This window comes from Pholcus phalangioides, unplaced genomic scaffold (assembly GCF_987345545.1).
Source record: "Pholcus phalangioides strain wild (caught in Gottingen) unplaced genomic scaffold, Ppha-v1.0 ptg000015l_1, whole genome shotgun sequence".
In the NCBI taxonomy this organism is placed as follows: Eukaryota; Metazoa; Arthropoda; class Arachnida; order Araneae; family Pholcidae; genus Pholcus; species Pholcus phalangioides.
The window spans coordinates 106537060-106681238 of record NW_028301608.1 but is presented as its reverse complement, the minus strand read 5'-3'; the positions used below and the strand labels follow the sequence as shown (position 1 = coordinate 106681238).

General features: G+C 36.6%; 6 protein-coding genes and 2 pseudogenes across 9 annotated transcripts in view; 5 read left to right on the top strand and 3 right to left on the bottom strand.

The window, feature by feature from the left end:
* The first annotated feature begins 3019 nt into the window (after positions 1–3019).
* LOC149077306 (uncharacterized) lies at positions 3020–12709 on the top strand. Its single transcript, XM_089245074.1, has 7 exons — positions 3020–3137; positions 4244–4336; positions 5937–5995; positions 6242–6337; positions 6468–6500; positions 9978–10016; positions 12531–12709. The coding sequence occupies exons 1-7, from the start codon at positions 3074–3076 to the stop codon at positions 12597–12599; spliced, it is 453 nt and encodes a 150-aa protein (XP_089101200.1). The 5' UTR covers positions 3020–3073; the 3' UTR covers positions 12600–12709.
* Positions 12710–26829: 14120 nt separating this feature from the next.
* Positions 26830–35563, top strand: LOC149077305 (uncharacterized). Its single transcript, XM_089245072.1, has 7 exons — positions 26830–27188; positions 28511–28606; positions 30539–30597; positions 30986–31081; positions 31355–31387; positions 34651–34689; positions 35348–35563. Exons 1-7 carry the CDS (start codon positions 27125–27127, stop codon positions 35435–35437), a joined length of 477 nt encoding a protein of 158 aa, XP_089101198.1. The 5' UTR covers positions 26830–27124; the 3' UTR covers positions 35438–35563.
* A 17554-nt stretch (positions 35564–53117) lies between these two features.
* LOC149077303 (uncharacterized) lies at positions 53118–77056 on the top strand. 2 transcript variants are annotated; one of them, XM_089245070.1, is made up of 7 exons: positions 53118–53238; positions 65114–65209; positions 70226–70284; positions 71338–71433; positions 73996–74028; positions 75742–75780; positions 76830–77056. In XM_089245070.1, exons 1-7 carry the CDS (start codon positions 53178–53180, stop codon positions 76917–76919), a joined length of 474 nt encoding a protein of 157 aa, XP_089101196.1. In that variant the 5' UTR covers positions 53118–53177; the 3' UTR covers positions 76920–77056. The 2 variants fall into 2 exon arrangements, with proteins under 2 accessions (XP_089101196.1, XP_089101197.1); XM_089245071.1 differs by lacking the exon at positions 53118–53238 and adding an exon at positions 61401–61512.
* On the bottom strand, positions 70958–71076 carry LOC149077304 (5S ribosomal RNA; annotated as a pseudogene).
* A 9784-nt stretch (positions 77057–86840) lies between the features above and the next one.
* On the top strand, positions 86841–113997 carry LOC149077301 (uncharacterized). Of its 3 annotated transcripts, none has more exons than XM_089245068.1 (7): positions 86841–86991; positions 104758–104853; positions 106936–106994; positions 107295–107390; positions 110263–110295; positions 112416–112454; positions 113754–113997. In XM_089245068.1, exons 1-7 carry the CDS (start codon positions 86934–86936, stop codon positions 113841–113843), a joined length of 471 nt encoding a protein of 156 aa, XP_089101194.1. In that variant the 5' UTR covers positions 86841–86933; the 3' UTR covers positions 113844–113997. The 3 variants fall into 3 exon arrangements, with proteins under 3 accessions (XP_089101194.1, XP_089101193.1, XP_089101195.1); XM_089245067.1 differs by lacking the exon at positions 86841–86991 and adding an exon at positions 94299–94383; XM_089245069.1 differs by lacking the exon at positions 86841–86991 and adding an exon at positions 96245–96287.
* On the top strand, positions 110962–111080 carry LOC149077302 (5S ribosomal RNA; annotated as a pseudogene).
* Positions 113998–116729: 2732 nt separating the features above from the next.
* On the bottom strand, positions 116730–118381 carry LOC149077300 (uncharacterized). The gene has a single exon (XM_089242785.1). The coding sequence runs from the start codon at positions 118128–118130 to the stop codon at positions 116874–116876; it is 1257 nt and encodes a 418-aa protein (XP_089098911.1). The 5' UTR covers positions 118131–118381; the 3' UTR covers positions 116730–116873.
* A 22350-nt stretch (positions 118382–140731) lies between these two features.
* Positions 140732–144179, bottom strand: part of LOC149077299 (uncharacterized) — a 12884-nt gene continuing 9436 nt past the window's right edge. Inside the window, exons 6-7 of the mRNA XM_089242784.1 lie at positions 143894–143932; positions 140732–141022 (exon numbers count right to left, since the gene is read on the bottom strand). Coding sequence (XP_089098910.1) covers positions 140933–141022; positions 143894–143932 — 129 coding nt within the window. The 3' untranslated portion in view covers positions 140732–140932. The remainder of the gene's footprint in view (positions 141023–143893; positions 143933–144179) is intronic.

Genomic DNA, 144179 nt, shown 5'->3' with positions numbered 1-144179 from the left:
TAGTGAGTGAGCGAGTGACAGAATAAGTGACCCAGTGAATAAGTGTTTCGACCTGGTGATGGAGTGCGCGACAGAGAGAGTGACCCTAGTTAGTGAGCGACCAGGTGATTGAGTGTATAGCAGAGGGGAACCTACACATAACAAGCATTACACAGAAACGAACTTTATGGAAGGCTGTTTCATTATACATACACACACATTCCAACATGTACCAATTCGTTAGAAGTTCCGCGGAGGAATATGGACGAAGTGCATGTCTCTGGTTTAGTAGTAGAGGGGAAAACCTAGTTGATGATAGAATGAGTGACCTAGTGAGTGAATGACAAGTTGAGTTACCTAGTGAGTATGTGAGTGAATGACAAATTGAATTACCGAGTGAGAATGTGAGTGACCTAGGGAGTAAGTGAATGATCTATGGTGAGTGAGTGATATGATGAGCAACCTACTGACTGAGTGACAGAATGAGATACCTAGTGATTGACAGAGTGACCATGTGAGTTAGTAAGTGAACGAGAGCGAGCTATAGTTCTAGTGACAGGCCGGATTCACTCGTTCATTCACTCATGTCGAACTGATGCCGGTGAATTTTCCCAGCGATGAATTTATCATTCAATGAATTTTCCTAGCGGTGGTTTGTTTTCGGTGAATTTTCCGCCGGTCAATGTCCTGTTCTTTAATGCGAACTTGAATTTGTAATCTTTACTAAAATCATGGATGAGTATAATTTTCAAAATTTACAAATCATTACAATAACTATGGCTATAAATATAAATTTTCCTCATACGCAGTTGTCATATTTTTAACACTTTTTTTTAAATTCAAATATATTATAACTAACTATTGTTTCAGTGGCCCAGGGGTCTTCAACCTTTCAGACATGGCTGGCCAAATTCTAAGTCCAGCCCGCGGGCCACCAACCCGAGGAATTTGAAATTATGAAATGGCATCCATATTTATATTGTTTTATCTTAACAGAATGGCCAACGGGCCTCAAAATAATTGATGACTTTATTTGTTCGAAAATTTCACATTTAATTAGTTCTTCCATCATTTCCCTCTTTCTTCTGGAAAAAATTTCTAATTAATTATTTTGAATTTTTTTCTGAAAATATTTTAATTAAATAATGAATTTGCAATTATTTACAGTAATTATTTATTCCGTTAATTCGGTAATTCCGAAAATATTACTTTAATCAATTTTGAAGTAAATTCTTTCAATAATTTTGGAATTATTCTCCCATTAGAAATAATTTTTACGAGATATCAAATTAAACAATTCCCAAATTATTTACTTTAATTATCCTGAAATTATTTTTCCGAATTATTATTATAATTCCGAAATTATTTCTTTCAAAAATTCTGAAACTGTTCCTTTCAATAATACCGAGATTAGATTTCCGAATTACTCCAAATTACTGCTATTATTCCGAAATTTCATTCATTGATTTCGAAATGCATTTCCGTCAAAAAAAGAAAAAAATTGAAATGATTTCTTTCCATAGTTTCGAAATTATTTTTTCATGAAGGAGAATTTCTGTGAATTCTGTAGGTAGGTATGCCTTTTTTTTAGAGGCGGAGAATTTCTCCCCAATAAAACTGTTTGGGCCTCGCGTGTGCTCCATCTCCCACTAGCCTTCAGGCGCAGGGCCGTCATTTCAACTTTTTCCAGGGGGGGAGCAAAGAACATGTAATCAATATGTTTGTGTATTTTTAGTGTATTTTCAAAAGCCACGGGAAGGGGGGAGGGCCCATGCCCTCCCTCAAATGACGGGCCTGCCTTCGGGTGTAATCAAATTGTAATTTGTTTCTTAATCATCAGGCTCCAATGTTTTTAGCCATTTTCTGAAAATGGTCGGCGGGCCACAGCAAAAAGCTCAGATGGCCCTATGTAGTCCGCGAGCCATACGTTGAAGACTACTGCAGTAATCCTTTTAATCCCAACTATTGGCAATATGTTTTTGAGAAAAGTCAGTAATTAACCACTATACGATCATGAACGTAATATTGCGTCCAAACGCCAGTGGAATAAGTTCAAACAAGTTCTCTGTTTTCTTTCCTTTCTGCCCATCATCGCTAGGCTTTGTTGTAACTCTACGAAGTCATTCTTTTTTACCTCCCCGTTTGTGTTTTTACTACTATTTATGATTTTTTTCCACCTATAATGCATCCTTCTACTATATACATATAAGAGCGAATAAGAGAACAGGTAGGCTGAGGGGAAAAAATATATATTTCGTATATAGATAGGTGTATACATACCTACTCTATTATCTGTACTTATCTATTGTACGTTTTCTTTTCATTTGTTTTTTTTTCTTCCTTTTCTGCTACTGTTTTTTTCCTTCACCTTCTATTCATTTTGCTAACGTACAGTTAGGTTAGCACAAGGTTGCCATATTTATCGCCGATTCTTCGAATAGAGATCATACGAATTTCTTGCCAATAGCTTGCAAGCCAAGGTGTTGATTGCGATTTCTCTCACGTTTGGCATGTTTTCTGGTGAGAATTGGCTTTGCGATGTATTTTACTCCATGAAACAAATTGATTCCGGACAGCAACTACGGGGGGGGGGGGGGTTGATAGTCAGGTGAATCTGGTGAAAATTGATTTTGCGGCATATCCCAAAGGTTAATCTAGGATTTGGTAAAAGTGCTAATATTGCGTTTCGTAACTCGCATAGTCCATGAATCAACGGGAGGCTGCAACATCACACACACACAACTGAGTGTCACGAATTGCAACATCTTATTACCGAACACGAGGCTTCACTAATGAGCGTTGCTATTTTTTGATATTAAGTTCAAGATGGCGACATCACACGATACGTACGTATTTGCCCGATTGGCACGTTCCGAGTCTGAATTTACCACCTATAGACGTCAAATGACAATGTGTCACTAATTTGTGAGTTCACATTTTCAACACAAACTTGAAGACTTCTAGTTTAATGAGAGATGACAACGCAATAGCGGTTCTTAGAGGAAAAAAAAAGTGTTTTACATGAATTGTAATAAATCTATATAAATTCGGATGATTGAGTCACTCGATCGAATCGTACTTGAAATTTAACTCCATGATGGGTGTCGTTTCTTTGATGTGCGCTGTTCAAGTAGTTTTTTTCCTCACGTGTATGAAAGGTAAGTTGATTTTTACTAACCGACATTACTGAAAAAGCTTACCGTAAAACGGGGACGAATAGGAACGAAAATTTGTAGAAGCGCAAACATGGTTTGTGAATATGGTTTAGTGACAGATCCGCATCGTGCATTTCCGCACATGGGGGATTCGGTGACACTTTCGCAAAACATGAGTTATTCTTGCCTTTTTTTTTCCTGTTTTTCTTCCCGCGTTACCTTCCTTTTCTACCATAAATGGGCCGAAGTTTTGAGGGTGGCGCCTATAATCACTGAAATCATGCATATTCGTGATTGAAATTATGATAAAGTGATAAAATTTCTAATATTTTTATTGTCAGATTTTTTTGTTTGAGTTTTTGTCACTTTTTTTCATTCCGTGAAATTTGAAGGAATGCATTTGTTAGGGAAAACCAAAATAATCTGGTCTCGCTGAAAAGAAAGTCGCGCGCTCTCTTTGAGACTTAAAATCCTATCTCAATTTTATTTTTCGCTCAGATTTGCAGCATTTCACCAGCAAAGTCGGTGAATCCAGAAATGATGAGGAAACCATTTGAGGAGTTCAAATGAGTTTAAGTATTTTGTAAACAATGGATGACTCATTCAATTCTCAGCATAAATACTCAGATTTCCAATCAGCAAATTATTGGTTTATCAATTGTATGAGTTGTTTAATTCTGATGTGCTGAAATGTGTGCGCTCAACATGAAATGATGGGGACAAAAGCTATTTACATATACGTAGGCTTTTTTTTTTGCACACACACGCGTGTGGCCTCTCTCTCTCCAGACAAAGACATCGTGTGGGGTGGACATCAAACAGCACAATATTTAATACACACATGTAGCATTATATTATATTTAATATTTATCCACAGGTTACGGTGAAAGTGAAAAATTCAGTGATCATTGCATAACCATTTTGATAAGTTTGATAGATTTTGTTCATATACCAAAAGTTTTTCACATTTATCGATGATTATTTATAATCCCCAGCTCGTACCGTTGAAAAAAAAGACGAACGTCGCGTTTTATTAATTATTTAATGCGTTAAATGAATATAATGGTAGCACATGTCACTGATTTTTTTTGTTTCTTGTTTTTTCACAGGTATATCGGCAGCCACTGGTAATTGTCAAGGATATCACTTCCCTACACTCAAAAGCGAACAGTTCTTCAACATTTTCAAATGTGTTGCCAAATGTGGGTTTCATTTTGGATGTACTTTTTCCGTTTGTATCATGTAATTTCTCTATATAGACATATTAACTCATGCAAAATGAGCGTGGTGGATTTCTGAACCTTATTAAGTAAAGTAGTCCATTCAAAAAGTCCATCATAATGACCGTTCACAATTAGCAGGAAAATTGTCGTTATAACGAACTTCCCGCTATAAACGAATTTCAAGTTTCTGCTCTGTAGAAACATGCAAATGGGGGAAAAAACCATTTATATAAATAAACCTTTTACTTTGAACTACTTTTGCTGAAATGTGTATCTAGAGTTGCTTAAGCATACACATTGTTGATTGTATAACAAAATGTATAAAATCTGTTCGCCTTGTTTCCAGTTCTGGAAGATTCCAAGAAAGGATTGGGGGGAGATTTTTCAAGAAAAAACAACAATGTCAAAACCAGAGGTCATGCCCCCAACTGCTCAACCACCACACCTACAGATATAAAATGTGTTTTTCCACTTCCTATATAGGCAACAAAAAGATTAGATACATCACGGTGAAGAGATGAAAGAAAAAATGCCACTCTTTTTAGTGTATTTTATAATATTTTACTTGGATCTTTAAGTGTGTGAATCGGGAGATTTTCATTTCTTCTGTGGACACTTTAGGTGAAACACCCTGTATGGAATACCCGTTACAGAGAAATATTATTCAATGCAAAGTGAAGTAACGAAAATGTGAGATTATAATATAATTTTATAATAAAACCAATATAAATTTCATTACATGAAAAATTATTATGTATGATACTTTGTGCCATATAATTTTCGATTTTACGTACCGTAATTTCCGGAGAAAAAGCCGCTTTAATGTATAAGCAATATCCAGAACCATATTAAATAAGGTGTATGTTACGTGGTAATTACGATACACCCATTATTAATTATACATAATCACCGAGTATTTAGGTAAAGTTGATTAACTTACTTAAATTCATCCCTTTTACTGGCGATTATACATAGTTCCCAAGCGTCGTTGGTAAACATGATAAATCGCACTATATGACATATCATACATGATAATTGATACATGTATTGTATCATTATATCGGGGTACGATCCTGAAATTCGTTAACATTACATCGGGGTTCGGACATACTAGACTCATTTGGAACTTTTTTCACATTTATCAAATTATCCAATTACACTAGGGTATTAGGTATGATCACAGACAAAGGCGATAAATTTTGAGTATTTATCAAATTCACCAACGACGCTTGGATATTATGCATATATTTGCCGGTGAAAGTGATACATTTTTATCAAGCTTACTTAGACGATTGGTAAGTATGCATAATAATCGATTTATCACATTTACCGTAACATGTCCATATTCTTGTTGTAGAGATATTACTCAAGTGAAATAACACACACCTGAAACCGTAAGTGACGATTCGGGTTTCCAATGGGTTAATATTTACCCCACCAAACTCTCTTCATCGTTAATCTGCCGATTTGTATAGTTATTACACACGTGAATTGTGATGATATATGTTACTTTAAATAATGATTTTAGCTGATTTTAAAAGTGAATTATATATAATTTTTTCATATACTTTCTTTTCAGCGGGAAATAGAACAATCCAGGGAGATTTCTATCAATGCGAAAACGAACAACCAAACAGGGTGAATGGCATTTTGTTCATATATCTCACAATTTATGTTATTCTCAGATCATGAACATATAGTAAAACAACAAACCCGTTTTAAATTAGGTCAATTCTGCTAATTTTATGAAATAAATTTTCTTATGAAAAATTGCATTTCCTTAATATTATCATCAATTCTGTAATGTAATTTTATTTTGAGGAAAATATTACGGTTGTTGAGTCATGATTTCTTTATCTCATAATAATCGTGTCCGTTTCACAGGTGGTCAAAGCTCTACGAGGTTGTCAAAATGATATTAATGCTAACCAAGACGCATATTACGATCAGATAGCGGCAACCCCGCTTCTTGTTTATGCGGTGAGAGAGTATTTTATGTCGCCAATATTTCAGTGATTTTTATCCCATAATTTTTGAGTGATTTTAACCATAAATTGGAAATGATTTTTTGATGTTTATTGTAATTCATAATTTTATTTTTTCCCCCCAGGTAAACCATTGCCTTGCAGAGCAAGTCGGAAATGTGAGTTGATCTATTAAGATTTTTCTTCTCTCTCTCTCTCTCTCTCTCTGAACCTGCGTTTAAACTATTGTGTTCCACAAGTACAGGTTGATAATGTGTGAAACGAGTACCTCATCTTATGGAAAAGAGTGATCTAATATTTAACCCTAAGGGCCCGTTCAAGTATTACGTCAGCAAATTTTTAACCATTTTTCACCCCCTTGTCAGCAAAAGTCAGCAAAACTCTGACCCCCCCCCCTTTGACATCAAAATTTCGTCAGCACTGCCCCTAATTTATATGTTATTATTTATATAATCGATTTCTGTTAATTTCAATGCTATTTGAATCGTAGGAACTCAAAATATCTCTTTAAACAATTTATTGCGATACCCTTTACGCAATATATGGTAAACCCTTGATTCGCGGACTAAACGTGGCTGGCTCCCTCAAACCCAATTTCGTAAAAATGAACTAAGCGGCACATTTACAGGTCACTTAAATGACCCGTGGCACAATTCCAGAGTGTTTAAGTGGTCCGGGGCACATTCAAAGATCAATGAAGTAGGTCCGTGGCACATTCAAAGATCACTTAAGTAACCCGCGAAACAGTTCCAGAACACTTAAACGATCCGTGCCACATCCCTTGAGTGACATGTGGTACAATTTTAGAGCACTTAAGCGGTCCCCCCAGTGCGGTTCTACATCACTCAAGTCACCCGCATAACATTCCCAGATTACTTAAGTGATCCGTGGCATAATTACGGATCACTAGAGTGATGCGTTGCTCAGTTCCAAAGCACTTAAGCAGCCGGGACACATTTCCAGTGCACTTGAAGGATCGTGAACCATTTAGAGAACGCTGAAGTGGCCCTGTAAGGGATTTATCATTATGGAGAATGTTTGTGCAGGTCCCCACAAACTAGCGAAAGGTTTTTTCTGTTTTTGGCGCACGAGTAAGTTTCCATTAAGAATATTTCAAATTTTCATAAAGGTTGGTTGATGACGTAAGCATCATGCAAACACCCTCCCCCCTTGTTATCAGAAGGCAGGAAATCGGAAATCCCACCCCCATCGCTGCTGACGTAATACTTGAATGACTCCCAGAATGCTCAATCATCTTGAGATGATAGATTTTTTTTCTCTTTTCAAAATGAGGTTCTCGAAATGACGTATAGATTAGCTTGTACTACTCTACGTTCAAAAAGTTCCGAGTCTTTACTTTATTACTGAAGAATGGAAACAGATAGAACCTGTTTATTTCGTATTTCCCCTTCGAAAGTACCCTGGGCACTATTACGCACTTTTGTCATTGTTCATACGGAGATGTAAATGCGGATCGCAACATTTTTGTTTTTTGTCATATGGTGAACAATGCTGTCGTCGCTGCACTTCTTCGGAGCCTTAGAATCATTGCCCCCTTAAGGACATTCTTTATCTAAGGGGGAAAAGTCAGCTGGGGCAAGATCAGTGGAATGAGCTGATTGTGGAAGTATCGGAATGTGATGTTTTGACAAGTAATCTGACACTAGCAGGGGACCTGTGAGCAGGGCCGCAACTAGGGGGAAGCAGGCGGGTCTTGTGCCCCGGGCGCTGGACCAGAGGGGGCGCAAATTTTATTCTCGAACCTCTCCTTCAACATTACAAGGGAGCGCCAAAATGCGCACTTGCCCCGGGTGATGAAGCATCTAGTTGCGGCTCTACCTGTGAGACACCGCATTATCGTGATGAATCACCCAGGACTTGGTCTTCCAAAGATCTGGTCGCTTGCGTCTCACCTAATCATGCAGACATTTAAGGACTCACAGGTCTTTCCTTGTGTCTTATTGCCGATCTTTGGTGATATCTAGGTGAATTCTGATTCGTGGGAATGCCATTCTAAGAGTCAGAATAGTGAGTAGCGGCCTTTAGATAGGTTTCAAATATATACACACTGCTATTTGCAATGTATGAGTTTGAATGTCATATCTTTCACAAAAGACAACTGAAAAAAAATGAACATTTTTTTACGCTACCGTTTTGAGAGAAGCATTTCTCCGACTATTTATCTAGCGGAGTCTAAATTAAGAGGGGTTTTTCGAAACTTGTTATTTTTAAGACTATGAAGAAGTGGGTAAAAAGTGTGTAAAACTTTCATCATCAGATGATAGACGTGATTTTTCGAATATGTTAACATTGGAAGAACGCAGGTGTGGGAGAAGGAGGATATGATTGAAGTGTCTATAAAATTTTCAAAGGGATAAATAGGACGAATCTTGCGTAGCTCATACACCCTCAATCGAGCGTTTCGACAAGAAAACACTAGCATCGGTTAGCGCCCGAGTGGCGTGGTGGTTAGATGCTCGTCTACACCCTTGAAGGTTGACGTCGCGGTCCCACGTTCAAACTCGGGGGAGAATATAGATAAGATATTTCCCCTAACAAGCTTGATACGAACATCGATAGATGGAGCCTTCATTTCCAATTCAACTCTTTAATGGCAGTAAATTGCAATATGGCGATATTGTCATAGTTGATACTTGGCGAAGTTGCAGTATCGTTAAGGGAGAACTCCTTAGAGGAGGTTTGAATTCGTTTATTTAATCGGGAATTTATGCAAATCGGCAAAACAATGGTTCATTTGTTGGCTCGGCACGTTCTATGAAGTTTAATTATATATTAATTAAAAATTTTACTATTAATATCAAACTTAATGTGGATATAATTTATTTGCTTTAATTGGAAATGAATGCAAATGTATTTGTTATATAATGACAACTGTGGTTTGAATGCAGAATACAGCCCATCTAAATTAATCGTGAATTACAGTCTGCCCTCGCTTAATAGGATAACGAATGAAAGGATACATCTCTTATAAACGGGTGAAACCGCCCGGCAAAGAAAGTTTCTCCCATATAGAAAATGTTAGAGTTCCACGCTTAGATAATTTCAGCGACTTTCTCTCCCGCTTAATCGTTTCATACGTCAAGGGTTAATACATGAATCGACTATAAAAATACATTTGAGAGAAGGTACTGGCCTCTCCCTCTCCACGCATCCAAATCGTCTTCAATACGTAAATTTAATTATTTTAATTTCGTTCTCGGCTGAGCCAACAGAGGGCGTTAACTTTCTTAATGAAAAATATTAGGTATTGTGATCATTGTAATTAAATACAATTTTCATTTCATTTTTGATGTCTGGGCCGTGATACAAAACCATTTTATTTACTGGTAAAACCACGGCAATCCAATCAAATTGTGCCCGTTAATACTTCTTCCCACTTGTTTGTATGGCCAGGAGTATAGCCGCAGAACGTTATTGAAGTACAGAAAAATGCTAAGAGAGCCCAGCTAAAAGGCGGAGATAAAGATAACTACAGCTATGTTGGTCAACAAGTATGGCGTTGAAAATAATTAAGAAGCCAACGGTTGACCGGAAAGTAGTCTGCATTTTAACCTCGGGCTCTATTGCAATTTGTTCGAAATTTTCTGGTGCTAATATGTGCTATTATTTTTCAGCTCACAAGCTTGGAATTCAGACGGATGGTGGATTTTGAGGTAAGTGTAAAATCAAATCATGAATTAAATTACTATGTCCAAAAGTTACAAGCGAAATTTCATTTCCGAACTCGGTCTCAGCATAACTAAAAGATAATCTTCAACAATGTTTATCAATATATCTAACTAGCTATAATACCCGGCGTTGCCATATGAATTCATGCAGTTGAATATTAAAAGACAATACGAAGACATTAATTTTCATGCTTGAGAAGATATAAATAAAAAGTTGAAATCAATGTTATTGCATGAATATCCAATTAAAAAGTAGGTCCGACTAATTACTTCATATTTAATTTTCAGGGCTACGTATATCTCTAAGCGGACTCCATATTTCAAAAATCGAGTATTTAATACAATTTTTAAAATTATTGATGTGACAGAAAAAACCACCAAAATTCCGCATTTCTACATTAAAATCGGCAATTTCAACACTGATTTCTATGCGGATCATCCTTTTCCTGACCCTCAAAGCGATGTTGATGATGATTATGACGTCATTCAAAAAACCTCATTACCGGGAGTATTGAAAATGTAGCAAACCATTATAGGCATAAATATTATACATATACTGACAGAGTTGATGAAATGACAAACCATTGTAAAGGCATATACACGTCTTAAACGCATTGCTAGGGAACCACTGTAAACAAAGTAAACGTTCGGAAAGCGATTGTTGAGGCCCAAAAACCATTGTTGCCCTACTGTGTTTAGCCCATTTGGGGCGTTTGCCCTGCTCTGACGAAATTTTAAAGTAGCCTATCGTTTAAGTTGGGTCCCATTTGGGTATACATGCAAAATTTGGCGACGATGGATCCAAAATTGTAGATTTGCATAGAGAACACACACACACACACACAGAAAATTAATTTTATATATATAGATTTAACGCCAAGATTGGCGGTAAATCTATATCACGATGGAGATTGCTCCATCAATACTGTTTTTAAATAAATTCGTCGTAGTTATTTCCAGTTATTAAATTTTTTGGGGAATTTCGTTTGAGTACTGTTTAAATATATTTTTCGTGCGGGGTGGAGTCAGCGTAAAAAGGCATGCATAACATGCAGAATGCACAGAAATTCTAGAAAATATGAATGTGCACACACACAAAAAAAAATTACTAAAAATATATACCCAATTTGAAAATTTGAAACTAATGAAAGAAAGAAATTCTAAAATTAAAGAAAGCAATAAATTCTAAAATTAATGGAAAAATGAATTAAAAAATTAATGGAAAAATGAATTAAAAAATTAATGGAAAAATGAATTAAAAAATTAATGGAAAAATGAATTAAAAAATTAATGGAAAAATGAATTAAAAAATTAATGGAAAAATTAATGGAAAATTAATGGAAAAATAAATTAAAAAAATAATGGAAAATTAATGGGAAAATAAATTAAAAAAATAATGGAAAATTAATGGGAAAATAAATTAAAAAATTAATGAAAAAAATAATTATATTAATGAATATCGAATAAAAGAAATATCGTAATTCTAAAAATTAACAAAAAAAAATGCTAAAAATATATACCCAATGAAAATTTGAAATTAATGAAAGAAATTAATTCTAAAATTAATGGAAAAATAAATTCAAAAAATTAACGAAAAAATAATTATATTAATAAATATCCAATAAAAGAAATACCGTAATTCTAGAAATCAACAGAAAAAATAATAAAAATTGAGAAATAATTCCAAACTTCAAAAAACTTCAAAATTAATGAAAGAAATAATTTCAGAATTAATAAAAATTCGTAATTGGCCCGAGATATACAGTATTTCTAGAAAAGATTAAAATTTGGAATTGAAAATTGAAAATTAGCTGCAGAAATAGTTGGTATTGGAATTGATGAAAATTCATAAATAATGAAAGAAATTAATCCAAAATTATTAGAAACTGAGAATTAATGAGAAATGTCAGAATTAATAAAAATTCAGAATTAAAGAAATAATGCCGTAATTAATGAATGAAATTATTCTGGAATTAAGTTCAAATTCTGTACCAATAAAAATTGAAAATTAAGAAGAAAAGCAGTTCCTATATTTATTAATGGAAATTCTTAATTAATGAAATGAACCGTTAGAGATTCAACAAAAATTAACTGCCATATTACAGGATTGGGGGGGGGGGGAGTGAGGGCAAAAGACCCGCGTTTTTAAAATCAGGGTGAAGGCAATCAACTCATTTTTTCTCCCGAACAATTTCATCGTGAGGGCAATCGCCCTACACCCAACCAGATCTCATTTCCATGCGGCACCTTGTGCGAAACAGAATTTTTTAACCACGTAAATCAAGGGTGCTCAACCAGCACCTCCTAGAGATCTCTATCTCTAGGAGGTCATTATCTATCTCTATTTGTCACGACGGTCCACATCAGATGCTTCCAAGGACCACATTTGACCCTTACATCATTGGTTGAGCGTGTATAGCATATATATCGTGATCATTCGAGATATTTACAGTTAATTTTATCAGTTTTTCCTCAACTTATTACTTTCTATACAATTAGGACTGCGTTCATGAGCTGTCCAACCACGTTGAAGATTGTCTTGACAATTTATGGAGAACCGAACATTGATCCAATTAGCAACAAAGATCCAAGATGAAGTGTTGCACTCACAGAGCATCACAATATGTAATGCTTTTCCTTCGCATATTTTCAATAAAATTCACAAATATTTCTTGCAACACATATTTTATTTTTGACTGTATTGTAATCGACGCTTTTTGCATTTTGACAATACAGTGGAACCTCTCATAACGGACAGTTCCCGTTATTATACAGGGTGCATAGGTAACAGGGCGTACGGCATTTTACTGGCGAACCGTTGGTCCTAGAGGCATACTTGCCGTTAGAAAAAAAAAAAAAAAAAGAGTCCAAATAGCGTGTAGTGCTTAGATATGTCATTCATGTTGCGAAGGGTTGTACTTGAAAAAAAGTAAATTTTTATACAGCCCCCGTGGGCCCGAAAAAAGAAGTAGAAAATTGTTTCCCTGTCTCTCCTGACGCCAACTAAAAAAAAAAAAATTCCACGTTTCCAAGTGCAATATTCACTTGAGATATTTGAATTCGAAAAACGGAAGAAAATTGGGGGAAAAAAACGGTGTAAAAATGCGGGTAAAACGATTCAACGCTGTTTTTTCCCCAACTTTCCTTTTTTTGATCAATCAAATCGAAAATTTTTGATATGAAAAATATTTTTGCGGATTAGTACACAATTTTTTAAAATAATTTTGCGAGTGAATGCAAAATTTTTGATTGGAAAAAAAAAAACCCTATTTTTACGAATGAAAAATGCAAAATGTTTTGATTTGAATTTTTTTTTTCATTTCAATTTTTTTTAGTGCAAGGAAATGTAGCGTAATCGGAATTAGTGTAATGTTTGGATATTTTTCCCTTTGCGAAATTTTGATGGTTTTTTTATTTTCGAAATTTCCGTATACCTAATAATAACCAAATATAATAAGTCAGACAGACGGTTATGGAAAATTATCCTCTTAATAAAAAAAATATTTTTTAATAATTATTTTATTTTTTAAAATAATATCCCCCATATTTACGCCGGTCTGCGAAATTGTCCACTTAATTTCACATTCATTAAAAGGTTGAAGAACACTACTGTAAGTTAAAAAGTCCGTCGTATTGTTTCGGACATTATCTGATCCTGGGGTTCTGAAAGGTTGAGAAAGGCTGCTCTGGAACCACTTTCTAGAACAGTGGTTCTCAACCTGGGGCCGTATGGCACTCTTATGATCCTATAATATTTAAAGGGGGCCACGGGTGAAAATCAGATGAAAGATCCACGATAAGTGCTGGGGGGCGGGGGGGGGGCGCAGAGCCGTGAAGAAATAAAGCTCTAAAGTAAAATACATTGCTGGAATCCGAAAGTAGTGATATTTTTTCAGAGCTGTCTATAAAACCAGGACCATCTTATTTGGCAGGCTCATGTGTGCTGGGAGGCAACGCTGTCACAAACCTTAAAATCCGATAGGTAAAAATTATAGATCGAGTGAGAGACAAAAAACAAATTAATTGTGCTTACACCGTTATGGGCTATATACGTAAATTCCCCAAAATAGTCAGAACAACAAGTATCATTCAATAAAATGAGATTATTGCTTACTGCATATTCATAAACCCCACTCCCCCTACAATTTGTAATTTTATCTTTGGATTTCCTATACACCGCATCCTATCTGCTGTCTGAAAAATTGTTTAATTGAAAAGTAAAGTTTTTCCTCCCATTCTCTTGAGCGTTAAGATCAGTGGCAAAAACAATAAATTCGTGCTGTTCTGAAACGTTGGAGAAATAATCAAGAAAATCATAAAATTCTGGATCATATTGATTATCGGGAGGAAAATAACAAAATACGAACAAACATTTTGTCAAACAGTAATAATCGGAAACCCCATTACAATAAAAAACCTGTTCTGTTTTAAAACACAGATTTCTAAAGATTTTTTTTTTTGTAAGCTAGTACCAAGCCTCGCTAGATCTCCCTGATATTAATTGCTTGTAGGCAGGTTGGTATATTACGCAAAAATCGGTGTTATTAAAGGGCAAAAATCTGAATTTTCTTTATGCCAAGTTTCGAATAAACAAAATAAATCCGAAGTGTACAAGTTAATGCTAAAAATGCGGGAAAAAAAGTTTTGTTACTCACACCCTTCGACGTTGCAAAACAACACTGAAGATAATTTTATTTATTATATACAAAACCTGTGCAAGGCCAGTAGGCTCTAACTCCACAGGTGCACAATTCAAACAATCAATAACATTGGAAAGAGATGACAGGGAACATCAGTTAAGGCAATAACATAATCATACACACGAACATATGCAAAGAGAAGAATGCATAAAAGATGACGCTAATAAATGAACAAAAAAAAAAAAATCCCCGAATGCAAAACAACAATAAAATAAACATGTTCACACAATAAAATTCAATATATAAATCCGAAAAAAAAATACTATACATATTTTTTAAAAAAAAATCATCGCATGTAATTCCAAATTAAAATAATCAATAGAACTGATGAAAAAAAAAATTATATAAATACAATAAGCAATAAAATAAGCATATATGCACCAATAAAACCCGACATGAACTAAAATGCATAGCACGTTAAAAATGTTGAAAGATCAGAAGCGTTGAGAGAGTGACAGAATCTGTGATATGTAGATGAACATACGAGATCTGGTGGTAATCTGTTCCATACTCTTCTAACTCGGCATCGGAAGTTATAAAATTTAGCATTATTCCTGGCAGTTGGAATTTTTATCTATAATGAATGTCTTCTCAGTGATGGTCTGGGACTGATTTCAAAAAATGGAGTTGGCTGACCCGTATATACTAAGTTGTGTACAAGTTTGAAGCACAGCTTTAAGTCGGCTTCAAACATCACCTCCTACAGATAGAAGGCCTCTGCAATGTTTGCCATAAACGTCATTCAGACTACTTAGCAAGTTTGCCACACAGCATCGTATTTCGTTTCTTCTTATTTTGGCGTCGAATCTTCCTTATTACCTCACAAAAGCCGCATAGTGATTGGATGTGGGTGCATAGAAATCGCCAATTCTGAGCTCGATCATTTCTTTTCCTCACAACATTGATACTACTACTACAACATTGATACTACTACAAGATTGATACTACCTCACAACATTGATACGAGCAGGGAATTTTGTTCCCCCGAATATTCTGAGGGGGAAAATAGACTACTTACTGACGTCACAGGCAGAGTGCGGAGGCCTTCTATCTCTAGGAGGTGATGCTTCAAGGCTACGCCATTCTAAAGAGTGGACGCCTAGACATCTCAGCATTTCCTCGTATGGGCGATGACGCAGACTGCAAAACTGCTTGGTAAATGACTTCTGGACCTTTTCGGTGAATTTTATATCTTTCACTTTGTACGGATACCATATTTGCGAACAACACTCCAGAATTGGATGTGTAAAAACGGTAAATGCGTGCATGAGTGTAGCGGTATCACATTTTCCATACGCCTTCAGTAGGACATAAGAAGCGCGTCTCGCTTTACACAATGATGTATTGGTTGTCTGTGACGATCGATTCATACTCAGCAATATGTCGACCTGACGGGAAAATGTTCTTATGTTGTAGTCTTGAGGCCAGCAAAATATCCGGAAGTGGATAAAAATGAGATGGTTCGCGAAAGTTTTCTTCGGCTGTAAAAACACCATTTATGTTTACGTCGTTGCTAAATCTGGATCTGTGCGAGGGTTAGATTTTTTTCAACAGCAATGTCAGCTACACTATCGGAATTCACATCGTATACGTAAACACGATCATCACAAAAAAGTTTATTATAAATCAAGCGAATGTGCAGATCTCCGTTGATTTTGAGACCGCGCATTGGCATGTAAACGCAAAGTTACACGGGCCACGCGGGTGCTCGCTGAGAAATCCTTATCAATGCGTAAATAACTATTAGACCTCTTTGAGTTCGATACGATTTTTGAAAAGACCGATTCTTTCTGATTATGATGAGAATTTGCAAACCACACGGCGGGGATATCTTTCACCCTTTCTTCCAAATTCTGTGTACCCTGTCAAAAGACGCCACCAATACCAAGATGATCGGAGCATATTTCCATTACTCTATCTTGCAGTTGATCTTTGGTTTCAGGGTCCGTCTCCTTTATACCACTCAAAGATCTGATTTTCTCTGCGGCTTCGATCTTCCAGCTCCACAATTTTCAGCTTAAATAAAGCGTTTTCCCGCGTCAATTTACCAAGATTTTATTGATGGTCAGCTAGAGGTTGATCCATATTAATTAATCTTGCGTCGAAATTGTCCATGCAAACTTAAGTACCCTTAATATAACGTTCCAAATTGACTATACGGTCCCGTAAAGAGTTAATATTTTTAGAAATAGACACTAGCTTGGTATTTGTGTCTACTTGCAGAGATAAAACCAACTTGATAGCTTCAGCTACATTGAGGTTTTCCTGCGACTGAGCTAATATAGTTGTAATTTTTTCCGATGCGGACGCACACCTGCACCATCACAACTGTCATCTTGGATGAAAGTCAACACATAGTCCCACTGACCATCATCACTGACAGAATTAGATTCAGTACACGCCAGGTTGTCGTTCTGATCTATGTCACGGAATGTCTTTGCTGACTCCACCGAAAATATCAGTTGCTCTTTTCATTTTCAGGAGGCCAAGAGAACACTTGGGACATCGCCAGCGAGCAATGTGGGCGTCGGACAATTTAACATTAACATTCGCACAATTGGGATGAAAATATTCCCAACAAGCTGAACATTTGATTTTAGCGGCTTTTTGCAGTAAATTTCTTTTTGCAAGTAAAGCACAGCGACGCATTTCAAACAAAAACAAATTCGAAAACCAATTATTCTAAACGGATTTTAAAAAAAATATCTTGATGTTGGAATAACGGGGGGGGGGGGGGGAAACCAAGTATAGAGAGAGCGAAAGAAAAATCGTGACTTGCTCCAGGGAAAACAGTGTTGACACCGACCATACCTCTCTGTAGGCACGGTGTCCAAAACCTGACGGCATACTCCTATCCAGGATGAACTAAGCCCCGGAAAATTGGAAGGATCGCTTTAGGAGCACGAGAAGATACTTTTGTGAGTTGCACTTACTCTTAGAAACGTGAATTTTTTTTGTTGCCATCAGGAGAGACAGGGCAACAACTTTATAATTAGGTTTTTGAGCACAGGATGTCCTTATAAAAAGTTAACATTTTTATTTTAATAATTATACAACATTTTGCAACATGAATGACATATCTGAGTACTACACGTTATTTGGATACATTTTTCTAATTGGAAATACGCCTCGAGGATCAACGGTTCGTCAGTAAAATGAAATACGACCTGTTACTCCGTTATCTATTCACCCTGTATATGCGTTCGCGCCTATTACGCCGTTTAAAGAATTTCGTCTTTTAAGAAAAAATTAAAATCATACCATTACGATTGATCACGCTACTATGCTAATCATCCTTGGATGATGGGAGCACGCTCAGTGATAAAGAAGGTAGCTCATGTAATAAGAACATGTGTATTGCAAATCTGATTCCAGTGTAATTTTTATGGACGTTAAGGAGTATCGGGCAATATTGCGTGTACACCTTTCACATTTACAGATAGTCTGCCTTGTCCATGTGAAACTAGTCCATTTTTACTTGGGTCCATTATGTGTTTGTTCATTCCACGCGATGTCGAGGTCTTATGGCAAATACGATCCATGTGGCTGGCTTTTTAGCACGTTTCCCATATCGAAAATATAAATCTCTCGAAGTCTACCTGTACGTGAATCAATTCCTCTTTGTTTATTATGAGGCTAGGAAGTTGGGAACAAATATTTTGTCCGTAAAATTAGAATTATGAATATATTGATGGAATTACTTGTGCAGGACAAACTGCAGTCTTTGATGCACTACATCTAGCTGATAAACAATGTGGCCAGATAAACAATGAATGTGTGTCAGAGTTCATGAAAAATTGGGGAAGTGCAAGGCCCAGGGTGAAAATTTAACTACTGAATTTCCCGTGTTTTCCCCATTGTATATAGCGTTAACAAATCAGCGAGTTTACGGGGTCATTTTACTCGAGCGGCTTGTATGGTGAAAATTCCCGCCCGCGACACACTGCAGCTGACCGTTATGTTGGCTGACCATTTTACATTATCCCCGATGCGGTTTTGAGTAGAATTCGGATTCCCGAGACCTGTGCTGACCCAAGCAATATGAATCCATTGAGATATTCAATTCTCCCATCAACAGGTTACACGAAAAAAACATTTAATTAAGTTAAAATGTCTTCCGGCTTTCATTCATATTAAATTCGTAAAAAAAATAATGTCGTTATTTTCGTAGTTCGCGTTTCTTTGAAAAATTTCACATCTAATGCTATTACTGCCTGAAAGAGAAAAGATAATAAATTCGATTCTCTGCATCCGTGTTTTTTACGCTTTTGTGAAAAGGAGAATAAAATATCGTAATTGTCATCTAAAATGTTGCTTCGGCAATAGTTATATCCCAGTAGGAAATCATAAACGCCATGTGGTGCCCGGACTATCGATCTCCTCACGGTGACACGTTAATGCATCTTCTTCCATTGATGCCGAAATGATCACAAATATACGATGAGAATGAATATCATCAGAAAAAAAAAATCTTATCTACAAGCTAATGGGATTTTCTATTTTTTGATTGATATGCTTCATGCAGAGAAGAAAAAAAAAGGCATGAAAGGATCTTTTAGTTTGATCTCATGTGGTATCCTATCGATTATCAGTGAAAATGGATTGTCGGAGTCATGCTTTCCATATCCATTATGTCCGTTATGTGCACTTTTCTCCAGAAATTCGACTTATCTGTAGATCGAAGACTAGCTGATGTGCTTGCCATTTTCTCATTCATTTTCCATGCTCGAATCAATATTGTTTGTCTTTCTAATGCCTTCCACTTGATTGGTTAGATGAGAATTTAATCCTGGGCAGAAATCATTCGGACGTAAAAATCTCTGGAAGTATCACTACTTTCTTAAAGCTGAGTATTGTCGCAAAGTTATGAGTTGTCTTGAATGTATGAATCCTCCAGTTATGCAGTATGATGTGCGCAGAAGATCTGAACCAGAGTGTAAAATTCAGTCTGTGGTGAAGATGGAATTAAAAGAGGATCCGGAAATCTCTGCATGCCGTGTCCGTCAGGAATTTTCGTTGATTTTCTTTACGGCCAGTGCCATAGGGATACCGATGTATTCAAACCACAGTCGAAATGTACGGTTGAAGATGCTTTATTCGACGATTTTGAACGTTCTGTCGATAATTTCAACTTGCATAATTGTCGTATTCGGTCCGAATTTCTCCCTGAACAACGCCAACTCGATAACGTATCAGGCGGATTTCGTATTCAGACTCCTGCTGAGGTTCAGTTTCTGCTGGAGGTGCAGACAGATCCCGACTATTCTGAGAACGGTTATGACACTCCACGAGAGACTGAGCGCACAACCTTGTCGTGTAAGGAACAGGATACTACGAAGGACGATTATTTCCGTACTGTTCTTCTTGTTGTGGTTCTCCATAATGGTGATGAGCACTTTCAGCAGCGATGCGGCCTCGAAAATAACGACCATGAAAGCCTTTTCTTACAGTGTAAGTTTCATCGAGCGTTCCGTCTTGCTGAACATAACGATGGCCGCGTATTTCGTGAGTGGATTCCTCGTGATCATGGCTGATCTTCTATGCTATGTGATGTCATGTGAAGTGTACGTTATTGTCAAGACCATCGTACAGGAATACCACAAAGTCTTGATCGAAGAACTGAAGACCATGAACAGCCCCGAAGCAGTGTACAAACAAATATCTCTGTTCAATCGAGTATCGAAAAGCGTGAAATCAGTCGAAAGTATGTTTTCTTTGTCGCTGTTCCTGATGTACATGATGCTGATCAGCTGTTTCTTCAGGTCCTTGAGCTTCTTCTTGAGCACGAAGCTGGACCGAATCAATCCGATCGTTCTCGCCCACGAAAGCTCAGTCCTATTCACATCCGCCTTCGTGTTCTGTCATCTCACGAAATCGGCATCAGGTGTGTTTGAGGCTGGTGAAGGATTGAAGAGTGACGTCTCGGTACTCTCGCAGAATATTCTGGAATCCAACGTGTCCAGTAAAACCCTGCTGTCATTTCTGCTGCTGTCTGACTCGATAAAATATTCCAAGTTACATATTACCGGATGGGGGATGTTTTCTGTAACCCGAGGATTAATCTTAACGACTGTCGGTATCATGATTACATATGGCGTTCTCTTGTTTCAAATAGATTAAAGCATGTTCTAAAACTGGGCTGCACAACCTTTCCAGACACAGTATGCGGTAATTCTGCCGCCCGCATGTACTTGTGCATACATATATACAGGGTGATTCAGAAAAGATGGGAAAAACTTTGAGGTGATAGTACACACCAATACAAAGAATTGCCATCAAAGAATGTAATGACTCAACATGAAACGCTAACGCGTTTGCGTTTCGTGTTAGACCATGTATTCTTTGATGACAATTGTTTGTATTGGTAACAAAGATTTTCCCATCTTTTCTGAATCACCCTGTATAAGGTGACCATATGACCTATATTTTACGGAATATTCCCGTAATTTTGGTCGTCCCAACTTTTTCATAAAAAATCTACTGTTTCTTTTCTTTTATTTTCAACGAAGCTTACTTTGATTTTTGAAATCCAGACTTTTTTTTTAATTTATTTGCATGACTTATAACTTAATGCCTTTGGCAATTTTTGGCTATAATTGTCAGCTTCACTTGCCTTCGACAAACGATTTTTTCTGGATTTAATTGACAACATTACTTCATTTTGACATTTTGTTTGTCTGTAGTTGGCAACCTCGTTTGTCTTTGATTCGCCTTTTTTCACGATAATTGGCTATATCACATTTGGATCCCGATTTTTTGTGTATGTTTATAAAGGAAATATAATAAGTGTAGGCAGTTGCAAGAAAGTATGTGTATTGATACTTTTCTATCGGAACACCTTCTATAGGTCAGATAGAACCCACGGGGGCCCCCTCCAATTGCTTTTAAACATTGTCATTACCCACGGTCTTTTTTTCCAAAGACATTGCACTTTCGTGCTTCTGGCGTGAGGGGGGAGATATAATGAATACTCTGAAGTGAAAATTAAGTTTCAACAGTAATACCATAAGCAGTATAGGAATCACATTGAAACTGCGTGTTATGAATAAATATAGAAAAGAATAGATTACTCAAGTTTTTAGCGCAACAGTATATACGGTAATAATTATTTGTGTGATGTTTCTTTTAGACTTGTTGCATGTATGAAAATATGATTATTTAAATGCTATGATATGCTTGTAATTGAAAATTTCCCAATTCTTTCAATACTGTAATCTGATGAAAATTTTGTTTTCCCTACCAGAACACGGGTGCACAACCTTTTCAGTCCGCGGACCAGATTTCCGTCGCTCGCGGGCCCGAAACTTATTGAATGAGGGTGTGACCATATGACTCGTATTTCACAGAACATTCCCGTAACGTTCAGTTACGCTGACTTTGTTGATATTTTGTTGAATGATATCGATCACAGCTACAAAATGTCATGATGAAGTCTGACAAATAGTTAAAAAAATTTTGCGGCATATATGTTATGAATATGCATTAAACAATATTTAGAAGAACCATAAAACAAAACCGTATTGAGAAGAACAAATAGTGAAGAGATGGCTTTCGATGTATTAAAGGATTTGAGAGCTGGCACGATTTTTCAGGAAAAAAAAATTTAAGAAGTGAAATATATATATATATAAGGGCACGTTAAAAAGGGCCGACAAAATTTGTATTTCCTGGGGCAGCGAGAGCGTGAATTCCGTCTTCAGTGAGGAGGGCCCGGGGCAACCGCCCTCCTATAAAATACGCACCCGAATGAAACTTCACCCGAAAAAATGACCAAGTTCTGCTCGAATCATGTTGACTGGAATAAATTTGACTGGTCAAAATATTTCTAGCAAGAAATTAAAGTAAATTCATCAAGACCTCACGGGTGGCGTAATAGATAAAATTTCGGCGTAATAAATATCAATTGTACTCACAAGGAAAGTAAAGCCCTTCGTTGCAATATTGTAGATATCAGTATGAAATATGAACTGACGAATAATAAAAAAAAAATCCGAAACCGCTAATTATATATTGAATATGTCGATTCATAAAACTAATTAGTTTGACTAAAAGTTTCTGATTGAATCGTTATTATTTTGCTGTTTCCAACAGTCCCCGTCTCTCGTCAACTACCATTTTTACACCCTGCATTGAAGACTTTCACGCGTGACAGTTTCGATGGAATTTCAAAATCGCTCAAAAAATATTGTCTTGTTTTATTGATCAGCAAGCGGTCTAATTGAAACGAAAAGGCAAAAGAACAATCTCGCAGTTAACACGTATGCACAAATGCACCTTCCCTCGAAACATTTGACGGCACAGTGAAGAATAGGAAATTATCACATTTTAGAGAAAAAGTATTGATTTTGGTTGAACAGTATATATTAGAGAGATTTAGATGGCTTTTTTCTCAGCCAGAGATATCAAGGAAACAGTTATTTTCCGGATATTATGCTGAGGTGAGCTCGGAAAGAAAAGTCATCACGTCTCCGCCGGGACTCGAACCCAGGCCCTCTTGCATATGCAAGCATGCTTGCCCGGTATGCAAGAGGGCCTGGGTTCGAGTCCCGGCGGAGACGTGATGACTTTTCTTTCCGAGCTCACCTCAGCATAATATCCGGAAAATAACTGTTTCCTTGAGTATATATTAGGTTGGGAAAAAAGAAATCCATTATTTTTACGTGAACTTCAACTTTATTTAGTATATTTCGGATTACCAATTTTGGTCAAATATGCACCGTTTTGTTCTATAATTTGTTGCCATTTTAAAGGTAGCTTCATAATGCCTCTCTCACAGAAGGCTTGGTCCCTATTGGCGAAAAACTCTAGTATAATCGATTTTCACAATCTTCTCTTGATGCCAATTCCTTATCACTAAGGAAGTTTTGCAATGCAAGAAAAACATGGTAATCGGTTGGTGCCAGGTCCGGACTATATGGTGGATGCATCAAAACTTTCTTTCCAACTAAGCTCCCGGAGTTTCTAGCGAGTCACTATAGACGTGTATGGCCTGATGGAACGCAATGCCTCTCCTGGAGCTTGGTTGGAAAGTTTTGATGCATCCACCATATAGTCCGGACCTGGCACCAAACGATTACCATGTTTTTCTTGCATTGCAAAACTTCCTTAGTGATAAGAAATTGGCATCAAGAGAAGATTGTGAAAATCGATTATACTAGAGTTTTTCGCCAATAGGGACCAAGCCTTCTGTGAGAGAGGCATTATGAAGCTACCTTTAAAATAACCACAAATTATAGAACAAAACGGTGCATATTTGACCAAAATTGGTAATCCGAAATATACTAAATAAAGTAATGAAGTTCACGTAAAAATAACTGATTTCTTTTTCCCAACCTAATATATAATCAAATACATCCCAATTGTCTAATAATTTACAAATCAGGTGATGAAAATTTCACCAATACAGCTGGCGAATTTAATACAAAATGAAAAGCAAAAGCGCCAATCGTGATAAAAGAAGACCAAACTTGGTTTTTTTGGCATTGAACGTCACAAAATTTCTGAACGTTCTAACTCCCTTTATATTAGTCTGATTCTACAATCAGCGCAAACCCTTTTTTAGTATTTCATAAGGATCCACGTGTGTAAGTCTATCCCGAAATTGTTTGCGCAGCAGATATCTCTGCAACCGTTGACTTCAGAGAAACATACTTTCAATTACAAATTGTAGAGCAACATCTTTCTAATTGGGTGTTGGGGCACACGGGGACATTTTTATTTCAACAACTATACATTTCCTTGAAACCATGAATGACATATATGAGTACTACACGTTATTTGGATACGTTTTCTAATTGAAAGTATGTCTGGGATCAACGGTTCACCAGTAGAATGTCATACGCCCTTTTATCTATGCGTTCACAACTCTTCTTTCACTTCCTTTCGATTCCAGTTAAAAGTTTTTTAATTGTTAAACAGTGTTTAAAAGTTAAAAAGAGCTAAAAAGAGCTGATACTGTCACGGACAGTATATGAGTTCATCCTTATTAATTTTCATTGAGACAGTATTTTCATTATTCGCGTTCCATGGGAGTAAAACCCCTGTACGGACACAAATAATTAGTTTTTTGTTCAAATTAAGCTCATTGGATGGCAGCACAAGTTCTGATTGTTGATTTCCAACCATCCCCCCCCCCCCATCCTTTTTTTGTGGATACTTTTCAGCTAAATTTCCACTTGAAGTTTGTTAATGTCTGGAAACTCTGACATTAGTTTGCTCGTTGTGTTCGAATAGTTTACACGATTTCATGTTGCTTAATATGAACCAGCTTTAGCAATCGCCGTTCTTTATCACAAAGGGAAGATATTCCAAAGAGGAAAAAAATGGTTTCATCGAATACGGTGATAAACGTAAAATGGGAGTTCGTGCTCTTGCAAATGAATTCAAAATGTCGGGAGAACACATATTTCATTTTGAAGGCGAATGAAATATTAGTAAGAAGAATTGCTACTCAACCACACATGCGCCTCGTCCATATTCATCTGCGGAACTTGAAGCGAATTGATACATGTTGGAATGTACGTATAAGTGTTCTGAACCTAATGCAAAGTTCGTTTCTATGTAATGATTGCTATGTGTAGTGCTGCCATCTATATTTGGAACTGTGAGTGGAGTGTTATCATTGAAGGCCTGTTGCTCTCTGTGGTGAGACTTTTTAACGGTAAGATCGGCCCGCATTTGCGCCTCGAAGTTGGGAACCACAGAACCAACCATCACTGAGGTGACGGTGGGGTTCGAGCCCAGGTCCTCGCGAAAAAGAATGGTTGCAAAACGGAAATAAAACTAATAAAAATAAATTTCCAAAGACAGAGGAGGACTTGCCGTAGTCGCAGTTGTTGACGATTGGCTTGTTTCAGCAAGAAGCAAGAATTTACCTGTTTCCGACCTGATTCTAGTTCCAGAAAAAGCTCCAGAAGCTACCGAAGATTTCAGACTCCTCGAACTACACAGGTCCAAATGGTTGGTTGGATCGTTTTCGTTTGCGTCCCGGAATTATACTCAAGAAATTGTGCGATGAATCTGCTGATGCCAATGATGAAGTGTACAAAGAACGGGGTAACAAAATGCCAAAAATTATTGAGGGATATTGCCAATGATATATACTGGGGGTGGCCAGCAACTGTCCCGCGGGTCGTAGGCAGTCAATGTTTGAAGGAATTGGAATACGCAGCAAAACCCACTAAACATCGATTGATCAGATTTTGCAAAAGATGTAAATTCACTACATAAACTTTGTGTAACACAATTTCTTGCGGACACCGGTGGGACGGACAAAATCTTCCGTAAAAGATGGTTGACTGTTAATCAAGGTTTTGAAAAGCCTACTTTTATTATGGATGTGAGAAACTATTATTTGGCCGTAAAAGAGGGATGACCGTATCTGAGGGGGTGTCCGTTAAGAAGAGCTTTACTTTTATTTTTTCTGTAATTTTAATTTTGTATCTGTGCAATAATTATGTACTTTCATGAATTCAAATGCATCTTATTGTCAGAATTTCGTTTATTTTCAAACAAAGAGCCACATTTAAGTTATTATTATAATAACTGTATGTCGATCAAGAACTCCCCCCCGATGTGCGATCAACCCCTTTCTACAGAATTTTTTGTCCCGGGAGTGTCCACAAAGATGGGGTTTTACTGTAACTAGTTTTTAATTAATAAAAAATTTATTAATTACCAATTACTAATTTTTTTTATGAATTAGAGGATTTTTTATCGATTATTCATTTTTAATAATAGGTGGCCCAATAGGGAGAAAATTTTGAAGCAAATGAATCAAGGTCCAATTGTGTCTGACACACGTGCTGTAATGTAGATTAGAGAAGGGAATGACTATAGGATAAAAAATAAAAGCCTATTTCGCCCCTACATTCATAACTTGACTTGTAATTATCGCCGTTCATTGTGTTAGAATTACTCTTGCATTATAATGAACATTTCGCGTATTTTAACACGATTTCATCATTTTCTCCACGTGGAGCTGCAGAGTCGCAGGAAAACGTTCGAGGTGTTTGCTTTTTGGGAGTCTGTTGCGTTCGTCATTTTCGTGGCTTATAAAAAAAAATGCTTTTCGCTTCACAACGGTAAAAAAATTGGTGGTCCACGTGGTGTCATAGCTCATTACTGAACATGATACATCACTAAAACAACGCCGCTGCTCGTTCGTGACTTGGACATCGTAACCGGTTCCTCTTATCTTTTACACAAAAAAAAAAGTCGATATCGTTTAATGGTGAGTTTGAAGACAAACTTAGAAGATATACAGTGTAAAATGGAATAATGACATTGCAATAACAGTTGTCAAGAAAATGCTTTGCGTCAATTGCGGCACATCTATATAAATAAATTTGGAGCATCGGGTCACTGAATCGAATAAGTACTACTCTAGGCATCATGGTGGCTGTTGTTCCTCTGGTGTATCTTGCTCAAGTGGTTTTGATTTCGACGTTTCTAAAAGGTAAGTCGAACTGTTGAAACAACGGTTAAGTTCGTTTAACGTAAATATGTAACAATTTAAATTCTCAAAAACTCAAGAAATTTAATAAGATTAATAATTATATAATAGTTAATAATTAAATATTAAAACAAAACAGTGAATGACTTATTTAAAAGGTATTTAACTAATTTCATTGTAATTCAATGTATAGTTTGGTATATAAAAAATGTATCGATGACATCAAAAATCTTACGAAATTTTTTTAATTATTATAATGACAATTTCAATTATACATTCTTAATTTTTTTTATTTTTTTGTTAGCAGAGTACCATAATTTATGCATTTTTTTGTGTTTTCGAATTCTTGAATGTATAAGCCTTTTTATAAATTTTACGGAAAATCTGTTACAAGCAGTAATTCCTTCATCATTACATTCATAGATTCTAGCTCTTCGAAAGACATGAGCCTGCAAGTAATAGGGAAATTAAGCACTATAAAAGAATTTCAAACAGAGAACAAGTAAATTTATTACCCATAACCATTAGGGGACGTTCAAGTATTACGTAAGCAAATTTTTAGCCATTTTTGACCCCTTCCCCCCCTTGTCAGAAAAATTTCGTCATCAGCTCTGCCCCTCTGAATCCTAAATCATATTTTCATAAAGGGTGGTTGATGACGTAAGCATTATCCAAACCCCCCTCCCCCCCTTGTCATCAAAAGTCAGCAAATCGGACCCCCCCTCCCCCATCGATGATGACGTAATACTTGAACGGCACTTAGAAACCCATAAGTCAGTTACAGTATAGTAAATTTTAACCAATGAATTGATAAGCATATTTTGAAGCGAAAATTTCGCTCTGGTTACGTACCCTTATATGGAATTTGTAAAAAGAGAAATAATCCTGATGGGCGACCTGGAGAATAAATCGCGTCTTTCGGATGTAGGAAATGTTTCATATGCAAAAGTCAGTAGTAATGAGGTGTCAAAATATTTGTATGACTCATTTTTTTTAGGAATTGAAAAATTCAATTTTTATCATCATTTTGATTTTTCTGAATAATCAGTCAACATGTTGTAATTTGTTTTCCCATCTCGCAACCCCCCTCCAAAAAATGCTCTCCCGCAGCCCCCGGTTGGGAACCACTGTTGCACATTATGCCAATCTGCATTCTAATGAATGTAACTGGTATGCCTCTAGAATCAATGGTTCGCCAGCAAAAATGCGTCTGAAAGACTTTACGTAGCACCTTATATATTAAATGACGCAAACATTTTATGATTCATGTTACATGAGAATATTTAGTTCTAACTATATATATTATATATATATATTTTTGACAGGTATTTCGGCAGATCATACTGAAGAATGTGAAGGATATCACTTGCCCACACTCAATAACACCCAGTTCTTCAATATCGTCAAATGTGTTGCCAAATGTAAGTTTCGTTTCGCTGTATTTTCGATTCCGTCATGATGAGATAAATGCGGGACATGATAATGATATCTGTTTTTCATTATCACTTCATAAATAATTGATGAAAATGCAGAATTGATGAGAATTTGAAATTAATTGAAGATGTACCTAATTTCAGAATAACGTTTTCCATTAATTAAAATATATAGAAGATAATTGATAAAAAAATTGTTTTCATTACTTCCATTAATTAGTTTCATTAGTTAAATAACAAAAGAAAAAGAATTTCTCAGAGAAATGGTTCTAGAATTTATCAGGAAAGTTCTTCCAGAATTAGTCAGACAAATCATTCCAGAAGTTTTGAAAATATGACATACATTTTTTTGAAATATATGACATCCATATTTTTATGGGCATCTTTTTATCAGCCACCTCGTTGGGCATTTTGCCTGTTGTGGCGTTGTATTTGTATAAGTAATGAAAAATTCAGAATAAATGAAAAACATTTCTCATTTATTCTGGAAGTACCTCTTTTGATAATGAATATTTTCAATAATCATGGAAATGCTTTTTCATTAATTATGAATTTTCATGAATTGTGAAAAAAAATATTTATTTCAATTTTGAAATTATTGCTCTCATTAATACTAAAATTATTTCTCGATGGAAAAATATTTCCATAATGAAAGAAAAATATTTTCAGAAACAATTAAACAAATTCGTGATTGTATATTTCCTCCTTTAAAATTGGCTCCACTAAATTAAATAAATTCTGAATGTGATCAAATGTGTGTGTATGAAAAATATGTCCAAAAAATTCTAACAAAGAAGTATTTTCAGAATTAATAAATATTCATATTTAATGAAGAAAATAATAGTTTCAGAATCAAAGAAAATTCATATTAAATGAAAAAAATATATATTTCAGCAATAAGGAAAATCATATCCAAAGAGAAAATAATTTCAGAATTAATGGTAGTTTTTATATTTACTGGAAAATAAAATATCAGAATAAATAAAATTCTCCAATAATAGAAGGCCCATCTCTGGTTTGACTGAGACATGAGCCACATTGGAATCACCCTTTAAGAGGCCAGTGTGGAAAATTCAATATCACCGTGAGTTATTAGCCCTGTATTCTAGTTTCCGCCCCCGCAAGCTGCAGAAGTACTGCAAGTCTGGCTCCCGGACAGAAAAAACTTTCGCACCCCTGCCCTCAATAATTAGCGACAAGGGATAAAAAACTTCGGTCAATATCGCATTCAAAAATATGCAGTTGAATTCTGTGGTGTTTGGTCAGAACATGACAACTCCAAAATCACATTTTTGAGGTATAAGCATTTTCATTGTCATTTAAAAATCAGAAATAAATCATACACACAAATGCAAATGAAAATATCAGAAGTCAGAATGTTGTTTAGCCATATAGCACGTATTTGTGAATTTATCTCACTTCTAATTAGTTATAATTAGCAAGACCTACTACTAGATCAAAAAGACATTTTTTGGAGATATAATGTTCTGACCAAACGCCACAGAATTGTGAATGACTTCTCGAAGCGCTTATTGAAAGTGTTACACAAGGCCAGATGAAAAAAATTAATTTTTCTACTGTATTTATTTTATAAATACTACTTCTTGGGAAATTCAAGACAATTTGAATAACCGCATGTAATTCGAAAACTTTTTGCAATTGAAAGCGTATGTAAGTTTTTTTATAGTCAACGGTTGCAGAGATATCAGCTGTGCAAACCCTATGTGAAGGAAATTTTTTAAGTAGCTCTAAAATTTTTGTTTAATATTAAATCAATTTTTTTTCTTTGCAACCAATTATTTTATAATCGGATTTTTCCATGAAACGAAGCATCTTCGTTACTTGAAGACTAGGCCAAGTGTAATATTGACTCTATTTCTGATAATTTTGAAAATAATTTTGTTTTCGTACGTTTTTCAGCGGGGGATAGAAAGCTCCAGGGAAATTTCTACCAATGTGAGAACAAAGAAGCGAAGAGGGTATAATATATATTTAATCCATAATTTCTGACTATTTTTTCCATTATTTTTGTATAATTTCTAAACGAATACGTTACACTTTTTATTGTGGTAATAGAAATACAGTGTGGAGCCTCTCGATAGCGGACACAAACGGGACCGAAAATGTTTTCCTCTAACAGGCAGTGTTTCTTCAATGCGTGATAAAATACATGGAATACCATTGATGGAATTCAAAAATGTGTCTTCCGACGTAGGACGGGGACGTGTCCGTCACGAGATCGGGGGTGATTTCCACTGTATTTGTTATTACCAGCGATTCGAACAGAAATTTGCTTTCAGTTTTTCAAAAATGGTAACTTCACGCCAATAATTCCATTGTTTAGTAACAATTGTGTTTGTTTGATAGGTGCTGGAGGCACTTCGAAAATGTCAGAATGACATCGATCCTAACCAAGACGCATATTACGATAAGTTGGCTAAAAATCCGGAACTTATCAACCAGGTATAAAATATTATATTACATGAATATATTAATGACTTAATTTGATACACACTTTTGTATAATTTAATTTTTAATTAATTAATTAAGTTTTAGAAATGTCATTTCTTCTATTAGGAGCCGTATGTGTGTACTGAAAACAAATTTTATTTTTCATTCGCCCCCCCCCCCCCTGTTCTTTTGCGTCTTTCAGTTGTACAGGGGCATAGTATCGTAAAACATGGTATGATTTCTCATACATTTTGTCTCATTCTTCTGTTTAATTTCTCTTTTCAGATATTTCAATGTATTTCAGGTCAAGTCGGAAGTGTGAGTATTAAAATATATTATTTTCGAACCACGTTTACACTGCCAGCCCATAAAAAAAAAGTAGTCGTAACCCATATATTGCTGCATCTATTGCGCAAATCTCAAGTGGAAGCGTTTGGGTCATAGGTTCTAGACCAGGGTCAGAAATAACATGCAGTCTGAGTATTTTAGCATACTTAGTAACCATATTTAGTTACGAATGAAAATTTCATGTTCTTCATTCACTGAAGACGATGGTATGCTTCAACAATGTCTGCCGCTGTGAAAAATTGATTGGGAGAGTCACTCGGACAAGGGTTATCAATGAAGTTCCCCCACTCCCATCTCTGGAAACCGTTCTACAGCCTATTGAACTTATTATATAGGTGTCTCGGAAGCTATATCTGATTAGTGTACGCAAGGGGGGGGGGCGGTGTTGGGTTCTAATCCGAGATTATAGTGTTACTAGCTATAATACCCGGCGTTGCCCGGGTACAAAAATGGGAAAGAAAACATACTGCGAACTTATATAACGACAAAAATGAAAGAAAAACATTTTGCAACTTGCATAATTACAAAAATTAATAAGGGAACATGTTTCGTTCGAACTTGCACAATTGCCAAAATGGTAGAGGAATGCGGATTTGTATAATTACAAAAATGTAGGAGATAAATCTGGATGATCGATATAGATTATACCCTGTAATCTAAATAATAAGGATTTTGGCCAAATGAGCCTAGCTATAATACCCGGCGCTGCCCGGGTTTTCTTCAATGAGGCTTTTTTGAATCACGTGATATCTCCCTCTCATTTTCTTGAGGGACATACAAACCGTGTCCAAGTTAACCAATATGGCGACCAGCGCGATTCATGAAATAAACAAATCTAGATTTACACAGAAACGTAGAAATGAATATATATTTTTCTTTTTTTAAGGGGCGCTAGGTATTTCGTTACCCCCCCCCCCCTGAACTTCAAGTTATCCATCTGTCTGTTCCAGCTTCCAAAAATCCTTAGTTAAAGCTGTGGAATTTTTTCGATGCACTTTTCACGGGCTCATAACTAATTTTAAAATATCCTAACCCACATGAATTTATGCAAATAAATATCAAAAGAGACAATATGGAGACATTAATTTTCATACTTGAGAAGATATAAATGACATCAATGATATTGCTCGAATATCCAACTCAAAAGTATAGGTTTGGCTAATTACTTCATATTTAATCTCCTGGGCTTCCTATATCTCTGAGCGAACTGAATATTTCAAAAATCGAGAATTCAATACAATTTTTAATATTATTGATGGGTCGGAAAATCCCACTAATTTCCGCATTTCTACAGTAAAATCGACAATTTTAGCACTGATTTCTATGAGGATAACCCTTTTCCTGACTCTCAAAGCGATACCTGATGATGATTATGACGTCTATTCAAAAAGCCTCATTACTGAGAGTATATTGAAAATGTGGCAAACCGTTATAAAGGCATAAAACTTCTATAAATTAAAGAAGTGACAAACCGTTGTAAAGGCATATACACGTCTGAAACGGATTGCTAGGGAACCACGGTAACCAAAGTAAACGTTCGGAAAGTGATTGTTGAGGCCCAAAAACCATTGTTGCCGGACAGTTTTTTGCCCATTTGGGGCATTTGCCCTGGGCTGACGAAATTTTAAAGTAGCCTATCGTTCAAGTCGGGTCCGATTTGGTATATATGCAAAATTTGGCGACGATCGATCTAAAATTGTAGATTTGTATAGAGAACATACACACACACACACAGAAAATCAATTTTATATATATAGATTTTATAAGATAGATATATATATAAATAGACACAGAAAAAAATTTGAAAACCCAATCCTGGAAAAAGTTCTGGAAAGCCAATAGCTATATATACCAGGGTTGAACAAAACTTCAAAAATTTACTTGCCCGGTCTGGCAGCAACTTAAAAAAAAAAAAATTTCACTGGATTCAATTACTTTAAAAAATTTAAAACAAATTTATTTATCTGCATAAAATATTGAAAGTAATAAGATTTTTTTTTTGATCGAAATTTTGAAAAGCAAGACTAAAATCTAAAAGGAATGTGGTTACCGATTGAAAATATAAAATTATTCAAACCACTAATTATAATTTTCCATGCGTCGGAAAAAAAGTCACCAAGAGTTGCAGTTAAACTCACTTATATAATCATAGCCGATGTGCGGTACTGGACAGGACTTGGGCAGGCTCGGGCCTGGGATAAGATAGTCAGATCATGGGACCGAGAAACCGCGACACCTTCTTGAAAAACAATTTCAAAGAATTTCAATACAATAATTAGTCCCCTGTCGTTATAAAGAGCCTGTTCTTAATTACAGTGTTCTTCAATCTTTTTCTCGTTGCAGAAATCAAGTGAAAATTTTCGCGAACCGGCGTGAAAGGAAGAAATAATTTGCGATCCGGTAAAAAAAAAAGAAGGAAAATTTCATAAATTTCTGACATTATATTTCATATTCATCCGGCCACCACACCAGGCTGCCTTATATTAGGACGGTAAAAATGGATCAAAATACGTTGACTATATATTCGCATCACGGCTGCTAAAGAAAGAATTTCTGTCGAATTCTACGCATGCGTGTAGGAACAAACACTTGCATGATCGTTGATAAGAAAATTAAGATAACCAAAGTCGATACACCAAAGGTTTTAGTGAAATATTAATGAAAATCTAGCTAAAAATATAAGATATTGCATCACCTCATAACACAATTATGTCATGGCAATTGCGTGTTTAATTTCTGTTAATGTGAGCTACCGAATTTTAGAGTTCTCAACTTCTTTGGCCAGTCAGAGCATTATTATCACATGTTTAAATTGTTGAGTTGTTTCACAATTGCGTTTCATAAAGTTCTGTCACTCAAATGCAGAATATGGTCACAATTATTTGATAGCCAATTAAAATGGCTCCCCCACACGTCAAATATGTGCCATTCTGATAACCCTGGTTTGACTCCTCTTCCTTCGAATGACCGTGGGAATGAGTTCACAGAAACCATAGCTGATGTAGCTCACCGGAATCGTCTTGACGAAGAGGCTTATCCCTGGAAATTATGGCCCTGGAATGGCCGCGAGAGTGAGCAGCAATATCATACTAACTAACCTCAGGCTAATGTAGTTCACTGAGAGTTATCTTGGCGATAAAAACTATTCACGGTGTCAAAGGTTGACCGTATTCTGCATTTTTAACCTAAATCTTTATAGTTCTAATTTCCTGGTTTATTATAATTATTTTCAGCTCTCAAGCTTGGAATCAAGACGGATGGTGGATTTTGAGGTGAGTGTGGAATTGACCTGGATTGAATAGTTAAGAATCGGAGCATAGAAAAATGTCAAATGACGCCACAACAATGCGTATTTCATAACGGATCTTTCATAAAAGTAGCATTTTAATCATAAATAATTAATTAATCGACAGAAATGATCTTCAATATTTCATACTTTTTATTTTCAGTTAACAATCACAAATGCTAAATATCACGATAACCTTTTACGTTGAACATATTTAGAACTATCTTAAAATTCTTACGATAATTTTAAAACACAATTTTTTAAATAAAATCATTAATAATGGACTTGAAAAGAACGAAACTCTGTTGAATGTTCCACCTAGATCTGAAGCGATGATTAATTCTGAAAAACATTCGACGTGATTTGAACGAAGTTTTGGGCTTAGCCAAAACTCGGACCAATAAATACGAGTGAACTATAGTTTTAATAAATACAGTAATTCTCAACAATCACTGCTTTGTGTATCAGATTCGATAGAAATGTCTTCATGCTTGATACACTAGATGCCAACGAATTGATGTTATTTTGAAGTTGATCAACACACACACAAATTTCTATCGCATTCGTAAATGTGTGATTAAATGCATGAAGTAATTCAGATATTCGTCATTAATATGTTGTCTAATTTATTTATTGTAAATCAGGACTGTGCTCGACAACTGGCCGGGAACGTTCAAGCTTGTCTCGGAGATTTGTGGCCAACCATTGATCTGAGCAACTACAAAAATGCATAGCAAGTGTTCAACTCGCTCACATAGTTATCGATGCTTAATTGCAGGGAGGGAAAAATGAAATCAAACAATATCATAGTATGTAGTTATTTGCTTGCAATAAAGTTGACGAATATTTCTTGCATATAATTTGTAAGACTTTAATTTCTCTTTTGACCATATCGTTGTTCCATAATTTCGCTGAAATAATATAAGCGCCTACAAATTCACCAACTAAATTGATCTTCGTACTGAACTATTTCGAAGAGAAGGTGACACACACGCACACACAGGAACACGGTAACGCGATTTTTCGTACACCGTGTATTTTACGAAGTGTGCAAAACAAACTGAAATTCTACGCTTACTTCTAAAATTAAAGTCTGAAATGCAGTCAATTTCCGTTTTAACGAATACCGTTATAGCAATAAAATCTCGTTTCAACAAAAACCTTTCCCATCCCCAAGTTTGTGTAGGAACAATGTCAAAAGCTGGAGTTCTTTTATAACGAAGTGATTTCTCCGTTCTCTTGGAGTTCGTTAGGGGCCGTTCAAGTATTACGTCAGCAGAATTTTAGCCATTTTTGACCCCCCCCCCCCCCGTGAGCAAAAGTCAGGAGAACTCAGACCTCCCCTTCTTCCCCCCCACCCCCCGTCAGAAAATTTTCTTTAGCACTTCCCCCCACTTCCTAACGCATATTGGGATCAGATACGTACGCGGAAGGGGGGGGGCACGAGTCCCGCTATGCCCCCCCCCCGATGATAAAAAAGTGTTTTGATGCAAAAATATTTAAAAACAAATTAAAATTTCGGAAGAAAATACCTTTATATTATTGATTACCTTATTGATTATTGATTATTATTACCTTATATTATTGATTATAATCAATTTCTGTTAACTTCAATGCTATTTGAAAGCTAAGAACGCAAAACTTCTCTTCAAGAAATTCGTTTCTATCCCACCTTCTAAGCTTCAAATGCTAAGCTTGTGTTTATCTGATTCAGTCGGCCACCTCAAACTTAATTTTCTGAAAATGAACTAAGCGGCACAATTACATACCGCTTAATACCCGTGGCACAATTCCAGAGTATTTAAGTGGCCAGGGACACATTTTCAGATCACTCAAGTAGGCCCGTGACACATTTACAGATCACTCAAGTAGTCCCGTGACACGTTTACAGATCACTTGTGTGACCGCAGCCAGTTCCAGAACGCTTAAGCGATCTGTGACACATTTAGAGATACCTTATGTGGAATGTACCACAGCTTTGGAGCACTTAAGCGGGCCGCAGTGTATAGTATAGTTCTCGCAGTGTATAGTATAGTTCTCGCAGTGTATATTATAGTTCTACATTACTCAAGTTAGCCTCGGAACATTCCCAGATTATTTAAGTGATCAACGGCATAGTTACAGATCATTTGAGTGACATGTGAGACAGTTCTAGAGCACTTTAAGTGGCCCGGACACATTCCCAGCTCACATGAAGAATCAGTGGGTCATTTAGAGATCACTGAAGCGGTTCCATATAGAGTAGCATTTTTCACTTTCTCATAACTAACACTGATCACACCGGACCGTGAGTGTGATTCGCAGTTTCATTTTTCCATTAATTTCTTCTTTAGTTGTAAGTATGATCGCGCCTTTCACTCACGCAAAAGGGATTCACCGGGCCGCGTTCTTCCAAAGGTTGGGAACCACTGCTATAGATGACTTATCAATAGGAAGAATGTTAGTTCAGGTGCCCAGAGACTAACGAAAGGTTCTTCTCGTTTTTGGTACAAAATCGAGAAGTAATTACGAAATTACATCCCGTAAAGATGCTATTAAGAATATTTCATATTTTTATAAAGGGTGGTTGATGACTTAAGCATAGTTCAAAAGCCCCCTTATCGAAAGTTAGCAAATCGGAAACCGCCCTCCCCATCGATGCTGACGTAATACTTGAATAACGATTGCATTATCAGCGAAAACAGATATAAATTTGGCTTTTTACAGTTCTACTCTTCGTGAAATGATAAATGGAGGAAAATGTGGTCAAACTAAGCATTTTTATGCAGCTTGAAGTGAATGAACAAAAATGTTGAGTTGGCATTTTTTGTGTTACTCTACAATTTTTTTTCTCTTCATTTCTTTCTTTATTCATGATCATTTCATGGAAACGGGAAATAAATAACTTAAATATTTATCAACTTTATTTCTGGATGGAATTATTTGTGCGATGTTTCTTCTACGTAATGTTTATGTAAATAAAATTTGAATTTCTCATCTGTGTCAGTGATTAGCGGAGCCCGGATTATATGCACTAAAAATGTGGCAAAATATGCTCTAAAATATATAAATATGCATTTAAAAAAGCAAAAATAAGCACTTAAAATACAAAATGTGCACTTAAAATACAAAATGTGCACTTAAAATACCAAAATGTAACTCTTGAAATGCCAAAATATGCACTGAAATTCCCAAAATATGCATTAAACATCCTAGCATGTGCACTAGAAATCTTGAAAAAAGTCAGAAATTCCGAAATATGTACAAAAAATGAGAAACCTGCTTGTTTTTGTGCCTCGAAGTTTAAACTTCCGCCGACTGCAACTGTGGCGCCAACTTGATCCTCACGATGACCTCACGACCTAACACTGCTGAAATCTATAGTTTAAGAGTATTCTGATCAGGGTTCTCACTGAATTATGATAAATTGTAGAGCAGTTCGGCTAATTGTACGAACACGTCGAAGCAAAAAAAAAGAGGTTAGCCATATTTTCTCGCTGTTATACAGGGTGATTCAGGTGTTTTAAAAAGAATCATCCAATTTAAAAAAACCATAACTATTCAGCTTTTAATCCGTTTTGCTCGAATAATGTATAGGTAGAAAGGGGGAAATCTTGAGTTTCACGCAGTTGCCGACAGGTAGTGCTAACACGCTCTTCCTTTGGCCGCCACTTCAGTGTTTGTCAAGATGGCTTTTCCCACAGTTAGTCACGATTTGGATGACTTCATTTCTCAGCAGGACGGGGCACCACCACATTGGAACTTGGACGTTCGAGAATTTTTGAACAATCGCATTCCTAAACGATGGATCAGCCGTACGAGACCTGACGATTCAATTAAACATCACTGACTTCCAAAGATCGCCGAAACTCACAGTGTGCGATTTATTCTTGTGGGGAGTTTATAAAAGACTTCATTTATGTGAATCCTCTTCCAGCTACATTAGCCGAACTGAAGATACGCATAACAGCAGCCTTAGAAGCAGTGGATGCAAACATGCTCGCAAAAGTTTGGGACGAATTTGACTACCCTATAGATATATGCCGCGCATCCCGAATTGGGCACATTGAACACCTTTAATTTGGTTTGTAAAAAACTTTGATTAGCCATGTAATGTAAAATTAATCTTAAGTGCCTATCTTCAGTAGTTTTCGTAATATACGCTTTTCAAATCGGGTGATTCTTTTTGAAACACCCTGTATATTGGCGATGCTGGTGAACGTGAAGGTTTCACAGCTGGCTGAGATGCGAACATCAATTCCGGAGAGAAAATTTAATTACCCCTATACGGTGTCGATCAGTGCACCGAGCTCTAAGGAACGAGATTCGTATGTGTGCACAACCGGAGGACCTTGGCTTCGATTCCCCCTTAGAGGCACTTGAATTCCCTTTTCTGAATTCATCCTCGCATTAACCAGCTGTTGAAACATTCGTACAATCAGCGGAGACTGATGACATCTTCGGATTGGTTAAATACATTCGTTTTTATTGCAGCATTAATAAGTCTTTTCAAACATTTCGTCGGGATTTGGGAAAACACCGATCTAATGAATGCAACCTTTTTGAGAAAAATGGCACGATGCTGCGATTCTTTAAGTATACGCCGTGATCCTAAAGGCGTCACCGTAAGCTGCCGATATTAATGCGTGCATGTTCGCTGTTCTGAAGTGGTTCTTTGTTAGGCTATTCTTGGAAGCCGTGAGGTGACGAAAATTAGATAACCAATAACATAATGAAACAAAACATGAGTTTAGGCTCATGTTCTTATCACCGTGACGGAAGGATTTCAAGCAAATTGGCCGCCATGAATCTTCTCTTCGATTTTTTATCCGGAAATCCTTCCATCACGATGCTAACTAATGATGGCCGTGGAAGCCTGATATACCTGAATGTTGTCTTCCAACCCGTCGAGCCCCGATATAACGGAGTCGCACGAGAACGTGAAAAACATTCGTAATATCCGAAATTCGTTATATCCGATACATGATAGATAAAATCAAATCTCGATAATTCAAATCTATTCGTGGCCGACAGAAAAACTTCGATTTAACGTTAGTTCGACTTATCGGAAATTTCAATTTCAGAGTAAAGAAAGATTTTATATCAAAATATATATATATATATATCGAATCAGTAAAACGTGCCAAACTACTGAGGATGAAGAAACTCTAAAAAAAGACGAGTTATTCTAATTTAATCATATTTAATTACTGAATGAGAATATTTAGAAATAAACAAGAGATGCACACTGTACAGTATTTTGGAAACGGACGCAGACATGATATACCCTAACTATATAAATAAATAAGCAGGTACTTCCTGCTGGTTATAGGGGCCGAGAATATATTTTTTGCCAGAAAGACCTATGATAATGTAAAGACGGCCATTCACTCTCTCCTATCCTATAGCTGGGCCTATAGGATTTTACATTTTTGATGGGCCACCCTGTTGATGTCTCAAACTCGTGATGTACGCAAAAAAACAAAACACCATACAAAATTAGATTCATCCTTGGCTGAAAGTCATTTTAGCATGCAGTGTAAACACAAATCAATCAAATTTTTTTTTCTTATTAGTCAGTTTTGGCTCGGGTATGAATAGGTTAAAGGTATTGTATTTCGATATTTCATTTCGTTTGCAAAATATTAAAAAATATTTTATTTGTTTATTCTTTTGGGGGAGCGTGAAGGCCCCTCACGCCCTTTCCTACGTACGTCTCTGAAAAAAATACATCAGCAATTCATATATGGGGCCTTTGAAAAACACTTAGAACTTTTGAAATAATCAAATACTGTGCTATGCTTCAATTCTACTGTTATAATATTGAAATGAAATATTTAAAATATAAATAATCAAATCCCAAACATTAAATTACTTTTAAGACTAATTAGGGAGCCCCAGGAAAGATTTTCGTCGAGCGTCTCTATAGTGAATTTACAGTGTGAAAAGGGACAAAAATGATAACAATAGTCTCGGATCTACAGGCTGGAGCCCTATCAGCCCAACCCTATAACACGTAAACCACCGTCAACAACGTTAGCTCCAAGTTTAAACATAGATTTATGATTAAATTCTGTTGAAAAATATGCATAAAGAATACAGAAGTGGAAGAATTATATCAAATGGCTTATTTTATGAATTAATTCGAATTCATAAGCGAATGTAAATTAAATGTTAAGCTCTGATCACTGAATTTGCATCTTCCTTTGACAGGCATTGCGGCGGACCACACTCAAGAATGTGAAGGATATCACTTGCCCACGCTTTCCACCGAGCAATACTTCGGAATTGTTCGATGCGTTATCGAATGTAAGTTTCATTTTGGTTTGTGAGTTTTCTTCGACTTGTTAAAATGTAACTTATATGCATAAAAATTTTATAAATGCAAAAGAAAGATTAAGAAATTATTTACATGCTAAGTGAGGCGTACCTAATGTTTACTGCTGTATTTGTTAGATTCAAATGTCCCGAGAAAAGGAGGAATGGTACGGACGGATTCACTTAATGACGAACATGACGTAACGGAACTTTTCCACATTTCAAATGGCCATGTTTACCCTATAAAAATTTGGTAAAAGTTCTTTTATAAAGCTTGAAATGTAGCCAATAAGCGTAGCGGTTGCATTTGAACGAATGTAACCAATAGCCTTATCGGTGTTTTTTCAAGTTTTGTAAAAGAATTAAACAATTTTGTTCGTGAATCTGATATCTTCGAAAGGGTACGCCGATCACTTGCTAGACGCTACCAGACCCAGTATCGATGTTGGTGATGGCACATTTGAGTGATTATTAATGTAAATAAGAAGCTTTTTTTTAATCTCCTCAGCATTTCGTGGGTTTTCCACCAACACTTTTCATTTCCGACTCCACATTGCTGTACAACAACTGCTTCTTTATGTGCATTTTACCTTCCCTTAAATGAGTTGACGGACAACTTGTATAGACATGGGGCATATTGGAGAATTTTTTATGAGCATATTTTTATTTTGTGCCTATTTCGGTATTTTTAATGCATATTTTAACAATTTTTGTGAACTTTTTCATTTTTTGGCATTTTGAAATGCATATTTTCATGCATTTTCACGTATATTTTTCATTTTTATAGTCCCATACTTGAGCATTATTAGATAGATTCGTTTCCATTTTTCGCACATATTTTTGATTTCATCTCCACTAAATACATTTCACAATCATTTGATTTCGACAAAACTAAATTTAGTTGGTCGTCGTGTTCCAGTTACAGACAGACATTGTGTTGTTGAATCGTGTTTAGTCAGTCACTTCAAGACGCACACAAGCATGACCTCGATATTCAAGGTGGAAGTTTTGGGAACCTCCTCAAGTGAAAATATTGCCCTGCAAAGGTTTTTCATGCTTTTAAATGCAGCTCTTTATCTACCCTGTCTGTGACGTTATAATTTTCTCGTTCCACTCGTAAAAACGTTGGTTGAAAGCTGGGCCGGTCCTAGAAATTCTGCCACTTGACGCCAGGGTCGCAACTAGATGCTTGTCACCCGGGGCAAGCGCGCATTTTGACGTCCCAGGCCCGAGGGGGAGAGTGTTTCTCTCTAGAGTTTCTTTCGTTGGAAACTGCATTCTCCGCTTTCTTCAGCTGTCTGTCACATTGTAGAGTGCGAGCCATTGTTATGGTCACTGGTAAATACTTTATCAGTTAGTTTGTCGTTGCTTTCAAGATTTTCTTAATGCGTGCTTTTTTGAACCCAAAATGCGAAATTTCACCGCCATATTTTGTCTTCACAGAGACCAGTAATTGGCTTTTTGGCGCCCGATTGGTGCAGTGATAAGATGCTCGTTTTCCACTATCAAGGTTACCGTCAAGGTCTATGGGTTCAAATCCTAGCATAGAACATCAGAAACAAGTCCTTTACCTAAGCCTGGGGCAACGACCGATAGATGGCGTCTTCATTTCCCCCCTAACTTGACTGGTTGGAAATTGGCGCATGGCGGTATATGGCCGGTGTTGATATGCGGTAATTAGTATTGAGTCAATCATTCTGAAAAGCGCGAAAACGTGATTTTCGTTAAACTGTAAGACACAAAACCGTTTCCCTTATAAAACGGAATTTATTATAAAAATGATGCTCATAAAGATAATAACCGCCATCTCAGCTGCTGAAGAAATAGAGAAGCTCAAGCATATGAATCGGTTGAGAGAACAAGTCCACTGTCTAGGCCAGCGGTTCTCAACTTTTTCTAACCCGCGGAGCCCTTTTCAGTGAAAAATGTCTATGGCGGAGCCCTGTTTAACTCTGAAGCCCTTCTTAGTACATAATTTATACGTCGGTACCCTTTTTTAGGCGTCTTTTTTTTTTTTTTTTTTGTTTAACAAATGTATTGATTTATTTTATTATTCTCGAGTGGCCGCGGAGCCCCTGGGGAGTGCACACAGAGCCCCAAGGGTTCCGCGGAGTACCGGTTGAGAACTGCTGGTCTATGCTAAGGAAACTCTTGAACCCCAAGTCTGTGCTGTCACATTAAAGTCGAGAGTAAGTTCAGTATTGGTGATTTCCGTTTCCGGAAATATTTCAGGGAAAATTATCATCCATTTTTGACTGCAATTCTGAGCCCTTTTACGATCACGTACGAAATCTCTCGTCCAAACGCAAATGCAACAAATTCATTCCAGATCTCTTTGATTTTTTTCTTCAATCTCTTATCAATTCACCGCGAAACTTTATTGTTTTCTCCTTCTATTTTTAACATGCGAACAAGAAAACAAAAAAAAACAGTTTTCTGAAAGTGTTCGCCGATACTTCAAATGCAGATCGTCCAAATTTGTTGTCGAAAGTCTGTACGTGAAGTAGTTAACTTCGTTATTGAATAATGGTCCTCATGCCGTGTTACAGGTAATCGATGTGACTGATAATTGTGAAAAGGAAATACGTGCTGGGACAGACCCAAAAGACCCGGAATATTTCAATAAGGTAACATAAGGCTATTTAATCTATCGATGAAATAATCTATGATGTATGATTTATCGGATAATCACTTTCTGTATGGTATGTGCCAGATGTCTGAAAAGACTTTAATCGCCATTTTTCTCTCTGCTTTAGGTTTACGAATGTGTTGTCGAAAGAGTAGGAAGTGTAAGTTGATTTTAGAACGTACTTTTTTCTTTGTCATACCTTTTCAGCAATTTGTCATACCTTATATTACATACCTTATGTCTATATAGTCGAACAATTTTGTGAATTCGTTTACATAATTTGATCGAATATTTATACTTTTTCGATTTTCTGCATCTTAATATAAGATTCGAATATGTTCTCATTGTTCCAAAAAATGATATTTTGTAATAACCCTCTATTTGGCACGTAATGTTGCTCTCAAGCACAACGTGTTTTTTTAAAAAATATTTTGCACGTAAACGCATTTTATATTTTGAGCCCGTATTAATGCTTTCAAGCAACTCCTAAACTCAAGCAACTCGATTTTTGCTTGTGAAATGTTCATGAAGTTTCTATAATTACCAGTAGAACAGCTCAAAGGTGCACATGACTATTTCTTGACAAGCCAAGCAAGAACGATTTTCAACCCTTGCATTTTGGGGGAAATACCATGTGTGGAAGGGATATATATATATATACAGTATATGTGCTGTGCATGCTTCAACATTGATAGAAAAGAAAGTTGAAAAAAAATAAATAACATTTTTCAACCATTCAAATTCATGTAAATCATGAATACAGTGTGTTCCCTTGAAGTGTAACCAGGGCCGTCTTAAGAGTATCGTGGGTCCCCGAGCCAAGTGATTTTTCTGAGGCCCCACCTGGTTAATTCTAGAAAATTTCAACCAGATATAATTTTTGTGGGGCTCCTCTTCTCTTGAGGCCCCCGGGCCGTGCCCATGCGTTAAGACGGCACTAAGTGTAACATTCCATATTTTTTAAATTAAACGGTAAATGTAGTAGTGTTGTATAAAGTTTAGTTCTCTCTCTCGAATACCCAATACTGTCCCTTGGAAGTAATCGACAATTATGGCACCCAGCCTAGCATTATTAATTCGGCTTCATTCTATTTTTATGCGAACCGTCTTTAATATAATAACTGAGCTTTCATCCGTTTCTGATACTCACGAGAATGCCACTAGGATAAGGGTAGTTGGAGATATCTTGGCATTTTCGATTTGGCACAAAAGTGCCAAAAACCCCAATTTTTTTTTTTTTTTGCGATATACTAATTATCTGAAATATAATTTGTTTTTGCAGCTCTCAAGCCGAGAAGCAAGACAGACAGTGAATTTTGAAGTGAGTGTAAAAACTAGAATGCTAAATAAGTTAATAATTGTAGGTATCCTTGAGGTTCATGTTGTATAACAAGTCATTGAACTTCTCTAGCAAGAGATATCTTAACATATGCGTTTTTAAACAATAATCATCTCGGACAATTACATTCCCACAGTTATTTTTAGTTGATGTTTTTTTATTACGAATATCTTCAACGAGAAATATTTTTACAGGTCAAAATTTGCTCTTTGATTCTTATTCATAATTTATGAAAATTTTCAATTACCAATTCGAAAAAAAAGAGGATGAATCTTAATGATCTGTCTAGGTCAGTGGTTCTTAACCGTTGGTTCGGGAGAGCATTTTCGGGGGCATTTTACGCGGAAAAAATTACACGTTGACTGATTATTCAGAAAAATTGACATTATGATAAAAGTTGAATTAATTACTATATTAGTTACATTAATTGAATGTAACCATAGCCGAAAACGGCATTCCATTAATAAGTAAAAGAGTTTATAGAAATTAATTACAGAAAAACTAAATCTTCGAACAGACGAAACGCATTATTCAGGAGGATGCGGGGTGGTAAGTCGCATTGCATTGGGGGAGCGAGATGGAAAAAATGTTAAGAATCACTGGTCTAGATCAGTGGTGCGCAAACCGTAGGTCGCGACCCCACCCCCTCCCATGTAGAATGGTAAGTAATACGGGGGGAAATGTGTCTACTTAATGGTCTATTTCAAGTGTAGAATCATTTCGAAATCGGATGATTCTTTCTTAATCACCCTGTATACGAAATTCAAGGACCATACACCTCCCTACACTTCCAAGTAAATATTTATATGGTATTATTTAAGAAGAAACTGAATATCTTTGCAAGTCGATATCGCCTAGTTAAAATCGGAATAAGTGGCGAAAAAAATCGGCATATCCCGGAAAACCGGGACATATGGTCAGATTATGTAAGATGTATAAAATTGCCTTTCTGTGTGACCGTGGGTGTATGAGTTCAATAAATATCTAAAATTTTTAAACATATCTGGGCCAAATATTGTATATTTGTTTATATTGAATTTTGTATATTTGGTGTGCATATACACCAAACAGCACCCGATACGAGCAATAGATGCTTTGAAAGTTTGCAGAGTTGAACACAAATGTCTGAGATGGTCAAAAAACTCTCTGGTAATGATGATCCTTCGACTTCAACAATATCTTTTGGAAATTTTACTTTCATTTCTATGGTTCCCCTAAACACTGATTTTCTCAGTGTGTTTATCAATTTATGATGGTTCATCATTTCCTCAACACTCGAGCCAAGGGGCAGCTCTTGGGCAGCGAGACCCGTACGGTTGCTCGAGACACCGTTCTGATGTGGGTGCCAAGTCCGAGTTGAAAGGGCGAAAAAATTCTTTGTCGACCACAAAAAACGTGGGCCGGGGGATTTCAGGAATAGGTTCCCTGGGGGGGGGGTAAAGATTTTTTCTCGAGCCGTCCCAGGTTCGGGCTTTCAGCTAGTAGGTCAAGATCGATTCAAAATCAGACTTGTTAAGCTAGAAATTTGTTTAATGAATATGTTACGGTAAATGTGATAAAACCGGCTGTTAACCTAATAACCGGTTATTATGTTATTTAGCAAGTTATGCATAATCGCCGAGCATTTTGGTAAGTTTGATAAATGTCCCTAAATTAATTACTTCTACTAGTGATTATGCATAGCACTTCAAGCATCGTTAGTAAATTTAATAAGTAGTAAAAAAATTATCACTTTAAGGGATTATGCATGATGCCCAAGCACCACATCGTGGGTAAATATGGTAAATCGTACTATATGATATACTTTATATGATAATCCATGCATGTATTGTATCATTACATCGGGGTACAATCGCTAAATTTGTTATCAATATATCGAGTTCCAACTATGGATATTCATCACACATACTCTAGACTCGTTTTTTTTTTTCATATTTATCAAATTCACCAATTACATCGCCGTATTATGTACACGTTAAAAATGTGCAATCATTATACTTCACTTCTGAAATACAGATGGTAGCACTGAAAAATCAGACACAACACTAGATACGCGCTCACTTCCGGCACAACTCACTAGGTAGTAAATTGTCTGTGGTGATAGACCTGAGTTGTGCTCGGTTTGAAACAAAATCAATTATGCGTATCACAGAGGTAAAAGCGATAAATTTCAAGTATTTATCAATTTTACCAACGAGACACTTGGTTATTAGGCATAATTATCGGTTAAAGTGATGTTTTCAGCATTTATCAAATTCACCAACGACGCTTGTGTATTATGCATAATCTCTGGTATCAGTGATAAGTTAATCGAACTTACTAAGATGATTGATAAGTATGCATAATAACCGATTTATCACACACATTTACCCTAACAAATATACCAATGTTCACTACAATGATTATTTCCTATCTTATCTATATATTTCCTATGTTCTCATATTTATACTTGATAACAATGTATTTGTAGAAACGTAACGATATTATCTGCGATGAAATGTCTTTTCTTTTTCCTATTATATAGGACTATGTACGAGGTGTAGACGCTGACGTTCAAGAATGTCTTGGAGATTTGTGGCCAACCATTGATCTGAGCAAATACAAAGATGTATAACGAATGATCTACCCACTAACAAAGCATACTACAGTGTAACACTTCACTTGGATCTGTAACGGCAAAATATGATTTTTTTAATAGCAAAATATACGTATTTTCAATAAAGTTCACCAATTATTCTTGCTCACAAATGAAACGTTTTTGATAAACATTTCAATTTCTTGAATTTTTGATCATTACTTTCATTGCTGCATGTTTTTTGCTGAAAAATACGATTGTTTTTACGAGTAGATATGTTTATGTACTTTTATTCGGCAACATTTGTTTTTTCTGCACATATGTGTGTGTAGATAGATAGATAGAACCACTCACAACCCCGGACTGTTGCAAAGCACCTTACTTCCGTTACCTCAAAAGAGGCAGAGTTGTGTCGGAAAAGTTAGCAAAGATTTATACCGGTGGCTACCCTTGCCCCGTGCTCGCAAGTTTCGAATTACTCGCGTCGTTCTCCCCATGAAGACAGCCATGAACTCGATGCAATGTACAAGCCACTTTACAAAAATGGGTGACTGAATCCAATGACCAGGGAGAAAAATCGCCCAGTCTCACATAAGGGCCGGAGACCACAGCCTGGGATTTCGAAAGAAGTGTGGAAAAGGCTTGTGGGCAAGAAAGAAGAAAAAGAAGCTGGCACGTTGAAGTGGGAGAGATTTGACAATGGTCTACAATGTATACAAATTACATATATACAGCGCTTCGACTGTGACGGGAAACGAAGAAACAAAGCCTCCGTCCACAGTGCTCGGCAGTTTTGTTTCCTTTTACAGATTATGCAATATACATACACAGAAAACACACAGAGCCTCCACTGCGACGGGAACAATCAAACAGAGCCTCACATATTTACATGATATATTTATAAAATATACGCTATTTACATAATATAAATTTTTCCCCCATATAATTGCAGATACACATAAACATTACTATGTACAGTACTCACAACTTTTAACAGAACGATGGCGATATCTTGGGTTTTAAAAGTTGTAGAATGAAGCGGTTTCCACCAAAAATTATGGTTTGTCATTTTCTACCCGAATATGTGTAATTCGTTTTCATGAGGGGGTCACCTACATATTTATTATTGTTCAAACTTCAAAATTTTCACCCTTACTTTTTTCCCTCTTATCTGATTTTGTCGCATTGCACTTATCCTAAAAATAAAATTTCATCGCCGTAAGTATAAAAATGAGAGAAATATGAGTGAAAATGTGTTTGGGGCCGCTCTCAACATTGAGAAACTGAATTTCTCAAGGTTGATTGCAGGGGAAAAAACACACCAAACAAGTTTCGAACGATAAATACTCCATATCCTACGCGAGTGCTTGGATTTAGCGCTGCTAAAAAATAGTTTTTATTTTATGGAGGTGAAAAACAAACTTTTTTTTCATTATTCTTCATTTTAGTGACTTTATATCCGTGACTGAACGAATATTCATACCATAATTATTTCAAACGATGTGTCACAAAGCAATTGTTTGTGACGACAATTTCATCAATTCAGAAAAAATATAAGAATTTTCCGTTGAACATTGCACTATTTTATACTATAATTTTGCTTCATTTTGCAATTCCTCAATTTTTAATAATGCTAAAAAAAATACGGATGAAACGAAATGCCGTAGTTTTAGCAGAGACGACTCCACCGATAGCCACTATCCTAAACTTGGCGCACCCTAAGATGATTTACACTATTGGGAGAACCGTTATTTATTGATTATTATCTCCATAAATATTAATATCAATCTAATTGTATGATATTAATTTGTGAATTCTTTGCACGTTATTATATTTACCATTTCAGCTCATGAATATTATCTAAGGAATGAAACGAATTTCTGAAATAGTTGAAAATTTCAAAATTTCGTTGTTTATTTGTTTACTCGAATACTTAAAAAGAAAAAAAAATGTTTGAAAAACTTGATGGAGATGACTTATTTATCGCATCACCGTATACTTAAAACAATAATTGCCTATTTCAGTAAAGTTATGAGCTTCATATTTAAACATTTTCGTATAATTTGTCATGAGAAATTTTTCAATGAGTTTCAAATTTATATCTAGTATATGGTCCCTATAAGTCGTCATTTTCATATAATCGCTCATATCTCGCGAAATAGAGGTCAGATTGGAATGAAAATTAAATTTGTTGGGTTTTCGACTATGCCGATTCGAATGAAGTAAAAATTAATGGATGCTTCTATTCACAAATTTTTAAAATATGTTGTAATGATTCATAACTCATATTTAAAAAAAAAGCCAAATTCAAAATGAGTAACAAAATTATGTTTGACCCGTTAGAATCTATCATGTAAAATAAAAATTAATGAGATACTTATATTATTACAGCAATTATGCTCAAAAACAAGATGTTTCTGTTTAACATTACATCCCTCGTTTTTCAATAATTTATATTTCGCTAACTGTTAGTTCAAAATTGATGAAATTTGGTATTTCGGCATTTCTTGAGATTCTAAATCCAAATATGGAATAAAAAAAATTGGGTTACCATTGAACTTTTAAAAGTTGGATCCAGTTTTAACATCTAGATGACCCCTTAAGAAAAAATGAACTTGATACACTTATGGAAGGTCTTAAACGAAGAAGAATGCTACCTTTCTTTCTTTTCTTTTTACAATAAATATAACCCAAGATATCGCCATCGTTCGGTTAAAAGTTGTGGGTACTGCACATCACATATATTCTAAACAAATGCCATAATGAGCTCATACAAATATCCAAGGTTACAAACCACCAGCATACTATTATAGTGTATATACAAAAACATTCATAAATTATACAAGGTGTATTACTTAAATATTATGGTTTAGGAGATTAAGTGCGCCCCTCTATATTGAATATATCTGCATCTGTTTCAGATTCTACTTCCGAATCACTAGTGGATTGTTCACTGCTCCCAGTTATTATCAAAATAGTTTCTTTATTATTCATCAAATAGCCCAAGACTTGTAGTTTCCTCGTTGCAGATCTTTGTAAAATAATTTTCCGTTTCCACAAGATGTCTCGTCCGTTCGGTGGCGCCTCTAAATGGTATCCCTTTGTGTACTCACACTGTGTCACATAGTATATCACGCTTCCCGGATGGCCGCATCTACACGTGCTGGTCTGGCTGATTTTGAACCTTTGCATGTATTCACCAAATGACAGTGCCGTCTTAACGCATGGGCCCACCCGGGCACGGCCAGGGGGCCTCAAGAGAAGAGGGGCCTCACAAAAATGAAATCCAGTTGAAATTTTCTAGGATTTACCAGGTAGGGCCTCCGAAAAACCACTTGGCCCGGGGGCCCATGATACTCTTAAGACGGCCCTACCAAATGGACCGTGTTCTGTGAGGAACATTACTATTTCTCTCGACATGACTTCTTTCATTTTACCCAATTTTGGTATTACGTCGAAGACTTTTCTTCCAGTTGTGCATGTTGCCATTTCTCTGACGCTTCTTGTGAGAGCAGATTTTTAATGTAAGATGCCGGTAATTTCATTAGAGGGTTTTCAAGTTGATGTTTTGTAGCCATTATTTATCCGCCATTCCATTATTTGGCGGAATTTATCCGCCATTCTATTATTTGGCGGAATTTATCCGCCATTCTATTCCCCTCAATGCCTACATGAGCCTTCACCCATCGTATTGTAATCCTCCTGTTGTCCATTAGTGTTTTTCTAATGCCATGCACTAGGCTATGAGGGGATTCTACGTCTCGTATTGCCTGTATACAGGACATGCTGTCTGTCTTTATAGTTCATTTGGAATATGGACGAGGTGCAGTCTCCTAGAAATATCTTCTGTAGTAAGAAATAGCAGTTGAAGAACAAAAATAAGTATTTGCATTTGTCTTTGAAGGAGAAGTTCCATTACATTTTTGAACCACTTACCTTACATCTGTCAGTCCATTCGCAATTTTCATTCATTGCAATAAAAAAAAATATCAAAATTTTGGACATATGTATATTCGCGTCACGATTAATGTATATTTAAATAAATATTTTGGACAAGAGATTTTTAACGTTCCGGAGGTGACTGATTTGACATAATATCTTAGAATAGGACCAGGAAGTATTTTGTCAGCAATTTCCACTGAGTGAATGAACTCAAAACTGATCAAGTATGGCTGTTCAAACACAGATACAAGTTATCGATTTGGCTATAACTTTGAGGGAACGCTTAGACACTCTTATACCGCATAATTGCATGTAACAAAGCTCCTTATAACTGCTACAGCAGTATTTGAGTATTTTAACTAGTAAAAATTCGATCGAAAATACGGTGAGTTTTTGTTGGTCGATCCTCGTTGCAGCGATGTTCTTTTTATTGGTGATCCGAAAGGTAAATTAGATTTTCAGTTTGGAAGGTGTCACGTACAAGGTGTCACAAAAAACATTGGATTTAATATAAAAAAATGAATAAATGTAACTCATAGACCAATGTAGAGACGATATAGGGTTTAAAATTGCCGATACTTTGCCAATATAAAAGACCCTAGCAGCCGCAAAAATCAATGAATTTGGATGAAATTCGAGATATCGACGTTTCAGAGTATGCGCTCGAGAATGAAAAGAAAAGCAAAAACCTAGCTCTAGCGGTTACGGTTGCAGCAACAAAATTTGAAAAAAAAATTCAAATGACAACATTTATTTTTATGCATTGCGAAGTGATCGGAGCAGTGAAAAACCACGAATGGAGTTGGAATTATACCTACAGCACCATAAACGCAGACAAAGAATATTTCACCAAGGGGACTGCTGCGCTAACTCCTCGGTGAGAAAATTCCTGCGGCCGTGTGATCTTCTGCATAGGTTATTTCCCCATGTTTCATTTCCCACGTCAAGCGCCTGCGTTTGCGGTGCTACAGGTAATAACTGGTAGAATAACAATAACAGGTAGTAATCAGGTACTACCGTGAAATGCCGTTTATGGGTTTTTCTGCGCCGATCACTTTGCAATGCCTAAAATCGACTGTCACCATTTAATTTTTGAAAAAATTGTGCTGTAACCGTAACCACGAGAGTTAAATTTTTGTTTCTCTTCTCATTCTCGATGGCATACTCTGAAAACCCTGCATCTCGAATTTCATTCGCATTTGTCGATTTTTGCGGTCTCTAGGAGCTCTTATATCGGCAAAATTATTTTATGAACCACCCTGTATATGCCGAAAAATTGACGATGAATACCTAATTTTTTCCTTTCGAAACTCGGATAACACGCTTATTTATGAGAATGTCATGAAAAAAAAAACTTAATAACAATAACCTGAAACATATGTCTCTGTCGCGGTATCACGTCGTGTGAAGTATCGTTCGATTATTTTTTTGTTTAGAAAGTTCTTCAGGTATATGATGACACAGTAAAAAAACAACAGCGAACATAATTATATCAAAACGAAGTGTGGAAATCTCGTGTTTTGCATGAAATGTTGAAACGTGTGACTGATAGATGGTTTCAAAATAATCGAAACCGCAACGCAATAATAATCGTTCTCAAAAAATGCTTTGCACGTATGTTGAGATATACGAGATGTATATAAGTTCGGATGACAGAGTAACTCATTCAATTCGTTATTTGAAAAAACCGTGATGGCTGTCATTTCTTTGATATATGTTGCTCAAGGACTTTTCATTTTCACATTTGTGAAGGGTAAGGTTGTCTTTTAACCCAATTATGACTGATGTTTCGTTAAAAAAAAATGTTTTTTAACCCTTTAAGCGGCATTGACGAGATATCTCGCCTCCTTTAAAGCCTCTTCTTTCAGCATTGACAAGCCTAGACATTTCGTAAAGTTGATTTCTAAATGGAACATTCTTCTTTATAACCCTTAGTTTGCACCCCTGCTGAAAATCGGAAGAAATTATTCTTCATTCGAAATGACATTTTAAAGGGTGTTTAGTTATTTCTGTTGTGCCCCTTAAACGGTTAAGTAATGATTAACCCTTTAACGGTTAAGTAAAAAATTGTTTTAACAATTTTTTGTAAAAGAAACAGTCATGGAAATTGCGCGGTTAAGTGAGTGTCATAGCTTTTTTAAAAAAAAATTCACATGGAAATTTAGTTTTTTTATGATTTTTCGAGAAAGATTAAATTTTCAGAAATTTTATCCTGATTTTTTGATAGAAATTAGTGTTTTTTCCTGATCACAAACAGAAATAATTTTTTCGTTGAATTAAAAAGGAAAAAAAAAACTCAGTTTTTTCCCCTAATTTTTTATTCGCTATAGTGAATGAGGTTCCCGTTGATAAATAATCACTAATTAATTAAATTTTGTCTATCAAGAAGTTGTGATTAATTGAAAATAAAAACATACTAAATGAACGTCCCAATTTTTTGAGACTTCTCAAATATGTTATGGTTACTGGTCACTTCTCAAGGCACCGATAATCACATATTAAAAAATTCTGTGCAATTTGGTTTTGAATCCGGAGAGCAGTCTTAAATGATTCTATGATAATAAGGAAGATCAAGGGAGTGGGGGAAAAACAGCATTAATTGCGGGAGAACCACTTTACCCGCATCTAATGCTGTTTTTTCCCAACTTTCCTCCGTTTTTCAAATTCGAATATATCAGCAAATATTGGACTTACGTAGAAACGTGGAATTTTTTTAGGTGACATTAGGATAGGCAGGACAACTTTTTAATTGGAATTTGGGACACACTCGAGACTGTATATAAAAAGTTAATTTTTTTTATTTTAATAACTCAATCCCTTAAAATATGAATGACATATCTGAGTATTACATGTTATTTGGATACTTCTTCCAATTGGAAGTGCACTTCTAAGATCAACGGTTCGGCAGTAAAAATGTCATATACCCTGTTACCTATTCACTCTGTATAGTGTGAAACCTGGATGTAACGATTCTTCAAATAGTAATATATTTCAGATGGATTATCGTTGTATCGAAAGCCTGAAGTTTAACATTAGAGTATAGACAATTCCAAATAAGACTTGAATGAAAAATTCCTGTAGAGGGATTTATCGTTATATCGAGTATCGTTGTTGCAAGTTTTCACTGTACTCGTATTTTACAGGGCATTTACGTATTTTCCCGTATTTACGGCCATTCCAACTTTTTTATTCACATGTCCCGTTTTTTCCGGCATTTTCCATTGAAGTTTATTCGAATTTTTATTTTTTATGTTTATTATTTTTATATTAGTATATATTATGATAATTTACAAATAATATCGTGATTAATTATGACAAAAATATTCATCATGCATATTATTGAATTTTCATCTTCAACGTTTTTTTTATTCAATTGAAAAAGAAATTGATGAGCTGTAATTTGATTCTATCTAATTCTAATTTGAATTCTATCTCGCTCATCGGTAATTTTTCCAGCAATTATTCTCATCTTTGCAAGTTTTTAGCGAGAATCGTGTGTAGATGTCCTGTGTATTTAAGAGGTCTTGTATTCAAGAGATTCCCCGTACTTTTCTCGATGAAATATAGTTAGTCTTACGAATTACATTTTTTTTAGTATGCTAACATAATTCGCAATAATTGCACAGTTGTCCAAATTGTGGTATTTTAAAATTGACAGACAGCCCGCATTTGTTATGGTAGTCCATAATTCGAAAACATGCTGGAAAACTTTTATAGAGAAATGAGCGAAATTTCAATATTTTTCCACATTTTAAGCACGACAGCATAAAAAGAACTTAAATTTTAATTGAAAGTTTAATGATATACGACGCAAAGAAAAACTAGAAGTGGTTATGACTTTCGGTGTTCTTTGGTTAACCATACGTCCCGTTTGAATACTAAATGTATGTATACGTTACGGTAAATGTGATAAATTCGTCATAATAAAGAGTTAAAATGCATAGTTACCGATCGTCTTAGTATGTTTGACAAATTTATCATTTTTACAGGTGAATATGCGTAATACCCAAGCGTCATTGGTAAATTTGATAAACAAAAAAAAATTATCACTTTTACCAGAGGTTATGCATAATAACCAAGTGTCGTTGATAAATTTGATAAATACTTGAAATTTATCGTCTTTATTTGTGATTATGCATAATATCCCTAGTGTGATTAGTGAATTTTATATATATTGGTGAAAAATATTCCAAATGAGCCCAGTACGTGCGGTCAATATAGTCGGACACCGATATCATGATAACACATTTACGATTGTACCCCGATATAATTATAACAAATTTTACGATCGTACCCTGATATAATGATACATTACATGCATGAATCATCGTGTATAGTACAGTTGTATGATAGATATATGAATCTATAAATAGATTCATATTTACAGCTAGGAATTCTTGATCTATGGGTCACCTTTTGAATTTGATTGTCAGGGACATCCAAGATGGATCGTACGAATCCATTTGCTGCCAGAGGTTCTTGAGCTATGGGTCACTACACAAATTTGATTCGCTCTGCTTTTGAGCTGTGTCTCGAAAATCCACTTCCAGCCAGGGATTCCTGAACTATGGGTCGCGACTGTAACTTGATTCGCACGGGCTTTTGAGATGGGTCGTACAAATGCACTTATAGTCCTGTTATAAATGCACTTACTGTGCCACTGGTCTCACTAATTTCGAAAAACAAACAGTCCCATGGCTCGCGAAGCTGATTTTTTGTTGAGTTTGGGTCGCAGCTTAAAAAAAGGTTAAGAACCCGTCTCAAGCGAAGAGTAGACGTGCATTATCATAGGAGTTTACTAACATAAGAATGTCATTGAAGACAAATCGGTTATCGTAAAAAAAAAGTGACTCAGGAAGCTGAGTGATGCGTTATCCGGATGATCCGCTAACAAGGTTTCACTGCATTGAGATCGGTACTGTAGAAAAGATTTTAAGGATAGATTTTTTTCCTAAACAAGATAAAAGAGAATGGGGGTTGAGCCTTTAACTAGAACGAGTTTGAAAATTTGAAAAATATTTTCTTCAAAAGTAATTTTAAATTAAAAAATATGAAGCAATGAAGAGTGTACGAATAAATCTGAAAAAAAAGAAAAAAAAATCAGATACGAGAATTTGCCAGATGAGTCACATCTCAACTTATATCAGCAGTAGTAGACTTACTCAGTAGAGATTCCAAATGATCCGAAGGTTAATCTATTGATTTTATCTGGTATTTCTTGAAATAGAAGCTCTGTTGCATTCATAAAGTATTTTTACTGAGTTAATGCATCTCTCGAATCTATATCCGAGTACCGCTGTTTAAACACTGATAAGAGAAATCGATTCTATTATAAGTAAAAGAAAGCACGTTCATATATATATATGTATATATATGTATGTATTATATATGTATTATATATATATATGTATTATATATATATATGTATGTATTATATATATATATGTATGTATTATATATATATATGTATGTATTATATATATATATGTATGTATTATATATATATATGTATATATATATATTTATTTATTCAGAAGACAAAGCTGTATATTCGTACAGCGAGATTAATGCGTTTCGATCGAATACTGGTTTTCGGATTAACTAAAATAGCGTTTAAGGAAGAGCGGACTCATCGTCCTTGATCTTCGAGCAAACAGGTTTGCAGTTCCAGGTGATGATGTCTCGGAAATCGTTGAAGAGAAAAGGTATAACATAGCTATATATATATATATATATATATATATATATATATATATATATATATATATATCTACGGTTCACGGAATCTTTGCCCCCGACATCTCGCCCCTAGCACGTTTCGTCCCCGTTACATTTGGCCCCCGGAAATTTCACCCCTTACATTTCGCTCCGGGAATTTCACCTTCCCGGACCATATGAGCGACCCGGTGAGTGACCAAATTAGTGACCCTATCAGTGATCAAAAGTGAGTTGGACATTTACCCCCCTTGATATATCGCCTGGCCAGACCGTATGAGAGAACATATGAATGATGGTACAAGTGACCAAGTGAGTGACCATATCAGTAACCAAGTGCGCTGGACATTTATCCTTGGCAATTAACCAGCCCTGATCGTATGAATAACCGTACGAGTAAACATGTGAATGATGGTATGAGTTACCCTATAAGTGATCAAGTGAATTGCAAATTTACTTCCTTCGCATTTCACCTGCCCTGACTGTATGAGCGATGGTATGAATGACCGTATGTGTGAACTGATGATTGATAGTAAGAATGACCATGTAAGTGACCGTATGAGCAATAAAGTGAGTTGGACATCTACTTGCGAAACTTTGCCTGCCCCGGCCAAGTGAGTGACCCTGTGAGTGATCAAGTGAGTTGAACATATACTTCCTGACATTTCATCTGCCCTGACTGCATGAGCAATGGTAGGAGTGACCGTATAGTGAACATATGAATGATTGTATGAGTGACCGCATGAATGACAAGTAAGTTATTTTATATCGGTAGAAATTTATATACCGATTGGCATTTCACCTGCCCTGACCGTATGAGTGACGTAGAAATGACTGCAGGAGTAATAAAGTGAGTGACAAAGTAAGTGACCGTATGAATCATCAAGTGAGTGACCGTATGAGTGATCAAGTGAGCGACCACGTGAGTTGGACCGGATATCTCATTTCACACCCGACATTTCGCCCCTTATGTTAATGTTAGGTGAGTATGCGGCAGAAACTTGCACTAAGCATAATATAATGTCTATTGCTGTCACAAATACATTGGCGTACGTATTAAGCGGGGGGGGGGGAGGGGGGGTGTTTGGGGGGATTTTAATTTTTTTCTTCAGGACTGTTTATACTTCAGCTGATGTTGAAAAATTTCACTGCAACGTAAATTTGGAAACAATTATTTCATGTTTCAAAGCAAATTCTTAATTTTTAGGGCCCATTAAAGTACTACATAACCACTCATAACAGGGGGATGAAGAGGGGGATAATCTTTGCAGACACCCGGCCAATCATACGGTCACTCACTTGATCACTCATATGGTCACTCATATGGTCACTCACGTAATAACTCATATGGTGACTTGGTCATTATTACGGTCACTCATACGATCATTCACTTTGTCACTCATTCCGTCACTCACTTATTCATTATTACGGTCACTCATACGATCATTCACTTTGTCACTCATTCCGTCACTCACTTATTCATTATTACGGTCACTCATACGGTCACTTGCTTGGTCACTCACGTGGTCACTAATTTGGTTATTATTACGGTTACTCATGTGGTCACTTGCTTGGCCACTCACCTGGTCATTATTATGGTTACTCATATGGTCATACATTATATCACTCATACAGTGAACCACAGTCACTCACTTGGAAACTCAAATAAGCACTCACTCACTTGGAAACTCAAATAAGCACTCACTCATTCGGTCACCCATATGGTCAATTACTCAGTAACTCCCTTGGACACTCATACCGTCACTCACCCGGTCACTCATACAATCATTTATATGGTCAATCACTCGAACACTCATTTTGTCACTTCTACAGTCACTCGGTCAATCATACAATTATTCATATGGTCAATCATACAATTATTCATATGGTCAATCATGCAATTATTCATATGGTAAATCACTCGGTCAATCATGCAATTATTCATATGGTCAATCATGCAATTATTCATATGGTCAATCATGCAATTATTCATATGGTCAATCATGCAATTATTCATATGGTCAATCATGCAATTATTCATATGGTCAATCATGCAATTATTCATATGGTCAATCATGCAATTATTCATATGGTAAATCACTCGGTCACTCACTTGGACATTTACACCGTCAATCACTCGGTCACTCACTTGGAAATTTACACCGTCAATCACTCGGTTACTCATTTGGTCACTGATACGGTCAATCTCTCAGTCACTCACTTTGGAACTCGTACAAGCAATCACTTGGTCACTTACTTGGTCACACGTACGGTCAATCACTCGACCACTGACTTGGTCACTCATACAGTAAATCACTCGGTCATTCATGTGGGGCAATCATTTGGTCACTCATATGATCACTCAATCAGTCACTCACTTGAAAACTCATACAAGCATTCAATCGGTCACTCACTTGGCCACTAATACGGTTAATCACGCAGTAACTCCCTTGGACACACATACGGTCACTCAATGATACAGTCAATTCCACACTCGTAGATACTGTCGCTCACGTGGTCAGTCATTCTGTCACTCACTTGGTCATTTGTACGGTCACTAACTCACTCTTAAAGCCGATTCCATACTCATAGATACTGTCGCTCACGTGGTCAGTCATTCTGTCACTGTCTTGGACACACATACAGACACTCACTGATACAGTCAATTCCACACTCATAGATACTGTCGCTCACGTGGTCAGTCATTCTGTCACTCACTTGGTCATTTGTACGGTCACTAACTCACTCTTAAAGCCGATTTCACACTCACTTGGTCACTCATCCACTTATATGGTCACTCACTCATACAGTCACTCATGCGTTCAGGGCAGGTGAAATATCAGGTACGAAAATTTAATTTCGGGGGCGAAACGTCCCAGGGGCTAAAGGTCAGGGGCCAAATTTCCGGAGGTGAAATGTGACGGGGACGAAACGTTCCAGGGGCGAAAAGTCGGGGACAAAATGTCGGGGGCGAAATTTCCGGATCCCCGAGGGGGCCTACCAACCCACATTCCCACTCTTTCCGAGTTCATCTCGGAATAAAATCGAGAAAAAGTCTTTCCTTCATACAATTGGGCTTAGAAAAAAATCAAAAATCTTCTTAATATCACTACTGCCGCCACCTGGGGGGGGGGGGGGTAACTATGATTCTTCTTCAGCGCGTCACGCTACAGAGCGAAAATAAGGACGCATTGTTTATATCTCCTGCGGTGTATATGGATAGCACGTTTGCCCGGATTGCAGGAAGACTGGGTTCACGCGATTCCCGGAGGAGATCAGTAGACTTTTCTTCCCGAGTTTACCTCGGCATAATATCCAGGAACAGTCGTATTTCCTTCAAACAAGTGGTCTGAGGAAATAATCAAAAATCATCTCAATTTCACTACTACCGCCACAGTTTGCAAGTTAAAAGGTCTGCTTGCCTCTACTTCAGTGCGTCACGCTGCAGGACGTGAGAGATACTAACCTCCGGTCTGGATTCTAACCCCGTAGTTCACCATACGGGGTTTCCCGGAGGAAACATTTATTTTCTCCAGAAAAAAAAAAAAAGTCAACTTCTCATCCCACCCCAGGAAGCAACATTAACATCTCGTGAGTAGAAATTTAGTGGTCCTGGGGGTTTATAATAATTATTTCACATAATTATTATACCATAATGATGATCTGAGATAATTTTTATTATTGATAATACATTCTCAAAATTCTTCGACATTTTTTGTCGAATATTATCACTTATTTTTTATTACTTGTATTTCGATGCATGAATAAGACAGATTATGAAGTCGCATAAAACATCATATCTGTCCGACAATCATTTCATCTTTCCACATAAAAAAGCCTAAAAATATATTATAGGTCAGCTGAAATATACACAGCATCAAATCAGTCCGTTAATCGCCTAAGGTTTCACGATACGGAATGTAAATAAGGAAGGAATAGTCCGTGGAATGGAATTCGTGGTGTATTTCCACTGAATAAATGCAACTCGAATTGTTTCGATTCGGTTGAACACACGTGTCTTCAGATTAACCTAAGAAATATTTCAAGGAACTCTACACCGTAAGTACCACTTATCAAAAACCGCTGCTTAAACAAAGATGAAAATCAAGAATGAGATCACGAGGCGATAGAAAAGTTAAGAGAGCCTGATGCTGTCTAATTTTCATATAGATATACATGTAACAGATATCCCACATAGACCCACAGCAATATAGGAACTTCTCGACTGAAGAGTGTTATTACATTAAAATAACGATGGGATTTTCTCTAATTCTCTTTACAACGTTTCTACTGTTTCTTGATGATCTGAAAGGTAAGTTTCTTCCCTCATGTAATTTCGTTTATTTGTATTTATTCTTTGTTAGGAAAAAAAATATCAGAAAATTGGCGTGGAATCTTCTCTCTTTTATATAAAATCGCATTAACTCGAAAAGTGCAACTTTTGTTGTGTCCGTTTCCATGCAACGGAAATCGGTCACGTTTTGGTGGGACGGAAATGGGTTGCGATTTCGGGTAAAGTTTCCATTTAACTTATGAATATGGCGTTATACCGAAAGGCAACATTAACATCATGCACGACCGAATTTATACTTCTTTTTGACATCTTTTGTACATCGGCGTTGTGTTACTACCATCTGAATATGAGCTTTGAGTACTTGGTAACCGCGTAAAATTGTAACTGATCGATTCATAAGTAAAATTAAGTTAATTGTATTACTCCTGTAAAGACGCTTACCGCATTGCACTTTGGTGCCCTACTCAGAAATTAGCAATACCAACAGCTTTATTAATACATGTGATCGGGTGGTGCAAAATAGCGACTCCCTCGGAAGAACGAAAACAAGTGACGAAGTAGAAATAGAATTCGACACGATTTTGAGCGAAATATAAGAAAATATCGTTGTAGCGATTTTCAAAACATATTAAAAAATATCGTTATAGAGGGATTTATTGTAAGAAAGGATATCGTTGTATCTAGATGTGTATAACCATTAGACCACACATAGACAATTCTAAATCAGATTTGAAAATGTATCATTTAGGAGGATTTATCGTTATATCGAGTATCGTTGTAGCGAGGTTTCACTGTAGTTCAAACCGTTCTTAAATGACTTATATATAATAAATCTATGATCTATAATATTTTTATGAAATCTATTTATTTTTATTTTGGGCCAAAGTAACCCATAAGTTATGGTAACTTTGTTCCGATAAAATATTTCTGTTTTAAAACACAGTAAGACATGCTTGAAGCAATGGAATCCGCTGGTTTTAAAGAAAAAGTATTCTCACATATCAATACAAAAATACACTTTATTTTTTCTTAGTTTAGACTGTTACTACTTTGTCAAAACAAAAAATGGCTACAAATCAACAAAGAAATAAGACTGAACAACATCAGTCTTACTTATTAAAAGTTTTACACAGGTACAAATTTCAGTCGACTTTATGATTACGGACGTAATATTGCGTCCAAACGAAAGTGGAGTAAATTAAATCCAGTAGTTTGTGTTTTCTTTCCTCTCTCTCCCCACTATCGCGAAGCTCTATCGTAATCCCATAAATCCCCCCTCGTTTTTCTCTGTACTCCTGATAGTGATTTCCCCCCCCCCCCACATATAATGTATCTTTCTATTATATAAATATTACAGGGGAAAGAGAACACGTAGAGGGTGAGAATGCGAAAATAAATCTATTGTATACTCTCTTATACACTTTCCAATTTATTTATTCTTTCTTCCTTTTATTCTATTTTCCCCTCCATTCTTCCTTATTCTAACATGCAGCGATTAGGATATCAGAAGGTTACCAGATTTATCGCCGATTCTTCTAATAGAGGTAATGAAATTTGTTGCCAAAAACTTGTAAGTGAAAATGATAGGGAAGGAGTTCATCTATCTGATGTCGAGTAGACAGGTTTCCTCTTACTAAATTAAGCGTTGTGCCAACAATGAGAATAACAAATATCGAGATAGATCGCTTTTTCTCAGCCCAAGATATCAAGGAAACATTTTATTTTCTCTCGAACCCAGGCCCTCTTGCATACCGGGCAAGCATGCTGCCATCTACACCACTGGAGACACGACCCTGCCTTCCCAATTTCACGCACTGTGGCGTGAGGCACTGAAGTAGAGACATTAGTAGCCTCTCTTAACTCCAGGAAGGCAGGGTCGTGTCTCTAGTGGTGTAGAGGGTAGCATGCTTGCCCGGTATGCAAGAAGGCCTGGGTTCGAGTCCCGGCGGAGACAGGATGAATTTTCTTTCCGAGTTCACCTCAGCATAATATCCAGAAAATAAAATGTTTCCTTGATATGTCTGGCTGAGAAAAAAAGCCATCTATATCTCTCTAAACTGTCCCACCTGGGGGGTCAATTCCTGAAGTTAAGAGAGGCTACTAATGTCTATACTTCAGTGCCTCACGCCACAGTGCGTGAAATAAGGAAGGCAGGGTCGTGTCTCCAGTGATGTAGATGGTAGCATGCTTGCCCGGTATGCAAGAGAGCCTGGGTTCGTGTAGACAGTTCGGCGGAGACGATGACTTTTCTTTCCGCAGCATAATATCCAGAAAATAAAAAGTTTCCTTGAACAAATTTCGAGTTAAAATTTCTAAAACGGTGATTCATTTAACATAACGTTCGAGAGCACTCACTCATCATGTCTCAAAACGAAAAGATTTAAATGTGAGAGATGAACACAAGAGATATTCTCAAAAAGTATGATAAGTTGCAAAAATGTAGTCAGCGTGAAACTGCCTCACAATCAGGCATATATTAGGCAGGCTAGCTCTGTTCAATATTTTGAAACGAAGACATACAACCTTGAATTTGATGAAAAAGTGTAAAAACTTATCAACACGTAAAAACGTGATGTGTGTAAACGAAATCTCTGTCAATACTTCTAGGAAATGTGAGCAACATTTTTCCTAGAACATACATGTAATGTGTTTTGTGTAAGAGCTATTGTGTTTTACGTAGAGCGCAGTGTTTCTCAAAGTGAGCGTCGTGGAGAGCTGGAGATATTGATTTGTGTGCCTATTTATGGTTTGAAGTGGTTGTTTTATAGTAAGTTGAAAATATCTACTAAACAATTCTAGGGAGCTACAGATGTACCATGAATCGGGTAAAGAGCCGCGGGTGACAAAAGTGTGAGAATCAATGATGTAGAATAATGTACCGTATTTCAACGTGTATAAGGAACACCTTTTTCCCAAAAACCTGGTCCCAAAAATAGCTGTGGTTTCTTCTTATATACATAGGGTAGTAGTATACATATATCTTTATAACGTTTTTCCAAATTTTAAGCCCAAAAAATAACAAAAAATGAGTGGGGGTTCCTTATACACGTTAAAATACGGTATATGTGCTATATTTTTTGTTATCATATTTTTATTGTATGTGATTTTTAAAAAATTTATTCCCAAATTTTAGTTTTGATTCGCCGGTTATGAAAATCAGCCACTTAATGAAATCAAAATCGTAAGGAATAAAAATTAGTTTATAAAGCGGCAGGCATTGTAATTAGATCTTGAATATAAAGAGTGAAATAATGAAAACACACTCGATATTCACGAGAAGTGAGTCTTAACGGGGTTTTCTCTATATTTCAGTGATTTTTCAAGAAAAAAAAAAATTTAAGTATAATAATTCGAATATGCAAACTCAAGAACAACCAATACGGAAACCTAACTGATCTAATTATATGTATTCGTTAACAATAGAATCTATATGTTGAAACAGAGTTTAGGGATAAAATTTTATATCAATGGTGTTGTAAGAGAGAGAAAAGACACAGAACAATGAAATTGAATGAAGTATGTAACCTTGTAATTGTTAGGCTACGTGGAAAATTCAATTGAAACCATATGAATTATATATATATATATATATATATGTTTTCTTTTTTTTTTTTGACAGGTATTTCAGCGGACCAATCTGGAGAATGCGAAGGTTTTCACAACCCTACAATAAACAACGAACATGTCAGCAAAATTATTACATGTATTGCCGAATGTAAGTTTCGTTTCCCCTCCCGCACATGATGAGATATAACTTCTGTTAAACAAATACCCTATGTGTGCTTGTATATTATTTATATATAAGGCGTGCGGTGTCGGAAATTGATGAAAATGCAGAATTGATGCGATTTTGAAATCAATGAAAGACGATGTTGTACGTAATTCTGTAATTAATCGGAGAAATAATCACGGAATAAATGAAATATAATCCCAAAATTTATGGAAAATAATGTTCAAATTAATCAGAGATAATTTCCTCAGAATTAGTAAAAAATAATGTAAGAATTTTTTTCCGAAAAATAGGATATAACAAGGATATTGAGTTACCGTTGAAGGTGCCGCCCTTTTGAGCATGTGCAGAAAATTCAAGGTCATATAGACCTTGTATTTCCGGGCAACATTGCCCGGGTGGTACAATAGTGCAGTGGACAGAGGTTGAAGGTTATTATAAATACCAACCAAATTATTTCGGAATTTCTTCATAGCAAGAGTAAATTGGTGCAATAATTGTTCCCACCAAAAGTAAGAATATGTTTATTACTTTTATGGTTTTGATTTTAATAACCCTGGTAAAATCATAAAGGTACAAGATATATTTCATTGTAATATATGAATACATATATACATAATATTTCATATTATGGGCATTGTTCATGTGTATATATTGTTTATAATTTTAGTTTTTAATTGGGTTGCTGTATTTTTGAAATATATGACATCCATGTTTGTTATGGGCATCTTTTTCTCAGCCACCTCGTTGGGCATTTTTCCTGTTGTGGCCTTGTATTTGTATTTGCAGTCAAATTCGAGCTAGAATCTTCTGATTTAAATAGTACGCGGGAAATGTTTAAAATAAGTTAGTTGCTGCTCCGCTGAACATTAGACATACCCGGTCGGAACCTTTGTCTGTCTCAGGATTGTGTGACGGGACATCGTTTCCTTGCAATTGCCAATTGCAAGAAATATAGAAATAATTCGGTAATGCACTTTGAGAAATCTGTGGAATTTTTTCTTATATTGACTACCAATATTCGAGAAAGCCAACTTCCAGCTAAATTATTGTTGGTCGATATAAATTGTGTGAACCATATTACAGAATGAATCGAAATACAACATTTGATAACTATTTTACAAGCATAGAGGTTGCTGGGTTGCTATTGCCGAATGGACTGGTAATAGTTGGTACTATTAAAAAAAAAACAAAAACAAGCGATGCATTCCACACAATTTTTCACCCGAATAGAGCACGTAATTTCGAAACAAATATTTTTGGATTTACTAAAATTATGACATTTGTTTCTTATGTGCCACCCCCGGACTGTTAATCTCCAAAATATATCGTATTTATTACAAAATTTCTGTGCATATGGATCTCTTTCTTAATACTCATATTATTGTTTAATTTCTACAGACAGATCCATGATGGAGTCAAAGAAAAAATGCAGACAATATAATCTCGAATATTTAAAATATGGTTTTATTCGATCACCCACAAGCAAGACATTACCAATGTGCCTGATTTGCCACGAGGTGTTTTCAAACGAAGCTATGAAACCTTCGCGATTAGCAGAACATTTGAGCAAAATACATCCTGGTAGAAAAGATAAAGATTTATCTCACTTTCACAAATGCTAAGAGATCAACATTCAAGACGTCCAACTTCGACTAATATGTTTTCGACAACATCGAAACAAGAAAATGATGGATTACGAGCGTCATACAACATTTCCTTACTCATTGCTAAAGCGGGTAAACCGCACACTATTGGCGAAGAATTAATACTGGCAGCTGTGAGCGAAGTTCTGCATACTGTGCTGTGCATAAGCTACCAGTTGATATTATTAAAACAATTCCATTGAGTAATAATACAGTGCAGAGACGAATCGACGAAATGTCCGAGGATGTGGAGAAATCTCTGATTTTTTGACGACTACCGAATTTTCTTTACAACTCGATGAATCTACTTTACCAACAAATGGGTATTTACTTCTTAAACAGACAGACAGACATTCGTTTTTATATATATAGATGTACAATATATATAGTTTACCTAGAGAAGGGGGGGGGGGGGCTATGGAGTCGTGCACTAAAAAAGGGAGCGCTGGTTCTAAAAAGATTCCGAGAGCCCATCTGTTACAAAAACGCTGACGTTGTACCCGGACACCTGTTTTTTTAATCAAATTTTATATCATACTTTCTCAACTGCTATACGAAACGCCATAATTTTTGTTATTCATCAATATATTCATGTGTTCGAATGTATACCGCCGGTGAATCCACTAGTGCACAACTGAACATTATATATTCAAATGAAGGTGGAAATTTCTCCGGACCTGATCATCATTAAGACTTTAATATCAAAATCTAAATATATCTCTAACTGGCAATGAAAAGTCCCCCCCCCCCGCTCCTTCAGTCTTGTGATATTATTAATACCAATATCGATAATTCCCTCTTACACATTTATAGTTCATTAGACCTGAATTGGTACATGTATCCTGTTTTTCTTTTCATGTTCTATCTTCAGATTCGGGTCTATGAAAAAAAAGATGACAAGATGAGAGGAATTAGTGTTGCAGATCGGCTGATGGTTGGGGACAGAGTGCGGTGATGAAGGCGGATGGCTTAGGATGTTTTCGTTGGTCTCTTGCGGGCGATCCACCCGGGCTCCTTGGCAGCCGACGGGGGTTTCCGGGGACTTTGGGGGTGTGATTTCCGCTAGTCGGAGGCGATGGGAGGCCTCGGCGGGGTTGGGTCCTGTGGCTTACGGGCCGGAGGATGCCCACCGGGCTCGGACATCAAGAGAGTTTTTCCAGCATGGCCCAGCCGCTAGGTAATCTGCTTCAGAGGTGGGCTATGTTTGGTGGTAGTGTTTGTAGTCCTTTTCGTGGGTCGGAGGTCGGCCCGTGGTCTTGGTGGCTAGCGGCGCTTTTTCTTTTTTCCAGCGTGGCCCAGCCGCAAGGTAGTCTGCTTATATCCCACAAAGGACAGAGCGGGGGGGGGGCATGTTTGGTGTTTGCATATAACTCAATCCCTAGACAAATCAGAAAGGTTCTGTGTGCCAATCCTCAAATCAGTCTCAATTGAGTGAAAGCTCATGCAGGAACATATGGGAATGAACAGGTAGACCAACTTGCAAAAGCTGCGACTGCAAGGGTGACGTCTGTCTTTTCGCTGGTCTTCCTTAAGGCATGGGCAAAGAACATCTTCTCTGAGGAAATGATGCATAAGTGGCGAAATCGATGGCAGACAGAACGCAAAGTTGTCAGGAAAATATATGCCCTCCTCCTCACAGCTAGATACAAATATAGGAAATGGACAAGGGAAATGGTTATATTCTTTTCCGAACATGGTCCTTTCCCAGCATATCTGGTGAGATTTCATCGACGACTGAAAAATGCAAATGTGGTGGGGGAGGGCACGGTCATTCGCGGCGCTACAGCCTGCCCGTTGACCAAAGACTTCCACTTACAAATCCCTGTTGCTGATACACAGTCTTGGAAGCTGAAGGTCTTCCAAAATCCTGGTAGTTATAATAAGATTAAAAATCTTATTAACTTTATGGAAAACAATCAAAAATTATACATCTTCCCGACACCAATGGCATATCAAGACAGAGAAGATCCATAGTGATATAGTGATTTTAGGGGATTATAGTGATTTTTTTCCTCACATATGACGTATCTTTCTTATAAGAGTGATAAAATGGTGATGGTGAAAAGGAATCCAACGTTGTACTTACATTCTTATCACCTTATCTTCTATACTGTCTTAATCTTTTATTTGTGTTTTTTAGTTTCCTTTTTCTAAGCTTAGGTTAGAACTATTCGAATGGTCCTAAGTGGGTTAGTGCCGAAGTCCTCAGAGACATTTTGGAGAAATGTATTTGGTTCAGAACAGCGGTTCTTAACCTGTTTGACTCCAGGAGCAGTTTTTAGTAAAAAATTTCGATGGTAGAGCTCCGCAGGCCTATTTTTTATTTATTCATCAAAGTTACTGATTTATTTGGATTATTTAAAAACATTTACAATTATTTCTTTCAAATTTACTTTTTTTTTATTTTCCTCGAGTGGCCACGGAGCACTGGTTGAGAACCGCTGTTTGAGACGAATCGTGGAGTGTGGAAACGTCATCAGAACCAAATGAGATAATAGCATAATACTCCAGAGAAGCATCCTACAATTCAATCTTCCGAGTAGTGTGTGGACTTCCAATTCTTGCCGCCTCCTTCTGCTTAAGGATTCAAGGTGTCCAGAGACTGCGCCTGAACCTGCTGATGGTGGTTCTGCTGTTGTTGCCAATACTTCTGTTGGGCATCCTGAATGCTATGCACCGGTTCCGAGTCAGCCCTCCTCCGTTCTTCGTATGTGGACTCGTATTGTATGTGTGTGTGTGTGTGTGTGGAGGAAGGGGGGATGTAGTGAAAATTACAGTTACTATGAATTATATAGAACCATGGTCAAGACCGTCTCGTCTTTTTGTTTACCTTTGTACTTCCCGACGGCACAATGATTTCCGCTCCTCGCCTGACCTTTTTTCCTTCTATTTTATTATCGTGCTTTGTTACAAATAATGTATGTTATTTCGTACATAATGTCTGATCATTACAATGCAATATACTGCTCCAACTTTTTTTCAAAATACAACACTCTATGTAAAGCACATACAGGGCCGCAACTAGATGATTGGTGAGCTGGGGCAAGCACGTATTTTGGCACCTCCCTTATAATATTGAAGGAAAGGTTAACGGGTGAAATTTGCGTCCCCTCTGGTCCGGTACCCGTGACACCTACCCCTCCCCCACCGCCTAGTTGTGGCTCTGCATGTATATAATGGAAAATTTTGAAGTAACGCTAACATTTTTGTTATTAAATCTGCATTAAAATTGTTTCCTCTTTTTAACAATTTATTTATTTATTGTCTGAAACGAATATTTCGTTATATGAAGATCGGCTATAGTTGAAATTTATTTTAGCTAATTTTTTGGAGCTAAATTTTACATGTTTTTCAGCGCGGAATAGAACATTACAGCGAGGTTTCTATCAATGTGACGAGAAAGAACCGAAGAGGGTATAAATTATATTTTATTCATAAACATTTAATACCAAGCAATTCTCGTTATTTTTAAACCAGTTCAAAAAAGAAAACGTTAAAAATACTTCATTTTTTTGCGATACAGTGGAACCTTTCGATAATGGACACCCTTGGAATGCTAACACCAAACATGGCGCCCCCGCTCTGTCCCTTGTGGGATATAAGCAGGCTACCTTGCGGCTGAGCCATGCTGGAAAAAGAAGAAAAAGCCCCGCCAGCCACCAAGAACATGGGCCGAACGCCAGCCGGCATTGCGCCACACGCAAAGGACTACAAACACTAACACCAAACATGTCCCTCGCTTTGAAGCGGATTACCTAGCGGCTGGGCCATGCTGGAAAAACTCCGGGCACGGCAGGCATCCCCGGCACTTAAGCCACAGGACCCAACCCCGCCGAGACCCCCCATCGCCTCCGATTCATGGCAATCACACCCCACAAAGTCCTCGGAAACCCCCGCTGGCGGCCAAGGAGCCCGGGCGGATCGCCCGCAAGAGAACAACGAAAACATCCCGAGCCACTCGATTTCATCACCGAACTCTGTCCCCAACCTTCAGCCGATCTGAAACACCAACTCCTCTCCTCTTGTCCTCCGTTGGAAGGGCTTTTCCATAGGCCCGAATCTGAAAATAGAACATGAAAAAGAGTGATACCAACAGCACGCGGTGTTCCGAGGTGGTCACCCTCCCAAGTACTAACAGCGCCCGATACTGCTTAACTTCGGTGAGCGGACGAGAACCGGTGTTTTCAGCATGGTATAGCTGTTGTCCCCCCTTGGGATCGAAAGTTACGTCTTCTGACGAGGGGAGTGTGTAGTAAAATAGGACATTGAAATCCGTTGACGTGATTTAAAAAAATATGTCCGCTAACGGTAGACGTCCGTTATGTGGGTGGTTCCACTGTATTTAATATTACCAGCGATTCCAACAGAAATTAGATTTTCGTTTTCTATAAAGAATTATAGGCCTAATCACCATCCGTAATGGATAATTCCATTATTTAGCAATAATTGTGTATTTTTGTTTGATAGGTGCTCAGAGCAATTCGAAGATGCCAGAATGAAATCGGTCCTACTCAAGACGCATATTACGATAACATAGCTGATAACCCGGAACTTGTCAATACGGTAGAAACAATTTTATTTGATGAATATTAACGATTTAATTGTATACACAGTTTGGTATATTTTAACCCCCCCTTCTACCTCGTCCTCTAATTTTCAATTAGAAAGTTGTTGCTTCGTTCTGAGTCCGAAAAAAAAATATTCCACGTTTTTAAGAGCAATATTGGCCAGGTTATTTGAGTTCGCTGCGAATTAGGAGAATAATTATACTAAAAGAAATAGCATATCTCGAATGGGCTTGTCATTCCGATACTTTTCTAATTGAAAGCATGTTTCTATCACTAACGGCTCAAAATGACCCATTAAACTACAGGCCCATATCAATTCTTCCCATTTTTTCAAAAGTAATTGAAAAGTGTATGAAAAAACAGTTCTTAAGTTTCCTAAATTATCAGAACTTTCTACTACCTAACCAATATGGGTTTAAAAAAAATAAAAATACAAAAATAGCCATTTTAGAACTTAATAGATATAGAACCATAATAGATATTCAGTAACAGTATTTCTCGATTTAAAAATAGCTTTTGACTATGTGGTTCTAAGGATACTAATAGAGAAATTGTCATCAGCTGGTACACGAGGTAATACACTAAATTGGTTCAAAACATATTACTTGATTAGAAAACAAGCAGTTAAAATAGATAAAGAAATCAGTACATTCCTAGAAGTTAGAAAAGGTGTCCCCAGGGATCTGTCTTTGGGCCGATATTATTTCTAATTTACATAAATGACATATTTAAACTAAATATAAATGGTAAATTAATCTCGTTTGCAGACGACACAATACTGTGTGTTGAAGATACCAAAATTGCAAATTTACTAAAAAAATGTCGAAGAGGACCTATACAAAATCAGCACCTGGCTAAAGAAAATACGAAAGGACGGACTTTATTTACACAACATTCTATACACAGGACGAGAAACGAACTGCGTGATAACTCGAATAATCACATGATGGCGCTTTGAGCGCGTACATCAATCATCGCTCTGGTGTGAAGTGGCTTTCTTCTCCCACACGTGTCGGCGGCGACGCCACAAACTTAAATTAAATATACAAGAAACCAAATATATTTGCTTAAAAACAAGAAATATAAATAATTTAACTAACATATAAAAATAAAAATCCATGATCACTGCCCACGTCGTAATATTTCACAATGTAATTGCCATGAAATTGATAGAGTTCATGAATACAACTACCTCTTAATAACAATAATACAAGATGATCTAAAATGGAAAAAATAAAGAAATTAAGAACATATGACGACATTTTATATAGATTAAAAAACGTAATCTCGACAATAACTTTTTGTAAAAGATTTATTTTATGCTTCGATATACTCAGTAGTCGGTGAAAGTTGTCGGTGAAACATGGAACGTTAAGAACCCTTGGCCAAACTCCCTCCAAAGAAAACAGTGAGAGAGGAAAATAAAAAGTAAAGTTATCACGAAACTTAAAATTAAAAAGTATAAATTTGATCTCATTTTGAAAATTGTGGAAGTTCTGAAAAGTTCCAAGCCTTAAAGATTATCAAACAAATATACAAAAACTAGATAATATATATAATAGAATAAGATCGCAAATAACAAACATTACAGAAAACAATTATATAGCAGAATGTCACAAACTAACTAAAAGACAAAACTATATTTATAGATTAATAAAATTCACATTCTTAAACAGAAAATGGTTAGAAACGAAACAAAATAGAACCTCACCTAGATTCAACAATATATATCACGTGCCAAAAACAAATAAAACACTATTCCAAAAGGGTTGTAGATATATTGCCCCGAAAATAATGAACCAATACCAAGTAACTAATCGTACAAATAATAACATAAGAGAGATCCAATCACAATATATTTATATTCTCAACACAGGGCCGTCATTTCAACTTTTTCCGGGGGGGAGGGGTGCGGCAAAAAAAAAAAAAAAAAAAAAACACGTTAAATTCGGAAGAATGATAAAAAGTGCTTTATTCAAAGTATGCTTGCTCCTTTGCTTGTTATACATTTTTCCCATCTATCGGGCAATTTGTGAATACCACGTCAGTAAAAATCGTAGTTTTTATGAATGGTATCATACATAGACCATCGTTTTTGTTCTTTATCTTTTGTTTAATAAATGGGCTTTATGAATAAGTAACGTTTGTTTTGCTTCTAAACCTTTATTTGCCGGAGCTGGCATTATCCTTAATTTATGGACATGAGTGTATATGACATTATAAAATATTGACCAATTATTACTGTAAAAAGGCTGTTGCATATAATTCAATTAACTTTCTAATTTAATTTATATTGACCCATTGCAAGGACTACCAGTCCCTTGGGGTCAGAGAGTGTATCATTGTAATGTTATTTTTTATGGAGTTTATTGTTTTGTGTTTTTCTCAGTTTGATTGCATGTTTTATGTGTTCTGTGTGTGTGTGTGTGTGTTCAGTCCAGTAAAATATATATATGTATATAAAACGTTATGACTTTAAATCCTGTATGTAATTAATATGTGGCATGATTTCTTATACATCTAAAATTTCATTCTTCTATTTAATTTCTCTTTTCAGATATTTCAGTGCATTGGAAACGAAGTGGGAATTGTGAGTTGTAGTAAAATTGTTTTTTTTCCTAACACTGAAAGGCTAAAAAAAAAGGATGTTGTAACCCATAAATTATTGCAACCAGTTGTTGACCACCCCTGATATGATATGGAGCAATGGTTCCCAGTCTTTATTAGACCATGTCCCCGTTGGTTGTAATCGTTATTCAAAAATGAACTCCTCTTCACGTTGAGGGAGTCAAAAGGTTCATATAGTAAAATAGTAAAAAAAAAAAAAAAAAATAGTGGTTCTTAACCCTACAGGTCCTTGGAGAGACTTCGGTGGGTCCATGAGCTTGGCTGAGAAAAGCATTAAGTCGTTGTTTTTATATTGCTATGTACAACAGAGAACATTATTTTGCAAAGGGGGGGGGGGTTGTGACTCATTTTTCTTCATTTTATCATCACAAGGGGTCCATGGACTTCATCTTACTTTCACAAGTTGTCGGTGAAACATGGAAAGTTAAGAACCCTTGGCCGAACTCCCTCCAAAGAAAACAGTGAGAGAGGAAAATAAAAAATAAAGTTATCACGAAACTTAAAATTAAAAAGTATAAATTTGATCTCATTTTGAAAATTGTGGAAGTTCTGAAAAGTTCCAAGCCTTAATTGAAAAACTCATTTGAAAACTTTCTGGAACTCCCCCCCCCCCCCCGTTAAAAATCAAATTGCCTCCTTGTGGGTATAAGTGGGGGGGGGGGCACTTTGAGAACCAACGATCTAGATACTGTGGAAATTCATTATGGAGGTGTTTGGGAGCCATTCGACTCTTCCTCAATACAGCAAAGGTCTTACTTAAAAATATTAATACAAATTTAACTATCAATATATATTATAATCTCATAACGATAATGTCATGGCAATCGCTTGTTTAATTTCTGTAAAAAGCGAGCCAATAAAGTTCAAGGTGCCCAACTTCGTCTTTTGCCAGTCAGTGTATTAATATCACATGTTTAAATTATTGAGTTGTTTCACAATTGCGTTTTATGAAGTTTAATATGTAAATATATATTTTTCCCATAATGTAGCTCAAATGCAGAATACAATCAGTACTATCTGATAGCCAATTAATGGCTCCCCATACGTTGAATACATGCCATTCTGATAACCCTAGTTTGACTCCTCTTCCTGCGAATGGCCGTGAGATTAAGCAGTAGTGTCATAATATGCAGGGTGTCCCATCAAGATCTCTCAAACTCTGCACAGACAGATTTCTCGCTCGGAATACATAAAAAATGCCCAAAGAATTATTGTACCTGTAGGACCCATAGTTTTCGAGAAAAATGTAAAAGAAAACTATGACGTCGCATCCGGTGTATCGAAAATTATGGGTCGTTCAGGTACAGTAGTTATTTTGGCATTTTTTATGTATTCCAAGCGAGGAATCTGGATGTGCAGAGTTTGGGATGTTCTTGATGGGACACTCTGTATATGCAGAAATGTCCTCTCCGCTTAATACAGCATTTCTCGAAAGATTGGTTATTTTTGGATTATGACGACTGCAAGGAAGAAAATTCATCATCTCCAAAAATAACCAGTCTTTCTAGGAATCTAAGTGTCATATTAACTGTAGTTGATGCAGCTCACAGAAATGATCTTGGTGAACAAGCTTGGCACTAGAAGTTATTCAAGGGGGTACCAAAGGCTGACCGTGTTCTGCATTTTATTCTAAATTTCTCAGTGCCAATAACCAGGGTTAATTTTTTTTTTCCAGCCCTCAAGCCTAGAATCAAGAAAGATGGTGGATTTTGAGGTGAGTGCGAACTTAAACAGTGGATTAAATTATCAAGCAAGCCAGCATAGAAAAATTTGATGATGGCTGCGTTCACAAACCTATCGTAGCATAATTATAGATTATCTTCAACGATGTTTTTCTTTCACAACAGATGTTCCATAATAATTTATGACCGAAATGATCTTTAACAATTTATTTGCCTAATTCTTAATTTCATTTAATACATTATCACAACCACCTTCTACACAAAAATGTGAATAGTTTCATAAATATTCCCCTTCACGTACAGGCTTTTGACGACAAAAATCTGGATGATCTATATTTGAAGTATCCACGATAAAATTTAAGAAACTGGTTTCCTTGTTTGCATGTCAGAAATAGAAGAAGAGAAATTGATTAGTTTATTTTCACTTCTCCGTCTCAACCTTCTCTTTCTCACCCTCCCGTATTTGTTCTCTCAAGAGAGATACATTATATGTGAGAATTTGGATAATCACCAAACACAGGAGTATAGGGAAAAACAACTTCCGTTCATAGGGTCAAAGTAAAGCTTTGCGATGGTGAGAAAAAAGAGATAAAAAAACGGGGAGAGCAGTAATTAATTTCTTCCATTTGCGTTTGGACGAGATATCTCGTCCCTTATCGTTAAGGGGTTTGATAAACATTTTCTGAATTTTTCTTAACATATTTCTTATTAAAATGATCAACAATGAATTTGGAGGAAAAACGGAACTCCCTCGAATGTTCTATCTCGATCTGAAGACATAATTACCGGTAAAAAAAAAAATCTTAGATTCGACGGGATTTGAACCAAGACCCTCTGTTCAGCCTAAAATCGGGCAATAAATACGCGAATAATCTATAAAAATATTCTCAACGATCATCGCATTATGTACTACTTCCGATTAAAATATTTACATGCTTGTTACACTGGATGACTTAATTTTTTGAAGTTTTAATCAACACATAAACATTTCTACCACATTCGTAAAGATTTGATTAAATGTATCAAATAATTCAGATATTCATCCTTAATATGCTTTCTAATTTGTTTATTATAAACCCAGGACTGTATTCGAAAACTAGCCGAGAATGTTCAAGATTGTCTTGGAGATATGTGGCCATCCATTGATCTCAGCAACTACAAAGACGCATAACAAGAGTTCAATTGATTAAAAAAATAATGAATAATAGTAGTTTCAGATATGCATATGTTTTAGATTACACGGCGGGGAATAAAATGAAACAATGTCATATGTGGTTATTTGCTTCCAATAAAGTTGATTAAAATATTTTTTGCACGTAATTATTTCGGTAAAATTTCAATTTTGATTTTGGTGATATATCGTTATCATATCCCACAACTGTTATTATATTGTTATATCGCAACTTTCAGAAAAATCCCCAACAAATAATGTAAATACAACTAAAATACAAATCTCCCAATGCATTTCGGCACTCTATGAATGTCGCCTTCAGAGAATGAAAAATATCACGTTGACCGAGGATCCCACTTGAGTTGATTACGAAATCTTAACTCTCGGTTGTTCAGCGGAAAAGAAATATACGTCTGTCCAAGTCATCTGACCTGAATAAAACGTTTTTCGCCTGTGCCGTGGCAACTAGGTCGTTCTGCCGTACTAAAGTAGCGGGCCAATACAACACCCACTAAAGAAGAAAGCCCTCATCACGCACAAAGAATGTCATCCTCTGGCACTAGTTCAGGACCGTTTGTGACGTCACCCCACCCTAAGGCCCCTTTCACAAGGAGCGGATGCGGACGCGGGCACTCCTTTCATACGAGCACTAAAGATGCGGGTGTTTCGCCCGCATCTTTAGTTTGAAATTCGTCCATAAAAACTATTTTTTCGAAATTTTTGTAATTATTTTTCTCCTTCACCCCTGATTCAGTGCCCATAGGCAGCCTAGAGGCATTCTTTGGTGGTTTAGTCTAGAGCCCCATAGAATATGGGTCTAAAGATGTCTTCATTCCGATCCTCACAAGTAGTCGATGGGAGAAAATGTCTTAAAATATTTTCAAAAGATTTTCAAAAAAAATCTGTCTTTTCGGAAAAATATGAAAGAAAAATTCCAAAAACATCCAATGTTCGAAAAATCGAATCCAAAAACATCCAAAACTTTCGATGTTCCAAAAAAAACAAAAATTCAGGAGATATCAAAGAATTTGCAAGTAGAAAAAAGGGGAGGGGTGGAGACTTTCAAAATGTCTGTACTTAGACATATTCACATCACAATTCTGTCTTAGGCCGGGATTACACTACAAAAGTTTAGTCTAGAGCCCCATAGAATATGGGTCCAAAGAAGAAAGCCCTCATCACGCGCGGAGAATTTCATGCTCTGGCACTACTTCAGTTCAGACACGTTTGTGATGTCATCCCGCCCGAATGCCGAGGCAGGTTTTTAGTTTGGTACTGCTAGAGCTGCTGGAAACACTTCTTACAAGCGCGCAAACTCACGAGTCAGTCTCTCGTTGACAATTTTTTCTTCTTTTTGACATTAACGTACAGATTTTTTGACGTAAATCTGAATTTCATATTTCCAAATAACTTCATTACACTTAAAAACCGAATTCCCATGATAATTTGCGTACATTAATTAGAAACCTTATTTGGAATTTTTTTTTAAAAATTAGATTTGTAACGAATCTATTTTCCCAGTATGGATATTTTTACTAACTCTCTGTGGCCTTACAGCACCCAATGCGTTTTGTTTGTTTATACGTTGTTAAAAGAAGTTGAGAAGAGAAAATCTATCTTCCAAGAGAAGAGAACGTGAGTTGGAATGTGGCTTCCATTCTGTACGGTTGTCTGTTTTGAGTGTGCTTCGAAATAAAGTCTTCTTCGTTAAGCTCCGTAGTTTCGTGTACCAATTGGACATCCCTCCTATATCAAGATCTTGGGGATATTCCGCCACCTCACGGAAAAGAGACGCACCTCCGACTCGACGTCCCCTTATAAAACTGGCGCCCAACGTGGGGCTCGAACTCAAGGCAGTACGAAACGGACATTCGAAATCAACTGTGAGGTTCCTGATAGCTCCTAAAATCGAAATGGCGTACTTGGCCAAAGGTAAGAAACGTGATTTGATCCTACTCGCTCTAGAATTAGGAGAGGAAGTTCCGAATGATTCGCGTGTAGTAGATCTCAAGCACATAATAACAAAGTCCTCCGGTTATGAGGAAGAATTCGTGAAATCCCTGCTGGCTACTATTATCGGAGAAAGAGAGGGAGAAGAAGAACGAGCTAGAATAGCTAAGGAAAGAGAAGAAGAACGAGCTAGAATAGCTGAGGAAAGAGCTAGGATTGCCGAAGAAAAGGAACGAGAACGTTCGTTTGAACTTGAAAAGATGCGGTTGCAGCTTGAGTTTCAACGACTCTCGCAACAGGCAGAAGAGCCATCCGTCGCTCTCATCGATCAGCCCAAGTTCGACGTGAAGAGGTTGATCCCGAATTTCAATCCGAGTGAAGATGATATGTCGCTATTTCTAAAGTTGTTTGAAAGACAGCTAAAATTCTTGAAAGTGGAGAAGGTGAACTGGGTTGCGTATCTGCTGGGAGTTTTGCCGAATGAAGTTGCTAAGCTCATTGCTCGAGAACCTGAAGATAAGGCCCATGATTACGACCACATCCGGGAGGTTCTCTTACGCCGTTTCAAGCTGAGTGCGGAAAAGTTCCGGCAGCTCTTCTCTACGCACAGAAAATCACCTGGAAGTACCTGGAAGGACTATCACTTTGAGATCCAAAGTTATTTCGAAGGCTGGCTGTCCGAACTGAACATTAGCAACTTTGACGAGCTGAAAGATCTGATGATTTCGGATCAGATGAAGAAGAGGATTCCACCCGAAGTAAAAGAACATTTTCTGGATGTTTGGAGTGAGTGGACTACCCCTGATGAAATCGTGGAGAAGCTTGATGCTTATGATAACCTTCGAAACAAAAAGAGCGAGATCCAATGTGAGAGGAAGAAGTTGCAGTCAAAGCAACATGAACCCCTTAGGTCCCCAGTGCGACAAAGAGACTTTCATTCTAATCAACGTGCGAATCCGGAATCGGAAGATGCAGGACGTCATCCTGTCTTAAGATGTTATGGTTGTGGGGAACCTGGTGTTACCAAGTCCCGATGCCGAACGTGTAATCCTCCAACGGATAGACCAGGACCCAGTGTCAACGCTTTGGACTTATACAGTTTATCATCCCATCCTAATACGGAATCGAAAGATGCCAGTAGCAGTCATATCCTAAGATGTTACGGGTGCGGAGAACCTGGTGTCGTCAAGTCCCGATGTCGAACGTGCAGCCCTGCCACGAACACCCCAGAAGTTAGTGTCGACGCCTTGGACTTTTACAGTTTCTCAACTGAGAGACGTCAAAGTAATGCTATCGAAGTCATGATCTGTCATAAGCGTGGAGCAGTGTGTGCTGACACGGGTGCCACACATTCGGTGGCAGGGGAGAAACTATATCATCTCCTACAAGAACATGGTTTGCTCTTTTACAGCAAGACTATCGTTATGATACTAGCCGATGGATATGCTCGTAGAGCCGAAGTCCTAACTACGACTGTGGACATTAACGTCCAAGGTAAAGTGATTCCCACCGAGATGATGGTGCTACCACAGGCCAGAGAAAACCGAACCCTTCTCGGTACCGACTTTCTCAGTGATGCTGGTATCGTCCTGGATGTTCCGTAAGGAAAGTGGTACTTCTCTGAAGCTCCTGAGAAGCGACATCCGTTCGTCGAAAGCCCATCTGAAAGTAGTGCTCTCCTGGCACTACCTGCTGAGTCACCCTCGTGTCGACTTCGTGAAGATAAAGGTACCCACCTTACTTCTCAGCAACGAGAACTTGATTCATTCCCGCCGGAGTTCAAGCGATGCTTCAAGCCAGGGGGAGGCCCGTTACCTTTCATCGAGCAGCGAGAACTTTATTCCTTCTCAGAAGAATCCCATAGATGCTCCAAGTTAGGGGGAGGAAGATTTTTCTCAAGCACCAGATCAACAAGAGTGGTGATGACAGGGTACACCGCTGTGAAGGTGGCCCTAGAGAAGACTACGAAAAGTGTCGTGTTTCAAATTCTCGCTCGACCTTGCGAGAAAGGCATGCTTGCTATAACTGCGGTCGACGTGGACACGTTGCCCGAAGATGTTGGGATCCGATAGTGTGTTATCAGTGTAAAAATCGTGGTCATATTGCCCGTAACTGTCCAGGCAGCCACACCGATAAGCTATCCAGCCCAATTGGTAAAGGAGCCAAGCAGTGTGAGCTGTTCAACTTCATTGTAGTGGAGAAGAGTTCACGGACTCTCCGCGAGTCCCAAAGTGGGAATGATGTTTTGGATAAGATCAGTGAAAACGTTGAATCTACTCAGGAAGCTGAAGATTTCCTGAACGGGAGGAAACATGAACTCGTCTTGAATCTCGTCAAGCAGTACCGAATCAAAAGGGAGTTGACTCCATTACGAGATGCTGAGACCACAACCGTGGTTACCCGGACCCCAAGAGAGTGGCGTCCTTCAAAAGTGCATCCGAACCCTAGTCGACGTCCCCAGAACCGGTGTGACTCGAAAACTGAACTTCGACCTGAGACAAGAGTGTCAGCAGTTGCCCGGAGCTTTCCGTTCTGTTCGTCAGGAACTACTCCCAAAGGAGAGATGGCTCTTACTGACTCCTCGCCGAGGCGTCGTCGGAGCCAGAGGGGGAGATTGTAACGAATCTATTTTCCCAGTATGGATATTTTTACTAACTCTCTGTGGCCTTACAGCACCCAATGCGTTTTGTTTGTTTATACGTTGTTAAAAGAAGTTGAGAAGAGAAAATCTATCTTCCAAGAGAAGAGAACGTGAGTTGGAATGTGGCTTCCATTCTGTACGGTTGTCTGTTTTGAGTGTGCTTCGAAATAAAGTCTTCTTCGTTAAGCTCCGTAGTTTCGTGTACCAATTGGACATCCCTCCTATATCAAGATCTTGGGGATATTCCGCCACCTCACGGAAAAGAGACGCACCTCCGACTCGACGTCAACCTTATAGATTTATTTATCTATTAGTAGCCGAAGAGATGCAACTAGTAAAATTATAAACGGCCTATTTACTTATAAATATGCTGTATTTCCCGTGTTGTTCATTAAAGTTTACAATAAGATCATAATGGGTTGTCTACATAGGTGTTTTCTTCTTTTTGACATTAAAGTGTGGATTTCACAATCTTGGAAACCGAATTTTTGGAATAATTTTGTGCAATATCAAAAAAACGTTAGTATTATCCGCTATTCTCCTAAATTTCGTATAAAATATGCTTTAAAGATGCTCTTATTCATAATATTCATTAAAAATTAGCAATATGCTCATTTCTGCAGCACTGAAATAAAAAAATACTTCAGAAAAAAATTATTACAAATGCACACTCATCACACCACAAACATGTTTTTTTTTATTGAATACAAAATAACATATGATTTACAAAATAAATGTTCATGTGAAGTTACAAATAAACAATGCATAATTTTTTTTTTTCGTTTGTTGTTTCACTATTTACAAACCGCAACTGTGCTCAATATATATATATATATATATATATATATATATATGTGTGTGTATCTGAATATTTATTATACAATCAACTAGAGATGCAAAAATTGGAGAATAATCGAGAATATTCTTTTTTCCTTTAAATACTGAGAAAAATTTACTAATTCTGTTTATATTATCAAATATAACTCAGTTTTTGTAAATTTTTAACAAAATCGCCTCATAATGACAAGTTGTAATTCGAGAATATTCAATCTTTTCACTCGGCCATGATGAGAGGTTTCAAAAGTTTTTGTACTTAAGAATTTTGTAAGCTTAAGATTTTAAAGATTCAAATATTTCTTTAAAAATTAAATAACTTTTTCGAAATAAGTTCTAAGCAAAATACAAAACCAATGTTAATTGACAAAGGGGACCATTCTTATGATCACCTTCATTCTTAAGAAGATAAAGAACTGTGTGTGAGGCACACACATTTTCTTTAATAAACTCAGTAGAGACACACTCAAATTTTTTATCACTCACATCTCTTTGCAAGTTGTTCAATTCCTCCATGTTGTTTTCATTTTCTTACTTTAAAAATTTAATAATGCAAACTTTAATTTTCCATAACATGCTATTCCTTTATGCTATATGCATGAGGCTACTAGTTAAATCTCTAGTAGCAATTTTAGAATGCTACTTCTGTTAAACTGATATCAATACATGCTACTTTCTTCGGTTTTGCTCCTCTTTAAGGCAGCAGCAATTTGCTCTGTTCCAATTCGAACTTTTTTTATTCCAATGGACTTTCCCTGCTGGTAATAGGCGCGGACAAATACAAGGGACATCCATATATATATATATATATATGAAAAACATGAGGAACTGCACCATCTCTGGGCCGAGTTTGAGGAAGGCTACAGAAACAAGGCATTTTCCAGTCTTTCCATCATAATGTGCTTTTCCCTTTCAATATCCTTTCCGATAAAATGCAACTCGCAATCCTGAAAAGAATTTGGTTTTCAATTTTTTTCCTTTATCCGTCTAAACATATTTGAGTGACAAACAACAAATCCTTCAGAGAAGAACTAGTGAAGTGACACTTAATATATGTAATAAAGTATCTACAGTGATATTATTTAGGATCCGAGTTCGAACCCCACCATCGTCATAGTGGTGGTCGGCTAAAGTTGGTTTTCTGTAATTCCCACCTTCGAGGTGCAAATGCGAGCCGATCTCTTCGTTAAAAATTCTCGCCACAGAGAGCAACAGGCCCACACACACAACAATGCAATTATTCAATCATTACAATTCACTCATAGTTAGAAAAATTGATGGCAGATGGAACCACTACACACAACAAGCATTACACAGGAATAAACTTCACGTCTGGTTCACTACACACACACACACATTCCCACATGTACCAATTCGTCAGAAATTCCGCAGAGGAATATGGACGAGATGCATGTGTGGTTCAGTAGTAGTTGTTATATTAATTAAAAGTTAATACTAGCATAATGAATATTTTGTTATAGTACAACAAATTTGTATTTCGTTAAAAATTTACCATTTACCTTATCTTTAATGTTATTCGAAGAAATCTAACTTACAAGAAATAATTTTTGAAGCAAATTAAAGAAAAATTAAATTTGAATTTGTGAAATATTGTGAATTGTAAAAGCTATAAATTTCAGTTCGAACTGAATGTTTCGAAGGATGTATGAAAGGATGAAATAACATATGCAACTAACTCTAGATATTGGAATTAGTGGTTAGAACTACAAGATTTCAAAGAGCCCCCCCCCCCCCCGTCCTCAGGCCTATACTAAAGCTCATTTGAAATAGAACAACTTTATGATATATAAACCCCATCAAAAATAGTAAAATATACTTATTCTGGAACTTGAGGTCGGTTCCTAAATCCTTCCGAGGTATGGCTTTGATCCATTTCCTTTTGTTTTGGAAACCGGAAAACTGAAACCTAGACCCAGTTTCATAATTGCCTTTGCAGTTGGTAACCCAGCACTTGAAATGGGGGTGGGAGATATCAAAATGCTTGAACAGCCACAAAAAAGATTTACTAGATTAAGAGCCTACCTGAGGTTCTATTACGGTGATGTCGTTATGCCCGCGTTTCAAACGTGTTTGGGGGATAGATTTACGTCACCCTCGTTAAAGATTGATTTTTCTCACAGCGTTACTAGCAATCTTCTTTATACAAATACAAATACAAATACAAATACAACGCCACAACAGGCAAAATGCCCAACGAGGTGGCTGATAAAAAGATGCCCATAAAAATATGGTTGTCATATGTTTCAAAAATACAGCAACCCAATTAAAAATGCAATTAACACAAATTACAAACAATATATACACATGATAAAATATTATACAATGCCCATAAAGAATACTTATGGTTGTCTTATTCTAAGAATGGATAGCTTCTCGATTTACCCCAACATGTTTATCGTATTTCTTTTTAAACGTGTCAATTGTGTTACAATTTACTACCTCCGGGGGTAAGCTATTCCATTTATTAACAACCCTATTGGAGAAAAATTCCCTGCGACACCATAACCTTGCATTGTCCCTCACCAATCGATACTGGTGTCCCCTTGTAAAAGCAGTCGATTGGCGGTGTACTAAAAGTTCATGGTCCATCCTATCCATCCCATTGAAAATTTTAAACACTTCGATCATATCTCCTCGACACCTGCGTTCATCCAATGTAAACATATTCAAAAAATGAAGTCTTTCTTCATAACTCAAGCCCTGTGTGCCAATAAGGACACGCGTAGCTCTTCTCTGCACCCCTTCAACCAAGTCTATGTCCCTCTGTAGGTATGGTCTCCAAAACCTTACAGCATACTCCAGTCCAGGACGAACTAAGCCTCGAAGAAGCGGAAGAATGACTTTAGGAGAACGCGAAGAGACCTTTTTGAAAATGAGACCAAGCATTCTATTCGATTTTTTGACAACCGCTGAACAATGTTCAGAAAACTTAAGTCGCTCGTCAATGAGAATTCCCAAATCGGTGACTCCAGTTGCATCCGGGATAGTGACACCATTCATTTATCAAAGCTGTATTCCACCAATGAGCGAAATGCCTTACGCTGCACACCAGGTTTATCTAGACTCTTCTTTGATATAGTATTACTCTACAAAATACAGAGAGAACTAACATTCATAGCCGACTAGCCGTCGATCCCCGTCACTTACATCAGTGGAACTCACCTACAACAGCCCACGAATTTACTACCAGAATCCCACTCTGCAGAAATAACACAAGACACCATAGTTTTTTTATTCACGCAGCCCGCATATGGAACTCATTACCGGGCGAAATCGTATGACGAAGAATACAATCTCCCATCAGTTCAAGGCCGCCTTAAGAAACTATGATCTGTCTCTACATTTTTAATGCTATGCTTTCTAATTAATTAATTAATTTTTTTTCGAAGAATTTTGACTGTTTTTATCATTTCTGAGCCAACAACCACAACCTTTTTTTATGGTTGGCGTGCTACATACTTATTTATTAACTTTTTTCTTTCGTGATATGTGTTTTTATATTGGGTTGCATTTTGGTTATACAGTAAAACCTGTCTTCAACGGAACCTGCATTAAGCGGAAACCTGTCTTCAACGGGGAAAAAAAATCGTTGTCCCGTGATTTCAATGCAAAAAATGCACATTAATAAACTTTGTAACAGAACCTGTCTAAAAATTCTATACATATCCAGTCGGCTGAAATATACAGAAGCAAATCAGTCCGCTAATCATCTAATATTCTACGAGATTGAAGAAAATTTTTACACATTTCTTAAAATATTTTCATATACATACATTAATAAAATTACCCATAAGCATATTTTATATTTTCATCAATCGTGCTTGAAAAATAACATCATGAAATCTCAATATTTTATCTTCTTTTAAGTGAGATCTTCATATTTAAAAAATGGTATGTGCTAATCAATCAACAAATCATTTAAGTTATTCATCAAATATAATTATATATTTACACCCTACACAATTATTCAAATAACTCTTTTCAATGTAGCATCTATATATTTAAACATATCAATGATTTGAATCTTGTCATAATGAGACATTAATGGTGATACATATAATATTACACGGCTTTTTTTGCATGATAGATGTTAAGAGATTAGCTATTCCTACAGAACGTAATAAGGAAGGAATAGTCCGTGGAATGACATTCGTGAGGCATTTCAACTGAGTAAATGCAACTCGAATTTAAACGAGTACAGCTTTTTAAACACAGATAAAAGTTATGGTTCAGTTGTAAGTAAACGATCACGTTTACGCATGCGAAAAAAATATAAAATAAATGCGTAATCATAACACGAAATAGGTATGTTTCAGTTCAGCTGAATACGTGTTTTCAGATTAACATAAGAAATATTTCAAGGAGCTCTAGACTAAGTATCACTGACTAAGAATCGCTGTTTAAGCAGAGATAAAAATTATCGATGAGATAAGTTAGAGAACACATGATATATGCTTTATAATTTTCCTATATATGTGCATAGGAAAATCAGCATGCATATATGCTTCCCGCATAGTCCCACAGTAATATAGGAACGTTTCGACGGGAGTTGTTAAATTGAAATAACGATGGGCTTTTCTCTGATTCTCTTTACAGCATTCTTAATGTTTCTTGGTGATCTAAAAGGCAAGTTTTTTTAAGTCTAAAAGGTTTAAGTTTCGGTGATCTAAAAGGTAAGTTAGAAGGTATATACCAAATTATGTAATTTCGTGCATTTTTAGTTTTTCTTTGTAATTGTTGGAAGAATAGGGGAAAAAATCTCTTTTATATAAAATCACACAAACTCGAAAAAGTGTAACATTTTTGTGGTCATTTCTATACAACGGAAATCGTTCACGTTTTTGTGGGACGGAAATTGGTCAAGATTTCATTCAACTCTTGAATATATCGGAAACTGTTCGACATATCGGGACCAAGTTATGTGTACGTACCGGAAACATATACAGGGTGAATGTAACATGTTCTGCCAAACGAAAGGGAGTGATAGACGAATGCAAGTGGAACATGATACACCCTACCAACCTTGTCCAATCTCGAACCGTTTTCGAGCTATGGTGAATAATCGATTGTGGAAAAAAATTGCAGTTTCAAAAACTGAAGTCTGAAAAACCCAAAATTATGAAGTGGCGTTACCATGATTACCGTATTCATCCATTCAATGCCTTAACAAGCTGCTTCATCAATCCAAGCTTAAGGTGAAGTGGAGGAAAAACGGTCATCTCTCAGCTGACAATTGGATCGCTCACAATTTTTGTCATGCCTGCTTCCAGAGCTTTATGGACAGGCCACTCATTCTGAATCCAGTGTTTGTCTCGAGCTCGGCTGCTTCACATGCAAAGAAATCATGGAAATTTTGTGAATCCGTACTGTTAACCAAGTAGGATGTTAACCATTTTCAGGTCTATACTAGTGATCCAATTATGTACAAACAATCTGCAAGAACTAAGCTAGTACATGTATAAGCCTTTAATCGATAGCCAGGGACCTTTGGTCACGTATCAGTAAACAGGGTGTGAAGTTAAGTACTTAGACACCCTTTATTTTTTGAACAATTGGCTATATATAAGCATATTTTCAATAAGAAAATTTATCCAAATAACGTGTCCATCTTTGATATGTCATTTATTTACTAGAAGTCATATATGTATCGACGTACAAAATTAAATTTTTTATACGGTACCCTTCCCCCTTCCCCCCGTCCTCCAATTTCTAATTAGAAAGGTGTAGCCCTGTTTTTTCTGATTCCAACACACAAAAATCCCACGTTTCTAAGTGCAATATTCACTGAGATATTCGAATTGGAAAAACGGAGGTCATTTGTGAAAAAAACAGCTTTAAATACGGGTAAAAAAACGGTTTTTCCGCATTTAATACTGTTTTGATCTTAGAAATGTGAAATGTTTTTCGTGAGATCGGAAGAGACAGGGCGACATCTTTCTAATTAAAGGTCAGAGGACAGGTGAACGTATAAAAAAAATTAAATTTTGTATCTGGGTACATGAACAGCCCCTAGTTAAATACATGACATATCTGAGATGGACATGTTATTCTGATACTGTTTTACTTGAAAGCGCTTCTATAACCAACGGTTCGAAAGATGAAGGGTGGTCTAAGGACTTGATTTCACACTCCAATGACTCGATTTCACAGCTTGCAGAGAAAAATGGATTTCAGATTTTAAATCGGTGATCAGAAAATAACTTAGATCAGTTGAAAAATCTCACGCAACAGAGAACAAAAAGAAATTTGTTACCCAGTGTTGCGGAATATTCTGAATCTCTTGGAGCAAAATTCAGATTACGAAAAAGAATAACCAACAATGCTATATTAAGCAACATTTCTGTTGAAATAAATCATTTCATATGAAAATTATCATGAAAATATGTCTGGCCTGTTGAGGATTTTTTTGCAATGGTAACTAATGAATACTTATGTAAAGTTGATAGACCCATATGAAAAAAAATCTTCCTCATTTCGAAAGACACAAAATTACTAATGATGATTTTACAATTTCCATATTTATTCATTACTGTTAAATTTCACAAAACTCCTGTCAAATTGAAATGTGTTACATGCATTATATTAAATGTTCAAAATAGTCAGGCACCAAAAATGTTTAAAATAGGCATTAAAAAAACGCATTTATAATTATTGGGGAAAGGAAAATAACTAAAAGCTGTAAGGATAATAATGCTAATATTAAGGATCCGAAGAGTGGAAGAAAATTGGCAGCACTCACTGAATCTACTGTTTCAATGGTAGATTATACTATCTGGCGTGAAAATAGAAATAAATTATAGCAAATACTTGGAAAATATATAGGGAAATAGTAAAAAATAAAGAGTCCACGCCGTTGAAAACTACAAGAAATTTACAATTCGGAATCAGTTCATAATCACGAGCCGGAAGATAACCTCGAGACAAAACAAAACTTTCGATCCGGTTATAACGGAGCGTTATAACCGGGATCCAATCAGCACCATCTAGAGATAGAGCACCTCTACCTCTAGGAGGTGCTGATCCAATGTATTCAATAACACACAAAAAAGCGGTTAGAAGTCCTTTTGGAAAATCATCCAAGTATAGAGTACTCAGTGTTTCTCGTCATTTCAAAAATATCAGCGTTAAATATTGGGAATAAAAAGTATAATATGAAAAATTTATGTATCTCGAACGAAGCGAACACACAGGCATTTAAATAAATTTTATGTCTGGTTAAAATTTTTACATGCCCTGGGCATGTCGGGTAATTCGTTCTGCCCCATTTCTACATTCAAAACACAATAAATAAACATTAGAAATAAATTACAAAGGTGAAAGCTTCTTAACGTTATTTCAATGGTCCCGGCTCATGAAAGCAGCCGATTTTTATTGGATTTGTATGAAAGCTACATTGGAATAAAATAAGAGGATGACTGGTTAAATCTGTCAAAATTCTGCATCCTCGAAAATTACCTCAATAATGGTATGGATTTATTCAGGCAAGTGACTATTTTACTTACCGTACACCAACTCCGATCATATATTTCTACACGTCAATTTCCAACCAGTGAAGTTGGGTAGAAATTGAAGGCTCCATCTATCGGTGGCCGCCCGATTATCGGTAGCTAAAGAACGTGTTTGTAATGTTTTTTTGCTCAGATTAGAACCCGTTGTTCTAGACAGTAAGCTTCATATTGGAAGACGAGCATCTTACCACTGTGCCACTCAGGTATAAAAGGCACGTGATTAGTATTCTAATAAGTACTACTTTATCCAGTGCTTTTGCCAATATTTTCCTATGCAGATGTAAAAAATTAAATGGATTCAGATACATATACATATATGCATATGACTTTATTCCTATGTCTATATGACTTAATTATTTCCAATTTTCAAAATTTTCATGATACTATGAGTAAATTACCACGGCATTACGGGGGTTCCCGGAAAGGAGCATTAATTTTTTCAAAGTAAAAAAGAAGAAAATCATCGTATCTCAGAAAGCACCATTAACATCTAGCGAGCAGCGATTTGGTGCCCCAGGGACTTACAATAAGTATTTTACATTAAAGAAAAAGATTAGCATATTATTACAAATGGAACTATGCATGAAGTTACGAATTATTTATATAGTGTTCTACACATTTTCCCATTATTTGCCTTATAAGAGATCCAGTGTTTTTGTTTTTTTATTAGTGCCCGAATGGTGATGCGTTTATTTTTAAAATTGATATCTTCTCTGTTTTTTTTCCAAGCTTCGCATTTATATATTAGCTGTTTAACATCACTGACCGCTTTCTCACAAAAGATACATTTGGGAGATCTTTTATGAAATCTTTTTTTGGTACACATCAAAGGCGCCATGTTGTGTCAGAACTTGATTGAAGTGGAAATCACCATCCTCAGTGACGCTTTTGGAAATATTCTATAGGTAAATCTTCCATTTGGTGAGCAGTAAAAATGTTGTCGCCAGTTTTCCATTATGTATTTCTTCACCATCTTTTTCAATTGTATCGACAAGATTTTAACGCATCTGTTTCAGGCTTCTCTGTTGCCCCATTCCCTTTTTGATCTCCATACTCGTTATTCTTAGGTTCCGGTTATGAGCCTTGACGCAAAAGAAAACTATTTTGCTTTTTTTCAGCTAAAATTTTCGTCTTGCGTATATTTTATCTTTGTCATTAATATTCCTTAATGTCTGTAATACTGATTGATTGTCACTATAGACGTGAACACAGTCTAATTTATTATTGTGAATGTGGTCTATAGCGTTCTTTACGGCTGCCGTTTCGGCTTTATTCACTCTACTGCCATTATTCATTCGTATCATGTCTACACAGACTATATTATTGTTGTTATAGTGAACTACTGCATAACCGACTTTATCAGCTATTTTTGAGCCGTCAGTGTATTTATTTTACTTTATTTATTTTTTAAAATAATAGTCAGAAAGAATAGCACTTCGCATACGGAGCCAGGTCGAAATCCACAATAGCGGAAGCAAATCTTGCGTAGAAGGCGCATGCAAGTTCTGATGGCAGGCTGTTCCATATTCTCGCCACACGCCATATGTATCCGTGGAAAAAGCAATCTCTTCTGCCATTGGTATTCTTATTTGGAAGCGATGCCTCCGTAGGCTAACGCGTCTGTCTATGATCTCGAAGAAAGGTTCTCTCGACTGTAGATGAAAAATTTGTTTGTTTATCTACCGTCCATGTTGAATGGATGGCTCTTTATCAGTTTCATTTTTGCTCCATTCTATACTTAGTAAAGTTAGATAATTTTATGAGACGGAAACCTGTTTTCGACGGAATCAAAAAATAGTCCCTTTATTACTTTCCCCTAGATTATTACTTTCATGTGCGTGTGTGTGCGTGTGTGGGCACCTTTATAAACTTTTATAGAAATACAAATACAAATACAGCGCCACAACAGGCAAAATGCCCAACGAGGTGGCTGATAAAAAGATGCCCATAAAAATATGGATATCATATGTTTCAAAAATACAGCAACCCCATTAAAAATGCAATTAACACAAATTACAAACAATATATACACATGATAAAATATTATACAATGCCCATAAAGAATACTTATGGTTGTCTTATTCTAAGAATGGATAGCTTCTCGATTTACCCCAACATGTTTATCGTATTTCTTTTTAAACGTGTCAATTGTGTTACAATTTACTACCTCCGGGGGTAAGCTATTCCATTTATTAACAACCCTATTAGAGAAAAATTCCCTGCGACACCATAACCTTGCATTGTCCCTCACCAATCGATACTGGTGTCCCCTTGTAAAAGCAGTCGATTGGCGGTGTACTAAAAGTTCATGGTCCATCCTATCCATCCCATTAAAAATTTTGAACACTTCGATCATATCTCCTCGACACCTGCGTTCATCCAATGTATACATATTCAAAAAATGAAGTCTCTCTTCATAACTCATGCCCTGTGTGCCAATAAGGACACGCGTAGCTCTTCTCTGCACCCCTTCAAACAATTCTATGTCCCTCTGTAGGTATGGTCTCCAAAACCTTACAGCATACTCCAGTCCAGGACGAACTAATCCTCGAAAAAGCGGAAGAATAACTTTAAGAGAACGCGAAGAGACCTTTTTGAAAATGAGACCAAGCATTCTATTAGTTTTTTTGACCACCGCTGAACAATGTTCAGAAAACCTAAGTTGCTCCTCAATGAGAGTTCCCAAATCGGTGACCCCAGTTGCATCCGGGATAGCGACACCATTCAATTCGTAAGAGAACCGTGTGTTGTTCGAACTAAAATAAGCGACCATGTACTTATCAATGCTAAACGTCATGCTCCATTCATTTGCCCATGCTGCAATCCTGTTTAAGTTGGCATCCCAAAGGAGATGTTCTCCTGAATTTTATTTCTCTGGGTGATTTGAAATTAAATTAAATTTTTTTCCTTGAGTATGATTGAAATATTTTTTTATAACAGAATCGGAAATGCAGTTAATCACATAGACTTTTATTACATTTTGTACGTCTGTTCGGGGATAATTTTTTTCAGAGAAGTCTCAGTTATTCGACTGAAACACTGCGTTTTGACACAACGACATTTTTTCTAAACCTTGGCAGTCAAAAACGACGGGTTGACTCGGCTTCTTGAACATCATATAAACGAGGTTCCACTGAACATGTTTGACGCTGCGATTTGCACATTGGCATGACCACTGCACAAAAAATTTCTGTACTTTGCCTTTTACGACTTTTTCTAATAAAAGAATATCGCTATTCGTTTAAAAATTCGAAGCTCGCTTTAATTCACAATCTTCACTAGAATCAGGTATAAAGGTGTTTCAAAAAAAAATAGAAAAATGCGGTAAAATGAATTTAAATAATCTATTTTTTTTGTTTCACAAATACTTTCTTCTTTAAAATACTTGATGGAAAATAGGATACAAAGGTATTTGCATGTGAACATAGTCGTTAACAGCGTTTCCTCTGAGTTTTGCACGTGCGTGACTGCCCACAGCTATGAATGCTGACTACAAAATTTCTATGAAACAACGTCCATTGAGAATACATTATAGAAAGAACTTCTTTATAAGAATCAGCATAAAAGAGAGAAGCTACATTACTGAAGCTACTTTGTGCATGTCTTTAGACGCATAACAACACAGCTAATGTGGCATTATTGTGCAATTATAAGGGAAATGATAAAATGATTTGCAACAACTTGAACGCGACAACAACATCTCACTTTCTGTCTGCTAGAAAGTTGGCGCATACGTGGAGGAAACCCTAAGAATTTAGGTCATTTGAGCTCCTCAAGAGTTTTTGTGCATCGTCCCCTCAATAATTCGTGGACATCAAAGCAATGCACATACCCTCCCCCAGCGTGCTTTATTTGAATTCCGTGAGGAAATTCTGGCATCCCTAGTAACTATTAATTTTTTGCTTTATCAGAATCCCTGAATAGGATAACCCTGGTGTCACTTGGTTGTCGTGAGCAACTTACATTCCAAAATTTCGAAATCAATGAATAAATACATAATATAAATTCGAAAAAGAAAACCAATAATATTTTCATGGGAGGCCTCGTGGGGAGGGGTTGATACGTTCATCATATTCCTGTCTTATATATATATAAATGTATGCAATTTCTTTCACTGCTGAAAAAAATAGGTAGTCACGTAGTGTTATAGCTCATTATTGAACATGAGACATCACTTAATAACTTCGGCTGAAGTTGGCGACATCCCTCAGGATGCATTAAAAACGATTCGTTCGTTTGCGACTTGTGAACGCAAGTTTTTCTCATCTTTTTGAGAAACAAAGTGTCTCTTCTGTTAAATTGTGAGTTCGACAAAATTTGACGGATAATTGAAGAATGATAATGCTAAAATAGCTACCGAGAAAATGTTTTTCATCAATTGCGATGTATCCATATAAATAAATGAGAAACACCGAGTCACTCAATCTAATAAGTACTTCAAATATCACGATGGCTATTCCTTCTCTGGTATATCTTACTCAAGTAATTTTGATTTCCACGTTTGTGAAAGGTAAGCCATCCGTTTAAAACCTCATATCTCAAGAAATATACTATTTATGCAAGAGCTTTTGACGTCTAACGATAATCGTTGATGTGAATTTTCGTCCAGGTTCGGATACCTCAACAACTGGACTGGTTGTACTGTACCGTAAGGCCCTTCTCAAACGGGGACACTGAAGTCACATAGATACCAGAGGGTGGTACCTTCCTCCCTAATAGGAGTGAAAAAAGCATAGCATGCCAAAATACCTTTTATTTGGGTACGAGCAGTGACGTCATTGCATATTAAAAAACTAGTTTTTTAAATTAACAATTTCGATCTAGCTTACTCTCAAGCAAAAACTTAATAACTTTGAAGTTCTTTTTTTTTATGTTTTTGTTGTTAACTTCTTTTAAGCTCAGTATATTTTTTTGCTTTTATCGCTGTGAAATTGTGATCACTGCGTCTAACCCACCTTGCCGTATGCCTGTAAAGGCGGGATGGCCCAACTTATTGATACTCTCATTTTCCTCTCAATTACTGTGACTTTTGTAGTGCATGAGTCGATTTTTTCTGGTTCCAAACAGTAGGAACTATCCCTATCCGAAGTGTGAGAGAGAATTTTTGACTTATAAATAACAGATAAGCAATGAAACCAAAAAATGTTGAAATATGATACAGCCATGTCAAAAAAAATTTCAGAACTAGTCAACGCACGGGCAATTTAAAAAATTAAAATTTAAAAATTATTGTTATGGTAACACAGTGGAAATCGTAGTCTACTTAACACTGGAAGGGCCGGACCATTGGTTATACTGATAAGGGCTCAGTCATTTTGACTGCTGCTGCTTCTTTTCAGCACAAGATACGTATTTAATCACACTAAATTTTCACAATAAAAAATAGCAAGCATCGTCTCACATGGTAAATTCATTAATTTTGAAGACATTTATTCCTGAAGACATTTGCCGCTGTGGTGGTCGAGTGGTTATAGTGCCGGACTCGTGATGCGAGAATCCGGGTTCGAACCCCACAGTGGTGGTCGGCTGAAGTTGGTTTTCTGTGGTTCCCAACTTCAAGGAGCAAATGCGAGCCGATCTCCCCGTTAAAAAGTCTCGCCACAGAGAGCATCAGTCCTACAACGGTAAATCATTCAATCATAACACTTCACTCATAGTTAGTAAAACTGGGGGCAGATGACAGCACTACACATAACAAGCATTACACAGAAACAAAAAAAAACTTTACGTCAGGTTTCACTACACTTACACGCACATTCCCGCATGTACAGATTCGTTGGGGGGTTCCGCGGCGGCGGCGGCGGGGGGGGGGGTGCATGTGTGGTGTAGCAGTAGTAGGTAGGGGCTCGGGGATCCATGATGTTCTTAAGTCAGCCACCTCGTTGGGCAATTTGCCTGTTGTGGCGTTGTATTTGTATTCAGTTGTATTGTATTGTATTTTTTCTTAAGCATACAGGGTGTCTACTTTAGGACCACTTCTTTTTACTGTATTTATCAATGTAACCTTGATTTATTTGCTAGAATGACAACATTCAATGTTGTTGCCAAAAGTACTAAAAATCATGTGAAAGTGATTATTTGAGTGATTATTTTTAGTGTGAATGATTTTTTTTCTCATATTAACCACTACAAAAAATCGTTTTACTTCCTCTAAAATTATGGTGTTGATTTTTTTAATATTTCTTTTCTTTTTCGTTTTAGTTTGTTATTATTTTGTTCACTAATAAATGTGTTGATTATAATTCATTATAAATTTGAAATATATCAACCAGCAATGGGTCTCTTGACCCCTTGGCTGATTTTGTTTTTTCATATCAGAAATTAAAACAATAAAGAGAATTGAATATCTACCAATCTATTTTAGAGAACCGCAGACAAACCATGAAATGAGCAAGGGAGCTATGACTGACAAAAGTGTGTAACAACCACCGATGAAACTGTACCGTATTTTAAATTGTATAAGTATGGTGACCATACGCCCTGTATTTCCCGTTACAGTTGCGTAGTCCTCTAGTTACCGGTTTTTGTTGATTCTCTGGCTGTCCCGGTTTTCCTCGTATTTTCAACTAAAACAACTTGATTTCTTATTCTTCAAATGAGCAATTAAAATTACCTTCTCAACTTAGAAATTATAATATTAGGATAATTAGGACTACAAATAAGAAAAAAAAAAATATTCACCTCACATACTTAACATGTTTTTTTTAATAATAGTAATAAATAATAAAACGTGATCCTCACGTATTCCCAAGAGATCTGTATGATCTGTCCAGGGAATTTGTTAGCGTTAGTAGACATCCATGCCCGAGCAGGGATTCGAAACCAGACCTGCACAGGTCAGAAGCTAGCACCCTAACCACCTTCAACTCACTGCAATTTGAAGTGGAGCTTCATTTTCGATGATTGGCGACTTTTCTGTGATTTAAGCACGAGTTGGCAACTTTGCTTACTTTTGGCATATTTTTTTGGTGATAATTAGCGTTGTCCTGTATTGTCCTGTATTCCGTAGCCCAATGTCCTGTATTTTTCTCAAGCAAATATGGTCAGCATATGTATAAATATCCCATTTCCGCTGAAAATTGGGCCCTCAAAATCGTGTCCGGAAAATTCACCGCCAGCAATTCACCGACAACAATTCACCGCCGGAAAATTCACCGACCAACAATTCACCGCTAGGAAAATTCACCGACCAACAATTCACCGCCATGCAATTCACCGCTAGGAAAATTCACCGCTAGGAAAATTTACCGACCGACAATTCACCGACAACAGTTCAATGCGAGGGAGTGAGCGATTGAGTTACTGAGTGAGTGAGTGAGTGACCCAGTGAGTGACTGAGTGACCGAGTGAGTCAGTGATTGAGCGACCGAGTGAGTAAGTGATTGAGCGACCGAGTGAGTAAGTGATTGAGTGACCGAGTGATTGATCCAGTGACCGAGTCAGTGATTGATCCAGTGACCGAGTCAGTGATTGATCCAGTGACCGAGTCAGTGATTGAGTGACCCAGTGAGTGACTGAGTGACCGAGTGAGTGAGTGACCGAGTAAGTAAGTGATTGAGTGACCCAGTGAGTGATTGAGTGACCGAGTAAGTAAGTGATTGAGTGACCGAGTGAGTGAGTGACCCAGTGAGTGACTGAGTGACCGAGTAAGTAAGTGATTGAGTGACCGAGTGAGTGAGTGACCCAGTGAGTGACTGAGTGACCGAGTCAGTGATTGAGTGACCGAGTGAGTAAATGATTGAGTGACCGAGTCAGTGAATGAGTGACCGAGTGAGTGAGTGACCCAGTGAGTGACTGAGTGACCGAGTGAGTGAGTGACCCAGTGAGTGACTGAGTGACCGAGTAAGTAAGTGATTGAGTGACCGAGTGATTGAGTAACCCAGTAAGTGATTGAGTGACCGAGTGAGTGAGTGACCCAGTGAGTGACTGAGTGACCGAGTGAGTGAGTGACCCAGTGAGTGACTGAGTGACCGAGTAAGTAAGTGATTGAGTGACCGAGTGATTGAGTAACCCAGTAAGTGATTGAGTGACCGAGTGAGTGAGTGACCGAGTAAGTAAGTGATTGAGTGAGTGAGTGATCCAGTAGTGACTGAGTGACCCAGTGAGTGACTGAGTGACCGAGTAAGTGATTGAGCGAGCGAGTAAATTGGTTAGTGAGTGAGGGAGTGAGTGAATGGTCAGTAAGTGAGTGAGGGAGTGAGTGAATGGTCAGTAAGTGAGTGAGGGAGTGAGTGAATTGGTGAGTGAGGGAGTGAGTGAATTGGTTAGTTAGTTAGTTTTTAACCTAGTAGTGTCACAAATGATTAAAAAATCCGATTGTTCCGATAACGAATTTATGATGAAGTATAGATTTGAAGACACTTGGATCGGGCGTCCTCTTCGTCGTGGTGGTCGTCGTCAGCCGCGCTTTGACATCGACATTTGGAACTGCTTTCAAGGAACGCGTAACGATTTCCCTAATACCAACAATTCTATAGAAGGATGGCATCGAGCGTTCCAACAGCAATTATCTGCTCACCACCCAGATATATGGAAGTTCATCGGTGCCATAAAAAGAGAACAGAGTTTGAATGAAGTTCGGATGGAGCAAATTGTAAGTGGACAAAACCATCACATTAGGAGAAAGAAATACCGGGACTCTGCGCAGAGATTAAAGAATTTAGTTGATAAGTATCATCAAGGATGTGACATTAAAGAATATTTGAGAGCTCATAATGTATCATTTTAATTATGATATCAATATTTGGGAGAAATGAATATTTTTCTCCCGTTTTTCCTTACATTTCCGTGTTATCTGTTTTTCTAGATTAGTAGATTGGAACCCTTTAATTATAAATATGTAAGGAAGGAAATCATGTCGAAAATTGTTAAATAAATACTGTATGTTTTGAATGAAAATTATGTCAGATATTACTAATTAAATATTATAGGTTTTGATTGAAAATTACCAATTAAATATGTATGTAATGAAAACTGTGAAAATTATACTTCTAAAATACTCCTCTAACATTGCCCAAAAAGAATGCCATTTTTTCTATCGTTTTTTGAAGCTGTGGTTCCGTGAGTTTCAGTTTTCGAAAATGTTATTTGTCACCCAAGAGGTTTTATGTCCAAGAATTGGATGTTTAAAACGAGATAATTTCATACGATTTTTGAACTCACGCATATAACTTTAAACAATATGAGGCTATGGCTTTCTTTTACCAGTTTTGCTGATGGAGAAAATTAAACTTATCTTTATATTCACTTTATTTCATTAATTTGTTTTCCAGCATCAGTAGTAGGACATAATTATATAGCCTCTACAAAACGAACTGCGTCGTAGTGAACTAATATGAGGTGGAGATCATACATAATCAGAGGTAAATGTTAGAAAATAACTAAAAGAACTCTAGAACAATATTCTAAAAGTGAAAGCAATACAGCCAGACTCGGTTTAACGCTGAAATCCCGCGAAATCTTCGATGTCGTTATAACCGAGTTTAACTGTATTTAAAATACTGGTTTTAATAGGTGTGGCATAATCAACAACCAATTTCAATCCACTGCTGGATGTAGGTGTTCTCCTTAGATTTCCCCTCAAACGAAATGCGATATTTTATGGAATTTTCGGAACTTCTATATGGTAATATTGCAACAAAAAATTAAACAACAAATTCAAGAAAACTTCGACTATAAACGAGTAAAACCGTGACAAAAGTCTGGATGGAGAAGAAAAAACAGAAAAACCGGACTGTCACGGAAAATACGAGACAAAATGCAGGACATGTGGTCACCGATGCTTAGACTAGATTTTTAAAGATTTTTAAAATCACCCCTACCAACAGCGAGCTCTAAATCCACCCCCGTCTTCAACATATAGGCTTGTGTCATCTGCGAATGAAATTATTTTACCGTTCTACTTAATTTTACATAAATCATTAATATAAACTAGAAATAATTATGACCCAAGGGCCGATCCTTGTGGGACTCTTTTCATTATATTTTAAATGTGCTGATTTTACCATTTATTATGGCAGCTTGTTTCCTATTGTAGTAATATGTTTTAAACCAATATAGTACATTACCTCATTTGCCTGCTGAGAAGTGTTTTTATTTGTTAGAATATTTAAATCAACATAATCGAATGTTCGTTTTAAGTCTAAGACTGTAAGTCAAATGTCAAAATTCAATCCCCCCTAATAAAGGGGGGGGGGGTTCAAAGGTTATATGGAGTAATCATCACTGAGCCGAAATCCCCGAAGCCATAAATATAAAATTTAGTAAGCATTATATTTTGTTACCAGTTGTTATCCGCGGCTTCGCTCTTGTGTGTTTTTGCAATCTCAAAATTACTCTCACCTCATAACCCCCATGGGTGATGAACTTTCAGAAATCCTGTCTTAGTGTGTATGTACATTATAAAATATAATACTAACTAAATTTCATATTTATGGCTTAAGCGACTTCGGCTCAGTGCTGATTGCTCCATATAACTTTTGAAACCCCCCTTAGGGGGTTGAATTTGGAAAAATCCCTTCTCAATGAGTCTATATTACAATATTGATCTAATGTCATATTTATAGCTTCAGCTGTTTCTTCTCGGCATGATTTCAACGTTGACCCCCCCCCCTCCCCTCTTATGACGCCCTTAGGTTGTCAAATATGGAAATACCATTTCTTAGTGAGTAGTGAGTCTTTACGTCGTGAAAAAAACTATTCACAAAATTTGATATTTACAGCTTCAGCGGTTTTGGCTCGGCGATGATGAATCAGTCAGGACATGGTATTTTATATACAGTACTAGGGGGCTCTGCCCCCCCCTACCACCTTTGGCGGCCAACCCCCCCCCCCTTTTCTCTTCATAACATATCTTGTTTATTTCGTTTCACTTCATCAGCGTGCCATGGAAAGGGACACGTGAAAGCACCAGCTTACAGAAGAAGCGAATTTTATAATAATAAAGCAACAAAAAACAAATGTGATTCATCAAGTAACCCCAGAAAACTTCCCCATGGGGGTCCCCAAACTCCAATTCGTTGAATTGTAGTGGGGACCCTGACTGGGTTTATCTCGGGCTACCGATGTGTTGCAAATTTTACAATGTTAAACAACAAAAATCAATGAGATTCATCCAGGGACACCCGAAATGAAACCTGTAAACTTTTCCATGGGGCCCCGACCTGAAGGCTTGTCGGACATACCCCCTGTGAGTGGCCACCAAAATTTTTAATTTTTATCAATTTTAAAACGAATAAAATCCAGGGCCCACATCCAGTAACGGGGACCCAATACGCAGATATTTAGTGGGGCGCCCAGACACTGGATTTATCTCGGGCTTCCGCTGTTGAAAATTCTACAATGTTAAACGACAGAAAAGAATGAGATTCATCCAGTGCCCCCAAAATGAAACGAGACCCCTGACTCGGAAGCCAATCGGGCATCCCCCTGTGAGGGCCATTGCAAATATTCATTTTACCAACGAATAAAATCCAGCCCCCCCCCCCACGCAATTACCCTTGACTGAATTCGCAAATTTTATGGGGTCCCAGACTGGATATACCTTGGGCTTCCACTATCGCAAGGACCCCTGGAAATGAAACCTTTTAACTTCCCCATGAAGGTAGATGTGCAATCCCCCGGGTACCCCGACCCTGTATGTTGGGAGCACTGGTGACATATGTATATTTTACTTATACATACCTTTCGGCATGACCCCCACGAGGGCAGGGCTGACATGGGCCGGAACGTTTCTTATCGCTTTTTGATATTTTCCCACTATAAATTAAGCACAGAGGGGCCCGTGAAAAAGCTGGTTTGGGGGCCCGCCATCTATTTCAGCTTAGGGGACCTGCTGTAGGATGTGGGAAACTCTGGGTACATGCACATTACTTGGTCCCGATGTGTCAAATGGGTTCCGATATATGCAAGAGTTAAATGAAAACTTGACCCCAAAATCGTAACCGACTTCCGTAACACAAAAACGTAACAGATTTCCATCACTCAAAAAACGTCACCGACTCCCGTAATAAAAAAATCGTCACTAATTTCCGTTGCATAGGAAGTATATATATACGTATATAGTAAATATAGAGTACATATACTAGATACGCACTAAGGCGGGATTCCTGAAAGTTCATCACGTGAAATCGCGGGTAACAGCTAGTTCATCATAAAAAAAATCCATTGGTTACTGATGATCAGCGATGTTTTTTATAACATCAAAGTGATAACACGAGATGATTTTAAGCATTTTTAGGAAGTTAATTCATCGCGTATCCACTTACTTTATTATCTTTTAATTCTGTTATTATCCCTTTTAACATTCCATTAGAAGGTTCTGAGTAAAACCGAGTTAATGGAATTTTGTTGAATATACTATCTTGTATTGGGCAACAGCAATTTGTAATTTATACAAATACAAGGCCACAACAGGCAAAATGCCCAGCGAGAAAAAGATGCCCACAATAAATATGGATGTCATATATTTAAAAAATACAGCAACCCGAATCCGTATCATCTGAATTTCTTCTCATAAAGTCATTATTTAAACTTTCCGCCATATCTTTAGGATATGGCACTTACTCACTCAATAGATCACTCACTCACTAGATCGCTCACTCACTCGCGGACTGACTTACTCGCTCATTGAATCAGTAACCCACTCGCTCACTGAATCACTTACTCACTCGGTCACTCAGTCACTCACTGGGTCACTCACTCACTCAGTAACTCAATCGCTCATTCCCTCGCTAACTGACTCGCATCGAACTGTCGTCGGTGAATTGCATATCGGTGAATTGTTGGTCGGTGAATTTTCCTAGCGGTGAATTGCATGGCGGTGAATTGTTGGTCGGTGAATTTTCCTAGCGGTGAATTGCATGGCGGTGAATTGTTGGTCGGTGAATTTTCCTAGCGGTGAATAGCATGGCGGTGAATTGTTGGTCGGTGAATTTTCCTAGCGGTGAATTGCATGGCGGTGAATTGTTGTCGGTGAATTTTCCGGCGGTGAATTGTTGGCGGTGAATTTTCCGTAAACCCCTCAAAATAGCAGGGAGGTTTCTTACACATGGGTAGTATTATAGATATACCTTTCCAACATTTTCCCAAATTATAAGTGGTCCAAAAAATAAGAGGGTTCCTTGTACACGAGGGTTTCTTATGCATGTTAAAATGCGCTGACTTTTTTTATTAATTACCATATTTTTAGTTTACATGAGATTTTCCCTTCCAACAAACAAATTTTTAAATTTTGGTTTTTGATTCGCCGGTTATATAAATCAGCTGCTTAATAAAATCAAAAAATGTAAGGATGTGAAAGTGGTTTTAATAAGTGGCAAGCATTTTGATTAGATCATGAATAGAAAGAGTGAAAGATTTAACTCTCAATATTCATGAGAAGTCAGTCTTAGAGGGATTTTTCTCTATATTTTTTTAGTGATTTTTCAAGATGGCGAAGTAGCCCTCATGGTGAAATGTTTGCTGGCGACGTTTAACAATAGATACATTTAATCGTGCTGGAACCCGTTGGTGTAATGGTTATAGTACGAGACTCAGATACCGAAGGTTGTGTGTTCCATTCGGTCTTAAACCCATGTCTTTGCTGTGATTTACTAAAAAATGTTTCCTTTTTTTTTTTCTAATTTAATCAAATGCGGTTCACGTGCATCGAGAAGACAATAATAATGGCTCGTGAAGCTGGGCCCAGCTATCATTTACTGATTCAATAAAAAATGCTTTCATTCTTCGTTAATGAACTTTGGAATTCAGTTTCGCCCAAAACTCTGCCTCTCGTGACGTCTTGCTAGCTTTTTTTGCTCGCAGTAACCAATCACCGGCATGCTAATTTTTCATGTGTTACTAAGGAAGTAGGGATTGTAATTACGCGTCCCGGTCTAATTTTCCCTCGTGTGCCGAAAATGACCGTTGTGCGACAAAAATGATCAAATGATGATTTTTCAAGAACAAAAATATTGAAATAATAGTTCGAATATATACAAACTCAAGAACAACCAGTACAGAAATCTTATTGATCTAATTTTACACAGGGTGTGCTGCACGTCCCAATGCGGCCTTTATCTCATTAACTGATCGTCATAGAGATATGATTTCAATTCAAAAATTGATCAAAAAGTGTTCAGAAATAACGCTGTAGCATATTTGAGAGTGAAATTACACTGTCGCAAAATAAAAAGTCTAAATTTTTATACTGTCCCCCTTATCTTCCAGCTTCTAATTAGAAAGTTGTTGTCCTCTTTTTCCTGAGCCAAACAAAAAAAAAAACCAAGTTTTTAATTGCAATATTCACTGAGATATTTTAATTGAAAAACCATAGCATAGTTGGGAAATAACAGCTAAAACTAACGGGCAACGCTCCTGTCCCTCATTTATGCTATCCTTCCCAACTTTTCTCCGATTTTGAATTCGAATATCTCAGCGAATATTGCACGTAGAAACATAAAATCTCTTTTGTTGAACTCAGAAAAGACAGGGCAACAACTTTCCAACTGAAAGTTGGAGGACGGGGGGGGGGGACCTTTAAAAAATGTAGATTTTTCATTTTGTTACACGCAGTATTTTCACTGCAAAAACTGGTACAGGGTAATTTTTTTAACGCCTTTTTTAACAATTCTCAAATTGAATTTATACGTAGAGAACAAACGGTTGATGTAATAAAGGCCGCATTATCACTTACAAGACGCTCTGTATATTCGTTAACAATCGAAACTATATGTTGAAACAGAGATTAGTTATAAAAGTCTATATAGTAAAGGTGTTGTAAGAGAGAAGAAAAGACACAACAATCAAATTGAATGAACCTTGTGATTGCAGGCAAAAATTTAATTGCATGAAAAATTATAATTGAAACCATATGAATTGTCAAGAAATATATATTTCTTGACAGGCATTTCGGCAGACCAACCTGGAGGATGCGAAGGTTTTCACAAACCTACACTCAAGAAGGAACAGTTCATCAATATTCTCAAATGTGTTGCCAAATGTAAGTTTCGTTTCACTGTACGGTCCATTATTATGATACGATTGCTTCCGGAAAACACTGTGTGTGTCGGTATATCATTACAAAGTCGTGTATCCGGAAATTTATAAAAGTGCAGAATTGATGAGATTTCGAAATCAATGAAAGATATACGTAATTCTAGTTTTAATCAAAGATATAATATCAGAAATAATCACGTAATTAATCAGAAATAATCACGTAATTAATCAGAAATAATCACGTAATTAATCAGAAATAATCACGTAATTAATCAGAAATAATCACGTAATTAATCAGAAATAATCACGTAATTAATCAGAAATAATCACGGAATTAATAAAAAATAATGTCAGAATTAACCATTTAAGTGGTTTTCAAAATTTTCCTGATCCGCATTACAACTGCCACATTGGAAATTAAAGCGTACTAAGAACCCGAGATAATTCAGTGTGACGGGGGGAAAAAAATGCAAATCAAGTTTGACGAGACATTCGGGATTGCCACTGTAAGGGTTAATCAGCGTTAATATTTCAGAACTAATAAAAATTCAGAATTTATGTGTGAAAGAAATAATTTCAAAAATTAGTGAAGAGTGGCCGTTCAAGTATTACACGTCATCATCGATGGGGGATGGGGGGGTTTCCGATTTGCTGACTTTTGATGACAAGGGGGGGGGGAGGGGGGGGATAATGCTTACGTCATCAACCACCCTTTATGAAAATATGAATTTGAATTGGATTCAGAGGGGCAGAGCTGATGACGAAATTTTGCTGACAAGGGAGGGGAGGGGATCAGCGTTTTGCTGACTTTTGCTGACAAGGGGGAGGGGGTCAAAAATGGCTAAAGATTTGCTTACGTAATACTTGAACGGCCCCAAACCTTAAATGTTTGATTCAGAGCCCTGGCCAAGGTCCCATTGCCTTACCCATTAAGACACCCCTAACTGGTTTCAAAAATTTGAGTTAACCAAACACAGTCGACGCAGTATATAACGACCCCCTCGTCCTCGTCCTGTCGAAAATGGACGTCGTATTGGGAGGGTCGTTATATCGAAAGGAAAGCATATATGGTAGTCGTTATATAAAAACATTTGGGACTTATCCTACCAGTCAATGGAATGGTCGCTATAACGTGGGGTCGTTATAACGAGCGTTCACTGTACTTTGTTTCTTAGAAATATTCAATCAACTTCTTTCTAAATACGAAATGGATTCATGAGTCGCGGAGTTGATATTTTTGTGGGGGGGGGGGGCAAAAAAAGGATAAGAACCCTTGCAGTAGAGCAGTGTTTCTCAACCGCCGGGCCGCGACCCAGTACCGGGCCCTGATATGATTCATAGCGGGCCGCGATTAATTAGCCGCTTCATATTTCCTCATTCATTTTCCGTTGGTCGGGTGTTTTGTCGGGCCTTTGACTCAGATCATTCATCCTTTTGGTTGCTTTCTCACATGGTTCCTTGCTTTATGGGTCACTCTTTTGATCATTTACACGTTTACACATTCTTTTTTCGGTCATTCACGTGCTTTCACTCTCTCTCTCTAGGTCACTCTTTTGGATATTCGCATGCTTACCCACGCTCTAAGTCACTATTTTTTCGCACTCTCGTGCTTGCAAACTCTCTTGGTCATAAGGGCTCCAAAAAATGAATGAAACCGGTCCGCGGACTTGAAAAGGTTGAGAACAACTGAAGTGGAGTATCTATGTAACGAGAACATCTATACAGGCCCGCAACTATATGATTGATCAGCTGGGGCAAGCACGCATTTTGAAGCTTTCTTGTAATGTTGGAGGAGAGGTAAAAGTGTGAAATTTGCGCCCCACGGTACTTGTGGCACCAGACCCGCCTTGTCCCCCACCCCTCTGTAGTTACGGCCCTGAATCCATATAATATAAATTTTTAAAGTAACGCTAAAATTTTTGTTTATTGAATCTGCATTAAAAATTGTTTCCTCATTTGAAAAAAAATGTATTTATTTATTTATTTATTTATTATTGTCTGGAACGAACATTTTTCGTTATATGAAGATCGGGTATAGCTGGAATTTATTTTAGTTAATTTTGGAGATAAATTTTGCGTTTTTCAGCGGGGAATAGAGCCCTCCAGGGAGATTTCTATCGATGTGAGAATCAAGAACCGAAGAGGGTATGAATTGCAATTTATTCATAAACATTTGATATCTGACAATTTTCGTTATTTTTAAATCACTTCCAAAAGACAACGTTAAAGAGGACTTTAACGTTGAATTTCATAGTATTTGAAAATTTCGAAAATAGGTATTTTTAGAAAATTTGCATGTACCACCCTCCTTAATATTACTAGCGATTCCAACAGAAATTTGTTTTTGTGTTTTCTAAAGAATTACAGGCCAATCACCATCCGTAAATGATAAATTCAATCAATAATTCCATTATTTAGCAATAATTGTGCGTGTTTGTTCGATAGGTGCTCACCGCAATTCGAAGATGCCAGAATGAAATCGATCCTAATCAAGACGTATATTACGATAAGTTGGCTGAAAATACGGACAATGTCATCAAGGTAGAAAAGATTTTATTCGATGAATGATAATGATTTTTCATTTGATGCACAGTTTGGTATAATTTAATTTGGCATGATTGTATGTAGTTCTCAGGGGTAAAGTCGTACTTACTCCAGGGGGGTATAAAACTTTGGACACCCCTCTATCTTTGAACCGTTGGTGACAGAAACATGCTTTCAATCGGTAAAAGTATCGGAATAACGATTCCGTTTTAGATAGGTAATTCATTTAACTATGAGCGTGTATGCTCTAGGATGCAATATTTATATATAAATACACCCGGCGATTAAAACTTTCTAATTTAAGTTCCAATTAGAAAGTTGTTCTAATTCCAAAAAATATTCCAGGTTTCTAAGTGCAATATCAGAAAGGATATTTGACTTCCCTGCAAATTAGGAAAAGACTAGCATATACTTAAGGACAAACCGAAGACAAAAATTAGGACCATTCTTTTGCAGTTTGCTAAAACTTTTCCAAATTCTAAGATGTCCCCTTAACCTTCAAAATCGGCAATATCTCAACGAATATTGCACTTATATATATACATAGAATATTTTTGTTACGCTCAGGTAGGATACTTTCTAATTAGATATCAGAGGACAGGTAAAAAAACAATAAATGTTTTATCTCAGTATAATATATGCAGGGCTCCTATTAGAAGAAATGATACATGTAAAATTGGCTCATCATTTGGATACTTATCTAAGCCCGGGATTGCACTATGAAAGTTTGATAAAGATTCTTTTATAAAACTTGAAAAATGCCACCAATGAGTGCATTGGTTACATTGGCACGAATGTAATTGATACGATTATTGGTTGTTTTTCCTAAGTTTGATAAAAGTTCTTTTATAGAACTTAAAAAATGAAGCCAATAAGACTATCGGTTACATTTGCGCGAATATAACCGGTACGATTATTGGTTGCATTTTCAAGTTTTATAAAAGAATTTTTATCAAACTTTTATAGTGTAATCCCAGCGTATCACTAACGGCTCAAAATATAAAACGTTATGACTTTAAACCCTGTATACAAGGTGTCCTGTAAGTGAAAATGTGGATCAACCATCTGATCAACCGTCCGTCCTAGATGTATGATTAAAATTTAAAAAATCCTCAAAAAATCGTTCAAAAATTACCCAGTACCAGTTTTGAGAGTGAAGATACATTGCGTCACGAAATAAAAAAAAATCTAAATTTGTGTATGTTCCCCTTGTTCTCCAGCTTCCAGTTGGAAAGTTGTTGCCCTGTCTCTCTTGAGGCCAACAGAAAAAACCTCAAAGTTTTTAAGTGCAATATTCGCTGAGATATGTGAATTCAAAATTAGGAGAAAAGTTGGGAAAATACAACGTAAATGAGGGACAGGAACGTTTTCCGTTAGTTTTTGCTGTTCTCTCTTAACTTTCCTCGGGATTTTTAATTCAAATATCTTAGCGAATAAATTACACTTGAAAAGATGGAATTTTTTCTGTTGGCCTCAGGAGATACAGGGCATAAACTTTCTAATTGGAAATTAGAGGACAAAGAAATTGTATAAAAAGATTAAGGTTTTTATTTTGTCTCTCACACACTTTCACAACACTCAAAACTCTCAAAACTGGTAAAGGGCAATTTTTGAACGCCTTTTGAGCATTTTTCAAATTGAAACTATACCTCTACGGCGGACGGTTGATGATATGAAGGCCGCATTAGCACTCACAGGACACCCTTTATAATAAACTAGCCATAATACCCGGCGCTGCCCGGGTTTTCTTCAATGAGGCTTTTTTGGATCACGTGATATCTCCCTCTCTTTTTCTTGAGGGACATACAAACCGTGTCCAAGTTAACCAATATGGCGACCTGCGCGATTCATGAAATAAACAAATCTAGATTTACACAGAAACGTAGAAATGAATATATATATTTCTTTTTTTAAGGGGCGCTAGGTATTTCGATAAACCTCCACCCCCTGAACTTCAAGTTATCCATCTGTCTGTTCCAGCTTCCAAAAATCCTTAGTTAAAGCTGTGGAATTTTTTCGATGCACTTTCACGGGCTCATAACTAATTTTAAAATATCCTAACCCACATGAATTTATGCAAATAAATATCAAAAGAGACAATATGGAGACATTAATTTTCATACTTGAGAAGATATAAATGACATCAATGATATTGCTCGAATATCCAACTCAAAAGTATAGGTTTGGCTAATTACTTTCATATTTAATCTCCTGGGCTTCGTATATCTCTAAGCGAACTGAATATTTCAAAAATCGAGAATTCAATACAATTTTTAAAATTATTGATGGGACGGAAAATCCCACTAATTTCCGCATTTCTACAGTAAAATCGACAATTTTAGCACTGATTTCTATGAGGATCACCCTTTTCCTGACTCTCAAAGCGATGCTGATGATGATTATGACGTCTATTCAAAAAGCCTCGTTACTGAGAGTATATTGAAAATGTGGCAAACCATTATAAAGGCATAAACTATTATACATATACTAACAGGATTAAAGAAGTGACAAACGGTTGTAAAGGCATATACACGTCTGAAACGCATTGCTAGGGAACCACGGTAACCAAAGTAAACGTTCGGAAAGTGATTGTTGAGTCCCAAAAACCATTGTGCCGGACAGTTTTTTGCCCATTTGGGGCATTTGCCCTAGGCTGGCGAAATTTTAAAGTAGCCTATCGTTGAAGTCGGGTCCCATTTGGTATATATGCAAAATTTGGCGACGATCGATCTAAAATTGTAGATTTGTATAGAGAACATACACACACACAGACACACACACAGAAAATCAATTTTATATATATAGAAACTATGGCATGATTTCTCTTACATTTTAAATATCTATCAATCTATTTATTCTCTTTTTTCAGGTTTTCCAATGTGTTGCAGACGAAGTCGGAACTGTGAGTTTTTCAGTATAACATATTAACACTGCCAGGCAAAAAAAAAATATATATATATTGTAACCCGTATTATTGCACCTATATATACACTGTGCCTCAAGTAGAATATTGGTCTCAAGTAGAAATGCCTGGAGGAGTTGAAGAGTAAAAATTTCATTCAGGACTAAAATAATCTACTTCAAAATTTTAGATAATTCTTCGTAATAGAGTTATTTTTCACTGTTTTTCATTTAAAAGAAATAGCCCTCCTTTTACAAAACTACCCGAGGACGTTTCGGAGAGGAGTGAAATTAATCTTGACACGAGTCCCTTGGATAATTATGTAGATTAGAGCAGCGGTTCTCAACCTTTTTTTTGACCCACGGAGCCCTTTCCAGCATGTAATTTCTATGGCGGAGAGAGAGAGAGAGAGAGAACCGGAGGCCTATTTTTTATTTATTCATCAAAGTTTGACTTATTTTTATTATTCAAACATATTAATAATTTTTTTTTTCAAATTTACTGGTTTTTTTAAATTTTTCTCGAGCGGCCGGGGAGCCCCCTGGAAATTCACACGGAGCACCGGTTGAGAACCGTTGGATTAGAGACTTCGTTAGATTGGGGGAAAGACTTCCATCAATGACAATCTAGAACAGTGTTTCTTTATTAGACCTTGCCCTACCAAAAGCCAATGGCTATACTATACTGAAAACACCGGTTATCGTCCGATCACCGAAGTTAAGCAGGCATCGGGCGCGGTTAGTACTTGGAAGGGTGACCACCTGGGAACACCAGTGCTGTTGGCATCACTTTTTATTCCCCCGCAAGGGCAGTTGAATTTTCTCTTTTTCCAAAAATTCATCTTCACCCTACCAAAAGCATCTCTGAGATCTTGATGTCCCCCCCGTCAGGACCGTAACTGGAACATTTGTCTGTTAACCCGTTTCTTGTAATCGTTAATCGTTATTCAAAAATGTAATTCTAACCTATTCGTGTCGAGAGCCAAAAAAACTCACTTAGTCAAATGCAGCAGTTCTTGACTAGACATCCTTGGAGAAACTTGGGGGGGGGGTGTTTCCTTTCTTTTAAACCGAGCACAACTCCGGTCTATCGCCATGGACAATTTATAAGAAATTGGGTTGTGCCGGAAGTGTAAGAGTATGTACCTAACAGGGTGAGTGTGTGAATTAGTGCTGCCATCTCTATTTCAAATTGTGAACTCACAAGGCTCCAGCCCTGGGGCTCGTCATGATTTTCACCATTTTTTTGCTTTTTCACGCTATAAATTCATCATAAAGGGACCCGTGAAAGTGTGGTCGGAGGGCCCGCAAAAGATCCCAGCCTAGGAACCCTGCTCTAGGATGTGGGGGCCTTGAACCCCTCTCATCTGTGATACTTACAGATAATAGAGTAGGTACGAAGCAGATTTGAATTTTTACCTTCACCTACATGTTTTCTATCGCTCTTAGATGTATATAGTAGAAGGATACATCACCATCACAGAGGTAAAAAGAACTACTGTTTTTTTTCGTAGGGTTGCAACAAAGCTTCGCGGTGATATGGAGAGAGGATAGAAAACAGACAGAAGTTTTTGAATTTTGGAAAGTGTTTTCCTGGAGTTTGGATCCAATATTACGTCCTTGATCGTAAAGAAGTTAAGATATTGTATTACCTCATAACAATAATGTCAGGGTAATCACGTGTTTAATTTCTGTAAAAGGTGAGCCAGTAAAGTTCAAGGTGCTCACCTTTTTCTCCGGCCAGTCGTTGTATTAATATCACTTGTTTGGATTAGTGATTTTCACAATTGCGTTTTATGAAGTTTAATGTATATCATAATATAATTTCTTACTAACGTGGATCAAATGCAGAATAAGGTCGACATTATTTGATTTGATTAATGGCTCCCGTCGTAAACATGCCATTAAACTCTGGTTTGACTCCTCTTCCTTCGAATATCCGTGAGAGTGAGCTCATAGTAACTGTACTACAACAAATCTATATAATTCTATAGCTCACGGGAATTATCTTGGCGAAAAAGCTTGGCCCAGGAAATTATTCTCGGGTTACCAAAGATTGATCATATTCTGAATGTTATTCTATATTTTTCTGTGCCGATCTCAACAGGATTTTTTTTTCAGCCCTCAAGCTTAGAATTAAGAAAGATGGTGGATTTTGAGGTGAGTGCGAACTTTAAACTGTGGATTAAATTATCAAGCAAGCCAGCATAGAAAAATTTAATGATGGCTGCATTCCCCAAACCTATTGTATCAGAATTATAGATAATCCTCAACGATGCGTTTTTTCACAACTTGTGTTTCATAGTAATCTATGACCGAAATGATCTTGAACAATTTCATTCGCCTAATTCTTAATTTCAGTTAACACATTATCACAACTAAATTCTAAAATGAAGATTTTTCAGAATTATTCCTCTTCAGTGTGAACTTAAACTTTGGATTAAATTATCGATTCCTGACGGCCGTATTCAGAGTTTAACTGCAATCGTTGGTTAAAGATTTAGAGATCAGCACGGATTAGTTAAAATCCTGAATTTAATCAATCCCGTCGATCTCTAATCCTTAAACCTGCGATTGCAGTTAAAATCTGTCGGTGAATACGGCCGAACCTATCCTAGCAGAATTATAGATAATCCTCAACTATGCATATTTTTGATTATAATAATAATCTATTAACGAAAAATGATTTTGAACAACTAATTCCGGTAAAAAAAAAAAATATAATTTCAATTAATATATTATCACAACTACCTTCCACAACGGAGATTTTCGGAATTATTCCCGTTCGCGTAATTTGGATGATCTATATTTGAACTATCGGCGATAAAAATCAAAAAACGGGTTTCCTTGTTCGCATGTCAGAAATAGATGGAGAAAAATAGATCCGTGAAGGAGATTTTTCACTCAGTTCTAACCTTCACTTTCTCACCCTTTCCCATTTGCTCTTTCTTTCTCTCTAGAAAGATGCATTATATGGGGGAAAGTGGGTAATCATCAAAGGGGGTCACAGGAGTATAGGGATATTTCGTCCCTTATCGTTGAGGGGTTTCATAAAAATTTACTCGATTGTTTTTAACATATTTCTTATTGAAATTATCAACAATGAATTTGGAGGAAAAACGGAACTCTCTCGAATGTTCTGTCTAGATCTGAAGAGATAATTAACTGTAAAAAAATCTTAGATTCGACAGGATTTGAACCAAGACCCCCGTTCAGCCTAAAATCGGGGCAATAAAAACGCGAATAACCTATTTAAAAACAATTGTCAACGATCATCGCATTATGTATCACTTCGGATTAAAATATTTACATGCTTGTTACACTGGATGACTTAATTTTCTGAAGTTTTAATCAACACATAAACATTTCTACCACATTCGTAAAGATTTGATTAAATGTATCAAATAGTTCAGATATACATCATTAATAAGCTTTCTAATTTGTTTGTTATAAACCCAGGACTGTATTCGAAAACTAGCCGGGAATGTTCAAGATTGCCTTGGAGATATGTGGCCATCCATTGATCTCAGCAACTACAAAGACGCATAACAAGCGTTCAATTCATTCAAAAAATATAATAATACGGTACTTCGTTTCAGATATATTGTATGTTTTGGATTATAAGGTGGGGAAAAAAAGGGAAAAAATATCAAACAATATATCATGTTGTTATTTTTGTTTCCAATAAAGTTGACGAATATTTCTTGCACGTAATTTTTTTCGGTAAGATTTAAATTTTCATTTTCGTGTATCGTCGTTATATCTCCCAATGGTTTTTATATATATTGTTATATCACAGTTTCACTGAAATGCTGCAATACCCGTCCACATATTCAATAACTGGATTAATCTTCGTATTTGAGAAAAAGAACACGCGAATAGGATGTTTCGTGAAGTATCCGAATATGACCATGACTAAGTTATACAGACTGCCACAGATCAACAAATACATTTTTAAAGATCTACATCTCTTTCATCTTTGGGATCACTAATGGCGTGATCGCTATTACTAAACGGCGGTAAAGCAGGAATGAATAACCCCCGTTCAAAATGTCATACCATTTTTAATGAAGTAGGCTTTTCTTTTCCGATTCTCAGCAGGTACAAAGAGGTATTGTGGTTGGCTCCCAAATCTTTGTCACAAGGCTCTCTTGCCTATTTGTCGTTCGTCTGCGGCGCCCCAGACTAGTTTAGTAGGTATTGTGCATGCACAAAAGCATTTCAAAGCATAAATAGGGAACAGACAGCAATTTTTTTCAGCTCGTCGCGACGCCCCTAGGAGATGCGACAAACACTTTGGGAAACGATGGGGATCTAGAGGAAAGTGTTCTATTAAGAAATCAACTTTACGTAATATCTTTGATTATCAATGCTATAATGAGGGGCTTTAAAGAGGCGAGACTACGACTAAACCACACACGTAATTTTTTAATATTCCTTTGAGGAACTTCCAATGAATTTGTGTCTGTCCGAATGCGTATGTATGTATTGTGTACCGAACAGGAAATTACTGTATGTAACGTGAGAAAAATGTATCGTTACATAAGTTCAAGTAATGTGGCCCTCTATCTTCTGAATTCGGAAGCAACAACGTGGCAATTAGTTATTTTGTTGTTTCGTATTACGCCTGGATTTTTTTTTAAGCGTTGTAAGTCCGAGTGCTATCTATGGAGAGACATTATTCAAATGGGAGATCGGCTCGCATTTCCCTCGAAGTTGGTGGCTCAGAGAACCACCACTGTGCCGTCTCTGGGGTTGGAACCATGATCCTTGTAATGTTAGTCCATGACGATACCTACCCACATGACCGCACAGCATCGTGAAATGATAACTGGAGAACAATACAGCCGCTGAATGCTTTTGTATAACCTCAAATGGTCAAAAATGTCTATGCACTTTATCTGAATATCCGAGAAATTTATTTAGTGACATTTAGAGATAAATTCATGATTGAAATTCCTGATTTTTACTATTAAATATCAGTGAATTCACTGAGATATCTATCGGTAATTTATATCTACATGAATTTTTATTGAAAATCTATGTCTTTCCGTGTAATAATGGGTGCCCTAAATTTCATCACACACAATCGCCATTTTTTTTAATTAAAAGCTGTAAATAAAACTTTTATACTCTAGTTTTCTCTCTCTCTATAGAAATTCCAATTTTTATATTTTCCTTAACTTTACGCAGGTGCCTTTAGCTAAACAAATTTTTTTTCTGCTTTTTCTTCTCATGTTTCACTTTCATTAGAAAAATTTTCATTTCTTTTGATACGAATACGAAGGCCACATCAAGCGAAATGCCCAATGAGGTGGCAGCGAAAAGAAGCCCATAAAAAAAATGAATGTCAAATGTATCTAATCTATATCAAAAATACAGCAACCCAATGAAAGCAATAAAAGAAAATACATCAAACACCCAAAAACACCCATAAAATAATTTATGGTTGCCTTTGAAATTTACCATAATGAAAAGTTAAATACGAATATAATCAAATAATCAATATAGTTTTTTTTTCGTGGAGCTAAATTTTCAACATTTCTGACGATTTCCGTAATGCATTATTCAATTATTTCTGCAAATTCCGATATCGGTCATCGAAACGAGCATTTTTATTTGTAACATGGGGTAAGAGGTCTATGAATACAGCGTCATAGTATGTGGTTATCATGGTCATAATTAGATTATGACGCTATATTATATACCCCCTCCATCCATGTTACGCATCAAAATGATCGCCTCCATCACAATCTACAGAAATCAGATGCTACGCATTCTTCTTTGGGACGCAATGTATATACTGGTTATGTACATACATATATGTATGTATTAGAGATGAGTTAATATCAGAGTAGTATCAGAGAGCAGTTAATTGCATTCACTGAAATTCTCCTTTTTTTCCCCTCGGCATGATACTGTGGCCTGAGATTTTCACTCTTCAAACTTTTTCCACATTGTGAGCACCATTTCTAGCATTCATCAGAATAAAATTCACCCACATAGCAACTCTAGGAAATGCTCGATCTTAAAGCTATACAATATATCACTTCTTGAATAAACATTGGATGGAGTCATTTTGAGTTGATGTATATTCGGGTTAGAGCAAAACGTCGCGAAAATGAAAATAGGGGCGACATATAGCATTCCTGGGTGCTCCAATGAGTTCCGTGGTGCTCTCAATGAACAATTTGAAGGTGCCTGATTATTAGACTATGATAAAATTTGGTGCAGGGATAACGTCCGATGAAAAATCGGTTGCTTCTAAAAAAAACCGATAAACGTCCAGCAAAGACCAAATTTCTGTGTATATGAAAATATACGTATTTCCTCATGAATTAATTTGGTCGTAAATCATGAGAATCTTATTCATCATGAGAATTCTATAACCTGCAAAATTTTAATGCAATTAAATGAGATCAAAAAGCATTTTTTTCTGACAAAACCAATGACTAGATACTTTGTTTCCGCTGCACATAATTCGGAAATTACTGCCTTGAGTATACGATCACATTTCAGTATGACATGAAGATCATTTCAGTTACATATAAAGGGATAATTGAACACACGGAGTCGTAATTATATTAGTCCTTGGTTAGTAAACTGAAATAGGAGAACACCGTACGTGATCATGACACCGATAGTAGTCAAGACGAAACTCTTCGTTATGACGAACATCCCCCAACCGGTCATAAAGATATTCGAAGACCTGACGGAATCCGAGATAAGCAAGTAAGTCATGTAAGTCCTGGTAGAGAACTTATTCTTGACCACCATCTCGGATAGATCCGGCAGCTCCTGTTTCATCCGTTCGGCGCACTCTTGGACTTTACTGGCCGAGCAAGTGACGTAACTGAAGAGAATTATCATCACCGAAAACGAGGCAATCTCAAACACCCAAGTCACGTGACTCCGGCGATGTTCGTCGGGAGAAATAAAGAAGCTGACGCCATTGAAGAAGCCGCTTATCATCACCGCGTACATGAAGAAAATGAAAGGAGACAATGCCGCGTCCGCTTTCGAGATCACGTCCACTGTCCTCTTGAAGGTAGTCAAGTGCTGCCCCAGTTTATCCGCGTCGCACCCGCTTTGCAACTCGTTCTTGAGCTGTAAGAAGAAACATTTGATGAGTCGACGCAGGACCTTATGGACGTTTGTGCAGAGGAGTATACCGGTGAAATCGACTAACATCACGAAGATGTTGTCGATGATATAAGAAACTGCGAGCAGATGGATAATCTTAACTTTACCGATTTCTGAAATGTTCCGGCCGAAGAAACTCACGTGCATGCCGTGGATTATCCTACGGTCCGATAGCGCGCTCGCGATCGTCAAGGAGAACAACAAGATGAACAAGACCATCAGAGTCATACTCTGCTTCGTTATTCTGTATCTCAGTCCACGCTGGTGCTTCGTAAGTTGGCAGTACAACTGGCAAGAGTCTCTGATCATTATCGGAATCTCTTTTCTCTTCATCAGCAGACTTACTTTAGCGGCTATTCCACACACCATCTTGGAATAGAACGTCAAGCTCATCGCTGAGGAGGAGGTGAAATTATACGCGAACAGCATCACGAAAACCGCGCAGGTGACGGACACTAAATTCATCAGAACGTCGTAGACGATCTTCACTTTTGGCGGAGAACCCTCCTTATCGTGTTTGTTGGAGCAATTGAAGAGCGTCACACCCAAAGCAGATGATATGCCGAATATTGGCGCGAAGTCCCCTTGTATTTTGGGTCGCTTGAATGTAGTGCTGAGGTCTGTCACGCTAAAACAGGTGTATCTCTTCGACAGTTCGATGCTGGTAACGCTTGGTTCCTGGTTCTCGGACATGCTGCCAGTTAAAAGCAAATTTGTGAAATTCAATTTAGTTTCCAGTAGTCCAGAATCGTCAGTTGAAAATCCCACTCATTATTCAATGATCTGAACTATAAGTCTGGTTAAATTCTTAATCAAAGATTCATTTAAAATGGATTTGTTGATAATATATATGTCCATCTAAAGGTCAATACGAACGAAAAGTCTGATTCTGTTACCATAGGAAAACGATATCCTAGCAGGAAACAGCTCGTATTTTAATTCGTTTTCGCGTCAATGGGTCCAACAGCAGCGGCGGTGGCGGCGGTAGATCCTATTAATGCATTTCACGTAAAAGCCTAGACCTTAGACCAACCCTTTCCAAACACACCCACAAGTCTCTTTCAATATTATTAATTCGATTGCTTGCCGTATTATACGGTCTCACATAATACACCATTTAGATTGCTGTTGGTTACACGCCCTTCGCGAGGAAAAACTTGGTTCTGGAAAACCACCCTTTTTATATGCACGTGAGAAAGGAAAAAAAACATATATTTTCCAGGTTTTTCATACCCGCGTTATCGATTCGGGGATTTACCTCCATGTACTACAATTGGTTGATTAAAAGCAGGGACGAGAGATGGAGATATTGACTGGTTCAACTCTCTCTCTCTGGTCCAATCTATTATTGTATATAAAATAAAAAGTCTCGAGAGGGCAATATTTAATCGTCAAACAATGGCTCGTCATCCATCTAACTCGTAAAAAATCGAGGTTCAACGCCTGTTGCGCTCTTTCTCTCTTAGCACCTTCCATATTGAGTTATTAATAGAGTTCGTTGAACGTAGGATCACGGCACAGAGTCGATTAGAATAACACTTTCTCGGAAAAACAACCGCAAATGCACTTTGTTAATTGTTTTCCATTATTACGGTAAGTGATAACAAAAAGACTGAATATCAGTTTTTGTTGTTCCTCCCCCCGTAGAAAGTGGCATTGACTCGTAGACCTTTTATGTACGAGCAACAACGTCTTTTTCAGAATTGAATTCAGCTTTCCATATTATCACTACTAAACCGTATACGCACTTAGTATATATCGAGAGGTTTGTTCAAGACGGTAACATCTCGAAATTCCCAGTTTTAAGCTATCAGTGTTTTAACCTCCTTTACGTATAAGTTTTTGGTAACAAATTTGGATGTTCTCTGTTTCACGAATCGCGATAAATGTGGTAACCTTGACCTAACCGCAACTGAGACAATAAAGAAGAAAGGGAAAGAAAAGGAAGAAAAAATTAATAGGGAAGGGAAAAATGATAAGTAGATAAAAGAGTATACAGTAGATTTCTCTTTTCATCCTCACCCTACGTGTTCTTTTTTCGCTCTTACATGTACAACATATAGTGGAAAAATAAATTGTATGGGAATCATTTACAGGAACATAAGAAAACAACTTTGGTCCTTAGGGTTACAATAAAGGTTCGCAACGGCGAGGAGAGAGGAAAGAAAACAGAGAACTGGGTTGAATTTATCCCACTGGCGTTTGGACGAAATATTTCGTCCGTGATTGTAAAGGGGTTAAAGATTCACTTAGTATTCAACTCAACAAGAGTCGACTCACATTAAATTGTAGTGAGGAATATAAGCAGATTGGTACTTAGTGTGTGTGTATATATTGTAAAAATAATACATTGTTTAATGGCAATATGCACTGATCTGCAACTTTTAATTAACTTCAACTCATAGGTGAATATCGTTTTTTTGACCGTAATGGATTGTAGTCACAACGCAAGTTAGATTTTAATGGAGCCACAGAAGAGTGCCATAGTTATTTGTATTTTTATAAGGAAAAGTTATACCCCGACTTACGCGCTTTCCATTAACGTGGTTATCACCGGTCCCACCTATCGCGTAACTTCGCTGTATTACTGCAAATCATTTTAACCTTTTGTGGTCCTATGTCGAGGTGGAATGACAAATTCCTAAGTTTCATGCTCTACGAAATACATGAATTTTTTTAAGGAAATTATAATTTTTTTCAGGGCTGTAGAAATAATTTTTTAACATTCGATATTGCTATGAAATGTAGATAATCGAAAATACGAAGCTTGGCGTTCATGATTGTATGAATGTGAAATATATGCTGTATAATGACACAGGGCCGTCATTTCAACTTTTTGCAGGATGGGGGGGGGGGCGCAAAGAACATGTCCGCAATGTATGTATGTATATATATATATATGTATGTACCATTTTTAGTGTATTTTCAAAAGCCAGGGGGTTTTACGGCAAATGAGCGTCAACGCCTCCCCCCGACCCCCCAAATGAAGAGCCTGTAATGACATAAAACTTTTTGATATACAACGATTCATTTATTTCAAATCACCGAAACTAAACAAAATGTACAAAGGACTGGCAATAAAAATGTCACAAACATAACAACTATAAATGGATAGCTCATCTTATTTTACGCGTGGATCATCATATCAGTGTATTGTAGGATTCGGACTTTTTTAATAATCGAAGAACGAAAGATCCCTCACGTATGGGTCATCCAGGAGACCGTGTTCTGCTCCAGATCTCTTTCCAATAACAATTGCGCAGTCCTATGAAAAGAAATGCATAAAAAGTTATAACATTGAAAAAAGTCAAATATTGTCCACAAATATTCAGTAATAAGCACAGTTGTACGATTTTCATTTTCTTAATTCTCGCAGTTAATGCAGCAATAATAATAATAATAAAACATTCATTTTAGGATTCCATAACATCATTTCTTAAATCAGGGGTAGCCAACCCGTGGCACGCGTACCACAATGGATTCGCCATGGTATCAGGAGTGACGCTCGAAGTTTCTCTACAAAAAATTGAAACAAGTTCAATTTAGTTTTTAAATCGAAGAAATTGTCTCTCATTTTTTAACCATCTTTTCTACAGTAGTCTTGCATCCTACCAAACCTATTTTCAGTTTGGTAGGTCTTCTTAAAAAGAATTATGAGAAACTTTTCGTTCAATTTCTTTGTTTAATTTTATTCAAACGAAAACAAATTGAATAACACTTTTGAGATAAAAAGAGCATCGTGTGTGTGTGATAGCACTAACGACCCTTCAGACAAAATGATGTAATGTTCTGGGTCCAAATTCCCTGCCTAATGCTAACAATACTTACTGGTCTCGTTAAATAATCACGAAACTAAATCCCATTATCACGAGGCCGCCTAGGCCGTTGTAACCCCCTGTGCCCATGCATTAACTTAGCCGCGAAGATCACGTTTATTCAATGTGTTTTCAGTTCGTTTTTCATTTGAAAACATCGAATGACAGTAGAAAAGACGACCACACAAACATTTTTATGAAAATAAGAAAATGGACAAAACATTGCGGAGAAAAGAGATTGTGTCCCGTAAAAGCAAGACGTAAGGCCTGAGGGTTGAATTTTAACTGGCACGCGCATCATATGGGTGTACGGTTTATCAATGGCTTGTGCACCCCTATCTTAAATGATCCAGATATAAATTGCATAACCATATGATTAGTATTTTACGGGACATTCCCGGATGCTTGGCTGTACCGACTATTCTACAAAAATGTCCCGTTTTTCAACGAATTTTATTTGAATTTTCATTGCTTACGGTAATCAAACATCAAGAAATTAGTAACTTATGCAGTAATTATTAAAATTTGATTCACTACTTCATAACTATCATAATTTACATTAATTTTACATTAACTTATAGTTATCGTAATTATGACTGAACATAAAAATTCATATCATATATTCGTCACTTTTTTGTATGAAATAAATTTCAACTCACACACACGCAATACGATGTGCCGTACCTTCTTTTCATTTCCCCCGTCCAGAGCAAATATTTCAGCAATTTTAGCCAAAAGTGTCGATTTTTCTCATGTTTAGCACTATTTCTTGTCTAGAATCGGTGATGTCGAATATGTGAAGACAGATGCCGCACATCTCGAACACGAAACGAGTGTAACACTGACATTTTGAATACGTCAGGGACGTAAAATACACAAGCACCTTTCCGACAAACCTTTCCGACATGTACCAATTCTTTGGGAGTTCAACAGAGGAATTTTTCAGGAGGTGCATGTACAGTTTAGTAGTAGTAATTTGCCGTATTTCGTATCCTAATTTTTCGCGTTTTTTATAAAATATATAGGCAGTCCAGCGATTTTGATCGTAAGGGGGTCATCATTAGGGTTACCAGACGTCCTTCTTTAGGAAGATATGTCCTCTTTTTTAATGTCATTTCAAGCATTCTCCTAGGTTCTAGAAAATTCGCCCTTTTGCCCTCCTTTTCAAGTTTCCGGTATTATATTTTGTTTTTTGCTTTGGATTTTTTTTTTCACTCTGAGAAACATATATCTCTTAATTGACATGAGTGTGTTTGTGGGTGTATTCGGAGACAAAGCCAATAGGATGTAAGCAGCACACTCAATTCTGATTTCTACGGCAAATAGTCTCTGGCAAAGAAAACAACTCTCCCGAGAGAAAAATAAACCTTCTGAGGGTTATGGAAGGTTAGGAATGCAAGGCTATGGAAGCTTTCAGTAATGCAAGGCTATGGAAGCTTTCAGTAATGCCAATAAAGGTAACAAAAGACCACGTTCTTTGCTACGGAAAATCTCTTGCCATACTGAGACTGAAACCAAAACTGACAAGACGGTGGGAACAATGAATTTTTAGTGGAGGAAGACGGGTCGTTGCTTAATCTCTTTTCGCTTTTTTTTAGTGGTTCAGTTCTAGTTGGAAAAAAATCTATTGTGGTGGAAGTTTTTTTGCTCAGCATAGTGGCGCCATCCGTGATGAAAATAAGGCAAAGTGACGTCTTAAAGGGTGCGCACGACAGTATCCTCCTTTCTCAGTTTTCGAATCTGGCAACCCTAGTCATTGCTCTGGCAATGATGACAGTGTATCCATGTGTTAAGTATTATGTGTTCAAGCAGTTGATTAGATACTGACATCTATCTAACAAAAGTGGAGTGTGAAATCGACGACGAGTATGTTGGATGTGTTTTCGCGTACTGTTGTTGGTTTTGTGTGGCATTGCATCGAAGGTTATTATGATATTCGAAATTTGCCGTATAATATTTATGAATGATTATTTATATATATATTTTCTCATGAACACTACCATTCATACTCGTATAATGGAATTGTAGAATTCCATTAAAATTGATAGAATTTATTTTTAATTATACATACTTCGAATTCCACCATTTGTCTTCGTTCTTTGGATGAAAGCTATAAGAACAATGAACAAATTTTATTAAAATACATATTATAGAGATAGCGTTGAAACATTTACTGATTCATAAATTAAAATAACAATGGCTTATTTTTTTTTAAATACAACAAATTTAAAATTCATCGTTATTCTTTTAATGATAGCAAAAAGTTTCATGCCTAGAATTGTAACGATGAAAAATAACTATAATCAATTATTAAAATCATTAAACGATATAATTAAAAATATTTATAACCAAATCTCACATCAGATTTATGATTTGTAAATTTTTAATAAAAATTATTCACTTCATTTACGTAATCCGTTAAAAGTTCTTTGATGAAAATTAAGTTCATTCGCAGTTATTTTCCTTCTTTAAAATTATACATAAATGGCTTGGACTAAAAAATTAAGTTTATCGATATGAAATTTTAAATTGCACGAAAAATGGTCTCTCATTGGAATGAAAATGTTTTCATGTTCATAAAAATTCACTCAACTTTAAAATTTGCATAAATTTTATCCATTTAAATATCGTAATGACTTCCATGGAGCAAAAATGCACTTCATGTGAATAAAACAGATCAAACAGAGAAAAAGAAATAACATTAAATATAAAAAAAACAGTTGAACAAATATTTAATCTTATTTAGAAACCAATAAAAATTTACCTGCAAATAAATTGCATGATTTATTTGTAAACAAAATATATTATTTGCTTGATTGCAAATTTATATTTGTCCCGTAAAAAGATAGATTATTATTTGGCAAACAAATTTGTATTATTTGTTTTCACACACACACAAACTTTTACCTGTAATTTTTCAAACAAATAAAAAATTTCGTAATTAAAGTTTGTATGCAAACAATAAAAGCTTTTATAAATAAAAATGTGTATACAAATAAAATATTTTATACAAAACAACCATTAATGATACCTTAGGAACAAATAAAAATGTCCCGTTAATATTTTAAATTTCCTTTAATCTTAAGATTATACTCACATTTTTAGTTTGGTTCCTTACGCAGTTGAAAATCTGGAAAGAAAGAACAAATTATAAAAATTATTAACTTTTATTATTTATTTTCCAATGCTCGAGTCATATCTATGCAGTCGAACTTTGATATTTCGAAGTCCAAAGTCACTGGAAAAAATATTCGAATTATCCAATTAATCATTAACTGACTTCAAATTGCAACTTAATCATCAATATTTACATAGGAAAACAATTATCAATTATTAAAATTTAATCATCAGTTACGAAACTATTTCCCAAATTTTGATGATTTATAATTACAATATATATGACATGGCAGTATATTGTCCACAATGTCGATGACAGCTTTTAGAAAACTTTTGTATAAATTTCCCCACACATAAATCGTGATTTTTTTCCCCTCCAATCTCGAATCATCCCGAAAACTCGAGAAAAGGTCGAATTAAACAATTTTAACATTAAATTATATAGGAAACTCAATGGGAGTTCATAAAAGTTCGAAATATCCAAACTTCGAATTAACCAAGTTCTACCGTATATGAATTTTAAATGAATTTTACTTAGAAAGTGAAACAATTACATTCCCGTTATGATGTATTTAGCTAATTGCCATTCGCGTGTTTTATACTTCTTGAATAACAATTGGTTGTAAAAGGCACATGCAACCTTGACATGGATGGTAACCACGCCCTTGTATATTTCAAGTTCAAGATCCATATCTAACATCAATTTATAAAGAAACGTGAACATACACTTAATAATATCGCGTGATTATAGTAAATAAATAGTTAAACGCACTTTACGGATGAGACCAAGGTTCTTGGCCAGGTTATCGTTGTATTGGTAGAGATATTCACCGGCAATCTGGGATTGGCAGTGCCTCAGTGCACTCAGAACCTATAGGAAATAATTATCATTGATTATTTGGTTATTTCATACCTATTATATTTCGAAAACTGATGTCTTTAATTGAGGAAATATCAGATAAAGGGATATATATATATATAGAAAATAGGATGTTGAATGAATTACCCTTTTGGGTTCCTTAGCTTCGCATTCGTAAAATTTCTTCTGCAGTGGCCTGTTACCACCTGTGTAAGAAATATATTTTAATGCAATATCAATCCATTCCTTAATGATCATGTAACAGAATGATTGTGATATGAATGAAATTAATTAATTACTCCAAAAAATATTCCATTTTAAACAGGTTTTTAATCATTTTATGACTGTATTGGCAAAAATAAATTTTTCGATATACAGTCAAACATCGTTAATGAGTCACTCTTGGTAGAGCAAAAATATGACTTGATAAGCAGAGTGACTCGTTAAACGGAGTAAGCCATAGCTGTGCCAATTCCTGCCTCGGGATAACTGGGACTTGCAAAAACTGATCCGGTAAGCGGAGTGACGTGTTAAACGGGTGACGCACTAACGAGGTTTCACTGTATTGGGGCTAAATCATGCCCCAAATGGCCTCCACATCCTACATCAGGGCCTCTAGGTTGTGATCTTTGGTTGGCCAGCAGGCAAGATTTTTCACGGGCCGCCTACACAATGAATAAATAATGTGAAAAATAAAAAAAATGAAAGAATCGTCCCAGAGCCTCCCCCCCCCCCTCCATCCCGGTCTGGAGCCCTTCCCATGTGGAGCCATGTCCCTCCTGTTGGAGTAGGTACGGAGCCAGGGTAATGTGTCGGAGGAGTGCGCAACTAATCGTACAGAAATGGTAATTTACATCCTGCATATTTTACGGGACATACCCATTTCTAAGGAAAGGGGGTTCCCATAAAAACGGGGGAGGGGGGGGGGGAACTACCTCCCATTAAAGAATTTAAGTAATTTAAAAAGAATTAACACTCTTTGGGGGAAAATATTTGAAAGGTTGAAATAGAAATAAATATTTTAAATATTAATTCGTAAAAAGCAGTTTTTTAAAGATTTATAGACGGCATATGCAGTGAGTAAAAATATTTCTTTTCCAAGAAAACGTAGAAATCCCCTTTCCATTCCTTAAGAATTTATTGTTGACAAATTAAATTTTCACTTACAGATTATATGGTGTACTGTAGAAAAATTAATGATGGTTTTCTAAAAATAGCGAAATTTGTGCATCTGCGAATTATACGCAGGAAAATACGGTAGGAAAACTTTCATAATTATGAGTTTTCATTTAAATGAGGTTTAATGTGCGAATATACATATATACATATATGCAATTACAGTAGAGCATCGATTATTTGAATACCGACCAACCGAAACATCGGTTAACCGAAAGCGTTCCAGTTGACAAATTCAAATTTGTGCGCCATGTGGAAGTGCTACTGCTTTTAGTGAAGTAAAAGAAAATTTTGGACTTTTTTTCCTAAACTGTAGTTTAGTCAGTTCTCTGTGTTATTTGTAAGACGTGCGATATAAAACATATACATGCTTTTGTTTCTTTGTTTCATATTGCTACTATGACACTGGTACTACTTTTTTCCATGAATGATCAGTTATCCGAACACTCCCAGCCTCCAATTGCTTCAGGTAATCGATGCTGCATGCATATTCTGTACGTGTTCTGTAATTATGAACGATGTTTTTGATGCCCATTTCCCCCTGGAATATACAGTTTCGGAGGAGGGGGGGGGGGAAGATCAGAAATTTTTGTCTTGGGTCACATAACTGAATATAAAAAAATTGACTTCATCATAAAATTTTAGCGTCATATAGAAAGACTAATTCTGGTCTAAGGGTTGTGAACTACTGGGTCACAATGAGACTACTACTTCTTAATCATACATACACCTCGTACACATTCCTCTGCGGTATTTTTAACGATTGATACATGCAGGAATTTTATGTCTTGCTGGTGCCACCGTATGTGTTCTTTATTGTGAATTGGAGGTGATGAATGCGCTATAAAATTCCCATGTTATGTAGGTATCATTTCGAATGGAAAACCGGCTCGCATTTGCTCTTCAAAGTTTGAAAATCGCAAAAAACCAACTTCAGCCAACAACTACTGTTAACCAGAATCCTCGCGATGAGAGTCAGTACAGCTCGGTGCCCACAGACACGACTACACAGTGACAAAGGACGGCACAATAAGACTGTAAAGTAGCTTCGAATTATCTTAATACACCATCAAAATTACCATTTTCAGAAATCTCTTTCATCATTATATACTCGAACATATAATCTTGATTTACAATAATTGAAATATAATAATAATAGAACTTACTGGCAGCTACGGAACTGACGATATTCTTCAGTTCAGGGAAATCCAAAGTAACAAGCTGGCTTTGACCAGCACCACCACAACCGTCGATTCCTCTCACATATGCTCCAGATATTTCGGGTCCCTTGAAATCCCCGGTGATCCACGTTGGTGGAACGGCACTGACTGCACTCAGCACGAGCAGAAAACCGACAGTTAACGAAATACAAGACATGATAGATCCGAGAATAAGTGTGAAATTGAATTGAGGCAATAGGCACTTATATAGGTATGCACCGAAAACGCGTACAATATGATTCATGTCCATAAGCGTGTCGGAAATTCCCCTCAACCCTGATTAGTTCTGGTCTAATGGCAAGATAACATTGAAAGTTTGCTACGGTTATTATAAATGACATTATGGATTAATAATGTGGAAGGTCGAATAAACGATTAAAAACAGTTTATTCTAATAATGTTTAAATAGAAATTGTAGGTCTCTGGTTAGGGATTATATTGTTATCAGAAAACAATTTAAAATAAACAAAGAGCTATTCAAGTAGAAAAAATGCTTCTTAGTTGGATAAGTTTCGGGGTCAAGTGCATGTTTAATGGCGAATTTTCAATTAGAAAATCTTTAATAAGATTTGTCCGTTGCCATCCCATGATGTCCAAAATATAAGGCATTAGCAGTTAATAGAAGAAATAGATGCATTTTTTTTTTTATTGAATTCTTCCGTTGTTACTGGATCGTAATAATTATATAATGATAGAAAATTAGACATTAATTCACGAATACGCCGTTTTGCTTTTGGCTAATCCTCTAATCTTTCAATATCTTCTTTTCCCCTAATCCTTCAACAAATCTGGGATGTATGTAATTCTATTACCGCATGTATGATGTAATGTATGTTATGCGAATGTAGCGAGTGACTCAAAAGTCACGGAAATATTGAAAAATTATTAATTTTCACGGTGTTTGAAGTTGAGCGACGTGGTTTTTTTGCAAAGATTGTGAAGAAGTGTAATTTTATCTATGTGAGGATATAATATTGGAGAAGAGGTTGGTATATTTGTTATAAAAATTCCTGTGCTTATAAACAGATTTTGTATCTTTTATCTGTGTATTGCTTTTCATCCTGTTTGGTTTTATTGTATTTACATTTCTATGTCTTACCTTGCAGTAATTCGATTTTGTCTTGTAGTTTGGTATGTATTTAAATAAATAAATTTGACACGTTACTTATAAAAATTCAATAATACTGGAAATTGTTTTTTCCCACTAACTACTTCACTTAAAGGCCGAATTAACTCGTCCTGAGCTATTTATTTAGAAGAATCAAGGGCGGTGGGGGGGGGGGGGGGGCACGAAATTTCTTCCAGAGAAATTTTGAGTCACTCACAAAAAGCATTTTGAACTTACAAAAATAAACAGAATATCAAGGCGCTTTCTTATATTTCCAATATTTTAAAATTTTCAACATTTTTAGAATTTTTTTTTTATCTTGAGGGTGGGGGCACGGGATTGCTCTGCATACATCCAGAAGAGAATTGTGTATAAATTTGTTTAGGTTTTTATCCATATGATGATTTGGAAAAAAAATCATTTACCTGAGTAAAGCATAATTTTAACACGTTTTTATTGTAAATAATAAGGAAACGTTGTTAACAAAAATTACGATAATAATTACAAATACAAACAAAAAGCCACGACTGGCTAATTTCCCAACAAGATGGCTGAAAAAAATATGGATGTGGAATATAACCAAAAAATAGAGCAACCCAATGTAAAAGTATATACCCCCAAAAAAAAAATTATTATTAATAAAATACAATAAACTGCCCATAAAAATAGTTATGGTTGTCTTATTCTAAGTATGGGTAGCTTCTCCATTCATCCACTATGTTTATTGTATTTTTTTAAACGTGCCGATTGTGTTACAATGTACTACTGCCCGGAGGTAAGCTATTATATTATTAGCGACATAATATATTACACATTATTACATACAAAACTTACAGTATTGAATATTTACATATGTATTATATACACTGTAATACACTTGTTATCACGAACTAATAGAAGCTTTAGGCATTAAAAATTGTCAAAATATACAGGCCTATGATACTAAGGTTCCGAAAATTGGCTAAAATATTGACTACACTCAATGAATCGGCTGTTTCAATAATATATTATAACAATTACATTATTAGCTAAGTTGATATTATTATGAAAGAGATAATTCCTGCGTGTTCTGTCACGCGTTATGTCAGAATGTAAAATCTGAACATTAACTTTATCAGTGTTAATACTGGAACACACGCAAAGGCGAGCTCTCTTTACTACAGATATGTAGAAATTGAATATGATAGAGCTATTTAAACGCAAAGGAATCAAGCACTTCACAGCACAAATTCTTGGAAAGGTCAATATCTTTCTATTCGACGTATTGGTTTTAAGGAACATATGGCCTGGCTTTACATTTATTTATTTTTAACACGAAGATACGTGTTTATAATTTATAATCTGTAGGCAATATTATTAGCAACCGTATTAGAGAAAAACTCCCTGCGACCTCACAACCAAAAATACAGTAAAAAAGAACAAATAAATGTAATATCTGTTGCTAAAAAATATTCAATAACAGAAATTTTTTGAAATTTTATTTGATTTAATATGAAATTTATTTTTTTTAATTTTAAAATTCAAAATTTAATTTTAAATTCGATTGAGTCAATGGAATCTCAGCATTTAGCTTCATTTCATGAACTGAAGCGTTTCCTATGTGTGTATTTACGTTGTGTATTTATTTTGAATCAATTTTTATTCAATTACATTGATGTCATGCTATTCTATCATGCGTGCAAACTGTTTTTCATGCTTTTTTTTTTTTTTTTTTTGAAAATTTTCAGAAAATTGAAAATCAGGGATACGTGAATCTTTATACTGATATACGATCGCATACGCAATCAAAAATATGTGAAAAAAAATTAGAAATAAATCGATGATTAAATAGTATTTTTAATTATATTTTTACTAGAGCATAGTGGTTTCACCATGTTAAAGGGTATGAGAGCCCTTAAAAATAATTGTGAATTTTCTCTAAGTATTTCCGAAGATTCCGAGTTATTTTGTCTTAAATAATTTGTGAATCACACAATTACGTTTTCTGGGACTCTTTTGGTTCACCCGGTAGACAAAAATATTTAATTAATGAGTGTCATGTAATACACTTTCATGTGGGTATTTATGAGCTGATTCATGGTATTCTTGAAGTAAAAAAAAATATTATAAATCATGCGTTGACATCTCTCTCTCTCTCTCTCTTAAACTATATTCTTCCTTCATGATCCATTAAATCGAAAGTACTAATTTTATTCTTTCTGTTCCATCGAATCGAAACATTTCGGGTTTTTTTTCTCGAAACGCTTGTTTGAGCTCGAATACAAGAAGCACCCAAGGTGAACTTGAGCGCTTGAGTAACCAACCTCTGCCGATATTGTATTCACCAATGTGAGGGATATACAATTTCCAGAATCATGGCACGTGCTGAAGTAAAAATGGGATAAAACACGTAAAATAACACGGAAATAAATGACGAAATTGAAAGGTATAATTACGCCACGTTTAAAGTGAATGCGTGAAAACTTCACTTGTAGGTGAAGTTATTAAAGTACAAAAATTTCATTTTTTTACTTACTTCGCATTTATTAAAACTGCACCTAAAAGTGACGATAAATTTTGGAATTCAATTATCCCTATGGATTGGAAATATCGGATTTCATCCGATTTTTCTTACAAATCATTTTTCTAACACCAATAATACATCACTTTCATTCTCAAAAAAAGCCACTTATACATTACATTCCTTTGGGGAATTTTGAGTAACACCGCGAATTATTTGAAGACTCTTTGTACTTGAAAGTATGTCTCTAAAAGTCAACGGTCAGAGATATCCACTGTGCCAACAATTTGGGAAAGCCTGTATATAAAAGGGTGCCCTAAAACTCAGTTTTCTCAGGAACTTCCGAGGAACTGGCCCTGGAGGAAAATGTCTTCCTACGAATTCATGTACTTGCTATCGAAAACCATAGCACCAAATCTCATTGATCATCCAAGGTTCCGCCTTACTCTAACCACCATGCGTTCAGATGGCCCTGGTCAGCATAATTTCATTCATCAGACTTTTCAATTGAACCCTTCTGAATAGCGAAATATTGGCTTGTATAATTGTATTGGCTTATACACATTTTACTTGCATTTGTGGTAGTTAACGTCGTGTGTAAAATGTAATCAGGAAATTAATTTCTTAAATCATGGCGCAATAGCCCGGAGGTTGCGTATAGTTCATCCTCGACAAAAAATAGTTAATTCTTTTTGTAAAAACCGTTGGATTCAACGAATATCATTCCGTATCTGCCTAGAGCCAAGTTAATGTATATTTTGACGTATGCATATAATGTCGAGCATGATAGGTATTCAATAAGTTCTGCTATCTAACGTCCAAATAGAAAATTACGAACAAGCAATGGGTAAATCTTTATGAATATAATACAGTCGTCCCCGTTTAATCGGATAACAGGTGAACGGATTCCCCGCACGCGTAAAATCCTCCGACACCAAAATTTCCCCCATAGAGACAATGTTGATATTACGATAATTTCAACTACTTTCATTGCTTAAATTGAATATTACGCTTCTCATATCCCCAACCGCTATACGCATGTTTTTATTGAATGAAACATTTGGAATTAATGGAAAATATGTTTCATAGGTTAGAGATAAATACATTTGAGAGTAGGTACTGGCCTCAAGGTAGTAAAGTTGTCTTTAATACGTACATTTAATTATTTTATTTTTGTTCTCGGTTGAGCCACTAGAGGGCGCTAACTTTCCTAATGAAAAGTAAAAAGTATTATGATCATTGTACTTAATATAATTTGCATTTCATTGTTGATATCTGATTTATTCGAGAAGATTTAATGATATTGATTCTTCATCAGTTTTATTATACAATCTATACCAACAATGTGAAATGAAAATTCAATTGTTCCCCGCATAATCGGATATTGTGTGCTCAGGGTTTGTACCACCTTCTGGTTATTAATCGTTGATAACCGAGTAAGCGGGACCGACTGTATTTTCATTTTGTTTGTTTGTCACTACGGTAAGGATGTTTGAAAGGGAAACCAATTCCAGTTTTAAAGATTTTAAACCAGACGCACCGGAGGCAATGAAAATGTTGAATAACCAGAAGAAACAATTTTCTAACGCAATGGAACAATATAATTATTATTCAAATTTTATTTACCGTTTTCCCACATCATCCAGCATGTACGGAAACTTCGAAGAAGACCAACATTCCGAGAACACACGCATTTGCCGACATGCCAGGAAATTCGTGTCACATTCTTGAAAAATCTTAAGTATCTGGACTCTAAGAATTGATTGAATTCGATGATCTGAATCTTGCCTGTTCTCTGCTTTTCAGGGTCTTTTGTGATTTACGAATTACGTTGGAAATGGTTCGAACTTCAGGTTTCCTTTTGTTGTCGTAAATCTTGGCTCAATGCAAATATATCGTATGCTAATCATATTCGCTCTCGTAGAAAAGATGAATTAAATGAAAAAAATCAGAAGACTCCGAATTATTTTTGTATTATTTGATCGCGTGTTCAAAATTCGATTAAGCGAAGAAAAAAAATTAAAGAAAACATGATATTTTGTAATAAAAAAATAGACAACTTCTGAACATGCAGAAGAATGTACAGGAAAATACAGCGTCTGCATTTTGTAATACAGGCTAATGATAATTACGTTCAGCTCTCGGAGCTCAGTGTGCACTTCCATATACCACTGCTCAAAGAAAATAAAATTAATCAGTAAGTTTGATAAATAAACGAGGCCTATACGGGGCTCCACCGTAGAAATTATTGTCCCGGATAACGTCTCTCATAAGCACTCGAAATGGCAAACCACGGGGCAATTAGGACAGCACAATTTTATTTTGCAGACAGCTATATAATACTCGTAATTTTCGTAACATCGTATACTAAAAAAGGGCTCCGCGAGTCAATAGAGAATGAGAACTGCAGGGTTAAAGCGATAGATAAATGCTTGCTTTTCACACACACACACACACACACACACACACAGTGTCATTATCAAATTCTTAGACAAAACACTTATTAGCTTCTATAAAAAAATAAATACAAATACAACGGTAAAACAAATACAAATAAAAAAAAACACATAAAAAGATGCCCATAAAAATATGGATGTCACATATTTCAAAAATACAGCAACCCAATTAAAAATGCAATTAACACAAATTATAAACAATATATACACATGATAAAATATTATACAATGCCCATAAAGAATACTTATGGTTGTCTTATTCTAAGAATGGATAGCTTCTCGATTTACCCCAACATGTTTATCGTATTTCTTTTTAAACGTGTCAATTGTGTTATAATTTACTACCTCCGGGGGTAAGCTATTCCATTTATTAACAACCCTATTGGAGAAAAATTCCCTGCGACACCATAACCTTGCATTGTCCCTCACCAATCGATACTGGTGTCCCCTTGTAAAAGCAGTCGATTGGCGGTGTACTAAAAGTTCATGGTCCATCCTATCCATCCCATTGAAAATTTTGAACACTTCGATCATATCTTCTCGACACCTGCGTTCATCCAATGTAAACATATTCAAAAAATGAAGTCTCTCTTCATAACTCAAGCCCTGTGTGCCAATAAAGACACGCGTAGCTCTTCTCTGCACCCCTTCAACCAAGTCTATGTCCCTCTGTAGGTATGGTCTCCAAAGCCTTACAGCATACTCCAGTCCAGGACGAACTAAGCCTCGAAAAAGCGGAAGAATGACTTTAGGAGAACGCGAAGAGACCTTTTTGAAAATGAGACCAAGCATTCTATTCGCTTTTTTGACAACCGCTGAACAATGTTCAGAAAACCTAAGTCGCTCATCAATGAGAATTCCCAAATCGGTGACTCTAGTTGCATCCGGGATAGTGACACCATTCACCTCGTAAGAGAACCATGGGTTGTTCGAACCAAAATGAGCGACCATGCACTTATCAACGCTAAACGTCATGCTCCATTCATTTGCCCATGCTGCAATCCTGTTTAAGTTGGTCTGGAGCAACTGCCTATCGCTTTCATTCCCGATTACCCCCATTAGCTTCGCATCATCTGCGAATTTGCTAGTAATCCCATCGATACCCTGGTCGAGTTTATCTATAAAAAGTGAAAAAAGTATGGGGCCAAGGACACTTCCTTGAGGAACTCCACTTGTGACGTCTGTCCAACCAGAGAATTCCCCGTTCACCATAACTCGTTGCGACATATCTCTTAACCACGATTCTATCTAATTCAGCAAGTTGCCCCCAATTCCAATCTCGTGTAAACGTTTCAAGAGTTTGCCCTGTTGGACCCGATCGAATGCCTTCTGGAAACAAAGGTAATCAACGTCGACATTTTTGCTCTTACCCAAAGCCTTGGTCACGTGATCATAGAAGCAAAGGAGGTTAGTTACACATGACTTTTCCTTCCTGAACCCATGCTGATTATCCCACAATACATTATTCTCGTCTATCCACTTCCCAAACTGCCTTTTGATGATAATTTCCAAAATTTTCGAGAGGGAACTCGTCAAACTCACTGGACGATAATTTGACACCGCTTCTCTACTACCCTTCTTAAATATCGGAACAACATTAGCAAGTTTCCAATCTCAACGATACCCTCAGCAACACTACTCCTGTATATCTGTGCGACTGGCCCCAACAATTCATTAGCACATTCCCTGAGGACCCTGGGATAGATATCATCTGGTCCTGGTGCTTTGCTTGCACATACATTTCTTAGAAGATTTAAGACCTCCACGTCTTATACTTGAATATCGTTGAGGGTTTTATTACCCCATGCAACACCCGTATATCGAATATCATTATCTCCATTAAAAACCGACGCGAAAAAGTCATTGAAAGCGCTACACATGCCTACATTGCTCTCTACCCTAGAGCCTCCTATCGAGAGGGGGCCAACTGTCCCCTTACATCCATTATTGACGTATCGAAAAAATGATTTTGGGTCAGAGCCAATGTTATCTGCCAACCTAGATTCAACTTCCTTTTTACTATCCCTCATCGCTTTCTTCAACAGTCTTCTTTTATCAGTAAACAATGATAGGTCACTCGTCCACTTTTATACTCCCTGAATGCTCTTTTCTTTTCAAGATAAAGGTTCCGCACACTATCCGTGAACCATAGCGGGTGCGATGTACAAACTCGCTTTTTTCGAACAAAGGGTATGACGTCGTGCAAAACAGAGGACAGCTTCGTACTAAATTCTTCCCATTGACTTACCACCCCTCCTGATTCCAACCGGTCTTTGAAAACTTCCGCTAACCTTCCTCTCAAAACATGAAAGTTAGTTCTCCGAAAACAAGGAACCAATCTTTTGTTATAAACCTTACCTGAGGAAAAGTGACAGTGAAATCTGACGATACGATGATCACTGGAAGAAAACTCTTCCCCCACTGAAACATGTTCAACTAGATCCTCAGAACTAGTAAGAGCTAAATCCAAAATAGCAGTACCCCTAGTGGCTTCTGATACATGCTGATACACAAAATTTTCGAGCACCAACTTAAGAAAGTCTCTTTCATACTGATTTCCAGATGAAAGGTTCTCCCAATCAATACCTGGGTAATTGAAATCGCCTAGTATGAGAACTCTCTTACGCTTACACATGTAGGAAATTTCATCATGCAATTTGGCGATGTAGTTTTGATCCCTATTCGGTGGATTGTAACAAACCCCAACAATAAGTTTATGACGTCTTTTGTTCTCAAGTTAAACCCATATGGTTTCAATATCACTTCTCTGCACGTTACACTCTCTAGCCTTCAAACAGGATTTCACGTCTATCAACACTCCACCCCCTTTCCTATCAGATCTATTTCTCAAAAAAGTATCGTATCCTGAGATGTGTAAGAAAGATTCATCCCCATCGTTTGCCCAAGATTCTGTAATGGATGTAAAAAAACTACTATTTTATTCGGATTCGCGCATTCATTCAATATTTAGTGCACTGACATTGGTCTTCTAAATGTATTATGTGATTCTTATTGAACCTAGCTTTTCCCGGCTTGCTGGGAATTGACCTGACTTTAAAATTCAAAAATCTAGTGCCCCCCGATCTTTACGGAATGTCGGCTAATGCGGGTGGAATACGAAACTTTGAAAAACCCAATTTCCATTGAAATAAGAAGTATTAAAAGAGTTGGACAAAGAGAGACGTTGTAGAACTAATCCTCTGGTGCGTGTATGAAACGGCGGGTGAAACGGTAAGTAAATCGTCCAGATGGCGATAGAACGGGATCAAATTGAATAACTGAAGATCGATTAAACACACGACAATCGATATTGATTAAAAAATAATTGTTTCTTTGTATTGTTTACCAGTTGTAGGTTGATTCCAATTAATCACTTTGGTGTCGTCAGTGCAAGTATATTAACAAAAGTAGGAGCATTGCCCGTGACTATTCAATGTCTATACCTTGTTGAACACGTGTAGACAGCGATAGATGACTTTAATACACGAAACACGTTCTCTCTCATCACACGCTTCCGTCATCGCGTGACAAAGCACCATCGAGTCATATGCGAAAAAGTCGAAAATTATCGCCTATAAATAAATAAATAAATAAGGACGTTTATATATATCTATGGCGTCGTGAATGTTTTTCCGGACCCACAGCTGTCTTGTGATACACGTGGGTAACAAATACGAACCATATTACGAATTTGAGCATAACATTATCGATTACGGCGCTAACGTACGAGGGGGTACCCAAAAAAATGAAATGGTGGACAGAATACAGCTCAATAACTAATGCACTCTACATGATACTTACTTTTTAGTTGAATAGAAATGTCGGTGGAGCTACTGCATTTTTTTTTTTGAGCATTTGATTTCGAGTAAGATAACAATAATAATAGTACTGATAAATAAAAATGGGCGCTAGCCATTTAAAAAAAATTCCGGTTACTCTTTTGAGCAACCGGAGTTTGTTTATTTAGGTTTTTTTTTCACAAATTCTGCACTTTCTTTGGAAAGAAATCTTCATTAGAGCTTAGAGACTTGTCGCTTCTTTTCTTACATTGTACATAACATTTTCACATTCGACCATTGTGACGCCTCCATCGTTTCTGTTCTCACCTCATCCATGTTGGCAAAACACTACAACACGTCCATTTCAGGTTGGTTGAGCCAACGAGCCGTTAATTCTCAAAAGGCACAGTGATACGATTGGGTGGTGACGGAGTGACGTAAGCATTAACTGACTTATCAGTTTATCATATTTGGCAAGAAATCATACATTTTCATCATTCATGTTTCCGACTACTAGTTTTATTAGTAAATTCACCTGTAGGCCGAACTCCGTTAGGCGCTAGCCCGCAAACGGTTCCTCCGGCCTTAAAGGGGACTCCTGCCCCAGGACTGAAATTATCAACTTTGTTTTCACCACAACCAGAAACATGGCAAAACTGATAAGTTCAAACAGAATGTTCCAAAAAACCGGCCACGGGCAATACTATACCGCGGCCCGGAATGTTCCGAAATTCCAATTTTTACTGGAAAGACAGAACCAGAACAATTAAAATTAATTTAAGAGATCAAGAAATGAAGATGGAAGGGAAGAAAGAAAAAGCAACAGCTGATCTCTGAATGGGACTCGAATCCACAACTTTCGATGCTAGAGCCTCTTACGTTAAACTCTATATCAATTGCGGTTGTGAGTCCTATGTAAAATTAAGTAAATATACCGTTAAACGTGGCCAGGAAATATGTTAGCGCCAACAAAAGCGCCAAGCCGACAACCCATTCATTTTCGTTGCATCATCACCAGCCAATCGTTTCACTGTGCCTTTTGAGAATTAACGGCTCGCGTTGAACCCCAACTCCGGCCATATAGTTATGCAATTCACTGCCATCAACGAGTTGGGTTGAAAATGAAGGCACCATCTATCGGTGGTTGTCTCAAGCTCGTTAGAGAAAATATCTATATTCTTCAGCCGGTTAGAACATGGTACCTAGCGAAAACCTTCACTGTGGTAGACGAGCACCTTACCACTCCGGCGCGACACTATTTCACCACACACCAACTCCGGCCATACCGCTATACTACAATTTACTATACGAGTTGGTAAAAGTGTATAAATTTACAATAACGATTTGGGTTTAGAATGTAGGCACCATCTATTGGTGGTTACCTCAAGCTCGTTAGGAAAATCTTGTTTTCTATATTCTTCCGCTGGTTTGAACCAGCGATCTGATGGTAACCGATGGTGGTAGACGAGCGTTTGACCACCACGGCGCTCGTGTGGGACGCAGAAATCATACGGCCTGGTAAATGAAGTTCGCCATACGGAGTGCCTCCTGCGGGAGCATTTATTTTCTCTACAAAAAAAAAAAAAAAAAAAAAAAAAAAAATGTGAACTTTATTCTCTATCCCAGGGAGCACCATTAACGTCTCGCAAGCAGCAATTTAGTGCCTCTGAGGTTTATAATTATTAATTTGCATAAACATTTGCACACTTGCATCAGCAGAGCGGCCGTTTCGAAACACGCTAGCGCGTTTGCGTTTCATTTTAGACCAGTGTTTCCCAATGTGGGCAATATCGCCCCCTTGTGGGCGATGGAATGGTCCAGGGGGGCGATAAAAGCAACTAGAGTTTAACATAGGATCCTCTGGGTTCGCTTGACTGGGGGGGGGGAGCGATGAGAGAAAAAATTTCTGAAAAGGGAGCGATGGAACAAAAAAGTTTGGGAAACTATTAATACATTCTTTGATGACAATTGTTTGTATTAGTGTGTACTATCACCTCTTAAAGTTTTTCACATCTATTCTGAATCATCCTGTATATCACACTGCAATATACATTCTCAAAATTCTTCGACATTTCCTACAACATTATTACTATGTCTTATTTTCATAATTTGTATTTCGATGCAGGAATAAGATAGAATATAAAGTCGTCTAAAATATATATCATCATATCAGTCCGACAATCATTTAATCTTTCAACATAAAAAAAAAATCTATAAATATCGGGTCGGCTGAAATATACAGAAGCAAATCAGGCCGTTAATCACCTAACATTCCACGAGACTGAAGAAAATTGTAATAGATTTCTTAAGATATATTCATATTAGAGATTCATCATGTGTTCTAAGTTGTATTTGGATCAACTTATGCATTGTTACATACATAACTTACAGTATTGGATATTTACATATATTTTATATGCACCGCAATACACTTGTTAATTGGCCAATTCGGGTAATTTGGGGCTTTGGCAGCAACAGGTTGTTGTATATTATTACGATCCATAGACGATAGATGGCGTGATTCGTTCGATGGCTATCAAAATCTGTTGACAACAGCAGTTGATACCGGTTTCGGTATAGCGCAAAGGCGTGCCATTGGCGAAGAACTGGTGGAGGGTTGGACAGAAGTTTCCAGAAGGTTACGACCATCCAGACAGTGGCGCCACAAACCTGGTACTATGAAATAGAAATTTTGTGAAATATTCTTTTTCTCGACCACACCTATAAATAGTAAGGAGAATGAGAATCAGAGATTCGAGAAGAGTGAGAGATTAGAGGGATTCGATGAAAAGTCAGTTGTTATAGATCTCTAATTAGCCTGTAAATACGTGTAAATTGCTGTTCTGTAAATAAATCTGTGTTTGTCCGTCGAACCGCTTCTTGTTTTGCAATCTCGAAGTCTTGTGAAAAATTATTCGGAACAATATGTCATATGTTGTTCGATATGCAGTCAAACCTCGTTAGTGCGTCACCCGGTTAACACGTCACTCCGCTTACCGGGTCACTTTTTTAGAAGTCCCAATTGTCCTCAGGCAGGAATTGGCACAGCTATGGTTCACTCCGTTTAACGAGTCACTCCGCTTATTAAGTCATATTTTTGCTCTCCCAAGAGTGACTCATTAACGAGGTTTGACTGTATACACACACATATATGCAGAAAAAAAACAAATGTTGCCGAATATAAGTACATAACCATATCTACTCGTAAAAACAATCGTATTTTTCAGCAAAAAACATGCAGCAATGAAGGTAATGATCAAAAATCCAAGAAATTGAAATGTTTATCGAAAACGTTTCATTTGTGAGCAAGAATAATTGGTGAACTTTATTGAAAATACGTATAATTTGCTATTTAAAAAAATCATATTTTGCCGTTACAGATCCAAGTGAAGTGTTACACTGTAGTATGCTTTGTTAGTGGGTAGATCATTCGTTATACATCTTTGTTAGTGGGTAGATCATTCGTTATACATCTTTGTATTTGCTCAGATCAATGGTTGGCCACAAATCTCCAAGACATCCTTGAACGTCAGCGCCTACAGTTCGTATACAGTCCTAAACCATGGGAAAAAAAGAGAAGACATTTCATCGCAGATAATAACCGTTACGTTTCTACAAATACATTGTTATCAAGTATCAAATATGAGAGCATAGGAAATATATAGATAAGATAGGAAATAATTATAGTAATGAACATTTATAGCAAAAAATGTAACGTCTCTTGACAGTGGTATATTTGTTAGGGTAAATGTGATAAATCGGTTATTATGCATACTTATCAATAGTCTTAGTAAGTTCGATTAATTTATCACTTATACCGGATATTATGCATAATACCCAAGCGTCGTTGGTGAATTTGATAAATACTGAAAACATCACTTTTACCGATTATTATGCATAATAACCAAGTGTCTCGTTGTTAAATTTTATAAATACTTGGAATTTATTGCCTTCATCTGTGACTAAGCATAATACTTTTTTTTTCTTTCAAACCGAGCACAACTCAGGTCTATCGCCACGGGCAATTTACTACCTAGTGAGTTGTGCCGCAAGTGTGAGTGCGTATCTAGTATTGTGTCTGATTTTTCAGTGCTGATATCTGTATCTCAGAAGTGAAGTGCAGTGATTGCACATTTTTAACGTGTACATAATACCGTGGCGTAATTGGTGAATTTCATAAATATGAAAAAAAAACGAGTCTAGTATGTGTGATGAGTATAGTTGGACCCCCGATACATTAATAACAAATTTTGCGATTGTACCCCGATGTAATGATACAATGCATGCAGGAATTATCATGTAAAGCAGTGACTCCCAACGTGGACGTTAACGCCCCCTTGGGGGCGATGGAAAGTTCCAGGGGGCGGTAGAAGCTAAGGATATAACATAGGATCCTACGGGTTAGATTGCGTTGGGGGTGATTGGGCAAAAAAGGTTGGGAAACTATGATGTAAAGTATATCATATAGTACGTACGATCTACGATGTTTACCCACGACGTGATGCTTGGGCATCATGCATAACCCCGTAAAGTGATAATTTTTTACTACTTATTAAATATACTAACGATGCTTGGAATCACTGGTAAAAGTGATTAATTTAGGGACATTTATCAAACTTACCAAAATGCTCGGCGATTATGCATAACTTGTTAAATAACATAATAACCGATTATTATGTTAACAGCCAGTTTTATCACATTTATCGTAACATATTCATTAAACAAATTTCTAGCTTAACAAGTCTGATTTTGAATCGATCTTGACCTACTAGCTGAAAGTCGGAACCAGGGACGGCTCGAGAAAAAAATCTTTACCCCCCCCCCCCCCCTCATGGAACCTATTCCTGAAATCCGCCTGCCCACGTTTTTTGTGGTCGGCAAAGCATTTTTTACGTCCTTTCAACTCGGACTTGGCACCCACATCAGAACGGTGTCTCGAGCAACCGCACGAGTCTCGCTGCTCAAGAGCTGCCCCTTGGCTCGAGTGTTGAGAAAATGATGAACCATCATAAATTGATAAACACACTGAGAAAATCAGTGTTTAGGGAACCATAGAAATGAAAGTAAACACATTCCAAAAGTTATTGTTGAAGTCGAAGGATCATCATTACCAGAAAGTATTTTGACCATCTCAGTCTAACTCTGCAAAATTTGAAAATACCTATTGATCGCATCGGGTCGTGTTTGGTGTATATACGCACCAAATATACAAAATTCAAAACAAATAAATATACAATATTTGGCCCAGATCTGTTTTAAAATTTTAGATATTTATTGAAATTATACACCCCACAGTCGCACAGAAAGACAATTTTACACATCTTACCGGTATGCTCTATTCACCGGTGCGCAAACTTTTCGAAGCCCTTTTGATCAAAAAAAAAAAAATTTCGGCGACCCTTACATAGTCTGACCATATGACCCGCGCTACCTCATGGGCTGACCATATGTCCCGGTTTTCCGGGATATGCCGATTTCTTTCGCCAGTAAATGTGTTGTCCCGAAAGCCCTTTCCGGAACGCTTGTTCGGATTTTAACTAGGCCATATCGACTTCCAAAGATATTCAGTTTCTTCTTAAATAATACCATATAAATATTTACTTGGAAGTGTAGCGAGGTGTATGGTCCTTGATTTTCGTATACAGGGTGATTGAGAAAGAATCATCCGATTTCGAAATGATTCTACACTTGAAATAGACCATTAAGTAGACACATTCTCCCCCGTAGTACTTACCATTCTATACGGGAGGGGGTGGGGTCGCGACCCACGGTTTGCGCACCACTGATATCGACCAGTGATTCTTACCTTTTTTTCCATCTCGCTCCCCCAGTGCAATGCGACTTACCACCCCGCATCCTCCTGGACAATGCGTTTCGTCTGTTCGAAAATTTAGTTTTTCTGTAATTAATTATCCATTAATTTCTATAAACTCTTTTACTAATTAATGGAATGCCGTTTTCGGCTATGGTTACATTCAATTAATGTAATTTATATGGTAAAATTAATTAAACTTTCATCATAATTTCAATTTTTCTGAATAATCAGTCAACGTGTAATTTTTTCCGCGTAAAATGCCCCCGAAAATGCTCTCCCGAACCACCGGTTAAGAACCACTGACCTTATCAGATCATTAAGATTTATCCTCTTTTTTTTCGAATTGGTTATTGAAAATTTTCATAAATTATGAATAAGAATCAAAGAGCAAATTTTGACCTGTAAAAATATTTCTCGTTGAAGATATTCGTGATAAAAAAAATCAACTAAAAATAACTGTGGGAATGTAATTGTCCGAGATGATTATTGTTTAAAAACGCATATGTTAAGAAATCTGTTGCTAGAGAAGTTCAATGAATTGTTATAACAACATGAACCTCAACGTTACCTACAATTATTAACTTATTTAGCATTTTAGTTTTTACACTCACTTCAAAATTCACTGTCTGTCTTGCTTCTCGGCTGTTGAGCTGAAAAAATAAATTACTTATAGTTCAGATAATTAGTATATCGCAAAAAAAAAAAAAAATTGGGGTTTTTGCCACTTTTGTGCCAAATCGAAAATGCCAAGATATCTCCAACTACCCTTATCCTAGTGGCATTCTCGTGAGTATCAGAAACGGATGAAAGCTCAGTTATTATATTAAAGACGGTTCGCATAAAAATAGAATGAAGCCGAATTAATAATGCTAGGCTGGGTGCCATAATTGTCGATTA

Bases quoted from the DNA above. Each gene is read 5' to 3' on its own strand.
- LOC149077306 (XM_089245074.1), top strand. From the start codon at position 3,074: ATGATGGGTGTCGTTTCTTTGATGTGCGCTGTTCAAGTAGTTTTTTTC. The intron at 5,996-6,241 runs GTGAATGGCATT...TCCGTTTCACAG, and splicing joins AAAACGAACAACCAAACAGG to GTGGTCAAAGCTCTACGAGG. The intron at 6,338-6,467 runs GTGAGAGAGTAT...TTTTCCCCCCAG, and splicing joins CCCCGCTTCTTGTTTATGCG to GTAAACCATTGCCTTGCAGA.
- LOC149077305 (XM_089245072.1), top strand. From the start codon at position 27,125: ATGGTGGCTGTTGTTCCTCTGGTGTATCTTGCTCAAGTGGTTTTGATT. The intron at 31,082-31,354 runs GTATAAAATATT...TTCTCTTTTCAG, and splicing joins ATCCGGAACTTATCAACCAG to ATATTTCAATGTATTTCAGG. The intron at 31,388-34,650 runs GTGAGTATTAAA...AATTATTTTCAG, and splicing joins TTTCAGGTCAAGTCGGAAGT to CTCTCAAGCTTGGAATCAAG.
- LOC149077303 (XM_089245070.1), top strand. From the start codon at position 53,178: ATGGCTGTCATTTCTTTGATATATGTTGCTCAAGGACTTTTCATTTTC. The intron at 65,210-70,225 runs GTAAGTTTCGTT...CATGTTTTTCAG, and splicing joins TATTACATGTATTGCCGAAT to CGCGGAATAGAACATTACAG. The intron at 71,434-73,995 runs GTAGAAACAATT...TTCTCTTTTCAG, and splicing joins ACCCGGAACTTGTCAATACG to ATATTTCAGTGCATTGGAAA.
- LOC149077301 (XM_089245067.1), top strand. From the start codon at position 94,323: ATGGCTATTCCTTCTCTGGTATATCTTACTCAAGTAATTTTGATTTCC. The intron at 104,854-106,935 runs GTAAGTTTCGTT...TGCGTTTTTCAG, and splicing joins TCTCAAATGTGTTGCCAAAT to CGGGGAATAGAGCCCTCCAG. The intron at 107,391-110,262 runs GTAGAAAAGATT...CTCTTTTTTCAG, and splicing joins ATACGGACAATGTCATCAAG to GTTTTCCAATGTGTTGCAGA.
- LOC149077300 (XM_089242785.1), bottom strand. From the start codon at position 118,130: ATGTCCGAGAACCAGGAACCAAGCGTTACCAGCATCGAACTGTCGAAG.